The 144,179-nt window shown below is 41.4% G+C and overlaps 1 protein-coding gene across 1 annotated transcript; it reads left to right on the forward strand.

Moving 5' to 3' along the window:
- The first annotated feature begins 41,358 nt into the window (after window positions 1–41,358).
- Window positions 41,359–84,384, forward strand: LOC124606618 (zinc carboxypeptidase-like). Its single transcript, XM_047138603.1, has 10 exons — window positions 41,359–41,476; window positions 45,680–45,842; window positions 50,582–50,718; window positions 59,957–60,032; window positions 61,807–61,951; window positions 66,668–66,828; window positions 72,949–73,033; window positions 80,798–81,000; window positions 82,533–82,617; window positions 84,122–84,384. Exons 2-10 carry the CDS (start codon window positions 45,687–45,689, stop codon window positions 84,328–84,330), a joined length of 1,257 nt encoding a protein of 418 aa, XP_046994559.1. The 5' UTR covers window positions 41,359–41,476; window positions 45,680–45,686; the 3' UTR covers window positions 84,331–84,384.
- Window positions 84,385–144,179: the final 59,795 nt, after the last annotated feature.

Below are 144,179 nucleotides of genomic sequence, written 5' to 3' on the forward strand. Positions count from 1 at the left end.
CTGCCAGCTACATAAAAGATTCAAACTACAGAAGGCACTAACTACTGATACGCATAGTTAGCAAATGAAAGATTTTAATAGAGAACAAAAAATGTATTTACCTTAATAGTCATAATATATATAGCAGTTCATGACATCCATTCTTACAAATCTACTGTTTCTGATGGACACACTTCCAGATTATCCATTCTCAAAAATCCCCCATCTCACTTCCCCACATCCACCACTGCTGGCGGCTCACCGCCAACTGCGCAACGCTACATGCTGTTAATATCCAGTTGCCCAACGCTACAATGGCAGACAACAATGCAAACTAGCCACAGACTGCACACAGCACAGCCAGTGATTTTCATACAGAGCGCTACGTGGCATTACCAATAAGAAAACCTAAACAGCCTACTTACATAGCCCTCATGCTCCCCACAAAAAATTTTACAAGCTGTTTTGGGCACTGGCCAATACATATCTGTTAAAAAAAATTTCACAATTACAATAACAAAGAAATCATATGCACACACTTATTGATACAATGTTGGTCAAAAGATGAAATTTTCTCACAGTCCATAAAGACAGTCCTGATCGTTCATCACAGTAAAATAGCAGTGTTTTTCTCAAAGTCTGAGCAGTAAAAGAAAATGCACACAGAAGTAGTGGATTTCCATGCAGTTTTGAGGAAGTAGTGTTGTTCTTCCAACGGAAAGACAGTGCTGACTCTCGACATGCAGACAGGAAATGAGCCACAACAGAGCAAACCCACCGCAGAGTCAGTCGAAGTTTTGAAGACTGTTGGTAGGTAGGGCATCACAGAGTAGACCCACTGTAGTCCTGGTAGAGATTACGGTATTGGTGGGCCATCAAAGATGCAGACCCACTGTAGTCCTTGTAAAGATGGCCAGCAGCCATCTGTTGCAACTGTGCAGGTGCACAATCACCATCGAAGAGTCTTGCGGACAATATAGCAAGTCCATAAACCACCACTTGTGCACTCACAAAGTTTTTGGAATTGTCCTTAGAACCAGCAATGCTGTTATCCAGTCCCTTGCTGAATTATTAACACACATGCAAACACTAACAGTCCCTACTTCTCACATATTGTTCATATACTATGACCAACAGTAACGTGTGCAGTGAAATGTAACTTACAAGTTACTTAATTTGATGAACTGGTGTCAATTACAATTTTATAACATAAGAATACAATAACAAAGTTACAAAATACATCATTAAAGAATATAACAATACAGATAAAATTTGTGGTAATGCAGGCTTTACAGAAGAATCGAAATAACATATACATCAGTGTTACAGAAATTATGACGTAAGTAAATACATAAAAGATCAGAATAACTTTTGAAACATCAACTTCACATGTGAGCATTAAAACAAAACAATAAATAGTGTCTTTGCAAAGTAAATAACATAGTATTTGAAAAATTCTACAACATAACAACATCAGCTAAACACATAAAGACAGGAAAAAGACAAATACACAAGGGTACATAAACACATAGCGGAATAATACAAAAGGAAAGACAGGGTTTGTTTTCAGTGTGACATTTGGTACTGCAGTCCAACCCAAAACTTCGTTCTGTCGATCTTTCCCCTTATTTCACCATTTGTTTCCACCAAAAAAAAAAATCCTATCCAAGCATGCTTTCTGTATTCTGTTCACATCCTCTTTCAAAATTCTTTTTTGGCCAAACCATTTTCTTATAGCTTCCCAATGCATTTCTTTCAATTCATCACAACTCGTTCTCACATATAGCCAACCCCATCTTAAGCTAACTTAAATCTACTGAGCTCAGATGCTAAACTAAGGGACGAGGCAATGCAGCAGCACAAAACAATTAACGCAAACAGCAATGACAAAAAAATGGAAATTGGCAAAGCAAGCTACAGTAAATCTAAATTACCAAGCAAATGCAACGCTGCAACTAATATGAGCCAATGTGCAGCAACAAGAAAAATAAATCAGTAGTAAAACTAGCTTAACAGAGTAATACAAAGTGAAATTCAGTAGCACTATGCCAGGTACACAGCAGCAGCAAATGCAATAACTTATACCTAAACATGACAAAGCTCAAGCAGAAAAAATAGTACACTAAAGACAACAATGCAGACAAGGGAAATGTCTATTCACATCTTAATGTCTATGTAATTAAAGTGGTGCACCACAACTTACTCTACCATAAAAATTACCAAGTACTTGAAAAGTAAATTATGTATGCAGTTACTGTTATTAGTCCCTTCTTACTGTACTTTCCTTTCCAAGTGCTCCTTTTTTGTTGTTTTTTTTGGAGAATGTGGATCATAAAATTATTATCTAACATATCTGTTGACATCAAGTGTTCACATTAGCAAATGCATTTGATTTTATTAAAGCAATGATGCAACACACCTGGAAAACAGATATCAAATAAAATAAGCAACTATGTACAAAGTAAAGCATAAAATAATCATTCAGTAGTCATGAGGCATTTCATAAGTTAGTAGAAATTCTCTCCATTCTCGTAGAATGACACTTGTCATAATCATGTGTGCAGATGTACGAATATTTCCCATCAATTCATAAGTATTTCAGTAAGTAGCACAAAATACGAGTAATCATATGTTTTCAAGTAATGAGCATGTCATATTTGCGATGCTTTCTACAAAGGAATGTCAATAGCGAGGTTAATGTTCCTTTTTTTTCTCCACCAGTGCCTCTGAAAGGCACACACTAATGGCTTTTTCCCAGGTGACTATTGCGCAGCTGGGTGCCCACCACGCATTACGTGAAGGTCACTCAACTCTCCTACCAAAATATTTATGACAGCAGTTGGCGCTACAGTGAGAGTCTCATATAAAAAATTTCACACATCAAGAATTTGCGTTACAAATGTGTAGAAACAAAATCCTACAAATACAACAGCGTCCAAAAAATTTTCAGTGGCACTGTGATACATTCACACATTTCCACACACTTTTCATAATTCTAAAGTACGATTCTTGGTTTCCAACATCCTTCTCCACAAATCAGAGTCCCTAACCACTACTCATTATTCCTTACCTTATTATACATATACATATTCGTCGACACTTCTTCAATATTTCGTCATAAGAAATACGTAGCATAATCAAATTCCTCATATACGGTAGCATCATCTTATTGATCATAAATATACCTCAACAGCATGATACATATCGTCGTCGTAATAATATCATAACATCTCAGTCAATTCTCAAAATCGTCATAGCTTCCTCCAATAATTTCAAAACCTACAAAAAATTCTCTGCTCATTTCAATAGCGTCATCTACCTCAAATGTACTTTAAAATCATGAACCCATACCAAATACATCATTCAGGGCTCTCATAGTATCACAATGGTTCCGAAAAAATATGAACAGTTCACAAAATACAGACGAAATACAATTTCATAAGTGTGAAGTTATCCAACTGTGTAATTTTGTAAACATGTGTCACTGATGTAGTAAAAAAATGTTTGTTTCTCTGTTAAATAATCAGACAGCTGTGTAATTCTGTGTTGGAGAAATATGGTACCGATGTGTAAAGTTGTATAAGCAAATACCATATTAGCTAGGGCTCCCTGTGCTTGCCACACACATGGTACACAAAGTAAGCGTGTACCCCCCTGAGGATAAATGTAATTATACCCTCAGGTGTTACAGATTACAGCAATGGAAAGAAATGTATCACGGAAAACTTTCTTTGTAATTCAAAAATCTTGAAAAACAAATGGTTTAAGTACAAAATTAATCACTAAAATGCGTGACCTGTAGCGCTAAATGTGCGTCTTGCTGTAAGATAATTCTGTGGAACTGTCGTAGTTATCGTCCTCTGTAAGCAAAGTTCTGCTGAAGTCAATGTACTTACCTCATCATAAACGAAAGTGAAATGCTTTGCTTGTAGATATTGTAGTTATTACGTACCTTACCGTGATCAAGAAGTTACTACTAAAACATGTTTTACTTTCCAGAATAATACAGAAAAACTGTGCAGATATAAAACAGATACAGCGCAAAAGCAATAATATAAATTGTGTCACTCATTAGTAGCGTCGTGATATAATCGTGTAGCTGTCAAATAAACAAACCAATGTGTCATCTGATATCTCTCAGAAAGTACTTTAAATCCAGAATGTAGTTTCAAATAAACCAAGATGTTGCATTAAAATCTCATTAGTAGTACCGGTACATGTTCTAAGCATGTGAGCCTTATGGTCGTTACGTAATCGTGCCACTAACAAGCAAGAATGTACACAGACAATAGCACTGTGTCGTCTGTTCACTATAAAATGCATTCGTAATTACTGTCTAAATATGTTCCCTAGGTTATAGACTGGATAGTTTATTTTAAAACATAGTTACATGTTAACAATTCCTAAGTGTGACAAAGAGTACTAGTAACATGAAGTGAAAGATTTTATAGTAAAGACTAAATTTAAAAAAAAACAGATTATCTCTCAATAAACGGTTTTACATGTGAAATGTGGTGCAATCCTTTGCTCTTCCTAGTATGCAGAGTTTCAACTTCAACGGAATTATCATGTAGTATACATCGGATTCTGTAAGGTCCATTGTAAATCAGAAAGAATTCGTGACTCAAGTGTTTCTTCTTATGCGACAATGAATGAGCTTTAATGAGAACTTTCTGACCAATATATAATTTCTTTGCATTTGCTTTACCGTGTAGTTTGTCTGCTGCAGAATTTACATTTTTAATAGTCAAATCAATTATGTCTTTGTGTCGAAGTTTACGTGTATTCGGGAAAGGTACAAGCTCTCTGATTCTGTTTGGTGGTTCTTCATTCTTCAGTACAAGAGTAGGTGGTAAAGCAGTGGAGTCATGAGGCATTTCATTCAGCACATTTTGAAATGAGTGTAAATATCTGTCCCAATGCTGATGCTTTCTGTGACAATAAAGTCTGCAAAGATTATTGATTTCTTTCATAATCCTTTCAGACGGGTTACAATGTGGTGAGTACAATGAAATAAAAACAGGTTTGATTTTATGGTTCCGAAGCATGCGTGACCAAACAGCAGATCTGAATTGTGGTCCGTTATCTGAAATGACTTTAGCAACATGGCCAACTTCACGTAAGAAATTTTTAACAAAGGCGTTGGATACAGACCGTCCAGTGGCTTTACGTAACGGAGTGAAAGAAACAAATTTTGAAGTAAGCTCAACAGCGACTAGAACGTACAAAAATCCATTCGATGTTCTGACAAGGGGTCCCAAGAGATCAACTGCAGCAAATTCCTTTAATTTAGAAGGAATGATAGGAAACAACAGAGCAAGATGTGAGATGGTTTCGCCTTTTGACAAAGTTTACAAATAGACAAGACTCTTCGAATTCTCTTTTCCATATTGTTAAAATAGTAAGTCGTTTGAAGAATATGATAACGTTTTCGTGGACCAAAATGTGCGTAGCTGAAATGAATGTCCCAAATGAGCTTATTAACAAAATCGTCTGGAATGCAAAGTACCCATGGCTTGTCATCAACAGTGCAGCGTTTGAAGAATATGTTGTTTCTAACCAGATAATAATGCCGAATCTGAGTGTGCGTCTTTTCATGCCATTTACTTTTGATGTCTTTCCTAATCGGATCTTTATCTTGCTCATGAGCAATGTCCTTTAAAGATGTGGTGATGAAGTTTTCAAAGGCGACTTTCTGAATGTAAAGAATACTGAAATTTTTCTCGAGGTTGCCTTCTGTGTTACTTTTCTCAAGCCCATCTAGTGCGCGTGACAGTGCGTCCGCAACAATGTTCTACTTGCCGGGAATGTAGACTATTGTGAAGTGGAATTCTTGCAGAAACAATGCCCAACGTTTTAACCTGTCATGATTTAATTTTGAAGACATAAGAAATTGTAATGCACGATGATCACTGTATACTTTTACGTGCTTGCCAGAAAGAAAGAAAAGGAATTTGTTAAATGCCCAAACGATAGCTAAAGCTTCTAATTCAGTAACGGAATAATTTTTTTCAGATTTTGTTAGCACTCGGCTAGCAAAAGCAATGGTTTTCTGAACAGTAGTGAAATTTTCTATGGCTTCTTGGAATAAATGGGCATCAAGACCGACTTTAGAAGAATCCGTGCTAAGGCAGAAATCTTGTGACAGATCTGGATGAGCTAGTATTGGCGCGTTGAGTAGCGATTCTTTCAAAGAACTGAATTCCAACTGTGCTTGTTCGTCCCAGTTCCAAATAGAATTTTTTCCAGTGCGAGAACAAAGTTTTGGTGTAACTAGAATTTGCATATTCAGAAAACGACGGTAAAAATTTACGATACCTAGAAAACTGCGGACTTGCTTTTAGTGGATGGAACTGGAATGGCTCTGATTGCTTCTAGCTTTTCTGGATCCAGCAGAATGCCTTCAGAAGAAATAATATCTCCCAAAAATCTCACCTTTGACCTACCGAATTCAGACTTTTCCAAGTTAACTGTAATTCCAGATTCTGCAAAAATACGTAACAAACTGTTGAGGATGCGATTATGTTGTTCCCATGAGGCTTCTGCTATCAGAATATCGTCCACATACAAGGTGATGTGACGTTTTAAGAACTCAGGTAATATGGAATTTAGCCCCCGAATGAATGCTGCCAAAGAAATGTTCAAACCAAAAGGAAGTTTCCGAAATTGATAACAAAGAAAAGCTGTGTATTTTCTACATTCTGGATGAAGTTCGATCTGATAAAAGCTGGATCTGAGATCAATATAAGACAACACTTTTACACCATTAAAATTTTGAAGAAGCTCTTCCATCGTTTGCGGCCTGTCAGTTTCAGGAATAATGATAGTATTGATTTGTCTCGAATCTAAGACAAGTCTGATCGATCCATTTTTCTTCTCAACAACATGTAATGGATTGTTGTATGAGCTTACTGCAGGCTCAATAATGCCCTCGTCAAGCATAGATTGTATTTCTGTTCTAACACGGTCCCTATAATGTGCTGGAATTACGTATGGTCTAACACTAAATTTAGTATGCTCACGAACACGAAATTGGTATTGAAATCCCTTGATTGTTCCTGTTTTGTGAGTAAAAACTGTGGAATGTGCTTGTAAAATCTCAAAAAGGTCCTGCCTATCAGTGTCATTACAATCCTCAATTGTTTGGATTTTGTTCTGAATTAACTCATTAGTTTCAAATATGTCGTCGATATCATCCCTGTCAGTAATTGCAGAGTGATTGTTAGTGTCTAGTTCCGTAGAAAATTCCGAACTGTTGTCTAACAGAAGGTAAAGGCGATTAATTTCCTCATCATGGTTTGAGAGCCAATCTTCAAATTTCAAAGCTATTGACTTACCTTCTTTCTCTAAACGTATTTCAGCATCGTGAAAGTTTAAGATTGCTTTGTATTCATTCAAAAAGTCTACTCCCAATATAATTTCCGCCGACAATAATGGAACAATGAGAAAGTTCATAGAGAAGCTATGGCTTTGACAAAAGAATTCTACATTGGTTTGTTGGCGTACATCTACACTTTTTCCAACGATCGCACCTAGTAATTTAATCTTACGTAACGGAAGTGTGGGGCAATCGTTCGATTTGTTGCATTTGCTAAAGGCTGTTTCACTAATTACTGAAATGGGACTGCCAGAGTCAAGTACTGCCGTAAATTTTACGTCATTTACTGTAATGTGAATCACAGGATATGCAATGTTGTATGTTTTACGTCATGTTCCTGGAGTAAGATGTCCCTAATGTCTTCCATTTTTACGTAATTACTAACTACGGCAGCTGCGTCGTCAGTTTCATAACTATGTTTAGTGGCTGCCAGCGGTGTGAGTCATTGCCTATTGTCTCTTTGTTGGCGTGCGTCGTTATTGGGATTTTGAGCCCTAACTTCTACAAATTCACCTTGTCGAGAGGGCCCTGCCCTATTTGAATCCCGCCAGTTCTGATGCAATTCAAGTCTGTCGTTACGATCATATCGTCTGTCGTCACGTCGGTAGATTCCATAGTTTCTTTCTTGTCGGTGACATGGTGGAGAATTTCTCCCTGAATCGTAACTGCATGCTGGACCGTTGCGTCTAAAGTTATTCTGTCTCCCTTGATAATAATTATTTTGGTTCCCATATTGTCTGTTTCTCTGATTGTCTCTGTGATAGTCACTACCGCCAAGAGGTGATCTTTCCCTGTAATTATTACTACTCTGCCAACTGTTGTCATACGGGTGATGTCTGTTTTGGTCACGATTTGTGTTGTGAGAATAGCCTTGTCGTGTCTAGTTATTATTTCTTTCATCGTGGAATTGCGACAGATGTGACCTGTAATTGTTGTGTTCCTGTTTTCGCGTTCCGCGATTGTCAGTGTCAATTTCTAATTCTTGTAAGAGTCCCTGAAAAGCTTCAATGTCGTCTTTGCAACGTCCTGCCAAAACAATAGGTCGTAAATGTTCAGGTAATTTGATTAAGCAAATGCGGATGAGTTCTGAGGGGCTGTATGGGTTTGACAGGTATTCATTCTTGTGCAACATGTCTTCAAAATATTTCACAAGACTGGAATATTCAGATTGTTCGAAATGTTTCATCATTATGATGCTATGTTTTACTCGGTCTTGTGTAGCTTGAGACCAATATCCTGAGAGGAAGGCATGATAAAATTCTCCTTCACTGTGGCAATCGTGAATGACCGATCGCATTCTTACAGCTGGTTCATTCTCTAAATAGCCACACATAAATTATAATCTGTGCTCTAATGACTAGTTTGGGGGGAAACAATGAGAGAATTGATGAAGCCACGCTTGTGGATGAATGTCATTTGCCAGAATTCTTAAATGTTTTGAATTTTTGTGTAGTAATGAACAGCTTATAGTCAAAATCATCGTGTCGGCGAGTCGCATGCGGTCATTGTTGCGTCGTTTCGGCGGTTCTATTTGAAAATTCGGTGCACCTTGCCAATTTCTTTCATAATTTCCGAAATGCGCTGTGTTATTATTTTGCGGCTTTTCCGTATTTCTAAGTCCCTCTTCCCGTGTTGGAGCGCGAGTGTCCTCTGAAATACGTAATTCTTGCATTACCTGTATTAGCTGATCTTTTACTTCCCGGATTTCTCCATTGTGTTGTGTATTAATTTGATTCTGAATTTGTTTGAATTTCCTAATTTGTTCGTACTCTTCTGTGTCAGTAAAGACTACCGGTCTTGCGTCATTCAGATTATCATCTACCTTCGTAGATAAATTATTTAGCTGATCCGAAAATTCGACTACTTTCTCTGATAGTGAACTAATTTCTTCCATGTGTCTTTCTGAATCAATTTTCAGAGTATCTACTGTGTCCTTTAAGTTTTCCTGAGTTTTTGCAAGTTGTGTAGCCGAATCGGTAGATGCAACTGAGTCAATTTTAGCTTGCAAGGTCTCATGATTTTCATGAACAATAGTTCGCAGTTCTTTTATGGCTGCTTCGTGATTCTGTAATGCATTTTCATGCCGCGAAAAAATGGTTGAAAATTCTCACAAATCTGTGTTTATACGTCATTACAGACTTTTTGACATTTCGATTCAATGTTATGTAACTCAGTAGTTAAATCTTCACGTGTTTGTTCAAGTGTGGTGTCTAACTTTTGAAGCTTTTGCTGTGTTTGTCTCTGATTTTGTTCCATTGTGTCTAACTTTTTGAAGCTTTTGCTGTGTTTGTCTCTGATTTTGCTCCTTTGTGTCTAACTGTTGCTGTGTTTGACTCTTGTGTTGTTCCATTGTGTCTAACTTTTGAAGATTTTGTTCCATTGTGTCTAGCTTTTGAAGATTTTTTTCCATTGTGTCTAACTGTTGCTGTGTTTGTCTCTGATTTTGTTTCATTTGCTGCATTAATTGCAATAATAATGTATTAGTGTCTGGAATCTGTTCCTCTATGCTTTTCGGCAGTGCATTTGCATCGTCAACATTTACATTTTGACGAGCAGAAAATGTGTCTTGACTTATTTGAGAAAACGGTGAGGACCCAAAACCTGAGTCTACAGTATTTGCAATATTGTGTTCTGTCATTTCGGGTTACTGAGGCGAGCTGTTGCCGACCGATCGATCGATAATACTTCCCTGTTCACTACTTGTTTCACTGTCTACACGATTATTTGCCACCCGCTCCATTTCCCTATGCACAATTACCAAATTAATAGTTTGAACATAGTTAATTCATTACACAGTGGCGCTAACACACTGCTTTCGTCTTCACTGTCATTTCTCAGTTTTTGGAGCCTAGTATTACGATTTTCACACGCCATTATTGTCACAATATTTGACACGATAACACAGAAAAGCACAATTTGAAGAGCAAAATAATATAACATAGCAATGGATATAATGTCTACTTAATTGCAAGCGCAGCTGCGAAATACTTTGTGCAAATCCACATGCATGCCACAAGTGTTTTACTGTACAACAATGAAAAACTACAACTACAAAGGAAATTCTCTCTATAATAGCGTGCTAGCAATAAACAATAGCTACACTAATTAGACAAACTACAAGAAAAAATCAGAAGATTCCAGTGAGGTATCCTCGGCTATGGGTCGACATATGAAACGTCCCCTTTGAAAAATTATGCAGGACTGTGCTTAAACTGATACACAATATTTTTGGCCCAACGCAATCTGACTTTCAGTAATCCCTACAAAAGAATGGCCCTGACTGACATTAACCTATACGTTTCACAAATCACTTACCTCACAAAAATCTTCGTTACTCGAACTACTGCAAAACAGCGAGCGCCACTACTGCCAGCTAAATAAAAGATTCAAACTACGGAAGGCACTAACTACTGATAGGCATAGTTAGCAAATGAAAGTTTTTAATAGAGAATAAAAAATGTATTTACCTTAATAGTCATAATATATATAGCAGTTCATGACATCCATTCTTACAAATCTACTGTTTCTGATGGACACACCTCCAGATTATCCATTCTCAAAAATCCGCCATCTCACTTCCCCACATCCACCACTGCTGGCGTCTCACCTCCAACTGCGCAACGCTACGCACTGTTAACATCCAGCTGCCCAACACTACAATGGCAGACAACAATGCAAACTAGCCACAGACTGCACACAGCACAGCCAGTGATTTTCATACAGAGCGCTACGTGGCGTTCCCAATAAGAAAACCTAAACAGCCTACATACGTAGTCTTTGCCGGTTTCCGCTATACACAATCTGTGAATTAAATAATCATCTGATCGATTCTAAATTCATCTTTGAAATTTACAAAAAAAGAAAAAATTACATTCACTTTATAGGATATACTTCACAGCATTCATTATTCAGGAATACACTTTGCCAATAACTTACCAGCAGCCATAAAAAGTGTAACTACTAATAACGTTCAGTTTAAGAGAAACCGATAGAATTTGTTGGTTGTCAATTCCTTCTAATGATAAATTTCTTATCAGAGCCGATTGATCTGCTTATTTTACTAACAATATAAAATAATGCGAGTATTATGCGACTTCTGTACAAATCAGTGCAGTAATGCTATCATTACAATTAAGTCTTGTAAACTTATTTTCCTACTTTATGGTGCAGGGCTACAATACCATATGAATTATCATATGCATCTCAGTGTATTCAGCAACAACACATTTTTTTTGAAGAATTTATTGCCTTTAAAATTAAAATATATTTAAGATTTTTCAACTTATCAGTGAGGTGCATTTGACTTGGGATTTGTCGAAGGTATGTTGGCATACCTGTTATTGTTTGTAAATATTTGTTGTGTATTCTTATATTCTGACGTTCCTGGTAGATCACCTCACTATGAGTTTACTGGAACGAAAAGTGCATCAAATCTAATCTAAACGACAAGACGTCATCACAAGAAACCCAGGAAACACGTAGTAAATATTTATTTAACGTATTGTATTGCTATATGTGTAAGTACAGAGCTGGCTGAAATTATACCACAAAATAGGACCATTCACCTTAGATCACAGATTTAACTGCAGATCCACCAAAACAAACACACAAACACACACACACACACACACACACACACAATACACACACACACACACACACACACACAGAGGCAGCCAGCACATAGGTCCACAGACCTATTCGTTCGATTGGCTGGCTTTAGAAAGTGATTCTCAACTTTTCTAAGACCATTATTCTTGAACGGCTTCAGTTTTCAGAAAAAAGCTGGAACAAAGTTTAATATCTTAGTAAACTTTATATAAAAAGATAATGAACATTCCTGCTTATAAAATAATGAAATACAAATAAAATCTAGTCAAATCAGAAACAAATTAAGTGCGAGTGTATCTTTAGGTGCTTTGTTAAACCAATAAGTGATCTGCAGATGGTTGGTAGCCGGTTTAAACCGGTTAGCATAGAGCTGTAATTACATTATATAGTGAGAAAGACCATTAAAATTTATAATAAATGAAACGGGTCACTCACCTGACGGTTTCAGAGCTTACAAATAAATAATGAATCAGTAATACGACTGGTACTCCGAATTTAAATAATCTTTGGTAACATATTCAATTTGTCTGAGCAGATGAACATAATAGATGATGCTCTTGAGCTTGGGCCTCTTCATTTCTGTTGTCATGGCTACTATAACTCACATTCACGCCTATGAGTAGTAGCGAATTTAGTAGTAGCGAATTTAACTTATGTTCTTTAGGATGTTTACGACACTAGTGGATAGACGTCATCCACATTTCACCAAAGTTTTTCTGTTTCTTTGTTATTAAAGTATGTTTCCAGTGTGTTGTCTTCGTGAAGTCTAAGAAATTATACTCTGTTTCGGTTTTTACTATTTGACAATATTCTCTCACTCATCAAATATAGTCTTAGAATCAAATCATTTCCTTGTCAGCTATTTTAAATCAGTGTAGTAGATACTAATAAGATGCATTATTGAGTATAAGTGCTGATTTATGGTACTGGACTCACAACAAATGAATAAATGCGAATTAAAATGGCATGGGGTGCTTTTGGTAAACTGCATTGTTGGAAATGAAAAATTCAACACCATGAAGCATTAGCCAGTATCTGTCAAAACTATGGAGCTGCTCATCACATATCGGGTACTGAATGATTAACTTTTCATTCCATTCGGAAAGGATGTACATGAACAATATTAACCAAAGGCATGAATACGTTCTTGTATTTGTCTTGACATTGAAGCAAAGAGCTGCCAAACGTCGTCTTCAAGGACCCCTGCCTAGTGCTCTTGAAATGCTATTGTCCTGAGTCTACCTCTCATCACCACGTGTTCTGGAGTCATTGGACTACAGCCGCCTGTCTGTGGGATGTATTGGTTAGACATTTCCATGTCACTCATGCTAATGATTCCACGTTTCTCTGTTTCCGAAAGATGACGATAAACTGTAGGTGCACGTTTGCTACCACACTCTAACAGAAAATGGGGAAAAGAGAGAACATTTTATACAAGTTAGAGTCGTGACTAAACCATAATGGAACCCTATTAGTTTTCGCCCCTCATAAAATAAAAATTTCCGCACCAGGTGATAATGTGATAACTATCCAAATATTGGGGGTGTGGAGAGCCTGAAAGAAATTCAGACAACCAGAAACAAAATCCATATGGAAGATACGGTAACATAAGAACTATGGCGAAAACAAGTATATCGCAGTCAGTTCCGTGAATAATAAAACCTTGATGACTGGTCGACAGGATCGTGAAGAATTAACACTACACTGGCGACTCCAAATACCTCGAACATTGTTACTGTCTGGCCGATGGAGTGCTGAAAGAGTCGAAATGTCGATGTAACAGAACTTTGTCACTGAAGTGCTTTCTGGACGTTAGGCAGTGAGTTCAGTCTTGTAACGGAAGGCGTAGTTAGCAGCCTAAACACTCTACTGAGCGGTTTAGAAAAAATGTAAATTTCTGTTGCAGACAGAAAAGTGTGGATTCATTTTACAACTATTTTAAACTGCTGAGTAAGTCTGAAGAACATCTTCATTGTTAAAATCAATGATAATTACACTCATAAAGAGAAATAGGTTTGGCTAGTTGCTACAGAGCTGGTGTTATCAACGTTTGCGGTGATGCTGCTTCATTCTGTAAACAGTTGTTTTGGTGAAGGTGTATGTATTTCAGGTGAGATAATACGCTTGATGGCAAAGGAGTGTAAAATGACTTTCAGCCTACGATAAGTACCTATTGTCTTCTGGTCGCAAAAGAAATGAAAAGACACTCTGAAGCTTTTATACCTCCATATACTGTTTGTTGCACGGCGGAAATTCTCGTGTTTCCAGTAACATTGAGCTAGTCTTCCAAGTCATACTGTTTATGATCCTACTTGTCTGTTCACAGGGTACAGTACCAAGCTTACACACACCGGCAACTGTTACAACAGAAACCGGTACGTATCACGTAGTAGCTTTGGGAAGTATCTCTTATATCTTAGTTATCATTCTGATTACCGAGAGATTACCGATGACTTATTCATCTCAGTCTTCTATTATTTAGAAAAGGAAAGGCTATTCCTTTCAAATTCGACTAACTCCGACTTCAGTGTTCGTGAACAGCCTAACTGTTCAAAAACTGACAGTGATGTACAAATACTCCTTCTTTCCGACTCATTTAGTGTTATCCATTTTTAGCGAGTGAGAAATGAAATGATCGTATGGCATTGTTGGACGGGAGGCCTCATTCGGGGAGTTCGGCTGCCGTATTGCAAGTCCTTTTTAGTTGACGCCGCTCAAGCGACTTGCGAGTCAATGATGATGAAAGTGACGACGAAGGACACACAACACCCAGTCCCGAACCTGGGTCCCTTGCGTGATAGGCGATAACGCTACCGTTACGCTATGGAGGCGGACAGCGTGTGAGAGATCAGTACTGTTTCGAAAAATGTATAGTTTTGTTATAAGAAAAGTCTCAGTTGTTTCAAGTCTTAGGAAACAAACAGTGCATGGCCCTGTTACCAAGTTGCAAGTCAAAAGCGAAATGTGTGTTGGATGCAGCCTTGACTAGGTGATACAGCTAACTCGCTAGGGCCCGAAGCTAGCTGGTCGCATACACCACACCATAGCCTAGGAATATCTATGGAGTGAGCACAGTATGTGGCCAACATCACGCTGAAATAGTCACGTGACTCATGTGTAACGTTGTTTGTTTACATACTAAGCTAAGATTGCAATTATTTCTACATATGTGTATATTAATAATAGCAATAGTGAGTAACTGTTGATGGTACGGTCAAATTTAAATACTTCCTTTTCGTCGGTAAGTACCACAAATTCTTAGGGTATTTTCGTTCTGTCGTTACAACTACAAGAAAATGCGTGTTTTTCTCACCAGACACGTTTCGCTTTATTGAACTGAAGCACGATCAGTCGTCTGTAATTAAATATAATTAAAATTTGATTTATTTTTAAGATCGAAAAACAGTTCGTTACCATTTTCTTGTTATTACGTGTTTTAATTTCTACTTGGTTTTTCGTCTACATCAGGAAATGCCGTCTGCTAGCACATCTTTGATTTCTTTCTTCATTAGACACTGATACTTGTAGTATGATTTTTCACTGCCTCGCTGAACTGTACATTTCTTACGCTTTGCACAACGCACTTTTTCGTTTAGCGTTGTTACTGTTTATTTGTATACTTGTAAATGTGTATCGCGTTTTTTAGTGTTGCTAGCATAGTCACAAGTTTGTCTTTGACCTATACTTGGTTTTTTTCCCTGTAGTTAGTCGTATGTGTGTTATTCTATATAACTATGTCGTGTGTTTGTATACTGTGTAAGAATAATGAAGGAATAGTGAAGTTTTTTTGTGGTGAGTGGGTAGGGGAGGGAGAAAAAAAGGCGAGTGGACGTAAGTGCATTGTACTGTGGTAGAGGAAAGAAAATGTGAGGAGCGAGAAGTGAAATGAAAAATGATGGGAGGGGGGGGGGGGGGGGGGGTGGAGGGAGGGGGGGGGGGGGTTGTGTGGGAGAGGGTGAAACGCGTTAGTTGTGCTGTCATACGATATTTACAGTACACACTGGACCTCTGTGAGATGCAGCACTTTAGCTAAAACCACCACACACTATCTGCTTTGATTTAAGTCACATCTGGTCTTCTACATAGTTAACTGGGAAGGAGTGGAGACTCTTAGGAAGGTGTCAAGTGAATTTTTATCTGATTTTTTAAATACATATATTTTGCGTTTACTTTTCGTGGATTTGGATGTTGTGGTAATCAGTCTCTTTCTGAGGATCTCAATTATCACTGAGTAGATATTCCTACTCTAGGCCTCACACCACCAACGGAAGACTCTCAGCCGCAGGGAGTAAGCTGTTATGACTTAACTGAAACAAGCAGGCTGTTGGCACCAACCAAGACGGAGGCAAGTTCTTTCATGTATTATCGTGCGATTTTATTCAGTTTTATCCACGTTGTTTAAGATCGTTAAGATTATTGTACGTGTTTTGCGTGAATGTGAGACTGTGATCAGCGTCGTTGAACATTGTGGCTGAAGCTGACAAATAACGTTCGCTATCGGCTGCTTTTACAAATCATCCTGAAACTTTCCTTCCGAATCCCACTCGCGGCCCAAATCCGTGCATGCCTAGCAACGAGCGATGGACGAGAGAAAATTATGCAGCATATTGCTTAGCACAATTACTCGGAAACTTTCGGTGGCCGAACCGGATTAATCGTCTGAACTCTGTAAGTCAGCCTAAATAATGGCCACCAGCTTCGCTCTGACCCGTGAGATCGGTTTGATATCGTCAATACTCTCATACAACGAATAAACGCCCTACAGCAATCCGAGTACCTCCAAACCCTCTCATTGTGACGAACACCGCGAACACTCGCTACATCGTTTCCAACAGGTTTCGACCAACTCGCACTAATAATCTGTTCCATAAACGAAACACGATAAAAGTTTAAAGTCGAAAAGGAAAAAACGTGCCACACAAAAACACCATACTTCAGGATTCTACGGGTGGAAAAAAAATGTTCAATTAGACGTCTCAAAGTCCGCCCCGTTGTTATGCAGCACACATCCTGCTAGACGATGGCTCGACCTAGCGATATGAGACCTCTGCCCACCGAGGATACGCTCCCTCACTAAATCGCAACACAAGGTTTCTGGTATGGATTGTAGCTGGATTTTAATGTTGTTAAGTCTGTCTCTACTGTACTTAGGTGATAATTTTTTAAAATGTGCGTCAACTTACCTTAGATGTAAATTGTAAGCTGTTTAGTGATCAGCAAATTTGCTATATGATTCTACTACAGTAAGTTTTGGCGCAGCCGATAGCTGTGTTTTAGTGTTTTTGAATCTGTGCCTACTCAAATTAGGTGGTAATCGTGGGCTGTTACGTGGTCAGCAAATGTGATGTGTGGTTCTGCTATTGTAACTTTTTGGTATAGCCTTTAGCTGGATTTTACTGTTTTGAAACCTGTGTTTTCTTAACTTAGGTGGTAATTGTGAGCTGTTATGTGGGCTACAAATGTGCTATGTGAGCTGTTACTGTTGGGACGCTACGCGTACGTAGGCGAGTGAATTGGCTGCCTAGACCTGGTACTGAGGAGAGCTGAATTTGCTTGCTGGGATGGATGCGAGTCGGCTGTACGGCGACGTCACGCGGCCGGCTCGGGCGATTCCAGGAGCAGAGACAAGCAGCGCCACTGAGAACAGGTAAGTCCCAACACCGGGAATTGGATGGCTGTCACTCGCATGGGCACTTTAGGTCGAATTCTGTAAGGAGTCAGACCTGCCTTTGGTAACGAGTTGTATTCGAACGTGGAGATGTTTGATTTCTGGTGCGTAACGGGCGCCACCATACTTTAAAGGATTTCTGAAGGGATTTTATAATTCGGGAGGTCTGAATGTGCTCCAGAGTAGGACTCTAACTAATTCCGCTTCATTCACGGAACTGAGAGAAGACAGAGTGCGAGTTACTATGCTTTGTACTGCGTGTGTTAATTTGCAAATCATCGTGTGGAATTCTAAACTGATTTGAGCTGGTGAATCTTTCGTGCATTGTGATACCGAAATGGACTCAGCTTCTTTGTGTCTTTGATGACTACTTAGTATCGGGATTTTGCTGCCATTCTCGTAACGCTCAATGTAATTTCGCTGCATCTGATAAGGGTATTTCTTGTCTGCATTTTAACTGTATATCTCATGACCACTTCCGGTTTATTTGAAATGTCCTTTCTTGAATAAAACTTTCTTTTGAGTCATCAGTCTTCTGACCGGCTTTATGCAGTCCGTCATGAATTCCTCTCCTGTGCCAAACTCTTCATCTCAGAACATAATCTGCAACCAACGTCCTCAGTCAATTGCTGGACGTATTCCAGTCTCTGTCTTCCCCCACAGTTTTTACTCTATACAGCTCCCTCTAGTACCAGCGAAGTTATTCCCTGTTGTCTTAACAGATGTCCTGTCATCCTGTCCCTTCTTCTTGTCAGTGTCTTCCACATGTACTTTTCGTTTCCAATTCTGAGCAGAACCTCCTCATTCTTTACCTTATCAGTCCACCTAATTTTCAACATACGTCTGTAGCACCACATCTCAAATGGTTCGACCTTCATCTGCTCCGATTTTTCCACAGTCCATGTTTCACTACCATACAATTCTGTCCTCCAAGCGTACGTTCTCGGAAATTAAGGCCTATGTTTGATAGTAGCAGACTTCTCTTGGCCAGGAATGCCCTTTTTACCGATGCTAGTATGCTTTTGATGTCCTCCTTGCTACGGGCGTCATTGGTTATTTTGCTGCCTAGGCAGTATAATTCCTTAACTGTATCTATTTTGTGACCATCAGTTCTGATGTTATGGTTCTCGCTGTTCTCATTTCTACTAATTCTCATTACTCTCGCCTTTCTTCGATCTGCTCTCAACCCATATTCTGTACTCATTAGACTGCTCATTCCATTCAGCAGATCTTATAATTATTCTTCGCTTTCACTAAGAATAATAATGTCATCAGCGAAGCATATCATTGATATCATTTCGTCCTCAATTTTAATTCCACTCCTGAACCTTACTTTTATTTCCATCGTTGATTCTTCGATGTAGAGATTAAATAGTAAGGTTGAATGACTACATCCCCATTTACACCCTAGGTAATCCGAGTACCTCTTCATTTTCTTTCTCTCTTATTATTCGCTTTTCGCTGTGGTACATGTTATGTATTACACGTTTATCCCTATAGCTCACCCCTAGTTTCTTTCGAACATCTTGCTCCACCATTTGACGTTGCCAAACGCTTTTTCCAGGTCGAAAAATCCTATGAACGTGTCTGCATTTTTATTTAGTCCTTCTTTCATTATCAACCGCTACATGAGAATCGCCTCTCTGGTGCCCTAAAGCTAAAGCTATCGTCATCTAACACATACTGACTTTACTTTTCCATCCTTTTCTGCATTGTTATTGTCAGCAACTTGGATGCATGAGCTGTTAAGCTGTTTGTATGATAATTCTGGCACTTGTCAGCTCTTGCAATCTTTCGAATTGTGTGCATGATATATTTTCGAAAGTCAGATGGTATATGGCCAGATTGATACATTCTTCACACCAACGTGAATACTCGTTTTGTTGCCACTTCCCCTAATGATTTTAGAAATTCTGATGGTATGTTATCTGTTCATCCTGCCTTATTTGGTCTCAAGTCTTTCAGAGCTCCTTTAAATTCTGATTCTAATACTGGATCCCCTGTCTCTTCTAAATTTACTCCTGTCTTTTCTTCTATCACATCAGACAAATCATCCTCGTCTCAGAGGCCTTCAATGTACTCTCTCCATCTATCCGCTCGCTTCCCTGTATTTAACAGTGGAATTCCAGTTTCACTCTTAACGTTACCACCCTTGCTTTTAATTTCACCAAAGGTTGTTTCGACTCTTCTGTATGCTGAGTCGGTCCTTCCAATAACCATTTCTTTTTTGATTTGTTGGCATTAGCTATGTAGCCATTTCATCTTAGCTACCCTGCAATTCCTATTTATTTCATTCCTCAGCAACTTGTATTTCTGTACTCTCGAATTTCCCTGAACATTTCTGTACTTCCTTCTTTCATCAATCAACTGAAGTATTTCTTCTGTTACCCCCAGTTTCTTCGCAGCTGCCTTCTTTGTACCAATGTTCTTCTTTCCAACTTCTGTGATTCCCTTTTTTAGAGTTGTCGATTACTACTATTCAACTATACTGCCTACTGAGCTATTCCTTATTGTAGTATCTGTAGCTACTGAGTACTTCTAGCATATCTCGTCATTCCTTAGTATTTCCGTATCCCACTTCTTTGTGTGTTGATTCTTTGTGACTAATCTCTTAAACTTCAGCCTACTCTTCATCACTACTACATTGCAATCCTGTATACGTATTACAAACCACTATCTGATTTCGAAGTCTCTGTCTGACCACGATGTAATCAAACTGAAATTTTCACGTGTTTCCAGGCCTTTTCCAAACATAGCGCCTCCTTTGGTGATTCTTGAACACCCTATTCGCTGTTACTAGCTGAAATTTATTAAGAACTCAGTTAGTCTTTTTCCTCATTCCTACTACTAAGCCCATATTCTCCCGTAACCCTTTCTTCTGTTCCTTCCCCTGCAACCGCGTACCAATCCCCCATGACTATTAGATTTTCATCTCCCTTTATGTAATGAATTACCAGTTCGATATCCTCATACACTTTCTGTCTTTTCATATTCAGCTTGAGACATCGGCATGTATATCTGAACTATCATTGTCGATGTTGCTTTGGCGCCGATTCGCATGGGACAAACCCTGTCACGGAACTGTTCACAGTAACACACTCTCTGTCTTCCTATTCCTAACGAATCCTACTCCTGATATACAATTTTCTGCTGCTGTTGATATTATCCTATACTCATTTGACCTGAAGTCCTTATCTATTTCCAATTCACTTTACTGACCGCCATTATATCCAGATTGAGACTTTGCATTTCCCTTTTCAGATTTTCTAGCTTTCCTACCACTTTCAAGCTTCTGACATTCCGCGCCCCGACTCGTATAACATTATACTTTCGTAGGTTATTATATTTTTCTCATTGTCACCTCCTCCTTTGGCAGTACCCTTCCAGAGATTCGGATGGGGGACTGCTCTAGAATCTTTTGCCAATAGAGAGTGCGTTATGACATATTTTTTAATTACAGGCCACATGACCTGTGGATACACATCACATGTAATTAGTGCAGTGGTTTCCGTTGCCTTCTGCATCCTCATGCCTTTGATCATTGCTGATTCTTCTGCCTTTAGGGACAGTTTCCACCCCATGGGCAAAAGATTAGCCTGAAACTTTGTCTGCTCCCCGCCCTGTTTGACAAGGCCGTTGGCAGAATGAGTGTGACTTCTTAGCTGGACGTCTTCGGCCGCCAATGTGAGTTTTATTTAAAATTTAATCAGTGGCGGAGTTCGGACCCTGGACCTAGGCCGTATTAATTACTAATCAAAGACGCTACCACCCCCCCCCCCCCCCCCCCCTCCTGCACCGCGGGCGCTGCATCACGCAGTGTAATTCTCTGTCGTTTACGTCAATAACAGACGTTAGAACAAAATCCTTGTTATTAAATTACTCATTTAATTTTTATATGGTGTAACTGTGTATTTCATTTACTCGCAGTTCTGGCTAGTGCATAGACTATTTGACTACAGGATCACAGCTACAGATTTTTATTTACAGTGAATTAGCCGTGTGGCATGAAAGTTGAAGTGCGTGGCTCGACCCTACGACTACATCGAGCTGTTCTTTTCAAACGGAGTTGTGCATAGCCCAGGTACCTAAGGTATGAGCAATATCAGGCAAAGTCATAACTGGTTTCCTCGTATGGCCTGCTGTTTGCGAAGAGCAACTACTCACTAGTAACCGTTAGGTACCGTCGCACTGTATAGTGCTCTGACGGTTCCAAATGTTTTGTTTTTAAATTTCTGCATGTCTGTTCCATGTATATTTGCTGAAAAGAGTACAATTTAAGCCGGTATATGCCTCATTTGTTAAATTTGTCTGAAAGTATGTCGTGTGAACTGAATTTTTTCTGTATTGCGTTGTCTTTCCGGTATCTTATTTAAAGTTCCTATGTGTTTGAAGTGTTGCCTATCTTGTGGATTATTTTGTTAGTATAGATGAGTATGTACTTTTCTTTAGTGTGTGGATTCCTTTTGTGCTGTGTCCATTGTGTTGGTGTTGTTTGTGTGGGGGCTTCTTCTGTTTTGTTGGGTACGAGCTAGTGTACATGTGGCACGTTCATTCTGTGTCCGTTTGCGTATTTTATGGTCTAGTTTCTCTGTCATGTGGGTGTTATAGCCATTGGCTACAAGCCCCTAACCAACAAAACAAAAGAAGCCCCCTCACAAAAAATGCCAACACTAAGGATACAGCACAAAAAGAATCCACACACTAAAAAAAAAACACATACTCATGTTGTCTAACAAAATAATCCTCAGGATAGGCAACACTTCAAATACACAGGAACTTCAAATAGGATACTGAAAAGACAATGCAACACAGGAATAATTCCGTTCACACAATACACTTCCAAATTTAACAAATGAGGCATATACCGACTTAAATGTTACTCTTATCAGCTAATACATGTGGGACAGACATGCATAAATTTTAAAACAAATGATTTGGAACTCTCAGAGCACTATACGGTGGGACGGTACCTAACGGTTACTAGTGAGCGGTTGCTCATCCCAAACAGCAGGCCATACGAACAAACCAGTTGCGACTTTGCCTGATATTGCTCATATCTGAGCTATGCACGGCTCTGTTTGAGAAGAGCATCTCGACGTAGTACAAAGTGTTTGTAATTGTACTCCTCTGCATGGTTCAGTTTGTTTGTGGATTTTTCTTCAATCTATGAATCACGAATCTAAAGCTTGGTTGTTAGTATCAGAGTGGCTAGTTTGATTCGTTGTAGATAGATGTGCTCGTTGTTGGCACAGGTTTTCTTTTGGATGTGAATCGTGTCTGTTGACTATCGTTCGTATGATGAGATGCAGGAAATTTAGTTCATTGTCTGTGTCTGGTTATAATGTGAAATGAATTTTTCGTTGTGCAATTTGTGTTAATGAAAAGCTTCGTTACATTTCTGGTGCTGACGAACATTTTTTATGTGGAGTGAGTAGTGCATAGAAGTGAGGCATTTATGGATTCCCTCCAGTAATTAATACCCACTTCATCGTTAGGAATTCCTCGTTTGCGCTCCTGAAGAAATTTGACGCTTCTGAAGTTGAAATCACTGTGTCTAATAAAACGGAGTACTCGAGGACGACCTATAAACCGAACCGCTAGATAAAGGCCTTATCGCGTCAGCACTGAGCAGATATACGTTTTCGTGTTGCCGTAGTGCTCTAAGCCATTTTCTTGCCGCAGTTGTCACCACAAGGCATCTGGCTTAGCAAAAAACAGTCTACATTTATGAGAAACAAACGTTTGTTTAACCCATTACACTATTAATGTTATTTCCTGTGGAGAATAGTTTCTTATACATGGTTGTTATCTCTTCAGAGTAACTTGCATTGACACGAAGGCTTAACAGTAAAGCCCTTGAATAGTGATTCTCGCCTTTGTAGTTGTCTGATGTCTAATGAGCGATAGAAGTAATCACTCGCAGGCACGCTATTACCATTTCAGACAGGTTGCAATGTTGTTAGTCACTCCAAAATGGATTAGGGACTTTTCCACTGATGAATTTCTCCAGTGCGAGACGAATCCTGTCAGGTGATGAAGGTGGTGTTGGGAGAGGTAGTGGGATTATGAGGGTCGTAATTTCCGCCCTCCCTCCGAAAGATATATTTTAGTGACGACTTCATATTTTTACGTATATAGATTTCGTAATTTTCTCTGTTGTCTTAAATAGAAAGAAAACTATCAGTCTCAATAATGGTGAAAATTCTAGAAATTAAAATTGTGTTTAATGTAGGATGCTTTTTAGTTACTAGCATGAGAACCCGTCCTTGTAGTTGCAGAGAACATTACGTGCAAGAAGAGGTGTCCATTTACAAAGTGACGGTGGCTGTTAAAAAAAAAAAAAAAAGACGCGGTTATCAGCGCAAAGTTGGAAACAGCAAACCGCAGGAAGTAGAGTAAGGCAGGATAGAAGGTGAAAAAGCATCCCCTAAAGAAAAGAAAACCAATTACACTGACTTCCCTCGCGTAGGCGGAAAAGACTGAAGAAAACATTTCCCCTATTTACAGGCTCCAGTTTCCTTTGTCTTCTGACATGTGTTCGCAGTCGTAGTGGTAAGAGTACTAGTAATAGTCGTGAGTGCTTGTTACTGTTTTATGCAGTGTAAAGTAGGACGTTGTAGAGTTGTTCGAGTTTGTTACTGCTACAGTTCTTAAATAAACAGCACGGCATATCTACTGTTCACATTTTCGGAGAAATACTTTACAAATGTTGTTTTTGCCTGAAACAATACTTCTAGGATGTTATGGCAAAATGATGTACTTAATGCTGATGTAACCAATTACTATTACACTGCTTGACAAAAGAAACAGAAGCTTCCAGAAGACATGGTCGGTTGGCAGTTAACTTCGTACACGTACACTCCATCGGCAGTATATAAATGATTAGAGTGCCAGTTATTTCTGACAGGTAGAATGGACACCATAGGACATTAGTTGTGCTAGTTTAATGTTGTTACCAGACCTGCTAGGTTATATAAGGGTAGTTAAATATTGAGTGGTCACTGTGAAGAACACGTACACATGTGGCACAGCGTTAACAGCACCTGACAGAGTTTGAAAACGGCCCCATTGTGAGACTGAATTGGGCTGGCTGGTCGAATCATTGAGTATTAAGATCTGTGGGGCATTCGGACATGAAAGCGGGCCGATGCTGCACTGTATGCGAACATGAGCGCAGGCATACTCGTCGTCAATTACCGATTGACCATCTCCGACCACCACAAGGGAGGGCCACCGTACTATGCAAGTACATCGTAACCACTTCAGATCTTCGCCTCCCATCCGATAACAAGTATGGACTACCTGAAGCACTCTGTGTCGTCCCACACCATTAGTCGGAGTTTAGCAGCAGCCGGACTGGTGAAATGCCGTCCCTTGCGTAGATGACGTAACACCACAACACAAACACTGCGTTAGGAGTGATGCTGTGACCATGAAGAGGATAATAATGACGATGATTTTGATTTTTGGGGCACTCAACTGCGCCGGTACAAATTACCAGTCTTTTCACTATCCAATTTTGCCGTTTCCCGAATGATAATGAAATGATCAGGACAACGCAAATAACACGTCTCCGGGCACAGAAAATCCCGGACCCGGCCGGGAATCGAACCCGAGACCCTGTGATCAAGAGGCAGCAGCGCTAACCACTAGACCACGAGCTGCGAACTGACCAAGAAGAATGGACTGCTCATGAATGATGTCACACGATGTTTAACGACGAATCGCTATTGCGCAGTACCCCGACTAACCACTGTTGGCGTGTATGGCGGCACCCTATGGAGAGGTCGCATGCTTCCAATGTTTTCAAGAGGCACAGTTCTGAAGTGACCGTGTGAGAAGCTATCGGGTATGACTTCAGATTACGGGCGAGAATGATTCAGGAAATTCCGACGACAAAACGGTATGACATGAACATTCTGCGTCCTCATGTTTTACGTTTCATGCGACGGTACTGTGGTGCCATTTTTCAACAGATGGCAAGTGTCTCTATGTGTTTCCTGCAGATGTTGAGGTACTCTCGTGGCCAACAGGCTCCCTCGATCTGTTTGCGACAAAATGTGTGTGCGACCAGCCCAGACATAAACTCTGTCCCAGTGCCAATATCCAGGATATCAAAGGTAAGGTACAGCACTGCTGGGCCAGCTTGCCTCACGAGGATACTACAGCTTTATGAAACCCTTTCAAATCGATTGAGTGCTTGCATTTAGGCCAGAGGAGGTGCAACGTCGTAAATGCGGTCGTCCTGCCACGTTCTTCGTAAATTTTACTCGATATTGTAATCACTGAAGTAACATACACATAGTCTCAAGTAGCGATGTTTCATTCTGGTTGCTTCTTTTTTTGTCAGACAGTGTATATTTAAACTTTTTCTATATTGTATTGTACTTAATATTAAAACATGGCACATTAAAAGAGGGCGGGGCACAAATTGTACTCCGATGTGTGTATGCTGGGGGACCGAGTGGGGAGAGAGGGGAAGAGTAAAAACCTGCAACCAAATAATTTTTTTATATTGGGTGCTATAGCCACAAATTTATTGAAAAACAATTCAGTCTTCCACCTCAGCTGCACTGTATTCACAGTCATTTACTTCATACGATGATCTCATTTTGACGATGTATCGCTTTCAAGTGCTGACACATATCATTGTAATTTAAGAAGGTTACCCCATATGCGTGTATACAATGTACATGTGTCATTCAAATGCATACTACGTCAGGGGTTATCTAGGGAGTTCTAGATGGAATGGTCAATATTCAGGCAAATGACAGAAACATTCATTTGAAGCAAAAAACTTCGTGCGGATATATGCCCTAGTCCAAATGGTTTCAGAGATAAAACACATTTAATGCACTTTCGTCTTTGACCTAGTGGCGCACACATGTGCGTCCTACCCACACAGCCTCTTGGATGTTACCTGATGCTTTCATCCTCTTTGCTTGGGATGTCTTTCTGGCATCAAAACAACCCGCTGGACGCACCGTTGTTAAGGGCGTGTTGTGATTGAGTTAGTGCGAGGGGGTGAAAGTGTATCAGAGAAAATCGTCGGTTAACTGTGTTTGCACGCACACTGGCTAAAATGTCACACATCTACACTACTGAAGAATATGCAGATATAGTGTAGCCATGGGCCCCGGGGGGAGGGGGGGGGGGGGAGGGGGGGAGGGGGGGGAGGAGGGAAGTAACTACATACAGAAACAGTTGAGGAAACGGACAGTGCTATTTAGAAAAAATAATTATTCCAGTGTAAACTTTGGCGATAATCACCGTGCGAAGACGAATGGGAGGCGCCTAGGTGGTTGACAGAACTTTTTAACACCTTGTCAATGAATTCCATGTCCTCCCTCTCCGTTTACGTGACAACACTTAGAATGCACAGGCCGCTGTGGCTCGTGCCTGCCATCGTATATCGGTCCCATGTCATGACACGTGGTAACCTACTAAATGAGCGTTCACTAAATGTTGTCGCTAGAATAGTCAGGCCAATAGCGACTACCTCGCACACAGCTGGGGTGCCGTGTTCAAACATATCGGCGTACTCCATGGGTTTATTTATGGTCACATCACTCGCATCAAATCATATGAAATTTTGCATTTAGTTTAGCTCAAAAACGGTCACTGAGGGTGAGTAAAGCGTAGAACACGTGGATCGGTCTTGAGGAATTTCAGTTGACGCACATGTGACTGGCGATTTGAAATATTCGAAGAGTGTATCATTAAAACGGTGAATAGTGTCGATTAAAATGATTTTCTCCTACGAAACTGGAGATGGCTGCATAAAAATTCACAGTGTAACATGCTCTTGTTTAAATTCAGACTATGAATTAACGTGTGCACATCTGAAGCAATCAAACGGATGTATTGCTGTATAACGTGTCTGTGTTACTGTTAATGTTCATGTCTGCTTGCCCCTCCACCCGTTCAAACTACTTTGTGTTTACGTAACTGGAATGTTGATTTCTCACCACAACAAATTTCATTCTCAATAGCGTGACGTGGCCATTCTCATGGGTTACTCGTGCTTGAATTGCACATAGAAATCCAGTTTTGATACTGGTTTGATTGTCTCCTAGTGCAGCGGCATAGATCCTACCAATATCCAAGAGCATATCGTGTCTAAGAGACTAGTAGGTTAGGAAGCACGCGCCATTGGCACAAGTATATTATTGGTGGTTACGTTCTCTTACTTCCATGTGTAGGAAAGTGTTATAAATACTTTTTCCGCAAGGCAAAAACCTCCCGAATTACGTGCAATGATTTGGACCACATTCCCCTCTATTTTTACTATTCCTGTATTGCTTTCAAGTATGATAATGAACATAAACTAGGTTTTACAAAAATTTAAGTGAGATAAAAAAGATATGGATCGTGTCAGAATATGTGGTTTAAATGGCTAGTTTCCTCGCTTACCGGAGCCCTATCTTGCGTTATCCGTTGTGATAATACGAATCTAATTTGTTAAACGTTTAACTCTTTCGGGTTGGCTCCTTATCTTATTTATCCCAATACTAACCTGCGGAAGTTAGCGAGAGAAGGGAGGGATCATGCCACAGTCTGGCAACGATCTGTAAGAAAGCTAAGCGGTTCAATCCAAGTGTATTTGAATTAATAAAAAGGCAAATTAAAAAATGAGTGGGAGGCTTTCAATATAAGAAGAAGGGAACACTTCCTGCTTTAAATGAAATTCGAATCCAAATGATTGGTGTTTTATTAACGATTAATCGGCACAAGTTGGATGTACAGGAGAGGATAGTGGATTCAAGCATCACTTTCCCTCAATGATGTAAATAAACCCCACGGATCTGAATTTTACTATGCTGTGGTTCGACGTCCAAACGGAAATTAAAAGAATCCATCTTCGTATCTGGAATATAACGGCAATGTGGCGTCAGTGTACCCTTATAAAATGGTAAACTCCTACCTAATGAGCTAGTGCTGCCCAACATACTTGCCAATATCTTGTTGTCTTGATCGACATGTAAATGCGGGTCGGAAAGAGATCAGCAACACCCCGGAATCTGCAGATAGCGCTAAGTCGTCGGGATGACGTCCCAGTGTAACCACGGGAATGATCACCACTTCAGCACTCGAACACGTGAAGTCGCCGGCACGGCAGCAAGAACTTAACAGGAAAAAAGGTTATTTACTTCTGTCCAACGGCGTGAAACTGCTATATTAAGCCGGCCGGTGTGGCCGTGCGGTTCTACGCGCTTCAGTCTGGAACAGCGTGACCGCTACGGTCGCAGGTTCGAATCCTGCCTCGGGCATGGATGTGTGTGATGTCCTTAGGTTAGTTAGGTTTAAGTAGTTCTAAGTTCTAGGGGACTGATGACCACAGATGTTAAGTCCCATAGTGCTCAGAGCCATTTGAACCATTTTCCTATATTAAATTAACTTCCCACCACGAAATATATCAAGTAGAGGGCCAAATAGGGCATATGCTCCTCTCAAAGTTTGTTGCGGAAATTTCGGTCTGTAGAGGTGATAGTTGAATCAGAGCGTTGTTCATACAACTCAGAATTTCCAATATGTCAAGCGAACGCGATGGGATTTCCACCAGGTCCCGTTTCCCCAGCAGCAGGCCAGGTCTCTTGAAGAATAGTAAATTCTTTCTAGATGTTATCACGTAATGGGCCAGCCCTTAAGACTGAAACCCACTCGCTGGACACCAGACAATACCGTATGTCACAACATCGAAAATCACATGACTTGAGAGTTCAGCAAGCCTCACTTGAATGGTTCTGCTGCCCTCATAATCCAGGGACTTAAATAATCTGAGTGGCGATTGGACTGCCCGGTTACTTCCTGCGTTGTGTGCATCGGCTCTTCCCCAACTGAGGGAGAAACGAACTGCAAGGTTCCCTTGAATCCTCTTGGCTAAAGCGACATACGTTCAGACAGACAACCCCTGCACTTTTATCAGTTGCAATACCCAGAATCAAGTCCTGTAGTCAGAGTTAAATAAAGAGGTGAGGATCATTTGCTCTGCGTATCTCCAGTCATAACATGTGGAAGGCGGTGTTAGTTTGTTACGGAAGGAGGCCAGCCAGACAGCTTGTAATCTTTCATTGCCTCCTTCGTCCAATAAATTTCTGAGTGGGAATGGTCCACTAAGGTGAGGTAGTGGGGCAACTACAACCCATCACAACTGGTCAGGGAACCGGTAGAAATACGTGAAATGTGAGGGAAGGAATGCTATTAATTGTGTTGGATACATGAAGTAAAGTGGCACCACATTCATCCACCCATCTCATACACACGATTTAATGAATGAAAATATGGACTGTTGTTGAAAAGAAAGCAGAGTTGCGACAGCAGGCGTAACTGGTAACAAAAATGGCGTTTGAATAAGAAATGAGTAGCCTGACAGCACTCTCACACTAGCTCGCTCAGAGTCAACATTTACTATAAAGGTATCAGTTATAACTGCGGCGTCATTGTATGGGCACCTGTTCTTCAATAGTAGGTGACAGAAGGTCCACTCGCACATGCTCCAATTCATTCACCGACAACCTACACGAACGTGACTGTTGATGCCGCTATCAAACGGACGTATGAAAGAAAGCCCATAGTTATATGTTGTAAAATGGTGTAAGTTAAATCTTTGTTTACTGAAAAAGGTGTCAGACAATAATAAATCGTTGAATCAGGAAGATACGTAAACACGAGTTTAAACAATTTATAAACATGTGACAGTTCAAATATTTTTAGAGTGCGATTCTGTTGCTGGATGATCATATGTAAATAAAATCATTCCTGCTAAATTATGACATTATTATTCGGAAATTGGAAAAACAGATGCATAAAAAAATACAAGTAGACACATACAAGAATTTTATGGTGATCCAGTGATTACGAGCGTTTTTTAAGGAAATAAATAGTCAGGAATGTGAGCATGGCAGTTCATATTGATGTGTGAAAATAACCTATTTAGACATGAAAATATCGATTGATCTTCAGTGAATAAGATACAATTTCGGTTGTCTTTACGACCTTTCAATAAAATTCATATTGAGGCAAAAAGATTTAGTGTGTCGGATATTGAGAGTTTCGGATGTCCTAATGTGTCTGTAACTGCGATCTATGCTAAAATGAACGAGGAATGCGTCACTGATGTTGACTTAATTCTAATACACAATTTAAAAAAAACAAGTTCTTTACGGAATTGGGTGCAATGTCTGCTACAGAAAAGCACAGATGCACTGAACGTATACTCTGATCTAGTTCTTTCTTTCGGGAGCGTCATAAGACACACACAGGGGCGTGTCACTGTCAGACACACGCTGGAACGCGGTTCACTACTCTTCGACCAACAGATGGGCGTGGCACAGTGTTTGTGTCTCTGCACGGGGAGTGGTGAGTCAGTGGAGTGCGTGTCGGTGCCTGCAACAATGGTATGGATCCCATGGCCTCCATTACCTGTCTTGTCAGGTGCTCCCTAGTGGTCGTCCGAGGGAGATACCTTCTGGACCATCTGCTGTCACGTGCAGCGGTAGCAGTTACATGTCTGCTTCCGTCGCTTCTTGACAGCCGGCACGGACTTCAGGACCACTATCAGGCAACTGTTCCCTACGACACTTGGAGTCTCATTCACACAGGACGCTCCCGTGACTTCAACTCGTCTGCACCAAGACAGAGAGCTGATGATAGCTCATGCAAGAGCAAAAACTGGAAGAAGTTATTAGAGTCCACAACGTGTGCACCCTATCTAAAACATATGGGATGGAAATCAGTTTGCTGATTCGAATGCGACGTGCAGGCAATAGCTTGGGTGTCTACAACGTTGGAAAGCACAGAGGTGCAAGGCTATGGAGTGGCTTGATTGAGTGCTCCCATATGAAGAAAGAAGGGTACATTTCCAGCATCATATTGGTGTGCAAAATTTCAGCCCGTTCCGTCCTTGACAACGTGCGACAGGACAGGGAGGCGTGGATTAGCTGGCTAACTCTCTCTCAGCCAACTCACCAGCACATCTCCCTGCACGAGACATCGGCCCTCGTGGCTCTACCAGGGGCCGCCACCACATGGAGCAGCAGCTAGGGAAAGAGCCCTTCCTTTCTTGTCTGCCAGCCAGGTTAGCGTCGTCACCAGACACACGGTCGCGGCCTGGCTCCTTACGCATTGCGACGGCAAGTCACCCTCGCCCTCATCTGGGCCCCTTTCATGTTAATAATGTGCATGGGATAAGCAAAAGCACGACATTAGCCATACCTATTCTCGTGCTAAACATATGACATGGCTGTTAGCTTAATATAACATGTGCACATCTCTACATTCATATGTCATTCACAACATGCAAGATTAGAAGTGTTGTTGGTAATCAGACTAACTACCCCACTAGTGTAGTACATGCTTTTTACCCTGCTAATTGAAGAACAGCCGCCCCCTCTCCTGTAGGTCAAAGAGGAGAAATATCCATCAATGATAGGAAACATGTAAATCTTCCCATGATGCTCCTGCTTTGCCATTATTTCAACCCTTTGGTCCATTAACTGTGTAGCCAATTGATACCACATGCCAACGAAATACTTTATTGAAAAACTTTTTTTACTTTGGTAGCTGATATTTGTAGATTTTCTATGAGCTGAATCCAAATCTAGCCTTAGTTTTTTTGTATCACCTATAGTTTTCGAGCAATATGATTTTTATTACATAGTATAAAAAACCTATGCTATATGGTAAACGGGAAATTAATGAAACGCTTTGTTACAAAATAAGCATGGTTTGTATTTACAGTAAGCTACTTAAAACAATGACATGTGTTAACAGAGGTTTCACTTGTCAGCTGGAATTGATTTGTGTTTTTTCTCTTTTTCCTTTGAAGCTTCTTGTGTAGCTTTTTCTACGATTAGTCGCTTGCTGAACTTCTTGGTGAAGTGACCAACGGTAGTCCCCCATCATGTTGGTGTTCCAGCGGCCTTGGTTTTCCATCACTTTAATATCCGGGTGAAAACGCTTTCCTTGCTCCTCACTAGCATCTCCGATATTGTCTGCGAAGTAATTAAGGTGACTGTTCAAAAAGTGAACTTTCAGGCTCATTAAACATCCTAAAATTTTAAACCTCTTTAACATTGTAGCTATAATACAAACATATTCTGGGTGTTTTTCATGTCCTAAGAACTTATTAACGACTTTCTTGAATGATACCCATGCTTCTTTCTCATTTAAGGTCATTGTGGATACAGAGTTAACATCAAACATCAGTCTTCTAATGTCAGATCCGATAAGGACGCCTTCTTTTAGGTTAGCTTCTGGAAGGTGTGGAAACTTTTGGCAGAGATACTTAAAACACGGACCATCTATAGGCAAAGCCTTTACAAACTGTTACATTAAGCCTAATTTTATATGTAGAGCTGATAGCAGTACGTTTTTTGGAGCTACAGGTTTTTTATGTAGAATGTTCTTCTCACCAGGTTTTAAGGACTCCCTCACAGGCCAATTCTTTCTGCACCAGTCTTGATCCCTAGCCGCACTGTCCCATTCACACAAGAAACATTGAAATTTGGTAAAGCCACCTTGCTGACTAAGGAGCATGCATGTTACTCTTAGATTGCCACATATCATCCAACTATGAGCAGAATAGCCTATTTTATTTAGCACTATTTCTAGGTTTTCATAGTTTTCTTGCATATGTACAGAATGTCCAATAGGGTTAGATGCATACACGTTACCATTGTGTAATAAAACAGCCTTTAAACTAGTTTCGGATGAATCAATAAACAGCCTCCAGTCTTCCTTTTAGTGTCCAATACCAAACTCATTCATCAGACGAGGAATGTCTGAGCAGTAGACTAAATCACCTTCTTGTTGAAAAAACTCGGACAATTGCTGCTCTCTCTTTCCAACTGCCAATAAGTTCTTTTCTTTTAATCTAGAGCCAAGCAATTCACCTTTTTCTTTCGTTAAGCCCAGACCCCTAAACAAATTGTTAAGCTCGGTCTATGTAAACAGTTTGGGCTCTAGACTTTCTGTATTACAATGGAATTCATCATCTGGTTCGTCTAGAGCAGGTAGTACATCAAAAAATACTTCTGTTGGAATAGAATTTAAATCATCTGGTGGTTCAGGAAGTGTCAAATCTACACCATGCACTGCTGGTCAGGTGGCGGATCGAACGTTAGGGCAGCTTATTACCTTCTTGTCTTTCGAATTCTGACCAGTAATATCAACACTGCGAAAGTAGAAATCATAGGAATGATATCTTGGCTTCTTCCATATCATAGGAACAACAAATCTAAAGCCTTTTTTCTCCTTTTTGGGCAGTTTTCTCAGATCTTCAAAACACACATAACATACCTTGTGTGGCGCCCAAGATTTATCTTGATCACCAACTTTACATCCAAAGTATGATGGCTAAACCTTTTTTACAAAGTGTGTAATGTTTCTTTGGAGTTTTTTAGTCACAAATTCACCACAAATATAACAAAAACCGTCAGCAGAGATTTTACAACCACGATTTGACATTGCACTGAGCACATGTACAGGAAACGGGAAAGTGGGGTTAGGATGACAGTAAACAAAACAAAATCTGTTAACACAAAAATAGAATCGACCTTTTTTGCCAGCAGATGGTTTTCAGCAGTGCTACCAACGTCATCTACATTCATTACACCTCTTTTTAAATTATTTTAACTATATAAAAGCTGTTAAATTCTTTAAAAATCGCTTAATAAATTTAACTGTAAAATGTGAAGAAATGGTGGGTGATACAGTTTTTTAAAACATGAGAATAAGGTATTTTCAGTAAAAAAGTTTTTCCATCATTTGCTTGTGTAATTCTTATTTTGGCTGGAGCCACAGTTAGGTAAATTTTTTTGAATCGTCTCGTCATTATTTTACTGTAATAATCTTTATAATTTGTAATAAAAATTATTACAAATGGAGCAACGTCGTTAAAAAAACACTCAGACATTGTTCATGATTCCTCATACGATTGATATCTTACATAATCATTCATTCGACGGTTCACCCTTCTTTCCATCTCTTAGGAAACATCTTAAACATTTCGTGGTAGTGTCAGGAATAAAATTCTGTAAAAAAAGCTGTGTACAAATTCTGTACTCCTGTACCTACTGCAATCGGCAAAAATGAGGATTTGTTTAAAGTAAGCTGCACAAGTAAAAATGCTTTTTGTGAGTTGATCTCTCAGAGAGGAAATTACAGTCTAAGTATGAGATGAATACAGGTTTGTTGAAGAATTGGTTCTACATCGTCGAATGGTTGATTTGATTTGCATGTCTGACCTGCCACTACTGGAAGGCAATTAAATTCAGGGCCTAATACTTCGCAATATTTTTAGGTTTCGCGAAGATGACTATGAATTCCATCAAGGCATTATTTCGGTGTGATTGAAGGGTAGACGTTTATTTATTTATGCTATCGTGTTTATGTTTATATTTACGTGCTGAAGTTGACTAAACATGGGTTCATGTTTGGATGTTTGGCAGAATAGGCAGCAATCTCTAAGAGCGTTACACTATATATTGGACTTATTGCAGTCGTGTAGAGATGATATGCTTTGATTTTCGTTCTCGAGTTTGATACGTTGTGCGAACGCTCTTTAGAGCTCGTATAACAATAATACCCAAGGTTTTTAGAAAATTTTCTGATGTTCTTGTACTTTGCTGTCCGACATGTTTCACGAAAGGGATCTGAGATTTTATGTCGCAGCAATGTACTCTCTCTAAAAATATGTATGATGTCTTTTGTTGTCCCAGCAGCATTTTTCATTTCACTGCCATCGTTTATGTCATTCATGACAACATTTACGATATGGATTGCACAGTGAAAGAACAGGGCTTTAGGATATTTATCTTTAGTAATGTTTTGGACACTACCTATATGGCCAGTCATTGCTGGCCGGGGTGGCCGAGCGGTTCTAGGCGCTTCAGTCTGGAACCGCGTGACTGCTACTGTCACAGGTTCGAATCCTGCCTCGGGCATGATGTCCTTAGGTTAGTTAACCTGAATATGGCTGTTGCGTTCAACTCTTGGAGAGGCACATAATCCAAAAATTCTTCTCAAATTATTGGATTCTTGTTACCTTTTTCAGAACACAGACAGCGAACTCCAATCGCTAATTGATGTGTACCACTAATGTCGGCAGTGTCATATGCCAAAATCGAAGAAAGCAGAAGCCTGTTTCACCTCCTCAATTATTTTGCTTCTTAGGAAATCGCAAAGCCTTTCAATTGGTTCATGTTGAATTTGATGAGATATGCAAAAGAGGGTTTCACCTCCCGATTCTAAATGATATTTTAAAATCTCGTCCCCAGACTCAGCTCGAAATTGTAGCACATCCGTTAAACAGAGCCGCCACTGACTTTCCCGCTAAGTGGAAGATAATGCTGTCCGCAAAATAAAATTATTGATACAAGTGACCGAAGTTTCGCACTATTTTCTTCTACGTCATTGTGATATACTGCATGTAAGCATTTATGAACACTTAACTCCTTTTTGTCCATAGTCCAGATGTTTTAAAAGAAGCCAAGGCGTCACGATGCCACTTTATTTTCACATGAGACTGTGCAGCTTGATGAAACTGGAGAAATTACGAACTGTCCTTGTAAACCACCCTGTATTGGAGGAGGTCTAAAGAAATCACATATTCCAGACAGAGGTCCTTTAGCTATTACCGAGTACTCCAAATCCTGGTAAATTGTAAGCCTTTCATATCAAAAGGCTCGTTTACGATCACGTCTTACGTCGTTTCTTAATTTGTACGCTTTATAAGGCGTCCAAGAATTTCTTAGTAACTTCAAACGTAGATTGTCAGTTACTTGGTAACTAGAGTCCAAACACAACCCAATATCTACTAATGAATTAGCTGTGATACTGCTAGTCAAATCGGGCGCTTCATTTTGTAGAATATATTTACTGGCAGCTTTAAACAAAAGAATAGATTTTTGTTGACTAACGTATGTTCGTTTACACTCTCAAACTGAACTAGAGAGTGTTCACAAGAAATCAGTGAATATTCTCTTTTCGTTGTTCAGAAGTTTGTAAAGTCAATCCTATTTCGGTATTTTAGTGAGTGCAGTCCTCGTAACTCTCTACATCCTGATCGTACTTTTTAAATTAAAACAAACAAACCGGTAAACCAGACATGACAACACCAAACGATTGATACGTGCGAGATTTACCGCGTGTACAACACCCGTGAAATTGGGAATAACTTCACTAATTCAATTTTAGAGAGTAACGAGATTAATATGTGTAAGGACAACAAATGACTCAGGAACTAATTTGAGTACGTATACAAACATATCTGAAGCGGATGCCGTTATGTGAGAAGTAGCTTCATCGATGTAGAACTTTTTGCATAGAAAATATCTTACGCCACTCATAATTTAAGAAAGCAAAATCCCGTACACAAACAATTGCTCCCGACTCCTAGGCTAAGCAACGTATTGTTTCATTTTTGTGCGGGACCCTCCCCCCCTCCAACCGAAACGTTCCTACCCCCCCCCCCCCCCCCCCTCACACACACACACACTGCGCACCGCGCGAGCCACTAGCAGAGGTGTATTCCAGAAATGCGGATTCAAATATAGGCGTAAGATGCATTCTCAGATTCACATTGGAAAACCGCGCTATTTAAATGTAGCATAAATGCCTATTCTTATGTAAGTAGGACAAACTAACTATATCATAATCGTGTAATGTATAGATGGAACCACCCTCCGTGAAAAACGTGAGAAAAATCCTGCGGCGCCCTTTGGTGTATATTCATGGCTTCTGCGGTGACAATGCTTCTGCTGCTCTCGAAGAATGCCTTCAGGCGCTTTCCGACTCGTCGAATTCCAGGTCGTAGGGTTCACCAAAGTTTTCAGCACATTACGTAAAACAGGTTTTCTTCCAAGGTCCCATTTTTCTTCCGAACCTGCAGTTCAACAACCTGCGAAGGAATAGCAACACATTATTAAAATGGTGCTGAATAGTCCTACTATCAGCAAATGTCGACTTTCTGCACTTACCAATCTACGATAATGCTTAGAGACGACTGGGTTAAAAATACGTACTTTTCGACTGATACTTTGAAAAACGCATGTTGTAATGTCTACAGACTGTTGTATACGATTGTGTACACTTGTAAACATTAACTATTCGGGATTCGGCATATGAAGCTTGTATCTTCAAATGATCGTTTCTGTCATATCCCTGAATAATGACCATTCCTCATCGGATACCCTGTATACTCAAGTAACAGCCGTACATTGTAAGCACACACGCAGAGTAACTATGTTAAATTATGAGGCATTTGAAAACGGCACTTTGTCTAAATCATCTGATCGCGTGGAGTAAATGAGTGTGATCATTATACAGTCGAAGAGGAAAGTGAAATTGTATTTGAAAAAGCTATGACCCACTCACTTTTTATTCTTATTTATCCATCAGGTTTCGTGGGACAATGTGAGTCACTGCTACTTGTTCATGGGACGAGTCAGTACATAGTTTACAAGGTGATGATTAGAAAATTTATAAACGAAATAATTAATAAAACACGAAAAACCAGTAAGAGAGTATACGAGTAAATAACACATTACAGAGAAACGTTCTCGACTACCGTGAGGAATTGCCAACAGAATAGAAGGAGTGTGTCACAAGAAAACATTTCAAATTGGTTTTGAGTACTTGGGGTTTATCACTCAGCTTTTTCAATTTTGCTGGAAGCCTACTGAAAATGAAATGTGCTTAATAGTGCTCACTATTCTCTACAAATATTTTGGAACTGCATATCGTTTGTTCATTTTGCTTTCACCAAATGAACGTTGCATTTTAATCTGAATGACACAATATTGTCGACAACAAATCCTATGATGGAATATATGTGCAAAGATAAAGGAATCGGAATTCCGAGACAGCTGAACAACAGCCTACACGAATTTCGCAAAATGACAACACACATGGTCTGACTGCACGTCTTTGGGGTAAAGATATACTTGGAAACTGCAGGGAGTTACCCAAAAGATAACACAATACGAGATAATAGCGTGAATGCAAGCAAAATAAGGAAACAAGCCTCCGATTTACAGTATGAGAGAGACAATGAATATCATTCTTATAGTAAAGATAGCGGCATTGAGGTTCTGATCAAGTTCTTGAAGGTGGTGCTTCCAAGAAGCGTTTCATCTACCCTCAATCCTCGGAATTTAAACGGTCGACTTCACTGACCTACAAACGATAATATTTCGCTTTTATGAGAGATCGTGTCATAAACAGTGTGCATTGCGTTTTGTTACATTTAACTAATAATCTTTTTTCTGAATGCCACGAACTGATGTTTCTGACTAACCTGTTAGCGACATAATTTACATTACATTCAGCCACTGTCACATGACACGTTGCACAAGCAATTGGGTATAGAAATGATGTATGGTGCACTGCTCTTCATAATTCTACTTGAAAAATCATCATACCCAGGGAGTATTTATTATTTACTAATGTAATAACTGATTTAAATTCATTTGTGATTGTTTTCTGCAGCTGCATGTGAAGCAGTTGTCTCGGAACATCAGCAGTCAGGGGTTCTTCATATTTACGTGTACCAATAAAATTTTGATTTTAAATGCAGACTATTAACAAGAGGAGATTATTAAATATTTTAGACAACTCAGGTGAATCACTAGCAGTTTCATTCTCATACTAGAGAGTGTGAAATGTTGACTATCCACAATATGCCCTGATGCCAGTTTTAGGTCTGTTGTGGGAGCAACTGATTCACTTGATGTAGTGCATTCTTCTAACCTGTCTGATGACATTTCTCTTCACTTTTGCAGTATTTTCTGTAGTGAAATTCTGTTACCAGGATATATTGTCCTGCATATTGTAAGACATCCAGTTTCCTCTTAAATGATATTCTAATGCCATTTGCTATTCAAATAGGTTACATTAGTACTGCATGTTTGCTTGCAATTTTTAATGGGAATGGGCTATGTATGAAGGTGATAAACGTTTGAAGAACTGTGTTATCTATCCAGCGAAGCAGTTCACTCCCATAATTTGTACTACTGGACGTTATCCATAGAGTGCAAATGTGTCATAATTGAGAACTGGGCACGGAACATCGTATCTCACAATTCTTCGATGAATTAGTCAGTCAGTCGCAGTTGAGACCCTCATCGAAATCTGATGGTCATCAGGAACGTGGCTAGTAACATTTTTGAAGTGTTCCTCTTCGAAACGACAGTCGTGTCTTGTTAAATATTCTCTAATTGCACGTTCTCCATTGACGGCTGAAATGCTTGGAAGTGCATGTTTGCTTGCAATTTTTAATGGGAAAGGGCTATGTAAGAAGGTGATAAACGTTTGAAGAACTGTGTTATCTTTAGCATTCAAGTTGTCTCTATCGAGACTGCTTCCCAAGTATTACTGCAATTGTAAACAGCATTAATTGACAAGATATCCAATTTTTGGTAGTATGTCAAATTATTTCCGTTATAATCTGCCATGCGTTTCTATTCAGGGCATCCGACTCTCGTAAAGTGACATTCTCCATTACTTACTTCATGTTACCCTTCCAAGAATAACGTGATCTGTAGCGATTTCATAGCCAGGTTATCTCTGATCAAACATATGCGAAATCATGTTTTGAGCTATTCATCATGGTTTCATCCGTTACAATTCTAGTAGTTTCCTCTACATGAGGCTTTTTATCGATTCTTGATTTTCTCTCACTTCTCCACAAATAATCTATTACCTAAACAACCGTGAAAGAAGCTCTGGGTATTTCCAAAAGTAATGGTAGTGTCATTCTTACAATTAACCCTAACTATCCTAATGCTTCAAAATTGGTTATTTTACGTTATTTTCAATTTATTGACTTCTTATACAGCTAAATAGGGCATACAAGCTATTATTTGATCTTTCTCTGTCTTATCGTGTCTCTAACGTAGCGTGTCCATATGAACAAGATGGGCATTTAGCTGCATGTTTGAAATTTTTTGGGGACATTGAAATTCAATTATAGATATTCTTTTTTCAGCATATTTTAATACAAGTAAGGCAACATATGAAAAAATTATTCTAAGAAACCAATTTACGTCAACAAAGACAAATTCACTTACAGTCATTTGATCTACTGACTTTTGTGGTACAATTCAAAACTATTGAGTTGTCAACAGTCAAACCAGACTGTCAAGATTCAACCAGGCCTCTGTTACGAAACAAAAGGTAAAAAGAAACGAAATCGTTTTCGACCCTGCAACTGCCGAACATGTCGATATGGACAAGTCTGAAATACTAATTTCATAAACAGAAAGTGAATCGATGGATAACAGCTTCTCTAAAATCAAAATCTCAGTAAACATATTTAAATTTGCAGCAGACATTTTCAATTTGGAAAACGAAGTAGTTCTTCATAGAACATTACTTACTTCATTTCAGTGTGCTCCATTGTTGTTATCAGAGCACTTACTACAACACAGACTTTCACAGTCACATTGTACGCGGAAACAATGAGGAGTTAAAACAATGAACGTAAATTTCAGACCCTTTCCGACAAGAATACATGATAGCCACAGCTAAAAAGAATTGAAAGCTGACAATGAAGAAAGAACAAAACTATTCAACAACTGCGTCCGCATGGACACGCTGGGAAGTTAAGGGATAAACCCACTCACTTGTTATCTCGCAGTGTATAGTCTGTGAACTGATTTCAAAATGAGTGTATCAAGTCATCCCTCGAGACTGATAAACCGGCACTTGAAGATATCAGGAGGACGTGCTCGGGTGACCCTGTGGCCTGCTGGCCGCGCAGGTGTCTTGATAAGACGCCCCATCCACTATAAAGCTACCACGGCGCTGAGATTTGGCTATCACACGGACCTGACACTACAGTAAGTACGAACTTGATCTGCCATAGCTTCTCGTTAGTGCAAAGTGACTAGATCTACAGGAGTACGTTTCTACTTTTACGTTAAAATACGGAATTTATTGATAAAAGTGACAGTATTCGTCACAGTAACAATTTAATTTTTAAGACAGCATTGACCAATAACGTAAGCCTTAGTATGTTTGTTAATAATCTTATACCGGCACCATTTGTAGAGTGATTGTATCCATTGATGATCGCTTGGTCATAAAAACACCACTGTAGGAAAAGCTTGGATACAAACCAGACCAGAAGTTATAAATAAAATAGCCTCGGGCTGCAAAAAGGTTTTGTAACTTCTTTAATGCATAGCCGATTTTAAAACTGTCAGCCCCATCATCAGATGCTCCTATGCACAAAGCAAAATTGTCAAAAAACTATCTTACACAAGCGCTTACAGAACGTAACAACTTACACCAATGCTTACAGAACACAGCAGCATTTCTCATTCGTGTACGTGAAAGACGTCAAACTTACCGGTAATGATATCAGGTTAAAATCCTTGTGCTTAACTCAGGATGTACACGAAATTAGTATTACCCGTAGTCAATACCGGACAAAAATGTAAACAGCCTTAGAGAAATCATAGCAAAACGTTTGTTTAGTACCGCGTAATTCTGCTCCTGAACTTGATAACCACACGAATTCGCTTAGAAAGTGAGACTACAAGTTCGTGAGGCTACGTCGTATCCGGGTTGAGGCACTCATTGAGGAGATTTCGATCGCGCAGTTCCTCCAAATTGCGGGGATGCTGATACCGGCGTTTAGCTCGCTGTTCCAAAGTGTCTCACAGATCTTCCATGGAAAGTGGTGATTTTGCACGCCAATAGAGATGTAACAGCGGAGGGAGTGTTCATAATACCAGTCATGTATTCTTTCATCCCGATGAACTTTGATGTTGTCTTTAAGTGGCTGTGTGAGTAATTGGCCTCTTCCGAGGTGACCGACTTAAGATGTTCATTTTATGCAGTTTCCGTCGCAATGTTCTCCCACTAAAAGGTGGGGATGGACCTTCATTCGATGCATAATTCTCGTCGAGTCTGGAACCGATTCTTATTCACTACCCGTGAAATAAATCTGCCACAGTGTTTCGTGGCCATATGTGTTGCACAGTTTCTTGTAGAAATGCTAAAGAGTCCATTACGAAACACCAACAAATCCAGCAACTTCACCCACCATATGTCCATGGGAGCAGCCAAACACGATTGCCACATTTTGCCACTCTGTTACCTCCTTACATTTACTCATGTATAAGTGCCATGCCCGCGTGAAACATAAATGTCACGCTGATCGACGCTGCGTTGCGTTCACATACAAGCAGTGCACGGCTGGATGAGAACGTGATTTGATCGCTGCGCCATCTACAAAGGTTTAACGATTCATCTGTGCGGGCACAATGAGATGACTAATTTTTTGTCCAGTAAGTTTATTAGGCCACTGATATTTTTCGTCTTTGCACTCTTAGGGTACTGTGTATTGATGGTAACCCATTTACAGTTGAATTCAAACCAGTTATAATGGGAATGTGTATACCACTCTCTACAAGCAACGAACATTTATGGCTTTAAAAACAAAACTCTACACTGAAAAGGAGTGAATATTAATCTGAAAGAGTACTAAGATACAATAAAACGCTAATGATTGTTTTCAGAATAGACACTCTTTTTAACGCCATAAACGTTTATTGCTTGTCGAGAGTAGTATACGCATTCTCACTACAGATGATTTGAATTCAGCTGTAAAACTGAAACTGCTAGTATATCAATCATAAAATTTCAAGTAGTCGTCCTTTTCTTATAGGCCATTGGAAGGATAGTAAAAGTAGAATCACAGCGAATTTCATACACCAGCAGACTTTTTGTTAAAATATAATATGTTGTCGGCGGTTGTACTCAGTTTGTCTGATGAATCTGTCTTACAAAAGGAGCACGCTTTTGGATGTATGAATGTACTGCACATTTTGAACCAAATATTGTACGTTTTTTTTCGTAATGTAAGGTTTGGATTCCATGACTAATTGACTGCTTAGCAAAAAAAAATTTCCAAGATCTTGAAAAATTGTATTTCATATATTTTAACGAACGAATCTGTGTTGTTGACTTGGGTTTATCTTGGAACATCCAAACATTTAATTACTACTTAGTTTCCTATTAGAACGAATATCATATCCACATTTGTTCCCCTATATGCAGGGAGACTTTATATTGCTGCCTGATGATTGTTGGATGTGGCCAAATCACAATTATTATTACGCATGACAAGTAGACATTTTGATGAAAGCTGCCAGCAACGGTAGTCGAAACATTTGTTAGCACTGTGCATTATGACGCAGAGAGAAAATCAGAAAAATTTAACGGAACTCTATTTCTCGATACGAGTCCCCTTTAAAATTTTTACAAAAACAATGTGCGGAAAACACCTGTTAGACTGAAATCGTCTACTGGGCTTCAAAATGTTCTCCATTTAAACTTTTAAGTTACCTTCTTGATTGTCTTGAAATAGGTTCAGGAAACATTTAATCCAATTTGGTGTTGGTACCCCAAAAAGATGATTAAAAGAATCGTTAGACAATTAATGAAGCAAATAGGGGCAATGAGGAATTAATTCGATGTTTTTCTCTGTCAAATAATCAATTGCTCAACGTGTTGTGTGACAGGTGGAATTGCGATCGTGAAGAATGATAACACGTTTTCAGTTGTTTTTTTGATCCCTTTGGCGACTTGTGGAAAACAAATTGTTGTGTACGATTCAGGATTAACTGTTCCTCGTGTCTCTAAGGCAGGGATAGCGATATTTTGAATTTAACGGAAGAAACAGGCGATAATATTCTTGAAAGTGCTTAATGAACGAACCACTACTATTGCTTTCGGTTTCTCTTGGAATAGCCGTAAAGTTAATTAACTACGTAGTTTCCCATTAGAATGAAAATATCCACATTTGTTCTCTTGCTATGATGAAGTATAAAGATATTACATTTCCTCAGTGGAATTTTCTGAGGGTTTCCTTACACTGATTGACACAAGCCTGTTTTCAAATTTCAATGAAATTGTCCAGTATCCAGTGGGAAGAGATGTAAAATGGAATAAACGTCAGTCTTCGATATGCCTAAGGGTGCCTCTGATTCTCCTCAGTCATTTTGCACACATCATGGACGTGTTTTGGAACAACAAACCATCACAAAATTCATCACCTGTGAAATTATTGTGTACGACTACTTTCACGGCGGTAAGGAAAGGTGGGCTGCAAAGTCGTGCGACAACTGTAGTCGTAGGAAAACTGGACAGGAGCAGAAATGATTAGGGAACAAATTACAAATGAAACAGTAAACATAACATTTTCGTAACTCGTATTTCTCCAAGCGCACGAAGACTCCTTACAAATGACGCTGCAAGAAATAAAGAGTCGAGCCACCGGTGTCAAAAAGGAAGACGCTGCGTGCACTGCAACAAGGACGATGGTGTCGGAGCCGCGACTAGGCGGCGTCTGCGTAGCATCAGACAGCGGAGAGGCTCCAAACGCGAGTGGGCTGTGTGGCTGCCGCCAGCCAGCCTATATCGCGGCCGCAGCAGGAGGCACGGCTCAGCTGGCGTGCACTGCCAGCTCTACCGGATCCCGCACCACTGCTATCGGCGTCTGACGGAAACTTGCGATTCCGTTGCCAACTTAAAGACGCCCGAGGGGTGTTATCGATAAATGAAACAACAGAAATCACGTCTCCAACGAAATTCTGGAAAGCAATTATAAGCAGTATTTGCTGAAGGGGATTGAGCACCAAAATAAGAATGAAACGATTTGACTCCTCGCTATTGAGTTAGGCGTTACTAAAATCGTTAAAAATCATGTAACAAACACAACTAAGTGAAATTTCCGTTTTTCTGCAACACTGTTTCGTGAAACGTTGGCTGTAATCCTACTACTTGGCAAATAAAGCAGGTACCATTATTTTTTAAAATAACAAATGAACAATTATAAAGCAACAGCAATTGACAAATTTTGAAGCAATAGTTATGTTTCACCTCAATTACACTGTCCAGAGGTCGTTTGCAAAAACTTGATATTAGACCCTTTCATGTTACTGTCCTTCCAGCGAGTTTCGAGTTCCTTAGTGCAACACACTCGTAAAACCTCACAAAGATTGCTGCAGTGTAGCAACGGACACTGGTTCCAGTTTCAGGATGCTGTGGAGAGTTGCGTTGTTGGTGTTGGCGGCGCTGTCGCTGGCAGCCGGGGAGCCCCTACGCTTCGACGGCCACCGTGTGTATCGCGTGACGCCAAAAAACAAGCACCACGTGCAGTTCCTCAACGCGCTCGCCGGCAAGTACCACAATGACGTAAGTACCCTCTGCTCATGTCAGTTTCAAGTAGATACTTTGACAGTTCTCGCAGTTCTCTTATTTATTTACTTTATTTTTGAAATCAGCCTATCATGCTATTACTGCTTATGATAGTGCACAGCCCTAGCCATTCGCTGTTTTTCGAATCATTCATAGAATAAGAATTTGTTCACTTACAAAGCCACGGTACCATACAGCCATATCTTAGAAATAACACTTCTGTTCGTTATTGAGGGTCAATGAATGCGACTGTAAGGTAATAGGATCTTTCAAGTAATTCTGCCAGCTGTATTATGTCAATTCACTGACAGTAAATGCGTAACTGGCAGTTCTGTTTACATTACTTCCACCTGAAGTCCTTCCGAAACTACTAATCCACTCCGAGGGTTAGTAGAGAAACATGCCCCTTTTGAAGACACTGATTCTGTAGCTGCCTGCAATCTTTTAAATGAAACACTGGACATCAAGCTGATGAACGAGTTGGATTGCTACAGAATGGGTGTGGTTTAGGACAAGGGTCATCTTTTAGGACTGTATAGTATAAGAAATCCGTAGCACCACATCTAGTGGTCAGTCACTGACTCTCAATTGCAGGGACCTGGGTTCGATTCCCTTCTAGCTCTGAAATTTTATTCACTCCAAGCCTTGGTGTTCGTACTGTCCTAATTATTTCGTCTTATCTTCATGACACACATGTCGCCAAAGTGGCCTGAAATAGAAAGACTGAGAAAGGGTGATTTACTTGTACCCTGACTGGGTGAATCTGGCTGACGTAATGGTGAATACTACAAGGCTTGCAGCATGATGTGGCACAAACTACGATTTGAACATCTCTCTCTCTCTCTCTCTCTCTCTCTCTCTCTCTCTCTCACACACACACACACACACGCACACACACACACACACACACACACACACACACGCATACACACACACACACACACACAAGAGCGCGTGCGGAAGAACATATCCTTCATAAACGAAGAAACCACATAGAGTATAAAGTTAAAGACAGATGTAAAATAAAACGTAAATGTTGGGCTTACACTTCAAGAACTTAAGACACTGAGTATATGTAGATAGTGATATATAATTATACATTGCATGTTGTCAGTTACAAGATTTTATAGGATTTAAATGAAAGAACTGAGTTCCCAGTAAATATTTTAGCAGTTACAATTATCTCAGTTCATACAGTAAAACAGTGCACATAAAATTTACTTTGAAGTGTTATGTAGTTGCAGGGCTCCGCTTGTTTTTAAAAATGGCGTCACTTTGACAAAAGCTTTTTCTTGATATCTAAAATTTTGGAACATGTGACGTTCTTGGTAGCAACAACAACGCAACTGTATTAATGAATCACTAAGTGTATAGAGGGAGATACAAAGTCTTTGCATCAAATTTTCAGGGTTGATAGATCACGTGATGGGGAACAAGAAGTGTTAGCGACATAACGTTCGCTTACGGTTTTCAGCGATCCCAGTAGTCTTTTCATATAATTCACCGTGTTTGGGACAACGAGATTTCATTGAAAATGGTTCAAATGTCTTTGAGCACTATGGGACTTTACATCTGAGGTCCTCAGTCCCCCAGAACTTATAACTACTTAAACCTGACCAACCTAAGGACATCACACATATCCATGCCCGATGCAGGATTCCAACCTGCGACTGTAGCTGCAGCTCAGTTCCGGAATGAAGCACCTAGAACCGGTCGGTCACAGAGGCCGGCGATTTCATTCAACTTCGAGGGTCTACTAGTGAGGTGTGCTGCATCTACACACGACCTCCGTAAATTGTTAAAGTGATTAAGATGATTTTCAACAAGAAAATCTTAAGAATTAGTGTCTTTAAGGGGTGAAAGATATTTTAGAAATACGGCCCACCCAGTTTAATGTGGAATAGATGACTGTATTATAGGCAACACACATAGCATAAGCACTTCGCAAAGTGCCTAATCCCTCCCGTCTCTCAGGGGCATAATCAATAATAAAAAATGGCTAGCATCGCGAGGTAGCATCAGCGAACATTTTGCCTCTAACAGAAGTTGTTCCCTAGGATGCACTCTATCATTTCTAGACGTTTGGTGCGGAGACATTGAAACATCAAGTATATTTCTACTAACAGCATTATCTGTCAGGTAATTCAGAAGGAACGCTTACTTTACTACCAGGCTGAGGTGAAACACTCGCTTGGAGGCTGCTGTTGGGCAATGACAATAAGTGAGCTACGTGTCAATATCTGCAGCTACAACGACTATTCTAGTGAGCGGGTTTGCATTAGCCGCAGCTTCAGCAATGCATACGCTGATCAGCCACTGGAGCTGGTGCCTCAATGATGTCAGAGACTGCAGCTGTAGTTGACAAACTATGGAGTTAAAGTGCGCACATCGACTCTAGCCTTCACTAAAACCTCTTAGTGTCATACTGTGGTAATTAAATTATCTCTGGATACAGCCGAACAGTTTACAGATATGTACCTCAGAACGTGTGCCTCAGACACAAGAGGCAGTCGCAATTAGCCAGCTAGCACACAACATAACACATCTCTTTCCTTTCTATTTCATAAAACTAAATTTTTCGGCTTTTCCTATCATCTGTCGGTATAACCAGGTTCTGTCCTTCCTCTCAAAGTTGTTAAGCTTATGCATGTTACTTTTTTTCATTACAGTTATTTCGGAAAACTTAAATAGAGGTAACCATTTTGAACAAGCACATAAACATTTTAAGAGATCTGTGAACATCCGAAAAAACAAAGGAAGCTGCTCAACGCTGAGCTATGTATCTGGTAGCCAGGAAACGTGCTCAAAACCTAAGATTTACTTCACTAAAAGGCTACACTGCTAAACAGCTGCTAAGGCACAACCGAGACTTGCTAAGGAACAACTGACAGTTGCTACAGAACAACCGACAATTGCTACGGAACACCCGACCAATGATAGGAAAAGAAAATGTAGAGAGCGGGACTTGTTAACTGCAGCGAAGCCTGTGCACGATCGCTCTCTACGGATTCGAGAGTTATGCATTACATAGTTTGACGGATGTTATTGCCGAACTGATTAGTGCGACATTCCATGTGGTGCGGCAACATATCTGCAAGAAATCATTTAAATACTTACGACGTGGACGGGCAGTTTCACGGTTCGACGTCGGTCAAATCGTCGCTACCGTGGCCAAAATAACTGGAGTGTCCAAAAGTGTCATCTCGCGATTAAAATGGCCGTTGAAGGTGGAAATTCTATGCTAAAACAAGCTGGTTGTCGTCGACGAACCACCATAATGCAAAAGGATCGATACGTAGCCCTAGTGCCGTCAGGGAACAGACGTCTCGCTCCTAGGCAGGTCTCTGCAAACCTTGCAAACATGACCGGTACATGTGTCTCTACCAGAACCATTTCGCGGCGATTAAATTAGACTGATTAGTATTCTCGGAAGCCTGTTAAATGCATCTCACTTCAACCACACCATTGTCTAGAAGGAGTTTTTTGGAGCAGGGAGCGTATTGATTGGCGTCAGCTACAGTGGTCCGGAGTGATGTTCTCCGACGAATCCCGCTTCACTGTGGCATGTGTTCGTCCCCACCAGTTAGTGTGGAGAGAGAGAAATGGGAACACTTTACGCACCACGGAATGTTCATGAACGTCATCGGTATGGCCTAGGCGTTATGATGTGAGCAGGCATTATGTACAATGGTCCAACGCCGCAGCATATCTTTGCGCGAGGTACCGTTACAGCCAGCGGTATTGCAGGGAGATTATTGAGGATCTTATCCGTCTGTTTAGGGGTCCCGATTTTCCGTTTTTTGATGACAATGTCCTCTTACTCTGGGCAGCTGAGGTGTCGGACACACTGGAAAGTGAAAATATAGAATGTACGGAATGGCCTTCGTACTCCGTGGACTTATACCCTACAGTGCGTGCCTGAGATGCTCTTAGAAGCCATCCCCTCCAAGAACTGCGCAAGTACCGAAAACCGCCATGACAAAGGAGTGGAAATATAACCCTCAGGGACTCCTCAAGAGCTTGTTAGCCAACATGACTAACAGGTGCGAAATGTGCGTTAGTCCCCGAGGAGGGCATGCTCCTCATTCAGAGTCCGTTATCGACCTTTATGTCAAGAGTCTGACCTGCGTAGAAATGAACGTCACTTATGTCTGTTATCCTGCTTTGCCATGTGATTATATCTGTACCATTTTTCGTTATAAATATACCGCTCTACCTCTATTACGTATGTACTGTGTTTCATGTAATACATCATCGCCTATGATTATTCCTGTCCAATAATGTCTCTGTCCCTTAGCAACAGTCAAACAGTGAATAACCAGCTACTGAAGATAATTTTACAGCTTGTAGAACACAATATTGCTAGAGGTAGCACGAAATTTCTTTGTGTCCAAGCGTTCCCTTAAATTTTGCGATCGGGTTCGTCTGCTTTAGTTTATAAAACATTTTTAATAGAATTGAATGTACGTCGCAAAGCAAAGACTGATGAAAAATTTCATGATTTTTGACGGTGCTCTAGCAGCCTATCCTCTAACACTGAAAGCCTGCTGCTGTTCCGCCATCTTTTTCTTCTACTTCCAGAATGTTCGGTCTTCGCCAAGTCTAGACGTGAGGCAGCTGCCAACAAGCTGTCTTCCACAATATAAACGACAGTAAATTTTATGGTAAACGCCATGGTGATATCTATAGTTTTTACAAAATGAGTTACACAATTGGTGATTTTTGTTCCAAAACAGATCCTTTTCTGGAAGGATGCCAGAGTCGTCAACAGGACGGCAGACATCATGGTATCGCCGGAAATGCAGAACAACTTTCTGGAAGCGCTCGAAAAGAAGGGTATGAAGTCTTCTGTCTACGTAGAAGACGTGCAAAAGTAAGTGTCCATCACCAATGATATTGAGTTACAAATTTTTGAATTTTCGTTTGCTCTCAAAGTTCACAAAGTGTTTTGGAGCTTAATATAAGCATACCGGTTTAGTCTTGTTAGCAATCATTATCAAACGATATGAATGCGTCATTTGATGTCTACTTAACGTTACTCTAAAACGTATTCAAATCATTCGAACACGACTTGCTGATTATTCGAACCGGTACTTAAATTATTTGTGTGGCCCGAAGCAGTAAAATATAATTAAAAATTCCGTTAAAAGACAGTCAGGGTGTTCAATTTAGACAGCATGTTTTATTGTGTATAATTCTCTTAGTTTCACATTGCAGTAATCAGAACAGAGAGAAATCGAACCCCAATTAGTATAATATCTGGGAGCTGCAAAGCACATAATAAGGTGTTCTCCATCATCCTCGTTGTTTCCCGGTATTCCTGCCTGTTAGCATTGCTTACGCTGAGCTTCAGAGCGCTGAAGCACTATCGCTTGTGGTTCAACTTATATCTAGGGTGAAGTTGACTGTCGCTAGGATGACGGCACACAATGACTGGAAGCTTTGGAAAATGATTTGTTTGTTTGACGTCACATAATGTTTTTGACCTATACCAGCTTGAAAAAATCTCACTCGTACTGCTCATTCTGTATGTTTATTTGATAAAATTAGTTTTCTCACTTCGGTATTGATTTCTGAAGTCACAATATGATATGGGCTTCGCGGCCCATATTCAAAACTTCAACGATAACTATGTGAAGCTGCTTTTAAAATCTACGACAGTTATCTTTCTGAAAGCAGCATCACTGTTGCAGCAACGACAGGAAGTTCTCACCTGATCTTATGTCTAAATGGAAGGTCACCTTCAGATGGAGATGGGTGTTGGGATGAGGTAACTCAAAAAGCTCATCCGCCACAGCAAGTTTCTTGGTTCGGCCCTCTTCCCTGTAAGTTTAACCTCTCACAAACGTTGAAATGCTGACCTTCCGTCACTGGAACAAGTCTGTAGTTCCATTTGTGTCTTGAGACGAATATACTTCGTGTTAAATAAATAGTTTCTGGCTTATAGCACTCCTAGTGTTACTTTGTGATACAGTGAATTACGAGTGTAATGTTGCTGTTTGAATTATGTAATAGGACACTAGAGACTGGTGCCGTCTGACGTCGCTCAAGAGCTTAGGCAGCATCTGGTATTAATTTAATGGGTGGGAGATGGGTAGAGGAAAAGAAGAACATTTCCTTACACTATAATACTAAAACTTGTTTTTATTAATCGCGAATTATTCTAACACTTACACTTTGTAATATGTACTTACTATTGACAATAAATGCGGATACTTTAGAAATGCCCTTTTTTTAATGGAATTGACATTGGCTAGTAACACGGCAAAAAACGTCACGCTCTGAAGATGCAGCCCTATTCGAAACTTTGAGAATCCGAAGGCATCTCGTATATTCAGCTGTATGGAAATCGGAGAGAACAGCAATATGATTTGCACATTAGATGATAAATAGCTAAGGGTACACTTACAGTTAGCAGTATCCATGCTCTGGTTTTCTTCGAACTGCTCTGTGTCATACATCTGTCTTTTAAGCGGAGCTGGTTTGCGAGTTCAGTTTGTGAAGGCCATATAAGCCATTGAATACAGGACAGAACTTTTGCCTCTCTATATCTCTCTCGTTCTGTCCTCCCCCCCCCCCCCCACCTTTCCACACACACAAACAATAAAGTGCTCCTGTATAGGATCCCCAGCATCAAAAAACATTGTCAGCCATCAGTCGACTACTGCGTATTGTACGTTTTTATAACTGGTGTAGTTCGATGTTGATGATAAGAATATATTAACGGCCTCTGCAATAGTTCTACAACTATCGGGTCAAGTGATCATTAATCCAACAGTAAGCGGTAAATGTGAGGTATCAATAACTAAAGCTGAAATTATGGTACCCTAAGGGAAACGTATAATAAACTCCACAATATGGTTAGATAATGGTGCACTGGAAAAAAATAGCACATTTCGTATCCTCAGACGCTGCGACACATGTAACTGCAGCTGGAACCCTTAAAACAAACTAGGTAACTATTCAAGAACTTGGGAAACTATTAGAAGAGCTCTCAATGTCCACTGTAGAAAAGAAATACAAATGATATTTTGAATCGTAGTATGAGATCAAAAATCCTTACAAGTGGAAGACCATCATTTGCCGAAGTTCGCTCTCGCGTGTCGGACAAAGTGAACAAGAAACATGCGGAAACAAGGCAGCAGTGTCTGACAGTAGCGGGGATGATGGAAAATAGCTATTCAGCTAGTGAAAAAAGCCTCCTTTATTCTCAAATTGCTCTTTCATTTTTTCTAGTCTCAATTACGCATCTTCCAATAGGTCCTATTCATCTTTATCTTTCTCTCTCTCCCTTCCTTCAAAAATTAACCCTATGGAGGATATTCGACTACGCAAAACATTGTCAGGAAGACTGTCTCAGTTGACTGCTGCGTTTTGTAGATTTTAATAAGTGGAGAGGATGAATGTTACCTCTCAGCCAATTATCCTTTGCAATGGCCTAGCTACCACTCATCTACTGCCAAGAATTGACTGCGAAACTCTTCACGAGTATGACGTACCTGGAGTCTCTAGAAAGTTAGTTGGTTATGAGTTCCATTGATCAATCTCACGGTAACCGTTATGTTGTGGGGCGTGTCAAGTGCATAAGAAATGTACACATGAATAAAGCTTTCTTTTTTTTAAAAAGCTAAAATTTTTATTACCTACCCCCTTAAATCGCACAAAATGCTTATATTGTACTTATAGATTTATTTATTCCTATTCAAGAATTCATCTGTGGTATGTAAGGAGTTGTCAAGAAGATATGATTTCAATTTATTTTTAAAACTATTACTGCTGTCTGTCAGACATTTTATTTCTTCTGGTAATTTATCGAAAAGTTTTACGGCAGCGTATTTTACCCCTTTCTGTGCCAAACATAGGTTAAGTACAAGATAGTGCAAGTCTTCCTTTCAGCTGATATAATAATCATGACTGCCACTGTTATTTTTAAACTAGTCCATGTTGCTGAGAACAAATTTTATTGCTGAGTAAATGTACTGTGAGGTATCTCTTAAACAGATGCCTACAAGATGTGTGGCTATGGGCTCCACACATTACTCTAACCACTTTATTTTGAGCAGTGAATACTTTTTGCCTAAGTGTTAAGTTACTCCAAAATATTGTTCCGTATGACATCAGAGAGGGAAAATATGAAAGTATACTATGTGATCAAAAGTATCCAGACACCTGGCTGAGAAGACTTACAAGTTCGGGTGTCCTCGATCGGTAATGCTGGAATTCAGTAAGGTGTTGGTCCACCCTTAGCCTTGATGACAGCTTCTACTCTCGCAGGCACACGTTCAATCAGGTGCTTGAAGGTTTCTTGGCGAATGGCAGCCCATTTTTCACAGAGTGCTGCACTCAGGAGAGGTATCGATGTCGGTCGGTGAGGCCTGGCACGATGTCGGCGTTCCAAAATGCCCCAAAGGTGTTCAGGATTCAAGTCAGGACTCTGTACAGGCCAGTCCATTACAGGGATGTTATTGTCGTGTAACCACTTTGCCGTAGGCCGTGCATTATGAACAGATTCTCGATCGTGTTGAAAAATGCAATCGCCATTCCCGAATTGCTCTTCAGCAGCGGGAAGCAAGAACGTAACGTCAATGTAGGCCTGTGCTGTGATAGTGCCATTCAAACCAACAAGGGGCGCAAGCCCCCTCCACAAAAAACACGACCACCCCATAACGCCACCGCCTCCGAATTTCACTGTTGGCACTGCACACGTTGGCAGATGACGTTCACCGGGAGTTCACCATACCCACACCGTGCCTTCGGATCACTGCATAGTGTACCGTGATTCGTCACGCCACACAACGTTTTTCCACAGTTCAATCTTTCAATGATTACACTCGTTACACCAAGCGAGGCGTCGTTTGGCATTTACCGGCGTGATGTGTGGCTTATGAGCAGCCGCTCGACCATGAAATCCAAGTTTCCTCACATCCCTCCTAACTGTCATAGTGCTTGCAGTGGATCCTGATGCAGTTTGGAATTCCTGTGTGATGGCCTGGATAGATGTCTGTCTATTACACATTATGACCCTCCTCAACTGTCAGTCAACAGACGAGATTAGCCTGTACGCTTTTGTGCTGTACATGTCCCCTCACGTTTCCACTTTACTATCGTATCGGAAACAGTGGACCGAAGGATGTTCAGGAGTTTGGAAATCTCACGTACAGACGTATGAAACAAGTGACAACCAATCACCTGACCACGTTCGAAGTCCGTGAGTTCTGTGGAGCGCCCCATTCTGCTCTCTGACAATGTCTAATGACTACTAAGGTCGCTGGTGTGGAGTACCTGGCAGCAGGTGGCAGCACAATGCACCTAATATGAGAAAGTATGCTTTTGATCTTGTAGTGTATTTTAGCTTGCTAATTTATGAATCCTCAAAATTAGCAATTATTCTGATTGCAAAATTTGCTGAACATAGTCGCTTTAGGAGATCCAAAATATGAATTTTGTAATTAGGATTCTCATCTATAAGTACACCCAAAACTTAGTATTTTCTACCCTGGCTACTGACTTCTGTTGATGTGTTATATTTATTGAAGGAATTGTCCTCCTTGCAGTAGAAAATTGGATGTACTGTATCTTTTCAAAGTTCAGAGCAAGCCCATTCGCTGGAAACCAATCAATAACTTTTCCAAAGTCATTATTTGAATCATTTTCTATTGGAGTTTCTTTCACTGGATTAATAATGATGCTTGTATCATCAGCAAACGGTATCAGTTTAGCTTCTTGCCTCAGATAAAAAGGGAGGTCATTCACATATATTTAGAACAGAAGGAGACCCATAATCGGAGCCGGTGGAACATCTACTGCAATTTCACTCCAGTTGGATGAAGTGGGAAACTTCCTTAAATCACTTAAACTATATAAAGAAACTTTTTCTTCCTCTTCCGTAAATATGACTTAAACCACTCGTAATGTATTCCATTTATACCATGGAATGTAATTTCTGTAACATAATGTCATGGTTCACACAATCAAATTCTTTGGATAAGTCACAGAAAATTCCTATTGGTGACATTTTACTATTTAAAGACTCTATTATTTTGGCAGTGAAACTGTATATTGCTGCCTCAGTGGAACAGTAATTTTGAAATCCAAAATGTGATTCCATTGCTGTTGAGATGGCTAACCACTCTTGAGTACATTACGTTTTCGACAATTTTTGAAAATGCCGTAAGCAAGGATACTGGTCGGTAATTATTGACATCTGTAGTGTCCCCTCTTTTGTAGAGAGGCTTGACAATGGCTTATTTTAACCTGTCTGGGAAAATACCTTGAGTTAGTGAAGCATTACAGATGTGACCCATAACATCAGCTGTAACTGCTCCACATTGTTTTAATATCTTACTGCAACAGAACATTTATTTCACAAAGATTTCGGCTGAAGTGGCCGTGCGGTTATGGGCGCTGCAGTCTGGAACCGCGAGACCGCTACGGTCGCAGGTTCGAATCCTGCCTCGGGCATGGATGTGTGTGATGTCCTTAGGTTAGTTAGGTTTAACTAGTTCTAAGTTCTAGGGGACTAATGACCTCAGAAGTTGAGTCCCATAGTGCTCAGAGCCATTTTGAAGCCATTTCACAAAGATATAATGATTTTCCTTATTTGACAAGAGATTCTTAGATGAAAATTAATTTGACAAGGATTTCTCAAAACTGAATCTTCAATGTACAGCTTGGCTTTTTCTTTTGAGGTATTCTAACAAAGTTTTTCACATACACTTAATGGTTTTTAATACACTGGCTACTTGTGTTCTCTTGGTTAAGATGGTCTCATTCTCTTTAATAGTAATACTATCTATCCCAGTGACTACTTTTCCTGTCTCTCTTCTTACAACATTGTGCACTGATTTCATTTTACTTCCTCAGTTGTTAATTTCATCTCCAATATACATATATATTGATTTTCTGACAACGTTTCTCAGTATGTTATAATAATTTTTACAGTGTAAATTACTTCTGGGTCTTCACTAATTCTTGTTGCCTCACACAATTTTCTTTTACTTTTGGAAGACTCTTCAATATCTGTAGTAACCCAAATTTTCAGGGGACTGATGACCTTCGCTGTTTAGTCCCCCTTAAACATCCCAACAACCACCACCACCAAATTTTCATTGAAAACTGTTTGGTGTTACATTTAGTAATTTTTTGGGGGCAACAGTGTTCAAAAAGGAATATAAATGTATCGGGAAACAACTGTATTTATCATTAGCATTTGGCTCATTATTTTCATCTCCCCAACTAACATTTCTTAAACTTTCTCTGATGTTCTCTATAGATATCAGGTTGACCAGCCTTACACTTTTCCTTAAAGATTTCTGAACTGTTCACCCTGCTAGTTTTTGTAAGTTAATCAGCTGTGGGTCACGGTCTGACAATCCCTTTATCGCAGGGAAAGCATATGTTAGATTTAAATCCTCTTGTTGTACAAATGCATTATCTATAAGAGTACTACTGCCTTGAGCTATATGTGTAGGGAAATTGATCATTAATAACACTTCTAGCTCACTTTTCCTATCAGAATTGCCGAGAAAGATTACACTGAAATCACCAAATATTAATAACTTCTTCTGAAACTTCCTGGCAGATTAAAACTGTGTCCCCGACCGAGACTCGAACTCGGGACCTTTGCCTTTCGCGGGCAAGTGCTCTACCATCTGAGCTACCGAAGCACGACTCACGCCCGGTCTCACAGCTTCACTTCTGCCAGTATCTCGTCTCCTACCTTCCAGACTTTACAGAAGCTCTCCTGCGAACGTTGCGGAACTAGCACTCCAGAAAGAAAGGATACTGCGGAGACATGGCTTAGTCACAGCCTGGAGGATGTTTCCAGAATGAGATTTTCACTCTGCAGCGGAGTGTGCGCTGATATGAAACTTCCTGGCAGATTAATACTGGTCTCGGTCCGACACACAGTTTTAATCTGCCAGGAAGTTTCATATCAGCGCACACTCCGCTGCAGAGTGAAAATCTCATTCTGGAATAACTTCTTCGTTTTGTCTGATAGATAGCATAATTGGGACTCAAACTTCTTTATGAATAGGTCCCAATCTCCTAATGGGGACCTGTACGCTGTTGCTAATATCGACACTGCATTACGCAGTTGTAGTTCACAACACAACGTTCAAAGTGCTGATCGACTCAGAATTTACTTACTTCTACAGTTTTGTTCTTGTACCCTTGTTTTGCGTAAATGGAAACTCGTCCTTTATCCATGCTAGATCTGCAAATGTAAGATGCTAAATGATACCCATTCATACAGACACTTTCCATCATCACAGTTACATAGTGTTCACACTGAATTATATATCAATCTTATTCTTATTTCTGAGATCATCTGAACACACTAACAGCTCATCTACGTTATTTTTTATTCCCCTGCTAGTTTGATGAAGGAAACTGATTCTACCTGTAGAATCATCCCTGTTCACTGTACATGAAGCTTCTTTTATTCTGTTTTTCTTGACTATTGTCTCTCTAGACTTTGGCTTTAACCTAAAGAATCTGTCTGCCTGGTCCCATTAATCACAGGGATCGTCCCATGTGTGACTATGGCCCCCTTACAGTATTTGCTAATAGAAAAGCTAACTATCTTTCCCCTTCCTATGTAGGTGCAGGCCATGTTTAGTGTATCCCCACCTACCAACAGCATCAGCTGGAACAACACCTATGTGAGATTTTGCCGGTGTATGGAGAATCCTGTTCAGCTCTGTGTTAACATGCCTTAAGCAGTATTTACGCAGGGCCGATCATGGTGCTGAAAGACCTCCACAAACCCCACATTTAAGTGCCCAGTTTCAGCTCCTATTTTATTCAGGTCACAACTAATACTATATCTTGGAGTCATAGCCAGGCTGTTTCCTGTTCCCCCAACTGTAATTTCCTGATATTCCTTCTCAAAATCCCTGCACAGCTGACCTAAGTTTCCTGTCACTTGGCTAAGGCTAGCACTCGGTTTCACATAACTTGTGACCTGGTACCCTTCACCTTATTTTTCCTGAAGCTGCTGGCTACACCCTTGTTATGACTGCTACCTAGAAGCACAATTCTTTTTCTATTCTGATTTGATTCCGACCAGTCTTTTTTTTCTGCTTCAACCGACATTCAACTACATCTTGATGAGGCCCTTCCTCCACTACTTCAGATAGCAAGCCAAACTGATTTACTAACTGAATTTCTGAAGTTTTTCCAACAGATTCCCTTTCTCGCCCTACGCTTGCTACCTTTTCCCAGAACCCCGTTTCTTTTTCCCTCCTTAGCCTAGATAATTCCAAATACGCGTTTTCTAATTCAGCCTTAAGGACATAAATTTTTGTCTCCTGTACAGCGATTTTTCTGTCCTTTCTACATAACCTACATTGCCATGGAAGAACCTCATTATCTTCCCCCGTTTTCTCGCCGCTGCGGTCCTATGAAACCTTAACCTACAGCCTTCACAGAACACCCCCTCCTTCAGATTTCTATGGCAATTACCAAATTTGTTACACATGATTTGATAGAAAAATTTACACTTAATTTACACAAATGCAGAGAATTACTTGACACAAGAGCACTGAAGTTTCATAGCCCGTACTAATACATAACTAAACGCTAATGTAAACAAACTTTCAAACTTACTTTCGAAAATTTTAATTAACTATCTAAACTCTGTGTGACAGACACGAGTTAACTTAACTTTGAACCACTAGGCCTAGGCAAAAAAAATAACGATCTGCGCTTTCCAGAAATTTATGACTAAAATGTAAAAAAAACTAACGTCTATCGGCCTTTAGGAAACACTTATTCTTCCATCTAAATACGCTCATAAAAGCGAAACCTTCAATAGATAACCTGGCGAAGAAACAAATACACTAGTCTAAAATGTAATATCAAATAAATTAGCTCTTATTTCAATATTAATCACTTAACGTAGCGAGAGCTTCGTGGACGTGCCTCTGCCAGAGATATTAGACTCCGATGGTGGACAAAGAGGTTCGACCACGATTGACACGTCGAACTTTGTAATAAATAATTAAATTAATGTGGAATAATGGTCGTCATTTCAATTTCAGCTAGGTTTTGGTCATACTTTAGTCATTATATGTTGATGTCGACTAACGTTCTCTCACTTATTACAGACTTATTGACGCTGAACGTCCTGCAAAGCAGGCGAGGGCATCCTTTGGTTGGGACGACTACTACACTGTGGATGAGGTGAGTCGATATTTTTGGTAGGCTAAGTCGCAAAATAAACGACAAAGATGTATTTATGTATTTAAGAAATTCTCAAGGAATGCTACTTTATTTCTTTGCAAACAATTACACAAATTTCAAGTTTAGCATGCTACAACAAAGCATCATATGCCACCTGGGGGATAGTATATGTACTGATAATGGTTCCAACATCGTCCGCCAACAGATAGCGCAGTGGAACAGCTATCAGAGCGCCATCAATGTCAATTCTTTAATAGGGAATACTCACAGCCAGCATGCTGAGCGTAGTGCAAACGTGTGAAGCAAGCAGTGATCTGTTCCACGGAGACGCACTCGTGCTTTCTACAGCGAACTGAGCGTGTTTGAAGGGGGTCAAACTCTGGCCCTCCGAATGGCAGAGTTATCTTCCGAAGAATTACCACACAAGTTGGACATGCTGCGTCAGTTGTGCAACGTGCATGTGAATATTCTCACACCTATAGACAAGGTTCTGGACATCCACACAACGCAGACGCCTTTCAGAATCGTTACATTTTAAGGGCGGCAGTGTCTGGTTGTACAACAGATAAGAGGGCTTGTAAGTTCAAATGTGTCAACGGAAACTGTGGCTAACCAGCTATTAGCAGTGGGACTGCGATCACGCACACCTCTGGCCCGTCTTCCTATCACTCCACAGCATCGACGTGCACCGCTCGCCTTGTGCCGTCAGATGATCACACGGAGGATGGAATGACGTGCCGTGGTCTTCAGCGATGAAGATGATTTGGTTTCCAAAATTTTTTAGTCTGCACATGACTGCTTGTGTTGGCTGGTTCTCGCATAGGAAGGCGACGAGGGCATAGAATCGGCTGCAAAACCGTGACTAATATAGTAAGCATAACGCTGAGCTTCATGTAAATTATGAAGTAAATAATAAGGCCGTGATATAGTACAAAACAGTTGTGGGAGAAAAAAAGGAGTATCTTATTAAAAAATCTATTTCGTCTACTAATGAAGAGAAACGTTTGTTGTAGAGCTGCATACATAACGCAAATAAAAACGGGGAGAAACTAACAGGTACTGCATAGTACTCTCAGAACCGTCACAGTTAAAACCGCAGCTTAAATGCTACTTTGGTAGTATGACAATGGAATGACGTATTTTGAATAATTATTTCTTTATTGTGGTTGGGCATTGGACCTTAGCCCTTGCTATTACATATCATTAGCAGATTACTTATTAAGGTTTGTGGGTGCGACTATCAACTAAACTTTTTCTATGCATTTAAAAAGTAGAAAGGAGACAATGTGACTAGATTATCGATCTAAAGCACTGATGAGTTTTTAACCGTACTGATACAGTTTCACGAAGCATGGACACGTGAATAATAGGAGAGAAGGGAGGTTTCAAGAGGATAAATGTTCGCATCCTATCACTTTACAGCGGGTTCCTTTATTGTCGTTATTATTTTTCGCTCATTACCATCTCGTTCTCCAATTTATTCGGTACTCTCACCTTGATACTGGCTACCTGATTGCCTAATATGCTTCATCACTTAACTTACACAATCCCACCTGAGATACTGCACACATTTTCTTTTGCACATATTGTTTTGTTAGATGTTCCTATGTCACCTCTTCAGTCTCACATTTTCATTCCGCAATTTTTACCTCTCCGTTTAATGTGCCTATCCTCAGTTACCTCCAGTTTCTCTTCCTTCACTTTCCGCACAACAAATACTTCTCATCCCCACAAACACAGATGCGTGCTATTATTGTTCTGTTTTGCCCTTCAGATTTACGCATGGCTTGACTCACTGGCCGCTTCATACCCCAGCGTCGTGACAACAGTTGTGGGCGGCAGCAGCTACGAGGGTCGCGAAATACGCGGAGTCAAAATTTCTTACGGCACCGGCAACCCCGCAGTCGTCATCGAGGGAGGTGAGTAAACACAGGCGTCACGTCAATTTTTCATGCAGTATTTACGAGCCGATCGTTAACGCTTAATCACATTTGTCAGAATTTTAATAGGGGCCCTCATACTGACCACCCATAATTGTACTCGCCAGTTTTGCTTTGCTTTGCGATGTTCTCTACTCTCCGTGGAAACTGGCGCCACCGAGGCTAGCCGAACTTGATGTTCACGCCACTCTCCACGTAAACCTGCATCGTCGAGCGAACAAATACTTCATATCTTGCGTGTTACCCTTCTGATGAGTAAATCGAAGCTTAGTAGAACCGCTGTAAATTTTAACCCTTAAGCGTGACTGTGGGTCAAAACACGGAGGCACAAGTTTCCACAGCGAGTGGCCTAGCCTTCCATTCTAACCGCCGGACGCAAGCTTGATAGATTCCCCGGAATTACGCCGGATAATATTGTAAAAACCGCACAATATTTCAGCGAGATGTTGGCGCGCAAACGGGGTCCGTCGCTCCCGGCCGCATTTTCCCGCGCCGCGGCGCGCTTCTGCAGACCGCGACCCGTTTCTCCAGCAGAGGGCTCTGGCATTCGACGCCGTCTACGATTGGTCTTCGATGACGTTATGTCCCCGCTGGCGCCTACGCTGTTCTAGAAAGCCAACATACGAATTGACGAGCTTCTCAGCGACGCGAAACCCAACAAGCCTCCATCTGATGCCTCTTCCTATCGTCCTATCTGTCTCACATCGGTGTTCAGCAAGCTCTTGGAATCCATCCTTTCCCGGCGCATCCATCACCACCCCCGCCAAAACCACCTCCTCCCCAACACCCAATGTGGCTTTCGACCTTCCTTCTCTGCTGATGACCAACTCCTCCACCTCACTCACCTCCTCTCCCTCCAGCTTAACTCCCGTCGCTCTGCCATTTTTGTCTCCCTTGATCTCGAAAAGGCCTACGACCGTGTCTGGCATCCCGGTCTCCTGTTTAAACTCCAAACCTACGCCCTTCCTATCAACTACATCCGTCTGATGGCCTCCTTCCTCTCCCACCGCCCCTCCTATGTTACCATCCATAATGCCAATTCCCACACCTTCTACCCCTCTGCAGGTGTGCTCCAGGGCTCTGACCTTTCCCTTCTCCTCTATCTCCTGTACACGGCAGATATGCCCCAACCGCCCCCCCCCCCCTCCCTACAGTGCACCTCTTGCAATATGCTGATGACACCGCATTCCTCGCCCTCGCTCCTACCCTCCAACGGCCCCAACACCTTCTCCAGAATCACCTTGACCTTTTTGCTGCATGGTGTAACCAGTGGCTCCTGAAAATCAATCCTTCCAAGACCCAGGCAATCATCGTAGGTCATACCACTCGCTCCTTCCGGCTCCTGGACTTCTCCCTTACTGTCTGCGCCCGTCCTGTCCGCCTCATCCCCACCCTCACCTACCTTGGCCTCACCATTGACCGTCACCTCACCTGGATCCCTCATCTCCGCTCCATCCAATCCAAAGCCCACAACCGCCTCCGACTCCTCAAACTCCTCTCTGGCCGGACATGGGGGTTGCAACCCTCTACCATCCTCCACGCCTACAAATCCCGTCCTCTGTTATGCCAGTCCTGCCTGGATATCTGCCCCCCCCCCCCCCCCCAAATTCTATTTGTCCCTCCAGATCCTTGAGCGTCAAGCACTTCGCCTCGCCTTCCGTATATGCCTCCCGTCCCCCACTCGGATCCTCTATGATCTCATTCCTTTCCCCCATCTGCTCCTATTCCTTGAACATATCCGCATTCTCTACACCTCCCGCCGCCTTGATCCCCCTCACCCCCTGGTTGCTCCTGTCCTCTCCCATCCCCACCCCCTGCCACGTCGTCACTGTTGTGTCCCCTCTACCCTCCAGCTCTACACCCTACATCTCCTTTCCCAGATGATGCCCTCCCTCCCTCCATTTATCCCTCCTATCAACTCTAATCCTCACTCCCCCTTCTTTCCTCTGTCCTTTTCCTGGGCTCCCTCTCCCCCCCTTCCATTCTCTTTCTTCCCCACCTGCCCCTTCTTTGCCCCCTTCTCGCCTCCGAGTCCTTTTACATTTCCCTCCTCTGCCTCCTCTCATTCCCTCTTGCGTCTGCCCTTCTCCCCCTTTATTAGTCCTCTTCCTCCTTGGTTCCCTTCCCCCTTTTTCGTTTGTTTCCTTCCTTTCTCCTTGTTCTTCCCCCTCCTCCAGGTCCCCCCCACCCCATCTGCCTTTGGCTCGGGAGTGTCATCTTTGTGGCGACACTTTCGTGCAGTGTTCTACAGTGACTGTTCTACGGTGAGTGTTCCGTGTTGTGTTTTTTGGGAAGTGTTGCGAACGGCCATCATACTGTCGCTGGGTGTGCCTTTTATCTCTTGCGAACAGAAACCAGACTGTCGCCGTGTTTTTTAATTGTGTGTGTACTATGTTACTTGGCTGGTTCCTGTGTCTTTTATTAACATTGCCAACCCCTTTTGCTTTCTGTTTTAACTTTCCGCGTTTTTCTGCCATTTTACACTTTACGTCACCGTTTCATCGCCTGTTTTTCTTGTTTCTTTTCTTCTTCTGTTTTTAAAATAAAAGCCTGTAGGCTGTAGAGCAGTGTACTAGGCTGCTGCCAGCCCGCCCCCTTTGGGGGAAATTGAAAATCAATAAAGTGGGAAAAAAAGCGACGCGACAGTAGCACATGAAGATGGCGGGCAGTTGTCTTGCTGAAATATTGTGCGGTTTTTACAATATTATCCGGCGTAGTTCCCGGGAACCTATCAAGCAGATGCAGCGCTGGGAAAGCCTCAAACAGCACAACAGTACGGAAGTTCCAAATCCAGTGTCATTTTATTCCACACTGTCGCTAGGGGGCAGGAGCTTTGCATCACTGTTCTTGTCTCTCGCAGATCTGATTATTATATCAAACGAAAATTTGACTTTTAATGAGGGTGCAAGAATAAATTAGCCTTTGTTTTATCAGTTTCCAGTCATTAAGTAAAAAAGAGGTTACAAATACCTTTAGGAGACAAATTTTATTTGAAATGGTTTGGCACCCTGACCTATACAAAAAATTTGTCACCAATACACTCACAATGTTTAGTGTGTTATACTGGGTCTACGGTTCTTTATTTTTCAAGCGAAAACCACTATCCGCAAAGTTTGATGTTACAGAGTGTTCGAGAACTATGGCGACCAAGTTGCGAGCGATCTGGCAAAGCTTTGTTGTTCTACTTGTATAGACCGGTGTGTTCACCCCTTCCACATGCTCAGACCGAGTCTCAACTTTGTGCAGCCGTCACGTGATGTTTGAGAGCGCCATCAGTGAAGCTGTGCTTTTGTTCTGTGTTACGAAAATGCAACAGCGGAATGTAGATCAACATTATGCCAGCAATTCTTGTTGTGATCTTTGGAAACTTGAAACAGGGTATGGGGAACATTCCGTATCAAGAGCACAAGTTTTTCGTTAGCGCAAATCAGTTTTGGAAGGCCGGGAACACTTTGAATGTGAACATCGCTCAGGGACACCTTCAGCTTCAAAAACCGACGAACACATCAAACGTGTGCTTGCTCTTGTGAGATCAGGCTGACGATGGGATGATGAGTGACTTGTTAAACTCTTTCACCAAAGATAAGGTTCTGACCGACCTTTTCCGCTCATGAAAGGTTTGTGCCAAAGTGGTAGTGAAAGACCACAAAACTGAAAGACAAACGAAGAAACATACGCGTTGATCTTCTTGAGAGCAATCTCAATGACTGCAAATCGTTCAGTCGTTTGATCACAAGTGATGAGTCCTGGGTTTTTGAGTACGATCCTGAGACAAAGCAACAAAGTGAGGAGTGGCACGCTGAGATATCTCCTCGACCGCGAAAAACGTGAATGAGCAAATCAAAGATAATAGGGATATCGTGTGTAGCTAATTTGTTCCTCCAGTACCAACTATTTTACGAAGATTTCCTTGAAGTCCTAAGGAAAAGGGGGAATCGAGTGAGACTGGACATTGTAGACAAGTTGACGCTGCATCGTGATGACGTCCTAAGGCACACGGCCACTTCCCCATGGAATTTTTGACCTCAAAAAGCATTCCTGTTGTTCTACAGCCCGTCGTTGACCTGATCTGATTCCTAGTGGCTTTTATATTTCCCGACATTGAAAACATTTTAAAAGGACGTCATTTTGGTATATGGAGAACATTCAAGAGAATGTGACCAACATGCTAAAGGTCCTACCAATTCGAACCTTTCAGCGCTGCTACCACGTCTCCGTCGGTGTATAGCTGCCGAGGAAAGCTTCTTCGAAGGGAACGTTATCGTTGTTTGAAAAAAAAAAAAAAAAAAAAAAACATAAAAAACTTTGGTAGATAAAAAATTAACGTAATTTCTTTCCTCGCACACATCGTACTTCGTACTGTGTTTGATATCAGGATTATGACTAATAATAGCACTCGTGTACCTTTCGAGACATAGTTTCCACCTTGAAAAATCATCAGCTCACCGTCCTACTCAACATACTAAACTTTCCAAAGGATCAGTCTCTGGTCCACTTTACACTTACACCTAATTGTTTGGTAATCAATTAGAATACTTAAGGCAGTCTAAAGAATCTCAAACTTAGACGTACCACAGCGTCGAAACTATGCATTGTCGCCTCGGACAACGAAGCCTTTTCAGTGTTATAAAAGACCCTTTCTTATATTGATTTCATTACAATGTTGTTGACAGTCTGAGGGCGCGCTATTTGCAGGCATCCACGCGAGGGAATGGATCAGCGCTGCCAGCGTGACGTGGTTCATCAACGAGATCCTCACCTCGACCGATGCCAGCGTGAGGAGCATCGTTGAGAGCTTCGACTTCTACATCTTCCCTAACACCAACCCCGACGGATACGAGTACACCTGGACGAACGTAAGTGGCTGTCTCCTAAACGTGTGTCCCTAGACTTTCATGACCAGAATTGACTTGCCACAAAGTTTCTTGTCATTCTTACACCACGTCAGACTGTTAATGGCGAGGTCTGATTTGATAAAGCTTTCACTGTTAGTCCATCTCGAGCTAGGGATGCGACGAGTATCTAGTTGAAACATCCTACTGTAGTCGAGCTGTGGTGTTCTTCTACTGTTTGTAGCCATGACACTCTGCTCCACTTGGAAATCGGTTATTCCTCGATGCCTCACACTGTGTTCCATCAACCTAATAGTTTCGTGGGTAAGTATGTTGTGGTACACTTACTTCAGTTATCCGAGCTCCCGACACTACAACTGGGTAACGCTAGGCAACTTTCGGCACTCGCCACCCAGATAGAAACGCTGTCCTCTCCACAAGGTGAAAACAAGCGAAAATAGCTAGCCTGACTTTATTCGTATGTCGCTTTCACCTCTACAACATCCTTGGCCTACATGGGTACCACAGGTGCTCTACAGATATCACTCAAAACTTTTCGAGTCTCTCTAATTACTTCAATTAAACATGAAAATGTACTGATATAGTTAATTACTATACAACATTTGTGATAAGCACTGTCGAAAGATCAATTCATGCTTGAAGTTCGCTTGTCGATGGTGAAGTTCACACACGATACATTGCTTACCAACAATGCTTATAAAGAAAGCATGTAAGTTCAAGTCTGCTACGGTGTTGCCACGTGAAAAGTTTTTTCGGGAACGTAAGACTCGCTATCTTCTGTCCATTTTTGACATATAGTTCCAGTATGACCGAACATTACAGCTATGGTTTTCTGTGCTAGAACTTCTTATGTACACATTCGCCGAGTCAAATAACCGACTAACGAAAAGTCACTGCCGGCCGTTGTGGTCGAGCGGTTCTAGGCGCTTCAGTCTGGAACCGCGCTACCGCTACGGTCGCAGGTTCGAATCCTGCCTCGGGCATGGATGTGTGTGACGTTCTTAGATTAGCTACGTTCAAGCAGTTCTAAGTTCTAGGGGACTGATGACCTCAGATGTTAAGTCCAATAGTGCTCAGAGCCATTTTTGAAAAGTCACTCATATAATACTAAGTGCTCTTTCACCATATATTGAGTAACACCTTGCTTAATCAAAAAGCCTTTTCAAATTCTACAAATTGACCCGTTCGCACCAAAATCCAACCATGGGCAAGTTTTTGATGTACGTCAAGAGAAGCACTTCTCATGCCGTTTTAGTGATCGTTATTGGATGGTTGTTTTCAGGCCCCTCTGTATGACTAAATCGAACTCTATTCTGCACATGTTAATGTCCTCGATTTCCTAAAGGAAACTGTGAACTGTTTCTGCATCTGTGAATCTAACAGCACGAAATATTTTTGTTTCGGTACATGCGGAAAGTATCTATCTACAGCAGAAATCTCCGTCTTCAACTACAAAATCTCGGAAAACTCTTTTTTTTTAAACAGTTGAGGACTAAAACTTCTCTAATACGTGCTATTTATATAAAAAAGTCGACAGCTACATTTTTTGAGACACAGCCGTTAACATTGTAACATATTTATGATTAAAGAAAATGTATCCGCTTAGCCATTCCAAATTACAGTTTTTATTTAGAAGGCATGTTATCTGACAGTTTCAATTAATTTTTAACAACTCTTACTGTAATGTTATATACATATTTGTGTCTAAAAATAACTTTCATATTAGAATCTTCGATAGACTTTAGAATTACATGTACAATTTAAATACTAACATTCTATCTCAAAATTGTGCGAAAACGTTACGATTGTCATTTAATTACAGGAAAATTATTGAGAGGATTGATCTCAAAATTGCTGAATGTCTGTCTAAACATTGTCAATACGAAAATAAGATGTTGTCACACAGTCCAAAATTATCAGAAAATGTGTAGTTTGTTGAAACTCATCTTGTGCGTTTCATTATCCAGGGACTTCCCATATCATGCCACATCAAATATTAATCCATTTTATGGGTAGCTTGCTCCTACTAATTGCTCTTACACGCTGCTCAAATGGTTCAAATGGCCTTGAGCACTATGGGACTTAACATCTGTGGTCATCAGTCCCCTAGAACTTAGAACTACTTAAACCTAACTAACCTAAGGACATCACACACATCACTGCCCGAGGCAGGATTCGAACCTGCGACCGTGGCGGTCGCGCGGTTCCAGACTGAAACACCCAGAACCGCTCGGCCACACCGGCCGGCCACGCTGCTCACAAACGGCTAGCAAACAACAGTTTTCCCTCACCTGCCCCGTTTTTTAATCGAGTAATACCTTAATTTGATCAAGTATCTCTTCATTAGGTATCGGGTCAACGCGTCTATCTTTCAGCATTCTCCTGAAGCATCACATTTCAGATTGTTCTATTCCCCTCTCGCCTGAATTGTTTGTCTTTCACGTTTCACTTTTGTACTAGCCTAAAAATATCTACATTTGTTGTTAACATGTTGCTAGTTTCAGAAACGCATTTCTTGCTATTGCCAGCCTGTATTTCACGTCCTCTTTACTTCTACCAGCATTACTTATTTTGTTGCCAAATGACAATACTTCTCTGTTTCTCTCTGAGTCTCGTTTCTTAATGTACTTCACTCAGCATATCCTGATTTAATTCGACAATACTGCTTTACCCTTGTTTCAGTTCTGTTGATGTTCCTTTTGCAACAACTTTTTTCAGGACACTATCTTTTCGATTCCACTAATAAAACAATCTGGGGTCTATCGTTTTTCCAAATGGTTTCCATCAGACATCTGATACTACAAGGGGAGGAAACGTTATGTGAAAATAGTAGAAAAGGAGTTAACAGAATGTGAAAAAAAATATATTTAAAGAGTTTGATCCAATATTGTTAGTACCTATACATAGGTTTTACAAAATCAAGTGCGAGATGAATGATTTTGTGGCAAAACCCTCCTTTTCAGTTGTGTTACGGTAAAGTTTACTAGGAACTGAGACTTTAGAAGATACTGGAAAGGAGAAGGATTTATTGAAACAAATACATACATGAAAACTACGAACACTAACAGCCGTGAATGAGGTTGAATTGGGATAAATGGTAGGGAAATTGAAAAGAAATGTCTCGGGTTAAGCAGAATATTTAATAATCAACGGCATAAATGATGACAACTTCTAAAAAGAAAGGCGACTTTCTAACTATCGAAGCTGGCTCCGCGAAGCTTTTCAGAACAAGCAAAATTTAAATTCGGAGTAACATTGTTTAATGAAGACCAGAATAACCATTTTCGTTAGCGTCAATCACGTTTTGTATGGGCTGCGCTGTTCTACAATTTTTTAAATTTATTTAACTTTGCGACAGGATGTCCTTCTGGTTGCCACTGTATCAGTTCCCTGAGGAAGGGAAGCCGAGTCCGCCACCTGTTTGTGATTGTACAAACTTTGTTCTGTGTGTGACCGTATTCCATACATTAGCGTATCGTATTTTCTGAGGCGGAAACTGGAAACTAGCCCAACATTTGTCTAAACGAGAGAGGAACACCGCCTTAAAACCACCCTCAGTCTAGCCAGTGCACCAGTTACGGTCTGGCTAGCGAATATCAGAATTATTCTGTTACAGTTTAAGAGGAAATCTACATCGTACCATTACACGTCCAGCAAAAATCTGCATCAGATATGTTGATCACAACGAAAAAGAATTTGACGAAAAATAGTGAAACAAAGTACCCGCTTAAGGAAGTAGAGGGCCGGAGAATGAGAATGAACCGTGAGATGTTCGGTTTGTCTCGACACTTTGATGATGTGCATAAGACTACAAAAAGCAATACGCCAGTAAGAAAGTACAAGAGAACAATGAGTACAGCAGTAGACACACTGCTAGGCAGCTGACGGCTAGTGAAATAACTAAGGTGAGTGCACAGATCACTTGAAGCCTCACGACACGTGCAACCGCACAGCGTAAAGGTAAGATTTCGGTGGCGCTCTCCGACAAGACTAACACGACACGTGTGGTTGGAGAGGTCTGCCTTCACTAACCAGCGCTACGAGCAAGTGCAGGTGTCGTGTTCTCTTCATGTACATTTGGAAGTTAAAAATGACTTCCATCTTTTGCTACATTGCTGTCAGACTGTGAAGGAATGGGAGACAGTGACGAAACTATTTTTGTTTGTATGATACTTCATGAGGAGAAAAGGAATGGGAGCAGAAAATCAACAGTGAAAGAAATTATCATGGAGGGTTTTGTTTTTTTCCCTGTAGTTGATGGAAGATGACAACTTTTTTTCTGTACAGTATTATCAAATAACGCAGGAGACATTAAAGTCTCGCCTAGGATTACTACCGCGTTATCTAATCAGACAAAACACACAATTTGGAATGGCTTTTGTACTAAAGTGTAAACTGTAAGGTATACGCATTTATATTAACTGAACAGTTATGTTTTACTTTCACATGGAACAGCATGTCGCAAGTTTAATTCAGGTTGCGTTCGACCTAAATTTTTTATTGCAATTCCTTTTAACTCGAATGTTTGAGAGATCGCTCTCTGTATCGATGCTGCTGAATAAACTCCTTTCTGTTTTTAAGCCTAGTTGCGGTGTTCTCCAGCTGTCATGTCGTATAATGCGGATACTGATGTTTCTTTATCGGTACCAATTTACGAGGGCGCGCTGAAAAGTAATTCTTCCGAAATTTTTTGTGCTGTTCTTAATATCGATTGGCGTATTGCATGTCATGCGTATTACTCAATCGACTTCCCCGCTTTGCTGGTGCAAGATGCAACTGTAGCGTGTAACATAGCGGTGGGTAACCCAATTCTGCCTGTGTATGAGAAACAGCGTGTTGTAACAGAGTTTCGAATTCGAAGAACTAATCGATGCACTGAACACACTTCCCTTCAGCACGACAATGCCACACCACATACGAGTGCAGCGACGTCTGCAACAATCCGACACCGTGAGTCCACTGTCATCGATAATCCTCCATACAGTCCTGATTTGCCGCTATCCGATTTTCATCTGGTTCCAAAACTTGGAGAACACCTTTGAGCTGTTCACTTGGACAGTGACGAAGCGATGCAAGCACAGGTGAGGTTGTGGCTCCGTCAACAAAGTCAAACATTCTACAGCGACAGTTTCAACAAACTGGTCTCTCGTTGGGAGAAATGTGTTTGTCGCCAGGGTGACTATGTTGACAAATAAACGTATAAAAATTTATGTAGAATGTTGATATACCTTAAGAGTTTCCACATAAAAAATTCACAGGCATTACTTTTCAGCCCTCTCTTGTATGTTGCATTTATCATGCCAAATAACTTTATTGTTTCGATTTGATCATACAGCGAAAATATTTTGGCCGTTTGTGCCACGCTGACAACGAATTTTGTGAGTTAATCGTAATTTTTTTTTCTCTTCAATGTGTCACATTCATCTTACTGTCTAAATATAATTCTGTTGAAGAACAGCAGCTGCAAATTGTTCTTCATAACCCTCCTAATGCCACGAACGTTTATGTTTTCTGTAGTTCTGAAATTGGAACGAGTGGCAGTATTGCCAGCCTTTTCATGATACATAGGAGTATTAATGTCACACTCCGATTCGGAATTATCTTAACGGAGGTTGAATGACGTCTACATACATGGAGCAAATAACATCATTAAAGCAATGGTTCTTTTTTTCGAATTTCTCATATGAGTCCCTTCGCTGATGACTGAAGTATTTAACTTTAAACCTTTCTTTACAAATTCTGACAAGAACGGTAAATGGTTTGTCTTTTCCCTGCTTACTGCTGAGTGTCAGCGTCCCTCATAAATGCTGACGTTCGATGGGTATCGTACCATTTACTGCAGAGAATTCGCCTGTGACGTAACACAGACTGTCCGCACACGCTGAATGCTTTGTCCTTCCAACAATCCTGGCAGATATTCGATTTGTGTGGCGCGCCCTATTGCAGTCATTCCCATTGTAGACGCTGCAGAGAACGAAGGGCAATGGGAACACACGTTACAGTATAGAGCATGATGGAGGCAGATAGTGACGTCAGAGCTCGACCTGCAGGGTTCTTGACTGCCTGATGTATACATGTAAATTACAACGCAACTAACAATTTTTTATTTTTTTTATTTTTCAGAACCGAATGTGGCGCAAGACGCGTAAGCCGTATCTGCTGTGCGTGGGTGCCGACCCTAACCGCAACTGGGACTTCCACTGGGCAGGTAAGCGGACGGAGGAGCAGCAGCTAGTGCGTCGCCGTATATATACTGTAAAATTCTTTAAAGCATTAGGTGTAGGCCTGGTACATCTTTCTTTAGGAATATTTAGGACCTTCCAGCGTCTTATACGGTCTTTCGAGTCTGCTGCGAAATATCACTAGTGGAGATCGAACCCAGGGAAGGCAGTAGTCTGAATAGCCTCTATTGTCTGACGTGATGAACTGCAGTCACTTTTCTTAATGGGCAACGTCAGTGATATAATTGCTGAAAGGCAAGTACCAGATAGTGATACCATTTTCGCTAGCGAACGCCAAAATACTAAAACTGCGGACTACAGTGTTTAGAATTGAGATTAAGATATTGCAGAACTAGAACTGTTTACAGACATTCAAAGTACATAATATTCCGCTTATAGCTGTAGAAGTTTTTATTATGCAACTGCAATTTCGGCGTTATGCCTTTGTGAATCGTAAATAACGTCATGTCACAGTTCATATGTAAGTTATAGATAACGTTATCTATGTCTCTGGTCACTGATGTTGCCTTCGTTCGTGCAAAATAGAGCACAACCATACAACGGTACTGATACCGGATTTTAACATGTCAGATTTTTCCTGAACTTCAGGCTGAATTTTACAACCATTTATGCACGAAACCACATACTGTAGTGTAGGAAAATGTATTTTTATCGTGCATATAATGTCATATTTACACCTTCTTAGTAATACGTCATATTTCGGTCAAATTTTGCCAAAAATGCATATGTTTGTCGTATCTCTAACGACAAAAGAATAAAAACATGATAATGTTGCACACATGACAATGTTTCAAGTGATATTGTCACAACTAAACACAATCATTTATCGGGACTGTAACAGAAAGGCAGCGTATTTCACTAGTCTTCGCTGACGTAAGACGATGTTGCGTGGGCTTGACAAAACAATGTCGAGGCCAACAAAGGCAGCTTCCGACGCAATAAACATTGCACTCTTAATAACATTATTCAATTTGAATAGAAACTCGATCTGGTTCAACATGCCGAAGGTAGAGTGCTCCAACAGGATGAAGTTGCGAAGGTTTTTCTTGATTTTGGAGAGAAGTTCTGCGACATTGACGAGGGGTTGTTATTTTTAAATTATGTGAAGTTAAAGTTAGTGCAGAAAAGCGCTTTAATGTGCAAAGACACCATAATATCACCAAACACATGAGCTGTGTGAAGAGAAGCGCTGAAAATGACAGAAGGCAAACGCTGTTACTTGAAAAGTCAGATCAATCTTCAACTATGGAATCACCTTTCAAGGCGTCGTGTGTGATGATGGTGTCTTGCAACATCCCATCTGAGAAGCTGAAGCATCCACGCTTCAGGCAGTTGTTGGAGAAGTACGCAACACATTCAGTTCCACATGAATCTACATTGAGAAAGGAGTAGGCCTATGTATCCGCGTGCTACAAGGAGGTGCTTACTAAAATAGTAATTAGTGTTCCTGACCAAGAGATCTGGGTGTCCACTGACGAAACTACCAATCCAGTTGGGCATCATGTTGCAAGTATTGTTCGTGGTGTTCTAGAGGATGACGACCCTCCATAATGTTCCTCTTAGCGTGTGAAGCTCTCGAGAGATTGAACAACTCGATAATTGCCATTTTGTTTGACAACTGTACAAACGTACTGTGGCCATACGTTGCGAAAACAGACATCATTTTGCTGCTGGTAACATATGGTGCGTATACACTACTGGCCATTAAAATTGCTACACGAAGAAAAAATGCAGATGATAAACGGGTATTCATTGGACAAATGTATTCTACTAGAACTGACATGTGATTACGTTTTCACGCAGTTTGGGTGCATAGATCCTGAGAAATCAGCACCCAGAACAACCACCTCTGGCCGTAATAACGGCCTTGATATGCCTGGGCATTGAGTCAAACAGAGCTTGGATGGCGTGTTCAGGTACAGCTGCCCATGCAGCTTCAACACGATACCACAGTCCATCAAGAGTAGTGACGGGCGTATTGTGACGAGCCAGTCGCTCGGCCACCATTGACCAGACGTTTCCAATTGGTGAGAGATTTGGAGAATGTGTTGGCCAGGGCAGCAGTCGAACATTTTCTGTATCCAGAAAGGCCCATACAAGACCTGCAACATGCGGTCGTGCATTATCCTGCAGAAATGCAGGGTTTCGCAGGGATCGAATGAAGGGTAGAGCCACAGGTCGTAACACGTCTGAAATGTAACGTCCACTGTTCAAAGTGCCGTCAATGCGAGCAAGAGGTGACCGAGACGTGTAACCCATGGCACTCCATACCATCACGCCGGGTGATACGCCAGTATGGCGATGACGAATACACGCTTCCAATGTGCGTTCACCGCGATGTCGCCAAACACGGATGCTACCACCATGATGCTGTAAACAGAACCTGGATTCATCCCAAAAAATGACGTTTTGCCATTCGTGCACCCAGGTTCGTCGTTGAGTACACCATCGCAGGCGCTCCTGTCTGTGATGCAGCGTCTAGGATAACCGCAGCCATGGTCTCTGAGCTGATAGTCCATGCTGCTGCAAATGTCGTCGAACTGTTCGTGCAGATGGTTGTTTTCTTGCAAACGTCCCCATCTGTTGATTCAGGGCTCGAGACGTGGCTGCACGATCCGTTACAGCCATGCGGATAAGATGCCTGTCATCTCGACTGCTAGTGATACGAGGCCGTTGGGATCCAGCACGACGTTCCGTGTTACACTCCTGAACCCACCGATTCCATATTCTGCTACCAGTCATTGGATCTCGACCAACGCGACCAGCAATGTTGCGATACGATAAACCGCAATCACGATGGGCTACAATCCGATCTTTATCAAAGTCGGAAACGTGATGGTATACATTTCTCCTCCTTAAACGAGGCATCACAACATCGTTTCACCAGGCAACGCCGGTCAACTGCTGTTTGTGGATGAGAAATCGGTTGGAAACTTTCCTCATGTCAGCGCATTGTAGGTGTCGCCACCGGCGCCAACCTTGTGTGAATGCTCTGAAAAGCTAATCATTTGCATATCACAGCATCTTCTTCCTGTCGGTTAAATTTCGCGTCTGTAGCACGTCATCTTCGTGTTGTAGCAATTTTAATGGCCACTAGTGTACATGGTTAAAGCAGCCAAGGGGCTTCAGAATCTCTATCCAGCAAGGAGTACGTCACTTGTCTTGGACTTGCATTACAAAGATTTGCAGAAGAGGTGCGATCAGATTGCACTGACGTGGACGAATTAATTTCCTGCGGCAAGAAAATCTATGTGAAAGCTCCACTACGGGTGCAGAAATTCAGGGAACCGGCACCTTCTCTCCCCCTCCCCTGTCAACCTGTTCTTACACGATGGGGTTCTTGGCCTAATGTTGCCTAGTATTACTACACCAACTACACCAATATAAGGCAATCTTTTGTGAGCTTGAAAGCGATGAACCAAGTGATATAAAAATTGTGAAAGATATGGTTACAGATACTTTGTTTGGAAACTTGGAATACGTGAAAGCCAAGTTTTCAGTGGTATGAAAAGCCGTCATACGACTCGGAGTTGCTGGTGCTTAATAGTGTGACGGCCTAGGTATCGAGCAGCAAGTGCAGTGTGAGTTGGGTGGACATCGTGATCATGCGGCTGACGAAGTGAATAAAAACATTGCACGGTGTTCTCCAGCGTAGTCCATGGTATTCTACAATGTACAAAGTCAGTTACAGTCTTTCTGGGAATGGCAGAACATTCGAAGACAATGAATAAACGCTGGCCTGTTGTGACCTCGCTGCCTTCAGTCATGCTCCTGTGACGTTCCGTGATGCGGCTTTTCTGGGTACGAAGCAATACTCAGCGACAACTGTAGACTTGGAAAATGGAAAGTCTGAGTTACGCTTTGTGATCTACTGCAACCCTGCAGAAACTGAAGATTGACAGGACGTGTTAACTAATTTGGAAAACAGTGTGTAGTAACAACATGGTTTTATTGCTTGGATAGGTGGTGTTGTTGTTTTCACTGTACTTCGTGTTTGTTTCAGACAAGCAGACATTTCAGAAAAAAACATTAGTTATTTTCAGACACTGCAAAATTTAAGTACTATTTTCACAATTTATTCGGAAATGAATTTTGTATTACATAGGATAATTTTAAAAAGTCAACTGGGATGTTTATATAAGCTTATATAACGTAATATTTTATTTTGTAAAGTCGTATTTATTTAAATGTTTGGTTATAAGTGCTTGCATATTTCGCTGTTTTTAGTTCATTAAAATCCGAGGCCTTCTGATAATTTACATCTTTCCCGTGAAATTGCGTGATTTCTTTATGATTGACATAGGCGTAATGCCGAAACTGCAATAGCGGAATAGAAACATTTACAGCCATACGTGCAAAATTATCTCTTTTAAACAGTTCGTACGGCTTGCGGATAAGTGTGGCATGAAGTTAGGTAGAGAGAAAGAGCGTGAGAGTTGGGGGGGGGGGGGGGGGAGGGGGGGAGGTGGACTATCGAGAGGTACGTACAGGGAGCAGTGGTCAGAATTTTTGATTTAAGTTTTTATCTGCATCCATTACCTAATTGTACGTCAACTGGTATTTTCTATTGGCCTCTGCTTCGTGCGGTAGCTGTTATCTGTGCTGTTCCGTTTGTGTGAGGAGCAAAGGTAAATTGAGTTTCTAAATGCTACCGTACTCGCTCTAACGACCCTTCTCTTATGGTCGTGGTCCTTACGTCTGATATACGAAGAAGGCTGCTGACTGTTGCAAAGTCTTTTCGCATACCTGTTCTGTAAATTTGCCCATCATGGTTTCGCAAGAACAAAGTTGTCTTTCTTTCTCCGATTCCTACTGTCGTATTGCATGAGCTGTACTGACCTGTTACGACAGTAGAGCCGCGTCTCTGAATTCTTTTTGTTTATTTGGGTTTAGGGCTGTAAACATAGTTGTTATCAGTGCCTTAGTTCGATATTTACTGATATCCGTTATTGATTGGGACTGAAAACGGTTATGCAGTATTCTACAACTGATCACACAATCGTCCTGTATGCTGTTTCCTTTATGGGTGCACAATAGTTTTCCAGAACTCTCCAAACAAAACTAAATCCTCAATTTATATTCTTTATTACTGATTTAACCAGTTCGTCTCATTACTTCGGAGCATTACTCTTAGCTATTTCAACAATTTTCGACATCCACAAGCTTACCATTACTATTGCAATTATCTGTTTTGGCGTTCTTTTATTTGCTATGAATGTCATCTTGCATTTGTCCACGTTTCAGTAATCCTCAAGTATGATGAAGGGATGGTGAAAATGCTACTAAAATAAGTACGGAAAAGGGTCTAGCATTCTCTTATAACAAAGACAGCCATGAGAGAAGAATTTTGAGGCCTTTTTAGGTGAAATAAAAGAAACAGGTTTGGAAACTAAAAACAAAAAATAATAATAGCGTAACATATGAGCACATAGAAAAATAAAAGATATTAATGAAACGAAGACTAATCTTTGGGCGTTTGTAGAGGTGGTACTAAAATACGCTAACAAAAGAGATCTTCCACTATCTCTTGGACGAGAAGATAATGAGAAGTTACAACCGAAAAATTAGAATTAGAAGCAAAAGGAGGAAATACTTTCAGGTGGAAAATAGTACAATTAGATAGGAAGGAAGGTGTAGTACTAACTAAATACATTTGGTGTGACTTAAACAACTACACTTGCAGAATATCCTATTTGGCTCTTCTTAGTGACAAGTGTGGGATACGGGCATGATACAGTCTTGAGGTAGAGCAGCTGTACAAAAAGATGGGAACCCCGCGAGAAACGCATGCTTGAACATAAATGAACTTGTTAGCCAAACATGCAGGTTGTGGGATTGTATTTGGCTACGAGCTGCACTGGTGCAATATCCTCAATACGTTGCATGTGTCAGTCCTGGTTAGAATGGTATTGTATGCAGTTGTGTTTGCATTATGTCGGAGCTAAGTGAATTCGAAGTGGGAAAATCATTGGTTCAAATGGCTCTGAGCACTATGGGACTTAACAGCTGTGGTCATCAGTCCCCTAGAACTTAGAACTACTTAAACCTAACTAACCTAAGAACATCACACACATCCATGCCCGAGGCAGGATTCGAACCTGCGACCGTAGCGGTAACGCGGTTCCAGACTGAAGCGCCTAGAACCGCACGGCCACACCGGCCGGCAATCATTGGTTGTCGTGTGGTTGGTGCTTTCGTAATCAAGGGTGCCGAAGTATTTGGTTTTTCAAGAGGAGCCGTATCGCGGATTTATACGACATCCAAGCGGAAAAAGCCATCAACTAAGTAAAGACGCAGACGAAAGAGTGTGTGGAGTGACCGTGATAGACTCCCACTGCTGATGATAGCGAAGAAAAATGAGAGGATGGCAGCTGCAAAGTCGTTGTAGAACTGAAGGTCGCACTCGCGAACCTTCTCAGCACAGAAACAACATCAAGCGAGCTCCATAAAGACGCAACTGCGAGGCGAGCTGAAATTCCAAAACCACTCATTAATGAAGCAAATGCCCGTAACAGGAAAACATGGTGCCAAAGCCATAAAACCTGGGTCATTGAGGAATTGAAGATTGTCGTTTTGTTGGATGAGTCTTATTTTACGCTATTTCCAACTTCTGGCCGAGTTTACGTCCCAAAAGTGAAATATGGAGCCAATTCGGTGGTGATTTTGGCAGCCGTGTTATGGTGTTCCATAGGCCTGATGTTTTCTCTGCTTGGTTGCATTCCTGCCAGGAATTATGTTAGCATAATATCCCATGGTAAAATGTGTGCTCCCCAATGGTAATGCTGTGTCCCCAAGACGGCAGTACACCTTTCCGCACAGCTCGAATCTTTCAAGACTGGTACTGAAGCGGTAGGATGAATTTCCGCATTTCCTATGGCCACCAAAGTCGCCAGATATCAATATTACTGAACCTCTGCGTTCTACTTTGGAGAGAAGGGTGCGTGATCACTATCGTTCTCCATCTCATTACCTGAAACTGCCACTACTTTGCAGGAAAAATGATGTAACATTTCCTTGGAAACTATGCAGAAAATGTATTTATGCATTCCGAGAGGACAGGAATCTGTTTTGAAGTGTGGACAGTAGTAATCGTTTATATTGATGTGTATATGCACTGAGACGTTATTCTCTGTAATTGACTTCCTGTTTGACGCTCTGTACCTCAATCTTCCGTCGAATCTATGCCATCTATAACCAAAAACACGTATGACAGTTTTGCACAAGCACTCTTCACAACATTTCATATATTAAAGTTACACTTCTCCCACTGTCTACGAGCAATGTAATCCTTCTCCATTAACCAGTTAATAAACTCTCCTCCAAAAGCTCACTATTTGGTTTTAAAATTTTTGTTCCGTTTGCCCCTAGGAACCTGACTGATTTCCCACATCATGGGATAAATAGCAACGATTCTGTAGTCTGATTGGCAAGACATCAAGGTGTGATACAGCATCACCGCTGGTCACAGTCAAACTAAAATTTCATTAGAATGCAATTTTAATTTGGTTGTGAGTAGTGGCGATTCCGGATCCCAGACTAACAGCTTGGGTGATGGTGGAAATGATTGTGTGAGAATGGGGCTGCCTCCCCAAAACTAGTCGCATACAGAGCAAAAGATAAAAGCAACACGTAGCCACTGTGAGTTTATTTCCAAAACCAATATTTCAGGATATGTTTGATTAGTGCAGCACTGTAGCGCTGATGACTGAGGAACCGTTGGATGTCCACAGAGGAGGGCGCCAGCTCCATCTCGTGCTCTGAGACGTACGCCGGGTCGGAGGCTTTCTCCGAGGTGGAGACCAAGAGCCTGTCTGAGTTCCTCACCGGCCTGGGCAGCGACCTGCAGGTCTACCTGAGCTTCCACAGCTACTCGCAGCTGCTCATGTACCCCTACGGCCTGTCCAGCGTCGTCGCCGACAACGCCGCCGAACTGGTGAGTGGCTCTGCGGTTTCTGCTAACTTAAAAAGCTGTTATTCTGGAACAAACGCCGATGTCTCAATAGTGTGACAAAACGGTGGATGTTTTTCTACATTCGGTCGACCTGGAGGGACATTTAGTTGGATGAAAGTAATGTCCTTTGTTTAGCACGTAAGATATTAGTTAAGTAACGCAAATTTGAAAAACGGTGTATATGTGTTCCCAAGGCAAAAGACATGTGGAAACTAGGTAATATTATTCGTTAGGTATGGAAGTATTCTTGGCTTTTATCAGTTTTAATATAACTCCTCTCAATTAACAATTATTAATTTTCAGTAAGATAGCAATGACACTTCATAGCTTCCGATGTACGAGGAATGACAAGAGCGAAATGATGCCTCTTCTGGGTGGTAGCTGATTCCTAGGACGCGTTTGTAGAGTCCCCTTAGAATTCTGTTATAAAGCAGCCTAATTTTTTGTAGGGGATTCCATTTATGGGGCAATAGTAAATCGTGCCAACTTCAGCATACGCTTATTGTTGCTAGGACTGAGTAAAGAGGACTATGCGGAATCAATCAGCCTGTCTTTTTTCAGTTTCTTGCAGCAGCCGACACGTAGCATCTGTGTTGTGTAGTCAGTGTCTACCACAATGGGCCTCGTCCTATGCGCCATACTCATACTAACGGAATTTCAGCCCTGCGTACTCACACTTTTAGAAGAGATGAGAGACCTTCAGATAACATCGTAGTGTCGACCTTTCGACGAAGTCGTCTTTAAATATCAGAATATTGTGCAAACTTTTTAAATTAATTGTTTTATTTTCAAACAATGAAACCTGTTAACAGTTACTAGTGCACTGCTTTATTTCGATTTCAGTGCAAACTGTTTGTTTGATTACTCACATGTTTAGTGCACGATACATATATCTATTATCATGTCAATTTCTGGACTCTCTTTGATGTTGTGACGTTGGCATGGTTCTTCTTGTTCACGTATTTGTCTATGGTTAAACTCATTAATCAATATACCAACTGACTGCTTGACTCCCTCCTGTAATTATGGTCCAATACATGCCTCCTAGGGTACAAGGATGTGATGTCTTTCGTTGGGTTCCGTTAGTTATGTGAACTGACGAGCAGCAGAGGTTGCATAAATTGTTACATGCTCTCAAGCATGCGCGTCGAAAAAATATTCCACTAGCTCTAAGGCGTTGCCGTAATCAAAAATAAAGTTTTCATACTCTTTAATGCGTACAAAAATCTCTACGCATTTGAAACAAGGAATGGAACAGGCGTAAATTGCACCTTAACTTCATGTAGAAAGTCAGTCAAGATGTCGTGTTACATGGATATATTTGAATAGTTAAAGACGCCAAAAAATCTTGATTTCGAAACAGAAACTCATAAAAAAAGTAATAAAATTACGCCCAGTGTATGTCACATGTAAACTGATAGTTCTTAAACAAAACGCAGCTGGAGAGTTCTATTGTATGGCCTCAAAAGTACAGGAATGGGTAAGCGCTAAGCGGACATTTTCCTCTGTTTCAGCAACAAATGGTTGAGAAATCAGCCCAGGCGCTGGCGTCCAGATACGGCACCCAGTACACCGTCGGCAGCATCGTCAACGCTATCTGTAAGTATCGCACAGCTTTTACTTGCATCAAGTCAGCTATGGATAAAGTCATTTATGAAACTAAGAATGTGGTCTTTAGGGGTAGGCCGTATATTTTTTTCCATTGTGTTTGTCGATAAGAATGTTCATTTATACCGAAGCAATTTGTTCTCTTTCCATTTTATACTTGTAATCAACCTACGACTTCAATCAGAAGAACTGTTCCTCACTTATAAATATCAGAGAGACTATATTTGAAGTAATCAGAAGCAATTAAAAAGTGTAGTCAGAGGCTTTTACAACAATTTCGTCTTTTTACTTCACCAGTGTAGGTACTACTGTTTTAAGTGAGGCAATATCTATCAACGTGTTGCTATTCACATCTTCAGCAGATTGATACAGAGTTAGATGCCAGTATCAAAACTGGATATGAAGCTCTGAGAGTGCAGTCGAACATTTTGTTATGCATTTCCTTGGCTCAATTGAGTAGGTAGGGCGAAAAATGAAATACTCGCGTAAGCATTTTACGATGTGGACTGTGTTTGCCTGTATTTACATATGATCTGAAGTAGTCCTTAACGTGCAATTTACTCACGAGCAAAATATGCAAAACGAGAAGGCCCTCTATCATGAAGGAACCACATATGCGAACGACCATAAAATGGGGTAAATTCTGCAATTTACCGTATATTCATAATATGATATTTTAGAGGATATCATTGTCCATTAGAGGGCGTTTTGAACTACCGTTGCGTGACGTACTGGTAGATGTCAGGCCTTTGATCTTTGATACATCGCTTACGGTGCTGCAGATCTCAGAAAGCAATCGTGGTACACGTTATCGAATGCACCTTCTACTTCGCTTCGCTTTGTCTTGTGTTGCCCGTTGTCTTTATTTTTTGTTTGGAAATGAGTGAACAGATACACTTGATCCATATGGCTGTTCGAGTACAGCTCCGACGCCCCGAAAAAGGATCTGAGAACGCCATCCGTGTGCGGAAGTGCCATTCAGGGATGTGGGTTACCAGCTCTGCGATAAGAGGATGAGACTTGATCCCCGTACCAATTTGGTCTAAGGTCCTGACTGATTACACTCGCAGCCCACTGTCACTTTAAAATGTCCACACTGTGTCTTCAGGTAAAGAATGGCGGTGCGAATGTACATTCAGGCCATCTGTATTGTGTTAGTGGAGTTTCCTGCCACCATCCATGATGATACACTCCGACATGCTGTTCGTTTGGCTACACTATTACGCTGAGTGTACATACTAAATTTCCTTATGTCATCATACGACAGACGATTAGTAGGGTCTCCGACTTCACTTGCAGACTACATTGCCACACATGTGACATTATCTACCATCCCTGACAGTTACGTCATCATCACCTGAGCACACTGTGCGTGCAGTTACTTCAGCTTGGATGATTTAAAAAGTGTGAGTGGTCAGTGCAGAACCGATGGACCGCTGACTAGTGAGTGGGACCAGTGGGCGGTAGTTTGACTGTGTGTCTGTGTGTCTACCAGACGCGGCAGCCGGCAGCAGCATCGACTGGGCGATGGGCCAGCTGGGCCTGCGCTACGCGTTCGTGTGGGAGCTGAGGGACACGGGCAGCTACGGCTTCCTGCTGCCCGCGGACCAGATCATCCCCACCAGCGAGGAGACCTTCGACAGCATCCTGTCCATCCTCGAGGACGTGCAGGCAGCTCTCCGCAGCAAGAAACAGCTCCACTAGAGACCCTAATCCACTGACTGTAACCAATGCGAAATAAACTACGTTTACATTAAACATTTGCGTTTTGTCAGAACTGTCTTAATGTGCCTTACGAAAATAAACTTGCTGACACAATTGTGGGTACTTTGGCTTGCTCCAGGAGCAGATTGATGGGAACTATAACATATCAAACATTATTTTTTAAAAGAATAAACCGCTATTTCACTGTGTATTATTGTATTGTCTTTTGTACTGTCCCGATTTCGGCGTTTATGCCAGTATCAAGCACAACTCTAGAAGCTGTTGGACCATTATCAAATTCATATCTGTTAAGGCAGTCCAAAGCAGCTAAACAAGGCTAACACATGTTTTTAAGATGTAACAGTGTAAGTAGTTATCTTCAAATGGGATTATTTACAAAGTTTAAGCGGTCAGTGCAGAACCGATGAACTGTCGACCGCCGCTGAGAAGGACAAGTAGGCAGATGTGTGATTGTGTGTGTCTGTGTCTGACATACGCGGCAGCTGGTGGCAGCATCGACTGGTCGGTGGGCCAGCTGGGCCTGCGCTACATCTAAAAGAAATGCGTTAGCCTTGTTTACCTGCTTTGAACTGCCTTAACAAATATGACTTAATAACGTTTCTAATGACTTTTAGCATTGTACTTGATAACGGCATAAAGGCCGAAATGTGGGTAGTACAAAAGATAAATATAATAACAAAGAGTCAAATGGCGGTTTACTCTTTTAGAAGGTATTGCATGACTATGGCTGAACGCCATCGGGAACTTTACATATCAAGTATTAGTTCATTTTATTACAATAAAGACATGAAGCTTTACTCAACTACGTACACTACATTTCCACAGAAATGTTCTGAGTATTTACAACTGTCTGTGATACAAACAAATTCACAACACCCTCCATTTGAAAAATAACCGACGTACTGTTCATATTAACGTTTCATCTGATATATTTAATACACAGGTGGCCATCAAAGGCAGTGTTGTCATCTTGATCGATGACTAAGAATGGTGCAAAGTGTTGCTCTGCTCAGACGTAAGCAAACGAGCCGTTGTGATGGCGTGGAGAACCTCTAGGAGGCGTGACTGGGCCGCCATTGTTTGGGGGGCAAGCAGCGACTGTATACTTCTGTAGTTTTGGCGGGAGGTGCCAACCTTGCTTCGGCTCCCCGCTTTTTGGATGACACCACAGATCTTGTCTCTCCTGTGGTGTGATCCCGTAGATGCCAGTATGTGAGAATGATACATGACATCCCTCCTTTTAGTCCGTGTCGAAGACTTCTGGTAGTTAAAGTGCTTCTGTCGTGAGTGCTTCACCCACTTACAACAATCAGTCAAGCACAGATAATGCTGTTTCATGTATTGCAGCAGCCCTATAGATCAATTCGATACCGCCAGGAGCCTTATGCGGTCACAGTTGGGAACTGGCAGTAGCATTGACAGCTGCCAGAGTCCTTTTTTCCCAGCACGAAGTATAATTCGTGTTTTCAATTAACATGGGAAAGATTTAAGGTCATCGTCTCCTCAGTGGATGGGACGGATGTGTAATCAAAAAGATAGACTACTATCTGTACTGCAAGAAGCATTACTTTCAGATCACTTTGTATATCTGTTTCCTTTTCCTCTTATTTGCGAAGTCCGCCTGTTCGGCAGAGTAATAGACTTCCAAACAGCATCATAGTGTGTTTGGAATTATACTAATGTACCTGGAATCTGGATAGACACGCAGTGTACAAAGTTAGACATCCTAGAAGAAAGAGGATGAGAGACGAAACGTATAAAAATGCCAGAAATTTGACAAAAAAGAAATTAATAAATGAATGACATAAGCATGAAACACGGCGATGGTTAGATATGGTAAACTAAGACTCAGCAGCTAAGAAAAAGGTTAGGGACTCATTATGAAGAAGAACTACGTGACACTCGGAGTTACGTGGAAGGGTGCAATGAATTAGAAGAAGCAGAGAAATATAACAGCGACTGACCTGTCGTAAAGTTACAAAAGTGGAAGTTAAGAAGGTCAAAACAGATCTAAGAAAAATAAAAGGAAAATAAAGGCATTGGGCACTGACAGCACATGCAGTGAGACGCTGAAAGTTTCAGAACGTTTCAGAACATGGTGCAACAAGGAGACTAACGTCATTCATCACTCACGAGCAAAATATGTTATTTCGGAATCTTACGGAAATCTTGTCTTGAGACAGCCTTGTCCTTTTATAAAAGAAGTCAAATGTAAACGATGGCAAGATACACAATATCTGATCAAAAGTATCCGGATAACGCTATGCATTGCGAAATTGACCACTAGATGTCGCGAAAGGCCGACCCACCAGTATGAAAGCAGCTGGGAAGTGTTGTGTTGTCACTAGGAAAGCAGTAACAGCCAAATGGGTTGTCAGAAGAGTTCAGCAACTTCGAAAGTGATCTAATTATTATTGGAATTCCATCAGAGAAACAAATCCATCAGGGACATTTCCACCATTTCAAAGCTGCTCAAGTTGACTGTTGGTAATATGAGCGTGAAGTCGAAACGTGAAGGAACAACCATATCTAAGGGAGACCAGGTAAGCCTCTGTACTAAGCGACAGGGACCGTCGGGTGTTGCTAAGGCAGGTTGAAAAAAATCGCATGGAGTCAGTGGAAGGGCTCACTTGTGGGTTCCAAACAGCTACGAGCACTCCATCTAGCACAGTGACTGCGCTTAGGGAGTTACAAGAATCAGCCCCAAAGCTGGAGCAGCTCCTTATACTCAGTGCTAAGAGACGATTGAGTTGGTGGAAAGAGCAACACCATTCGACAATGGATGAATGGAAACGAATGAGGTGGAGTGATGAATCACGCTACATCCCGTGGCAATCCGATGAAAGGTTTTGGGTTTGGCGACAGCTTAGAGAACATTACCGGTCGTCATGTGTAGCGCCAACAGTGAATCACAGAGGATATGGTGTTACGGTATGGCACCGTTTGTCGTGATTAGGGTTTGGACCTTTTAGTGCGCATAAGGAGAAACTAAATACGAAGGGATACAGACGCATTTTATTGAACTGTCCTCTGCGTACACCAGAGGAACAGTTCGCCATGATGACTGATTGTATGACCGTGACAATGCAGCATCTGTGAGCCAACGATTTCTAGATAATAACAATCCTGAAACGGACTGGTCTGCACAGAGTGCCGATCTGAAGCCAGCCTTTGGGATGAGATAGAATGTCGACTTCGCTCCAGCACCCAGCGTCCAACTCGTTACCCGTTTTGGTTTCGGCTTTTGGCAAAGAATGGCTACCACTTCTCCATAGATATTCAGGCGCCTCACTGAAAGTGTCCCCAGCAGACTTCGTTCTGTCATCAAGGCCAATGTTGGACAAACTCTACAGTAATGTCGACTAACAAGTACCTGAATACTATTGACAAGATAACGTACAGATCTATGAGTCATATGTCTAGTGTTGGACATATTAACACTGGGATAAATGGAAAACAACTTGTCAGAGTAGCAATTTGGGTTCAGGAGGGGAAGGTAAATAAGAGAGGACACTGGATGCATGAGAACGTTCGTGATAAGAACGATAAAACTACTTTGTAGGCTATCAGAAAGTTTTTTTGGAGTAAAACAATGTTTAAAATATTTGAGGAAACAGAAGTAGACTGGAAAGCTAGAAGACACTAACGGAACTATACGTAAGCCAAAGAGAAGTGATGAAAATGCAGGAGGAAGAAGCAGCTATTACAAGAAATGTGGGACAACGTTGTTGCATTTCTTCAGTCATGTTTAATATTTATTTATGTTGACTAGATGAAACTAGTTGATAGGTAGTTAAAGTTATTAGATTTGCAGATTATAAAGCTGTCATGGCACGAAGTGAAGGTCTTCAACATTACCGAGACAAAAGTGATGAATGTAGCAAGGATACCAGATGTAATAAATACAGCACCAAAAATATAGAAATGTGCTCCTTCAATTACTTGGGGAGGTGGGAGAGGGCATGATTATTACAGACGGAGGCTGTACAAGGAAAATAAGAAAAGTGCGTATGGAAAGTAGCTATTCATAAAACTTCAAAAATTACTCACAACAAGAGCAACAGGGATTGATCTAGGAAACAGATTTAAGAGTTGAGTTGTTTGGTGAGTACTTTTTGAAAGAAATTTCCGGCATTTGAAAGTTACAGCTTCGCAAAAAACGGTGAGTGCAAGAACAATGGAAAAGGAAAGAAGCATAGTTAGAAGAAGATAAAGAATATTGACAGATTTGAGGTATGTTGTATTAAGTGCTAAAGAAAACCACTAGTAAATGGACTTTGTAAAGTCAAATTAAACTCAGTCCCTTATTTTGATAGCTTTATAGACGGTGATGGTTACATGTGCACAATTGAGCCTCAGGGAGAAAGCGCTCTTGTCAGTAAATGAATGTGACGGTTTAATGTGTGAATTAAAAAATTTTTCCGGCGAATAGAATGTTCAAACAATTTTCGAGCTTGGAGCCGGTTGTCGTTCAAAACATCCCACCATATTTCAAATGTGCACTTGCCACTTATCTTCAAGTGAGCCATCGAAGACTAACGATGTATTGCCCAGTTCTGAATACCGCCCTGCGGATATTCCACGTATGAGTCAAAATCAAGTTGACATACGGACCACACTTCCCGGCGGCAATGTACACTCTGGTGGGACAGCGGAACTCAGCTGTCCTCTGCATTAGCACTAACCGCGGCCGTCGGCACACATTGTCGTATTCGATTAGAACAAATAGTGGAGAAGATGGGTTCCACGCACTGTCCAACTGGTAGTCGCTATCACGGTTCATCAGATTTCCCGACAGGCATATTTTCACGGATTTGTTGATAATGGAGTCCCAAAGAGATGTTGCTGTGGTCAGAATCATAGTTTTGTCATATTGTATTGAACGTCCAGTGGAAATACAGTGTTAAGCAATAGCGATCCTGCTTGTTTACTGAAGGCGAGGGCAACGGTGATGTAAAGTGTAGCGTTCATTCAAAGTGTGTGTGCACTGTTCATTGTAAGCCGGCCGAAGTGGCCGTGCGGTTAAAGGCGCTGCAGTCTGGAACCGCAAGACCGCTACGGTCGCAGGTTCGAATTCTGCCTCGGGCATGGATGTTTGTGATGTCCTTAGGTTAGTTAGGTTTAACTAGTTCTAAGTTCTAGGGGACTAATGACCTCAGCAGTTGAGTCCCATAGTGCTCAGAGCCATTTTTTTGTTCTTTGTAAGCCATTCCCCACTAACAAGGTATTTTGTTAATTTCGCCCTTCCGCAGTAACAAGTCGTCCTTCACTGGTCCCAAAAGGTCTGCAACATTAGATGGTGGACAAAAAATCCCTTTCACCTCAAATTTACTAACGATTCTTGCTATTTTAAACGTCATATTGCCCACAAATGGAAGAAAGCTAATTATTTTGGAGGTGTATTCTCCTCTTCATCTACTTTCTGATTCTTAATTTTTAACTGGCAGTGAACCGTTAGCCCGCATCTCGTGGTCGTGCGGTAGCGTTCTCGCTTCCCACGCCCGGGTTCCCGGGTTCGATTCCCGCCGGGGTCAAGGATTTTCTCTGCCTCGTGATGGCTGGGTGTTGTGTGTTGTCCTTAGGTTAGTTAGGTTTAAGTAGTTCTAAGTTCTAGGAGACTGATGACCATAGATGTTAAGTCCCATAGTGCTCAGAGCCATTTGAACCAGTGAACCGTTAATACGCCAGATGGAACATCCATTTTGTCTGATTACTGTCCTTAGGTGGGCAAGGTCTGTAGGCAAACTACCTAAATGTAGGACAATATGAGCACTGTGTACTAGTGTTTTTAAGCACGCCCGTAGTTTGCGATAGGTGAAGAGAATGTGATGCTTGCAAAAGCAAATCAACATTAGGTGGCAACGACAAACTGACTGCCCAGAGAGCCATCATTCTTTCGTCCAGCCAAGATTTCCAAGAAAGGCAGGCAACTATCTTGCTCTGTTTCCGTAGCGAACCGAATGTTGTCACGAATAGACTTGAGATGGTGAAGAAACTCCCTCAATTTACCTTATAAGTTACTACGTTGAGGAGGAGGTTTCGAAAGAGCACGACAACTTTCCCTTCTTATTTCTTCTACAGTATCCGAAGGAAGATGATGTATCAATCCTTCCACGCCATTCACAAAGCTTATTAAAGGCAGTACTTTAGGTGTAGTGCAAAATTGCGTTATTTGCTTAATATAGACAGCTGAATTTATCAGTAGACTGGGGCTCTCCTTCTAAGAAGTCCTGACCGTTTAGTTAGCTTTGATGTGGTATAACTTTTTACGAAGACCCCTCTCGCAGGTTCATTGGCATTAATTGCCAAAAGTTTCTGATGATCATTACTGGTTTGTTTCTGCACGCTCTATCCTCAACCTATTTTACGTTCAACCAAGAATGTTTTGAACAGACTGACGGCGTCGCTATGGGCAGCCCTCTGTCTCCGTTGGTGGCCAACCTTCTTATGGAGGACTTCGAGGAGACAGAGCTTGAATCAGCTACCATTAAACCAACTGTATTTTCGAGTTATGTGGACGATACCTTCGTAGTGCGTTCTCATGGAGAAGATAAACTGATGGAGTTTCTTCACCACCCTAGTTCCATTCGTAATAACATTCGGCTCTATTGATCTAATGGAAGTACATTTGCCTCGAGGCACGCTGAGTCTCAACTTCATCTTCGATAAGAATAGAAGCCGAAGTAATGAATTAAAATTTGTGAGACAGGCCGGACCTGAACCCGTGACTCCCACTTACCAGATAGCTGTGTTATCCAGCATACCACTGCAAAAGCGTCTGCAACAGCTACACAAAGTACCCTAGTCCAATGCTCATTCTAACACGAACTATATTACGTACAAAGCTGGGGTACTATTCCAATATCGGAGAGCCTCGGCAATATTGACGATTTAAGAAGGAGTTGGGCTGTGTGAAGTTTGTGTTACGGAGGTCATTGGACTAGGGCAGTCCATGCAGCTTTGTTATTCAGGGTGCTGTAGTGGATAACACACCTGCCTAATAAGCACGAGGCATGGGTTCAAGTTGTGGTCTTAGCCAAGATTTTAACTCATTACTTCACCTTCTATCCTTATCGAAGATAGCATTCGGCTCACTACGAAAATAAGGAAAGACGGTTGTTTATCTTTTTGGATGTCTTAGTTGGCCGAAAAAGTTATGGCTGTCTAGAGCATTCAGGTTTATCGCAACCCTGCTCATATTGATTATTTGTTTTGCAAGCATTATATTCTCATCACCTGTCGAAAACTGTGAGGATGCTAAAGACATTCGACACAGAGCTCACACTGTCTCAGATCTAGATAGTTTGCCTACACAGCTCGCCCACCTAAGCAAAGTGTTCAGGTGAAATGGAACACTTCCATCTTGCATAGTGTAAGGCCAGGGCCGGCCAGAAATTCTGCAGGCGTGCGGTGCTCCTGCACATGTGCAACTTCGGGGTCACAGCGTGCACGCCGCAGCCGTCAGCGTTCATGTAGTGCATGTTTCTACGCACAGATGTCGCTTTATCCACTTGCTGGGATTCCCTGTACAGGCGCATTCTAGTGCTCTTTCCACAACTTGCAGGCCAACCATGGGGAGGTATTTCGCGTATTAAACATTTAAAATACTGTCACAGGCTACTCATTGAGACTTCTACTTTTATGTTAACAGTTTAACCCAGAAAGACAAGTAATACAGTTAATAACCGCAGTTTTTTATTAAGGCAGCTTGACTGACGGCACGTAAATACGCGTAATGTTTTTGATCTAGTATTTAAGAAAAAGAGCACTTAGCGACTTCCAAAGCACCTTATTCATGATTTCAAATAACATTAAACTAATGCAAGGTTTCCTATAACTATTTCTCGGTGCCCTCAGTTATACCCACATAATTTCTGTCTCACTGACCTCTGAAAAGAATGATAACCGCAGACCTCTCGATGATCACCTGTTATTTCAATACCATTATTGCTATATCTTTCATCAGTTCCGTCTGAAATCTGCATAATAACCGATAATTAGATGAACGTTATGTTTTATCGACTTCAGCTGAGCGTAGCCCTTCACACATTAAAAAAACCCTAAATGTAAGTATACATTGGAACAATCGGTTTAATGACCAATTTTCCTGATAATAATGTAACATGGAGCAGAATGAGGCAATAATGCACATTTAGTAAACAATAATTTTTAATTATGAAAGGAATAAATCCAAACACGTTTACCACTGGTCATGAGAAATGATATAGTTAATATCGGGCAAAAAAGCACTGCTCATTGACAAACGCAAGCAGTTGCGAAGATTTTCATCACTTATGCTTAATCGAAACCTTGATTTACTCATTTTCATCACCGAGAAAAATCTTTCACAAACATATGTCGACCCGAACATGGACATAACTCTTGCTGATTCTCAATGCAGGCGTGGAAATTCTTATTGTGAAATATTTTCGTAGAATTCTTTTGTACTTCGCACTGCAAAGAACTTGTCCTTCAGTCTTGTATTGCACTGTACGTCCATCAGTTCCATCTGTAGATCATTCGGAGCATCTTCAACCGACGACGAGAACAGTCGAGCAAAGAGGCGAATGAGAGGAGACAAACTCGTAAAATCTGCAAATCATGCTCGATATTGTTTCTTAATTTTTACAACTACTGACGCGTATTATTGAAATCTAGCACTTTCATGGAGCAGTCCAAGGGTCGGGAAATGTGCAGTGTTTTTGTCAATAGCTGGCTCTCCCAAAGCGCAAGCTTCGTTTCAAAGGCATTTAGTTTTTCCAACATGTCAGAAATTAAATTATTTTCACCTTGGAAACTGACGTTCAGGCTGTTCATGTGAGACGTAATGTCCACGAGAAATGCAAGGCCTGTTATCCAACAAGGGTCTTCCAACATAGGTTCACTTTTTCCCTTCTCATGTAAGAATGTTACTATGACCAAACGTAAATCAAAAGAATATTTTCAGCATTTTACCTCGACTCAGCCAGCGTACTTCGGTATAGTAAGGTATGTCATCGTACTTCGCTCGTAATTACTCCAAGAACCGCCGAAACTGGCGATGCGTAAGCCCATGTGTCTTCAGATAGTTTACAGTACGCACAACAATTTGCATGACGTTTGCTAACGTCACTGATTTTGCACAAAACGCCTCTCGATGAAGAATGCAGTGAATTCCATACAACGTCTCGGCTGTGCGCCCTAGCTTTTTGCGCATCCGTGCTATGAGTCCTCTCTGATGGCCTTGAATTGATGGTGCTCCATCTATGGCCACTGAGACTAACCGATTCCAGTCCAAACCGACACCATCAATCGCTTGCTCGACAGCTTGGAGTAAGTCCGCACCTGTAGTAGTCCCTTTCAAAGATACTAAGTCCAAAACGTCCTCTGTTAAACAAAGTGCGTTATCCACACCTCGTATGTATTATCACAACACATCTGAGTCATCGCCCTCTGGCAGTTGCGCAAGGTCGGGCTGCCGTCCACATGAGTCGGTTACGTACACACACACACATACACACACACACACACAATATTTACAATTACAATTTGCTTTGTGATCAAATATACTTTGATTTGTTTCTTTAAAGGTCTTTGAAGGACACGCACACACACACACAAAGTTTACAGTAACAGTTTTCTCTCTCTCTCTGTCTGTGTGTGTGTGTGTGTGTGTGTGTGTGTGTGTGTGTACAAGAGGTTAAAATTTGCATAATTTAATATGGGAATGTTGTGAACTTCCCTTTCTTACGAATTATCAGTTCAAGTATTAAAAGGATCGGTTTAGGCCGGTTGAGGTGGAAAAAAACACCTTGCATGTGTCGTTTTTCAGTGTGTTGTGCAAATGTAGGTTAGTTCGATTTGTGTACCACGGAAATAGATCGATCGGTCAACCACTAACACAGTTTGGTTTAAGTACCAAGGAGATAGTTCGTTCTGTGTACCACGTCCTGTGTACCGCGATTGATCAAGTCTGTCGCTATTCTTCGACTTTACCAGAAGAGTGGCGGCGGCAAGGAGAACTGTAGCGAAATGTAGCAGCCAAGATTCCTCACCCCTTGCAGTAATGGGAACTAAACCAAAAAGGTAGCAGGTAAGAGCCCGCCTGCGAGCTCGCAAATTTTTGAAGTGGAAGACGTACCACCAATATCTGCATCTGAGAAACTGCACTTTACGTATTCTGAAAATTTCCGTTGACCAGTTTGCAGTGTATCCTTTGTCAAAGACTGTCTTCTGTTTGCTAATACTGACACAATCGCCAATTTTAAGTTTCGATGGGCGTGGAACGATCATTTTGATTTTATTATACATCTCCGCTGGCTGCATTTTAATTGTCTTGTGTTTCGTGTGATTATATTGCTTTACGAATCCTTGTACAGTACTAATCAATTTGTAGGAGTCCTGAGCAGTAAATTTTCTGAACATAAGACTCTTGAGAGTTCTGCTGAAACGTTAAACTACGGAAGCTTTCATACTCGAAAAAGTGGACTAATGATTATTTCTGAGATGTTGCATTAACTTTTTGAAACTAGTATTGGAGAATTATTTCCCAAGATCAGTTTGTAAGTGTACTGGAACCCGCCTGATTTCTGTGTAAATTTTTTTAAGCGCGTTTGCAACTGCAACACCGCCTTTGGTATTCAGAGCACCAACCCATGCTATTTTTGGAATAAACGTCAACCACAGTTAATAAATATTTATATCCAGAATTCCATTTCGAATATGCAATCACGTCAATTAAGTATGCTTGATGGAGGCTGCTAAATCCTTTTGTGATAACTTGCCACCTAGGATACGTTCAACGGGCAGGACGATGAAGCTCATCAGCAATCGCAGCTTGCATCTCTCTATAACTTGATGCTTATTGAAAACATCTGCCCAAGCCTAGTTCAACGCCGTTGGCTACTCAACAAAAGGGGGACCACTGCTGTTAGTAATAACGTCTCTACTCAGGTATTAGGGGAAATGGAATTAATGATGGACGACAAAATGAAATAATCGCAAAGGCAATTACAGTCTGTTCGGGAGGAAAACAAAGAAATGTGGGAGGAAAACAAATAAATTCAGGAGAAAATCAAAACTAAATTGAACACGTTAACAGATACTGTCAATAATTTGCTATCCGAGCTTACTGAGATGTTCGATGAAAACCATGATAAGCTCAGAATTGATGTAAAGTCAAACGCGAAGAAATCGAAATGGAAACCCAAGAATTTCGGACCCACGTTGACAAAAAAATGGAAGCAAATAATTGAACTGGTTAGTAAAGCTCTTGAGAAAACACAGGCGCAAAATGATGAGATCATTAAAACCAATAATACAAGCAAGAAGGACAAAAATCGATGACTATAATGGTTAACGGCGTACGAATCTAGTGCAACGAATTGAACAATGAAGGAGACAAAATCCGTAACATAACTACTGGCAGTGACGAAAAGCCAGTCGCATTTAGTAAAGAGAATTGCGTAACGAAATTAATGCTGTGAGTTCAGAACTCACAGAAGTTACGACTTTAAATCACAAATTTAATTGAAATATCTACAACTATTGACAGAAGACTACTAGTGCTCCAAAGCAATAAGGGCAAACAGTATGAAAATTGTTAAGAAAAAAATTCGGAATATGAAAACGTGCTTATTTTTCGTAAGTCAAGTTAAAGTGCCACCTCCCGCATGTGACCAGATGAGAAGAAACGCCGATTCCAAGAACTATCCCACTGAAGATGCATTAAAGTAAAATGCAAGACACGTCTAAAGGAAATAAAATACACTGTAGCAAGAAAAGACAGTTTTTGTTTATAAAACGAATATCTCTTCTCAATGTTCGATCGAAAAATCGTTGAAACGGATCTGCGTTCACTGACAACAGAAACTCCTGTCAACTTTAGAGCTTCGTAGGCACGTTGAACAGTCCGCGTTGGTATACCAACAAATCTATCTTCTCTGATACTTTATCTGTACATTGAGCAAATAGTATAGGCGAAAAAGGAGACATCTGAAAAGGGAATTAAACTTCAAAGAGAAGAAATGAAAACTTTCGAGTTAGCAAGATTAGCATTTCTCAAAACACAAAATTTGCGTACATCGAAAATGAATTGAAGTGCTACGAATTCATTTCACAGTTCATACAAGGAGAGAATATTTGAACAACAGTGTTACAGAAAGAAGGTTATATACGTGGAAGAGACCTGGAGACACTGGAAGGTTTCAGATTGATTATATAATGGTAAGACAGAGATTTCGGAACCAGGTTTTAAATTGTAAGAACTATCCCACTGAAGATGCATTAAAGTAAAATGCAAGACACGTCTAAAGGAAATAAAATACACTGTAGCAAGAAAAGACAGTTTTTGTTTATAAAACGAATATCTCTTCTCAATGTTCGATCGAAAAATCGTTGAAACGGATCTGCGTTCACTGACAACAGAAACTCCTGTCAACTTTAGAGCTTCGTAGGCACGTTGAACAGTCCGCGTTGGTATACCAACAAATCTATCTTCTCTGATACTTTATCTGTACATTGAGCAAATAGTATAGGCGAAAAAGGAGACATCTGAAAAGGGAATTAAACTTCAAAGAGAAGAAATGAAAACTTTCGAGTTAGCAAGATTAGCATTTCTCAAAACACAAAATTTGCGTACATCGAAAATGAATTGAAGTGCTACGAATTCATTTCACAGTTCATACAAGGAGAGAATATTTGAACAACAGTGTTACAGAAAGAAGGTTATATACGTGGAAGAGACCTGGAGACACTGGAAGGTTTCAGATTGATTATATAATGGTAAGACAGAGATTTCGGAACCAGGTTTTAAATTGTAAGGCATTTCCAGGGACAGATGTGGACTCTGACCAAATTTTATTGGTTATCAACTGCAGATTAAAACTGAAGAAACTGCAAAAAGTCTGAAATTTAACGAGGTAGGACCTGGATAAACTAAAAGAACCAGAGGTTGTACAGAGTTTCAGAGGGAGCATTAGAGAACGACTGACAAGAACAGGGGAACTGAATACAGTAGAAGAAGAATGGGTGGCTTTGAGAGACGAAATAGTGAAGGCAACGGAGGACCAAGTACGTAAACAGATGAGGGCTAGTAGAAGTCCATGGCTAACACAAAAGATATTGAATTTAATCAATGAAAGGAGAAAATATAAAAAATGCAATAAATGGCTCTGAGCACTATGGGACTTAACTGCTGTGGTCATCAGTCCCCTAGAACGTAGAACTACTTAAACCTAACTAACCTAAGGACACCACACACATCCATGCCCGAGGCAGGATTCGAACCTGCGACCGTAGCGGTCACGCGGTTCCAGACTGAAGCGCGGTTAACCGCACGGCCACACCGGCCGGCTGCAATAAATGAGGCAGGTGAAAGGGAATACAAACGTCTAAATGAGATCGACAGGAAATGCAAAATGACTAAGCAGGAATGGCTAGAGGACAAATGTAAGGATATAGAGGCGTATATTACTAGTGGTAAGATAGATGCTGCATAAAGGAAACTTAAAGAGACCTTCGGAGGAAAGAGAACCACTCGTATAAATATCAAGAGCTCAGATGGAAGACCAGTCCTAAGCAAGGAACGGAAAGCAGAATAGTGGGAGGAGTATATAATGAGTGTATGCAACGGTGATGTACTTGAAGGCAATATTTTGGAAATGGAAGAGGACGTAGATGAAGATGAAATGGGAGATATGATACTGAGTGAAGAATTTGACAGAACACTAAAATACCTAATTCTAAGCCGGCCGGTGTGGCCGTGCGGTTCTAGGCATTTCAGTCTGGAACCGCGTGACCGCTACGGTCGCAGGTTCGAATCCTGCCTCGGGCATGGATGTGTGTGATGTCCTTAGGTTAGTTAGGTTTAAGTAGTTCTAAGTTCTAGGGGACTGATGACCACAGATGTTTAGTCCCATAGTGCTCAGAGCCATTTGAACCTAATTCTAAACAAGGTCCCGGGAGTAGAAAACATTCCGTTAGAACTGCTGATAGCCTTGGGTGAGCCAGCCATGACAAAACTCTTCCATCTGGTGGGCAAGACGTATGAGACAGGCAAAATACCTTCAGACTCCAAGAAGAATATAATAATTCCAATCCCAAAGAAAGCAGGCGTTGACAGGTGTGATAGAAGATAGGTTAAGGAAAGATAAAACCTACGTTTATAGCATTTGTAGACTTAGAGAAAGCTTTTGACAATGTTGACTGGAATACTCTGTTTCAAATTCTAAGGGTTTCAAGGGTAAAATACAGGGAGCAAGAGGGTATTTACAATTTGTACAGAGACCAGAAGGCGGTTATAAGAGTCGAGGGGCACAAAAGGGGAGCAGTGGTTGAGAAGGGAGTGTGACAGGATTGTAACCTATCCCCCAATGTTATTCAAAATATATAATAAGCAAGCTGTAAACGAAACAAAAGAAAAATTTGGAGTAGTAATTAAAGTTCAGGGAGAAGAAATAAAAACTTTGAGCCAGAATGAGATTTTCACTCTGTAGCGGAGTGTGCGCTGATATGAAACTTCCTGGCAGATTAAAACTGTGTGCCGGACCGAGACTCGAACTCGGGACCTTTGCCTTACGCGGAGAAGTGCTCTACCAACTGAGCCACCGAAGCACGACTCACGCCCGGTACTCACAGCTTTACTTCTGCCAGTACCTCGTCTCCTACCTTCCAAACTTTACAGAAGCTCTCCTGCGAACCTTGCAGAACTAGCACTCCTGAAAGAAAGGATATTGCGGAGACATGGCTTAGCCACAGCCTGGGGGATGTTTCTAGAATGAAATTTTCACTCTACAGCGGAGTGTGTGCTGATATGAAATTGGCAGATTAAAACTCTTAATTGTAATGCATACATGTTGTTCGCAACTAAATATTTTTTTCCGATTTCTATTCTGCCAGCAAGAAAGGATACATCACAACTGGAATTTAAAGAGAAAAGAAAATTACGACATAATTTCTCTGGAAGAAGAATTCAGCTGGTAAGCCCATCCTGAGGCATCACAGAAATGTCAATTTGGTATTTATGGTAAGTTTCAGAAGTAAAAATTGAAGAGGGAATCCGAGACTTGCCTACATTAAGCATGTTCAACTCGGTGCAAACTGCATAGTTACAGAGAAGAAGAGGTTCGCACAGGATATACTAGCGTGAACACGTGCGTCTTCATTCCAAAGACCTCAATAATGTAATTTCCAGTCACATCAATGTGACCTCCTGTCAAAAGCCTGAATAACCACCATTTGCAGTGCAGGCCATTGCGAGAACATATACGGCAAGAGAGTCAACTAGGTTTTGGAAGGTACTGGCAGGGATGTGGATTCATGCCGACTCCAGTGCTGTGGTCAGCTGTGCTAGATTTCTCGGTTCAGAATCCATGACTCGAACTCCTTGATCGAGGTGGTTCCATAGATTCTCAATTGGGTTTAAAATCTGGGAGTTTGGTGTCCGAGCTCTTCAAGCCACGCACGTACACTGCGAGCTGTGTGACACGTTGCATTGTCCTGCTCATAGATGTCATCATTCCTAGGAAAAACAAACTGCCTTTAGGAGAGGACATGGACCCCCAGGGATAGATGCGTACTTTTCTTGATGCATTACGCCTTCCAGAATGACGAGGTCACCCAAGGTATGCCACAAAAACATTCCCCAGAGAATAAAGGTCCCTCCTCCAGCCTGAAAGTGTTGATCTCAGATATATCTCGCCATACACACCCACGGCTATCTGTCCGATGGAAGATGATTCATCTGCAATGGGCACCTATCGTCTCTCAGTTCGGAATACTAAATTGTACTTATATTTCGGAAATATAGGAGTAGTGCGACCTCCAGACCAGATGAGAGGAAACGCAGATCACAGCAAACTGTAAGTAATTATCTATGAACCTTTACGGAAATACAGGGATAGTCGACCTCCAGACCATATGAGACGACAAGCTCTCGGTTGCCAATAAGAATTCCACTATTGTGAGAGACGGAACGTCATACACGTTTCCGTACGTCTTACAGAATAATTACTAATAGAGTTTCAACGGCACCACAACTATTATACATGGCAGTGCCGAAAATACATGATCCAGTGACAATAATGTGACCACCGGCTACGTTCGACGCCAGCGTGCAGTAACCACTCACAGACGGCAGGTGGGAGCTCTAGCAGTGGAGGGTGTACAAAGCGGAAAACAGTGCAGTCGTTGGCATAATGCAGAAACGGTGTGATTTATCTGACGTCCAGGGGGTTTTATCATTGGCTTCTGGGCCAAGGATGGAAGCATTACCGAAACGGCTGAGTTTGCTTGCTGCCGTGGTTAAAGTATACAGTGCACGGCAAAAAGGCACTACCCAAAACCGGCGACGAAGCAGCTGTAGTTCATTACGGGCCATAGATGACGGAGGTGAATGACATCTGTGGAGATGTGTACAGGTGAGTAGACGCGCAGCTGTGGAGCAGCTGGCCCGCCAGATGAACCAAGGGGCTGATATTTGGTAGCATTTGCTGAATGATCGTCGCAGAGGCACTGTTGGTACACATATCAGCCCCTTGGTTCATCTGGCCGGTCAGCTGCTTTTTTTTAGTGTGGTTGTCATTCTGGAAAATTGAAAACAGTACATTGTACAGCGTACAATAAAATAGACATAAATGTAACACAAGAAACTAAGAGTTCAAGAAGTATCAGTTACTATGACGTACAGTAAAATCGAGTTGATGTGTCTTATCCATTTTCTTAAAGACATTTAATTTTGCTTGCCGTTCTTCACTGTTGAGTACACTACACTTGGCTTTGTGATATGTATTGTAGTGTCTTTTAGTTGAAAACTTAGGCTGGCCGCCTATTATTCGGCTGCACAGCAAACACTGAGAGTTTTCGCCAACGGCTACAAAAAAGAATTGCAGTTCCCATTCATTTTTAAATGACTGAGAACATAGATCTCCCGTTCCTTGCTTTTTCAGAGTACCTGCCATTTCTCAGTACCGTACTTCTCTGTTAAGGTTACAGTCACCAGGGGTAAACGAGACTGGGTATGTTGCGCTCTTGCTTGTACCACATAAACAGGGAAGTGGAGCCGTCGCCGTTCATTTAGGACACATGTCTAATAACAGATGTCGCTGTCGCACACGCGCGCACATATGCAGCATTTCCGCACGTCTGCACACTGTGCAGCGTTTGGCCGGCCCTGGACTGTAAGGGGTGTGTTAGAACTCTCCATTACATGAAACAATATAGCCAACTAAACGTTATTCTTTGCATTGTGTAAACACTCAGATATCTATAGTAACAATCTGGGGGCGAAACATGGGAGAACGATTCTAAGCATTGTTGTAAGACGACGTCTGTCTGCAAGTGTGGAAGTAGTAGTGTCGGTCGAGAGCTAGAAGACAGAAGACGTGTCACGCTGCCCTCACGTCGGTGATGGCGGATCTTACCACACTCAAGGCCTGATTTCATTTATATAGCCAGGAGAGGTTTAGATGGCTTAACTATGCTTGAACATGGAATTCAAGGCAAAATTCGCAAGCATAGAGCAAAAGCAATTGCCGTGTTAGGCTCTTGATTGTAAGTACGAGTTTGCAATAATCCCATGTCTTGCTTGTCAGTGAAAGAAGCCTCCTTATCCTCCAAATAATAATTATTATTCTCCACATCTAAATAGTATGCTGTGTTTACTAAATGTTAACGTAACTTTGAAATTGAAATAATTTGTTAATATGGCACTCAGCCGTTATACATACGTATGTCATTTGTCACTGTCCTTATTAATATTTTTTCGTGATGATTCTTAAGTTTTAAATAGACACAATTCATTAAATCTCTTCTTAAAAGTTATTTAGTAGTTAACAGGAAGCAAACAAACTCCTTTTTATTAAATTCATTCTTAGTAACAAGAAGCTTTAGCTGCTGCTGCTGTGAATTGCTGTAAACTACATGGAAAAAGGCAGTCATCTAAAGAGATGAGTGAAAAACTTAGGGCCAAAACATATATACTGACACGCCACAACATTTCATGTACTCTACTCCAGTAAATTCAGTTGCACAAGTCAGATTCTGTTTGATTTGTAAATTCCTGTTCATAAACGCAGTCACATAGCTTATAGAAATGTGAGTTTTAAGTTTCTCATGTAACGATCTGTTGAGAGCTTAAATGACAGTGCAACTGACACTCATACAACACGCACGCAGTGTTAGGCACGTTAGATTCCGTTTACTGGTAGCTCAATTTACTTATCGAGTCCAGTTTCAGCGACGAACATAGGCAATGTTGGCTGTAGCTACGTTACACATATTTGTTGCATACGTTGCTTTAGCCGGTGCTACTGCAGAATTGGTTGCATATGCAGGGTGTTTCAAAAATGACCGGTATATTTGAAACGGCAATAAAAACTAAACGAGCAGCGATAGAAATACACCGTTTGTTGCAATATGCTTAGGACAACAGTACATTTTCAGGCAGACAAACTTTCGAAATTACAGTAGTTACAATTTTCAACAACAGATGGCGCTGCGGTCTGGGAAACTCTATAGTACGATATTTTCCACATATCCACCATGCGTAGCAATAATATGGCGTAGTCTCTGAATGAAATTACCCGAAACCTTTGACAACGTGTCTGGCGGAATGGCTTCACATGCAGATGAGATGTACTGCTTCAGCTGTTCAGTTGTTTCTGGATTCTGGCGGTACACCTGGTCTTTCAAGTGTCCCCACAGAAAGAAGTCACAGGGGTTCATGTCTGGTGAATAGGGAGGCCAATCCACGCCGGCTCCTGTATGTTTCGGATAGCCCAAAGCAATCACACGATCATCGAAATATTCATTCAGGAAATTAAAGCCGTCGGCCGTGCGATGTGGCCGGGCACCATCTTGCATAAACCACGAGGTGTTAGCAGTGTCGTCTAAGGCAGTTTGTACCGCCACAAATTCACGAAGAATGTCCAGATAGCGTGATGCAGTAATCATTTCGGATCTGAAAAATGGGCCAATGATTCCTTTGGAAGAAATGGCGGCCCAGACCAGTACTTTTTGAGGATGCAGGGACGATGGGACTGCAACATGGGGCTTTTCGGTTCCCCATATGCGCCAGTTCTGTTTATTGACGAAGCCGTCCAGGTAAAAATGAGCTTCGTCAGTAAACCAAATGCTGCCCACATGCATATCGCCGTCATCAATCCTGTGCACTATATCGTTAGCGAATGTCTCTCGTGCAGCAATGGTAGCAGCGCTGAGGGGTTGCCGCGTTTGAATTTTGTATGGATAGAGGTGTAAACTCTGGCGCATGAGACGATACGTGGACGTTGGCGTCATTTGGACCGCAGCTGCAACACGGCGAACGGAAACCCGAGGCCGCTGTTGGATCACCTGCTGCACTAGCTGCGCGTTGCCCTCTGTGGTTGCCATACGCGGTCGCCCTACCTTTCCAGCACGTTCATCCGTCACGTTCCCAGTCCGTTGAAATTTTTCAAACAGATCCTTTATTGTATCGCTTTTCGGTCCTTTGGTTACATTAAACCTCCGTTGAAAACTTCGTCTTGTTGCAACAACACTGTGTTCTACGCGGTGGAATTCCAACACCAGAAAAATCCTCTGTTCTAAGGAATAAACCATGTTGTCTACAGCACACTTGCACGTTGTGAACAGCACACGCTTACAGCAGAAAGACGACGTACAGAATGGCGCACCCACAGACTGCGTTGTCTTCTATATCTTTCACATCACTTGCAGCGCCATCTGTTGTTGAAAATTGTAACTACTGTAATTTCGAAAGTTTGTCCGCCTGAAAATGTACTGTTGTCCCAAGCATATTGCAACAAATGGTGTATTTCTATCGCTGCTCGTTTAGTTTTTATTGCCGTTTCATATATACTGGTAATTTTTGAAACACCCTGTAGGTTACATATGCCGAACTCTGTTGCTGGACGACACCATTGGAAATCATAAAAACGCAGTCAGATCAACATTACACACACAGCTGCGGGGCATTGTTGCTAATTACATATGTGGTTCGTTTTTCAGGAGTAACTGTGCATTATTGTCTGAATATGTTAATTTAAGCATTGTGTGTGACATGTCACGACTCATTGTCGAGGACTAAGAGTTACGGACATCATTTTTTCCATGTGACATGACTGCTTTCAAGTGGCAGGCAATTTATCTTGTGTTAACAGAACTCATAATCTTTGTTTTGTAAGTGATTTTATAACGAGACAGATTCGTTGGTGAGACATTATTTTCTGTCATACTTTTCTGATTATTACTAACGATGGCTCATAACATTAGTAGCATTAGGAACCTCAGGGAACTTCCAAATGCAAACACTGAGAGATTACAGAGCCCTCTCACTTCTGATTCAGTGTCATACCGCTTAATATTCTTAGGGAAGATGATGTATATTACGATCTGACTTCATACATCATGATGAAATGATGGACAGTAGTGAACGTTCTCACTTGAGTGGTCTAGTGAAGGAATAGCCGTAAGCTTCACCCGCGTTCAAAGGAATAGCGTGCCAATTTAAACGACTGCAGTAAAAGCGTACGGCGACTGAGGGACGAGGGGAGTGCTTTTTACTGCGGAACCTCGGCGACATTTTTGGGCTGCCAAGTTCCGCCGCATTGTACAGACACGTTGGTTGGCGCCGGTCGGCCGGCAGCTACGTCCAGGTAGATTCACTAGCGCCGAGAAGTCGCCGCTGCAATAGGCAGCGCATAGTAAACAGGCAATAAAGCAGAGGATGGGCCCTTGTTAGGCAGGAAGCTGATGAGAAAACTGTGAGCTTTCTGTTAATGTCCATGGGACAGGTTACTGGCGCCTGGACGGTCAAAATGGTTAAAATGGCTCTAAGCACTATGGGACTTAGCATCTGAGGTCATCAGTCCCCTAGACTTAGAGCTACTTAGACCTAACTAACCTAAGGACATCACACACATCCATCCCCGAGGTAGGATTCGAAACTGCGACCGTAGCAACCGCGTGGTTCCGGACTGAAGCGCCTAGAATCGCTCTACCACAGCGGCCGGACGCCCTGACGCCAACACTCTGTTACAATACATATTTGTGAAGGCACTAGTTTATGGCCGTTCTTTAGAAACTTCGAAATGGACGCAACAGGGGAGATAACAATCTTTATATGGAGGGCTATGGTTTCATCCTGGTCATGTTGGCTGGCTCTGAGCACTATGGGACTTAACATCTATGGTCATCAGTCGCCTAGAACTTAGAACTACTTAAACCTAACTAACCTAAGGAAATCACACAACACCCAGTAATCACCAGGCAGAGAAAATCCCTGACCCCCCCCCCCCCCCCGGGAATCGAACCCGGGAACCCGGGCGTGGGAAGCGAGAACGCTACCGCACGACCACGAGCTGCGGACTGGTCATGTTGTTAGCAAAAGACATGGCGTAAACGCGTGGGAAAGAGGCCACGAAGCTGAATCATTTTTCCTTTTCTCCGAATTAACTTCTCTGGTTGGTGAAATCGGTGTATGCAGAGCAAGGGGCGCTCTGCCAGCTTCGAATGCTGCGCTCCAGCTCGTATTTGGCTTGTGCTAAAGTGGGAGTAGTCTAAGAGAATGTGATTTGCTACCGAGCTGGCGTGGAAAGTGGAGAGAAAGAGAAGTGGTCACTCGTGTACTAGCGCTTCGCTAGGAAAGAACTCCAGGTCTCTACCTAAACGGTGAGACTTGTGTCCTTTGCCAATGTGCCAGTTAGGGCCTGTATCAGTCACCTACTGAACCTCAGAGGGACTGCTTCTAGCGTCACGCACACAATAAGTGATGCGTGGGTGTACTTACTTGTCTCGTGTCACCAGTCTCAACATTTGACATATTCCGTCACGCGTAGTCGTGGGACGGAGTCGAATTGGTTTGGCAGACCAGCAAAGAGGCCCACCTGCACACTGGAGTCCACCAGGGTTTCAGAGGCCTACGTTCCGAATTAGCTGAACGCGAGACCGCGTACTTGCATTTTTCGGGCGCGCCACGAGTAACAGATTGCTGCTGTGCATGTCTTCAGTCGCCGAATGCATCGTGGTGTGCCGTCTTGACCAGGAGAAGTGTGAAATATTCGCTGCTACAGCGTGGGGCTCCAATATATGGTACATTTCTCAGCTCCCTGTTCTTTCGAAATATATTTTTATTTTTGGAATAGTAAAACATAGATGTTTGATGGTGGCGTAGTTTTTGGGTCATAAATAGTTCAAATGGCTCTGAGCACTATGGGACTTAACATATATGGTCATCAGTCCCATAGAACTTAGAGCTACTTAAACCTAACTAACCTAAGGACATCACACAACACCCAGTCATCACGATGCAAAGAAAATCCCTGACCCAGCCGGGAATCGAACCCGGGAACCCGGGCGTGGGAAGCGAGAACGCTACCGCACGACCACGAGCTGCGGACTGGTCATGTTGTTAGCAAAAGACATGGCGTAAACGCGTGGGAAAGAGGCCACGAAGCTGAATCATTTTTCCTTTTCTCCGAATTAACTTCTCTGGTTGGTGAAATCGGTGTATGCAGAGCAAGGGGCGCTCTGCCAGCTTCGAATGCTGCGCTCCAGCTCGTATTTGGCTTGTGCTAAAGTGGGAGTAGTCTAAGAGAATGTGATTTGCTACCGAGCTGGCGTGGAAAGTGGAGAGAAAGAGAAGTGGTCACTCGTGTACTAGCGCTTCGCTAGGAAAGAACTCCAGGTCTCTACCTAAACGGTGAGACTTGTGTCCTTTGCCAATGTGCCAGTTAGGGCCTGTATCAGTCACCTACTGAACCTCAGAGGGACTGCTTCTAGCGTCACGCACACAATAAGTGATGCGTGGGTGTACTTACTTGTCTCGTGTCACCAGTCTCAACATTTGACATATTCCGTCACGCGTAGTCGTGGGACGGAGTCGAATTGGTTTGGCAGACCAGCAAAGAGGCCCACCTGCACACTGGAGTCCACCAGGGTTTCAGAGGCCTACGTTCCGAATTAGCTGAACGCGAGACCGCGTACTTGCATTTTTCGGGCGCGCCACGAATAACAGATTGCTGCTGTGCATGTCTTCAGTCGCCGAATGCATCGTGGTGTGCCGTCTTGACCAGGAGAAGTGTGAAATATTCGCTGCTACAGCGTGGGGCTCCAATATATGGTACATTTCTCAGCTCCCTGTTCTTTCGAAATATATTTTTATTTTTGGAATAGTAAAACATAGATGTTTGATGGTGGCGTAGTTTTTGGGTCATAAATGGTTCAAATGGCTCTGAGCACTATGGGACTTAACATATATGGTCATCAGTCCCATAGAACTTAGAGCTACTTAAACCTAACTAACCTAAGGACATCACACAACACCCAGTCATCACGATGCAAAGAAAATCCCTGACCCAGCCGGGAATCGAACCCGGGAACACGGGCGCGGGAAGCGAGAACGCTACCGCACGACCACGAGCTGTGGACTTTTGGGTCATCCCCCAGATTCACGTGTATGAAGTCAGATAAAGCAATTAGTGTTCTGGTTAGTGTCGTCTGTAGATCTCCAGCTGATCACTTCGTCCGCCATAGACCCCATATTAGTGAAAGCGTTTGTCAAATAAAAATGTTTGTGTGACGATTCTTTACCCATTTTTTGTCTTGTGATGTTATGAATGAATAAATCTATTGTTATTTAGATCAAAACTCCTTCCTGTGTTCTCATTAACGTTACCTTTGCTGTATTATTAAAGTCTTGATTACAAAAGAACGTAGCAAGCTTGCAATCGGCGAACTGCTGCCCAGGATATAGGTCCTTGGCACTTCTGGGACGATGTCATTCTGCGTCCCTGCCGAACAGGTCCACACTATAATGAAATAAAAGGAAACAAAACAAAACAGAAAAATATGGTTCTTTAGTGTGTTGTAGATACTTAATGCTCTGATTGTGTTGTTTATGTGTTTATTTGTTTTATTTACAGTGTATTTGTGTCAGTGACTTCTGTGTCATTTGTTGACTGTTTTCCCGTCGTTGCTAATGGCGTTGTCGTATTACTTTTGAGGTGTTTGCTATTGTATTTGGTCGTTTTTGATTCTGAATCTCTTGTATTATTGTCGTAGTGTCGGACTGCATAATGCTTTGCTAATTTATTTTGACGTCATTGCGTGGTACTGTGTATATCTTGTGTGTTTGATAATACAGTTTTCCATGTGTTGCGCAGATAATTAGCGTTTGTTGTGGATAGATAATTTGAATGATAACGAGAAGTAGGGCAAGGAGACAAGTAGACTGGGACCGAGAAAATAAAGCGTACGTCATGGAGAAAGAGCGCAATGAAACGGTGGAGGCACATTTTGAACGTAGGGAGGTGTTGCTGTTGAACGGTGTTAGCAACAACAATGACGTGCAACAAGGAAACCAGGGACGAAAGCGATATGGCTTTTCTTGAGGGGACGGACAGTGTCAGATAGCATGTGATAGAGGATGAGAGCGTACCACAAGATATCGAAGCAGAGGTGATTATTAGAAATCCGGACAGAGAAGACAGGCCGGTACCAGGACATAATGACATGGATACAACACCGCAGAAATCTTATATGAGTTCGGTCGATCACTATACTGAGGAATATGAAGAGGGCTTCAGTCTGGTGGCATTTTTAATGGGAATTGAGAAGAAACTTGATAGAGTAAAAGGAATGGAGGAAAACATTAATTGACTAAAAGCAGTGGAGGAGAAAATTAATGAGATGATGACGGACATAAGAAATATCGGTGCTCAAGTAAATCAGGTGCGAGAGGAACACAAGTCACGGGCAAATAAGCTCCAGGAAAACCTACGTAAAGTAAACACGAAAGTATTGAAAGGTTCAAAGATTGCACACCATGCTAAGAAGACGGCAGAGAGCGACAAGACAGTAGCCACTTTCGGAAGACGAGCAGCAGCTGAAGCATTGTAAAAGAGTAAACGCACAGAATTGCAAGGACAAGAGGCAGTGGTCAATTTGAACAAGAAGGTAGAAATCGTGCAAAAGCGGCAAAATGAGGCGGAGCAGCACATCGACACGAAAATACGTGAAGCCACGGATATTCATGCGACAGCGGCCATGGACAAATTAGAATCTGAGCTGCGCAAAATAGGGACTGGTTCGGATGTGGCAACTGCAACTTCATTGAGCGAGGCGGAAGAGGTCCGGAGTCTCCTTTCGTTCAAATCTCAACAGAAAGCGATCAACACACGTATGGAGAAGAAATTGGAGGAGGCGCCAAGGAAATTCAGATGCGGCCAAGCGCAAACGCAACAGAACCAGACACTAATTCGGACGGGACGAATAACTGTATATCATTAGCGGGGAGCAGAGGACATGGTGAGATGAACGTCGCATTTTCTCGAAGCCGAGGAGGGAGCACAAATGAGGGGATATTTTCCGTAGGAAGGAAGTTGTTAATTGAGGGGACGTCGAACGACGACAACCAAAGGACTGATATTTTCTGTAGGAAGGAAGTTGTCGATGACACACCATTTGGCTTTCAACACTTCTTACAAGTCCGAAAATTCGAAATTTTCTGATATGAGGGTACTTTTACTCACCCACGTACTTGGATATCGCAATTGGACCTCTCTTTACCTCCAAATTTGCCTTTACAATACAAATTAGACTTTATTTGCGGAAACTTGCAAGGGTCAGTTGCGGAGAAAATGCGCGGAATATCAGCGACTTGTAGAAGTTACCGGGAGTTCAAGAACCTAAATATCTTCTGGTCCAAGGAGACTCAAGAGCGCATAAAATATGAGATGATTGTTGGCAAAGATTTCGAGAGTTCAGGCTACAAGAGCCCAGTCAAGTTCTTTGATGCAATGATTGACAAGAACCAGTATCTTGACGTACCATGCTCTACCAGTGAAATCATCTGTCAGCATATCAACAAGTATTAGCTGGCAGGTGTAATGTGGAGCTAAGCACATTCTGTAACACTCTTTAAGAATTAGAGTACGCATTTCGAGCAGAGATTATCAGAGAACACGGAGGAAAGTCTGACAGATACGTCGCAGGTCATACGTCGCGTCCACAATATAACCATTACAATAAAAGGAACGGAAATGTGCGGAATGGAACGCCTTATGGAAACAATTCACGGTCGGGAAATTTCCGGAGCAATGAAGATCGACATAGAAGCGACTGGAATGGGAACCGTAATAGTTATGTACTACGCAACAGAGGCTGGCATGGAAGGAGGAATGGAGGCCACGGATCACGAAACAATGGATGGCGACACCATGGCTCCTTTTTAAACAATAATGGAAGAGGTACGTGAATGTACAATGGAGGAAACGGAAATAGAGCTCAGGTCGGGAATATTGAGATCTGGGGACCGAACCTAGGTCGAGGGGCGTGAGGAAATGATAACCAACGCCACTGACCTTCTGAACAAGCCTCAGATAGTTTAAATATCTGTGACAGCCGAACATAAGCATAGCAGCATAAGTTTCGTTTGTTTATAATAGTTTTAAACAAAACAATAAATTCTTTAAATTTTTTTGTGATTCACCATGGTAATCAGCATACGAACGTCTCCCATTACTACTAGTCGTAAGAGTTGGCATTGTCAGAATTTCACTATGTAGGTATTTCTTAGTAACATGTATCAAATCTATAGATGTGCAGTTGGTCATCTCAGAGCTGAGTAAATTGCAATTGTTGAGAGTAGAAATGTGCCAATTTCACGACGGAAACTTCGTTGTTTATTTGAGTCCTATTTCGCGCGAGTTAATACGTTCTCATAGGAGTTTGGCAGTTTGCACGAAACGACAGAATCTGGTGTCACAAAAACGATAGATTTTATGTCTACGAGTGAGAAACAAGTGCATGAGTATTGGGGATGGCACTCTTCATCTTGTAGTTCAGATACAATCAAATTTCTTCTGTTTATTGTGTGTGCATTGGAGTAAACGCCCTTGTATGATCCGGTATATAGTTCGTAGTATAGTGTGCGAGAGGGACGTTGTTGAGATTAGTTTGCGAGACCCATGGAGGTATTTTGCAGGAGGGTTGTGTATTGTCCACGCGAGAGGCTTGTTGACTTTGTTGTGTGTTTCGCCGTGGTTTGTGACCATTGCCGAGTGCAATGTGTTTTATATGTGGGCTTATTGTTGTCATCACCATGGCGCGATGCATTTGTGGTGTTTTTCTTTTTTTCTGTCTGTGGATGTCGCCTTTGGTGAGATGTTTCTCGTGAATGGGATATTTTATTCGATTGTGGTTACACAGATAAGCTATCGCGTTTTATGCAATTGCGGTTCACTGTGGTTATTCGCTTGTGGTTTTCGCATGTAGTTTTCTACACTATTGTGCGATGATATTCGTGTGGGCTTCTGCGAGTAGTTCGCAAGCGCCTGAGTGATAGATCTTGGGCGATAGTTTGTACTACATGACGTGACCACAGAATATGCGACTCATTTTAGTATGTGTTTGCAGAATGAGCAAGGCACACCATCAATTTGTGAGAAAGAGAAGAACGGAAGAAATGTAGTTTTGCAGTCAAATGTCGATAATACCTTGTGCTTTTTTATGTTTGTTTCAGGAGCTGTAGCGGAAAATTTGTACACCAACCTGAGAAAATTTTGTGTCAGTTTCAGCTAAAAGAGAATTTCGCGGTTGTTTTTCCCATCTAGGACAGCGAGCGGACTGGCGACTCATAGAGAGTTACGCCATACACCAGCATTAGTGCCAACATAACGACAACACAATGGGAGCCTAGGAGTGTGTATATCCTTTACAGTATTTCGGCTGCATGAATAAGTAGTAGTCTTAGATGGTATGAGACTGACTGAAGTGAATGTGTAGTCTAAGCCTGCTTACTACTTTAAGTGCATGAAAGGTTGTTGGAAATTAACACTACACTATCATACAGCACAACACCTCACCACTACTTAAGATTATAAAGATTTAGGCGCAAAAAATTAATCGTGGAATAGAATAAGATTATATTTTTGTAAAACAGCTACGTAAACCATTTTTTTTAATTCTTGGAGTAATGATGTAAAACTAAACTTTCTCAATTTCATTGTAATTCACTGTATTTATGCTGTAAACATATTTGTAAAAACACGGCAGTAAGTGTCCATGTAAGCACTGTGGAGACTATGGATGGCTGAGTTGATGGTGATGCGTCAGGCAGCTGGAGAGGTCGCAGACACCTGAGCGACTATAGCAGCTTGGCAGATGGAGTGTCAAGCAGGCAGGATGGTTAAGGTCGTTTGCCAGCCCTGCAAGCTGGGGGTGATGCAGAAGGCAGAGGTGACACACTTAGCGACTACAGGACAGCTGGTCGACATGGCGTCATCAGGCTATGTAATTGGAGGCAGGTGTTGTTGAGCCCCTTTGCAGCATGAGCTGTCAACAAAGGGCCGGTGCCCAGCTGACATGAGAGCACCTCCACTGCCACTTCCACTGCCACTGCACTTGTGCAGTATTTATTCGTGTGACCATTGTAAATTTAAAAATCGGGCCTCCTAAAGACCTTTGAGAAGGGAGCAGTGGGAGCTTTGTTGTTTTCATTCATTTATTTTATTATTTATTTTATTATTTATTTTACATATGTTTTACAAATATGTATTTTCTATGTTTTCTTATTAAGTTTTATTTGCTCTTAATGAACTCATGAATTATTTTTTCGTTTTTTGTAAAGATTCTGTTGTTTTATGTCAACCATATGTTATTTTGTTGTTTTGACACTTACATCTTTGTGCTTAAGGAACAGACTGATACATTTTACAGAACTAAGCTGAATACGTAATACATGCAAAATGAAAACTAGGAATCTTTTACGTTGGGTGAATGTGAGAGAGTTTTTGATCGATTTTCTATCAAGAAATGAATACAGCCAAGTGTATAATTCAGCAGGTGTAGTAATTCTCCATAGGGCAGAGAATCCTCAAGACAAAAATATTACGCTCCTGGAAATGGAAAAAAGAACACATTGACACCGGTGTGTCAGACCCACCATACTTGCTCCGGACACTGCGAGAGGGCTGTACAAGCAATGATCACACGCATGGCACAGCGGACACACCAGGAACCGCGGTGTTGGTCGTCGAATGGCGCTAGCTGCGCAGCATTTGTGCACCGCCGCCGTCAGTGTCAGCCAGTTTGCCGTGGCATACGGAGCTCCATCGCAGTCTTTAACACTGGTAGCATGCCGCGACAGCGTGGACGTGAACCGTATGTGCAGTTGACGGACTTTGAGCGAGGGCATATAGTGGGCATGCGGGAGGCCGGGTGGACGTACCGCCGAATTGCTCAACACGTGGGGCGTGAGGTCTCCACAGTACATCGATGTTGTCGCCAGTGGTCGGCGGAAGGTGCACGTGCCCGTCGACCTGGGACCGGACCGCAGCGACGCACGGGTGCACGCCAAGACCGTAGGATCCTACGCCGTGCCGTAGGGGACCGCACCGCCACTTCCCAGCAAATTAGGGACACTGTTGCTCCTGGGGTATCGGCGAGGACCATTCGCAACCGTCTCCATGACGCTGGGCTACGGTCCCGCACACCGTTAGGCCGTCTTCCGCTCACACCCCAACATCGTGCAGCCCGCCTCCAGTGGTGTAGCGACAGGCGTGAATGGAGGGACGAATGGAGACGTGTCGTCTTCAACGATGAGAGTCGCTTTTGCCTTGGTGCCAATGATGGTCGTATGCGTGTTTGGCGCCGTGCAGGTGAGCGCCACAATCAGGACTGCATACAACCGAGGCACACAGGGCCAACACCCGGCATCATGGTGTGGGGAGCGATCTCCTACACTGGCCGTACACCACTGGTGATCGTCGAGGGGACACTGAATAGTGCACGGTACATCCAAACCGTCATCGAACCCATCGTTCTACCATTCCTAGACCGGCAAGGGAACTTGCTGTTCCAACAGGACAATGCACGTCCGCATGTATCCCGTGCCACCCAACGTGCTCTAGAAGGTGTAAGTCAACTACCCTGGCCAGCAAGATCTCCGGATCTGTCCCCCATTGTGCATGTTTGGGACTGGATGAAGCGTCGTCTCACGCGGTCTGCACGTCCAGCACGAACGCTGGTCCAACTGAGTGCCAGGTGGAAATGGCATGGCAAGCCGTTCCACAGGACTACATCCAGCATCTCTACGATCGTCTCCATGGGAGAATAGCAGCCTGCATTGCTGCGAAAGGTGGATATACACTGTACTAGTGCCGACATTGTGCATGCTCTGTTGCCTGTGTCTATGTGCCTGTGGTTCTGTCAGTGTGATCATGTGATGTATCTGACCCCAGGAATGTGTCAATAAAGTTTCCCCTTCCTGGGACAATGAATTCACGGTGTTCTTATTTCAATTTCCAGGAGTGTATATTCTGGTTAGGAGATAAGCTTCTCTGGGCCCAATTTCAGGATGAATGAGTAGATAAATGTCAGCACGACCCAGTAACTGTTTAGTGATTGTCAGTAAGTCTGGGTCCTCAAGAATACGACCTGATGGTACACCCATCACATTTTTATTTCTCACTTTAATTTTGTAGGCATGCAGCAGAGAGTGTGTGGATGACCCCTGGTTCAATGTGCTAAAGTCAGGGTATAACACTGTGCTGGGATTTATGGTAAACAAAGATTGATTCATGTTTATTTAATGACCCAACTAAAGTGTCACAATTTTAAAGTGTGACACTCCCCAAGAATAAATTTGAGCAGAATAGGGAGGGTGTGAGAGATTGCAGGGCACTCTAACTTCTGATTCAGTGTCATGCCGCTTAATGTTCTTAGGAAAGATGATCTTTACTATGACCCAACTTCATACATTATGATGAAATGCTGTGTTCTAGTGAAGGAATAGCGGTAAGCTTAACATCCTTTCAAAGGTATAGGGCGCCAATTTAAATGATGGTAGTAAAAGCGTACAGTGACTGAGGGATGAGGGGAGTGCTTTTTTCTGTGGAACCTGGGTGAAAACATTTGCGGACTGTTGAGCTCTGCAGTCTCATTGTACAGGCACATTGGTTGGCGCCGGTCCATCGGCATCCACGTCCTGGTAGACTGACTAGCGCCTAGTAGTCACCGCTGCAATATGCAGTGCATTGTAGACTGGCAATAAAGCAGAGGGTGGGGCCTCGTTAGGCAAGTAGCTGACAAGGCAACTGTGAGCTTTCTGCAAATGTCCGTGGGACAGCTCACTGGCGCCCAGACGTCCAGACTGTATTGCAAAACATATTTGTGAAGGCATGAGGCTTTTAGCGAATTTATGATCGTTCTTTGGAAACTTCGAAATGGACGCGACAGGGGGGATAACAATCTTTTTATGGAGGGCTGTAGTTCCACACTGGCCATATTGTTAGTAAAAGGCATGGTGTAAACATGTGGGAAACAGTCCACGAAGCTCAATCATCTTTCCTTTTCTCCCAATTAACTCTAAAGTCTCTGATGGGTCAGATCGGTGTATGCAGAGCAAGGGGTGCTATCCCAGCTTCGAATGCTGCGCTCCAGCTCATGACTGGCTTCTGCTAAAGTGGGAGTAGTTTAAGATGTAAATGTGCGTTGCTACCGAGCTGGTGAGGGAAATGGAGAGAAAGAGAAGTGGTCACCTTCTGAACCTGGGTAGAGGTACTTCTTCTAGCATGACGCACACAATAAGTGATGTGTGGGTGTACTTTTTCGTCTCGAGTCGGCAGTCTAAACATTTGACATCTTCCGTCACGCATAGTCGTAGGACAGAGTCAAATTGGTTTGGGAAACAGGTCCAGCTGCACACTGTAATCCACTGGTGTTTCAGAGGCTCCTAGGGAAGTATCTGTGTTCCGAATTAGCTGAATGCGAGACCGCATACTTGCTATATTCGGGTGCGCCATGCATAACAGATTGCTGCTTTCCATGACTTCAGTCGCTGAACGCATCGTGGTGTGCCGTCCTGACCAGGAGAAGGGTAAAATATTTGCTGCTACGGCGTAGGCTTCCAATATATGTTTCTCAGCAACCTGTTCTTTCGAACCATATTTTTCTTTTTGGTATAGTAGAACATAGATGCTTGATGGTGGTGCAGTTTCTGTGCCACACCCCGGATTCACGTGTATGAAGTCAGATAAAGCGATTAGTGCTCTGGTTAGTGTCGTGTGTCGATCCCCAGCTGATCCCTTTGTCCACCTCAGACCCCATATTAGTGAAATCGTATGTCAAATAAAAATGTTTGTGTGATGTTTATTTAGCCAATTTTTTGTCTTGTGATGTTAGGAATGAATAAATCTATTGTTATTTAGATCACAACTGCTTCCTGTGTTCTGATTAACATGACCTTTGCTTTATTATTAAAGTCTTGTTTACAAAAGTAAGTAGCACGCTAACAACACCAGTAATGAAGAGATTATCTCTCCAGAACATTCCCAGCCTTCAGAGATTGAAATGGAAACAGATAATGTGACAGAAGTTTATATTACCTCACTACAAGGGTCAAACAGTGTAACAGATGACCTCGGCGGCAATGCATAACGCACTGCTGAATTAACAAATAGTGAAGTACGATGGCACAGTGAGACATCATGACAAATATTTTCAGAAACAGTAGACACATGTTTCGTAAGTCATTCTGAGATACAAGAAGCACTCCAGATGGCTTCACATAACAGCAATATTCAAGTTGGTACGAATGACTCGCTGCAAACACTGTTAGAAGCCATGTTTAACAAGTTCCAACAAGATACACAAAAGTCCCAACGAATCATGATTACAAAATCCCAGCAGGACACACAAACAATGATAGAAGGCTTGCAAACTCAAATTGCGCAGATTAATACGTTGCAAACAGACATGCACACTTCAATTAGGACGTCGCAAACAGAAAATTGAACAATGATGAATGAACTGATCACTGCATGAACAGTTGTTCCCCAAAGTGCCGACTTTAGAAACTAAAATTAACACCATTGAGACTGTGCAAACTCAACAAAACAGAACAAAATCTCATGGATTTAGGCAAGTTTCCAAAGAGCAAACAGGATGTGTTAACTGCCGTTAAGGCAGCAATACCAAACACTTAGATCACGGATCTCAAACAGCACTGCGATTAAAATGCCTGTAAAGTAACAGGAAGTACCACCAAAACAAATTATGTAGAAGAAACTGTTCATTCTGTTGTAGACCAGTTAGGCATAGTTTTTCAGAAAACTGACGACCTAACAACAAAAGTTACAGACTTCTGCAACAATGTAGATGCAACCTCTGACGTCAATGCCCCTGTACACTTCTCGTAAATGTGAGAGTATTTAAAAATGAAGCGTGTACAATAAGGGCAAGTGCTCATCAACGTGAAAGTAAAAGGACGAAAAATTCATAACGCTGAAAATATATCAGCTCCTACTGACGTGCAAACAGACTGTGAAATTACGCAGCAATTGGACTTCATCAGCCGTCAGATACCCGTCAACTGTATAGGCGACAATGTGAGAGGACAGCCTCATTCAGAATGCATTTGCACTAGTGTCCATCAACCTGAATGTTGCAATAGGCAACAACCAGAAGAATCGGTGAGATTATATCCCCACAATTTTGAACCATGAAGGGACGATAGGATCGATTACGAACACTTCTTTCAGGTACGAAAATGTGAAACATTCCGTAATGCTAGTAAAGAAATACACACAAGAGCCTGGCTTGATCAATACCATTATTTGTTACCCCCGCCTGAATGGCCGATTGTAAACAAGTTGGAATACATGGAGTCTTATCTGGAAAATGAGCCGGCTTCTAGAATGCATTCAGTAGTCCAATAACGCCATCCACTGGCAGAATTTCAGCACATCTTTTTGACGGCATACTGGTCTCCCACAACGCAGTCAAGCGTAAAAACCATTATATTAAAGCAGAAACCTTTCGAAAGCTCAGGATTTACCACCCCAACATTGTACTTTGAGGACTTGGTGCGTAGAAACCAGTACATAGACATTCTGCGCAGCCCAGTAGAACTTATCGGTATTTCCATAACAAAACCGGCAACTTACATAAAACATGTAATTGTACCTAGTAGGGGCAAAGACGATATTGTTGAGTTCACAGGTCTTTTGCAAGAACTCGAAGATAATGACAGCAATCACCTGAATAGACTGGTAATAACAAAAGTAAAAATAATAGGCAAATACAAGCTTCTGTGAACCAGTATGGTAATAATGGCCATTCAAATGACCATTATAAATGCGAAAATCATGTATTGGAACATGACTGTTCTCAACAGCTCACAAACTTAATACTCGGATTACCAAACTGACTTTTCTACATTAGCACTGAAACAAGAGTGAGCAAAGACTTGCGAACAGGTGGCTACAACACCATTATGCTCTGAACAAGATATCTCCTCAGTAAGTGAATGCAAGTGGCAGAATACACACTTAGAATTGAATATTTAATGGAGAGAAGGTGCTCTTCACATGGTTCAGCTACGAATTTCAGACAGCCTATAAGTAGTGAAGCAAAGAGAGTTCTAGGCCATTTTATTTGTGTGGGTTGCACACATTCATAGCCAACTACACATTCATAGGCAAATTATCCCTCTCCCCTTAACCTATTGATATACTAACAGATTTATGACCCTTTGGGGGTTGATTTATGGCATGGGGATAACCTGTCCTTCTGACAAACCTCCCACCCCTTATCCTCCCTCACTCCTTAGGCAAATCCCGAATCCTCCCCCTCACTAATGCAAGCACTCATTTTATATCAAATTAATTGACTTTTTAATTATCTGGATCAATTAATTACCATATACCTCTCTGGGAAAAACCACCAGCCCTTACCTACCCTACCCCACTTCCCCTTGACTTCCACATTTGGAAGCCGGTGGGAGAAAGGCTCAGCTCTACTGGAGAGGAATGATCTCATGACACAGTATTCAAATCAATGTCAATAATATGTTGCTGCATATTCTTTATTTAATCAGTTTGCATGAGACAGGGCTGCCCCACTTCAATAGAGCTCACATCTGCAGCCCTGACCCCCGCACCTACCACATCCACACTTCCCATGATGTAATAACTTTTCAGAAACGCTGGAATTGTGTTTCTATCTTTTGTAGTTTGGAAGCAATAAGTGTCTGAAATCTGTTCTTTCTTTTTGAATAGGCTTGTATTTTCTTTCTGGTAGTACTGTGTATATGTAATATGTTGCCATTAGACACATTATTCTTTTTTTCTGTATATAACATGTAGTCTGAAGCATATTATTTGTTGTTGTAGATGATTTTGAGCAGCAGGAGCAGGGAGGGGTAGAGATCTTATTACAGCTATATTATCTACAAATTCTTAGTTTTTTGTGTGTATACATTTTCAGTAAATCAAAATGTTGAGATTGTAGGCAGTGTAGGGGAGCTGATTGATGATGGTTCCAGTGAGGGGATGCCTGAGGTGGTGGAGAGGGAGACATCAGATGGCCTGAGGGATACAGCACAGACCCAAAGTGAGATAGGTAGTCACTCAACAAACTCACACTCAACAAACAACACACACTCAACAAACAAATAACTGGTGTTCTTGCTCTCATTGCTGTAGCAGGCTATGTCGGGGATGATGTACTTATTTCTCATTGTTCTTTTACTACAGCACCACCATCCATGCAGTATGGAGTAGTGCATGTACCCAGGAGCAATGAAGAAACAGTCACATAGACAAGGTCCTGTGTGGCACACTCTGGTGTATAAGATGGATTTCATCACTGTGTAGGAAAATGCCACCGTGCAAGCAGCCATAGCCACAGCACCTACCGCCCACTCCCTCACCAGTTCTGCTCTAGTGTCTATGGGCCAGTATTGCTCTGGCAACTGGCTCAGGGTTGAGGGTTGTGGCAACACGCATCTCTGCAACTGCAGCTGCAGTCAGGGTGCTCACGCTGGGGCAATACCCCATCTCATTCTCCCCAATGTTATTACCCAAACCACAAGGTACATGCACCTCCCTGCTGCTTGTCACAGCCAGCAGCAGCAGCAGTATCATCATCAACTAATTGTCATTGCGGTAATTGTAGTAATCCAGTAGCTAGCAGCAGTCATTGTAGTGAAGGCCATCAAATCAATAACATCACATCACAATCAGAATACTTGGTGATTGCCAACGCCTTTGAGGAGCGAATATCGTTCACTAGGACAGAGAACCTGGCGAGAGGCTACCATGGCCCTGTAGAGTTTCTCAAAGCATGTCTTACTGTCCTGGAAAGAAACCTCTCAAATTCATTAGTGACCTGTGGTAGCCCACCATTAAATGCAGCGCTGTGTTGTACATTGAACTGTTATATGCCCCCAAACAGACCGCTGGCATTGAAAAGACAAGACTTTACTATCTTTGAAGGAGCGGGGGAGGGGAATGGACTGATATCATAGAGACTATCAATAGCTGATTGGTTTCATGAGTCCACTTTAAGTGCTCTACTGGACTAACTTTCTGAGACAGAAGTTAGAAGGTCAGCTAAAGCACTCAATCAAATACTGCTCCTTGACATCCACATGCATGCCTGTGATTCAGTAAATGGAGAGTCCAGTTATATCAAGCTTCCTAAGGACATAGCAGCTTCCTAAGGGTATAGCTGGTAAGAAGGCACGTATTAATGTCGAAAATGAAACCGATTAGGCTTGTTTTGTGTGGTCATTTCTGGCCTGCAAAAGAAATTGCACAGAAAGCCACAGTGCATGTCATGACATGGTACATGCCTTGATACTCATATGTGTTATAACACTGATAGTATTGAGTTCCCATCAAGATCCAGGACATAACTAAATTGGAGGTGCAGAATACCAGAATATCAATACATATTTATGGCCTGGTGAAACACAAAGCATATGAGTGGAACAAATAGAATAAACATCTAGTCCTCAGACCCACACGTTTCTCAAAATTTGCCAGTGAGTGTAACCTGCATATGAAAATGCTGTTATTCTACCATGGAGACAGACATAATATAATTATGTTTGGATCAAGGACATGTCCAGACTAATTTAGTCCCAAATGACTATACACAACTATAAATAGCATATTTGCTTGTAGTGCCTGAATGCCTTTTCCTCAGATGCTAGTAGCAAAGTATCTAGTAGGTTGTGCTTCTAGGGATCTGGTATGTTTCATTATACCTGCTGAGGAAAACAAATTTATAAAATTCAGAATGCTAACCATCAGAAGCGATGCCCATTTGTGGTGTACGCAGACTTTGAATGCTTCCTCGCTCCTGTGACCCACTGTGAAGGTAACCCTACTGTCTCCTCAGATACTACCTTAAAAAAAAAAGAAAGACATGTACCATATGCGGCAGCTTGCAAAGTTGCTCATCCGATGATTCAAGTCTTAACCAATAAAAATCTTACGTTGGAGATAATCCTGCGGTTTGGCTTCTCTCATGGGAGGTTGACAGCCTTTACAGTGACAACGGTCCCATGACCAAATCGAAGGAGAGCGAAGATTTGTACAATAATGCGGTATGCTGCCATATTTGTGGACTACCATTAGATAGAAATGTGGAAACTCGTCATAGTGACCACCATCATCTTAAGTGGAGGTTTCTTGACATTGTCTATAACACATGCAATTTGAAGTATCAGTTAATGTGACACGTAGACGTATTTTATATAATTTAAGGTTACTTGTTGAGCACCTGGTTCATTTTGGTATGGGGAAGGATCAGGTCAGTGTCCTGCCTGAGTGTGTAGAGATATATATTTCATTCTCTAGATGAATGACACCAAGAATTATGTTCCTCTTCCTTGACTCGCTTACGTTTTATGCAGGTACCACTCCGGACACTTGTAGAAACTCTGCTTCAGAAGGATAAGCATATTATTTGAACTGTATTTACTGAGGAGGAAAAGTTTCACTTCATGACTAGAAAAAGAGGTTTTCCATATGTGTACGTGAATAGCATGCCAAAACTCAACGAAACCAGGCTATGCAACGTAACTGCATTCTCCAGCAACCATACAGGGGAGGCCAAACGGATGCTGAGTATGAGCATATTGCGAATGTCTGGCAGGAATTCAACATTTCCACTTTAGGAGGGTACACATAGAGTTACATGGACACAGACATGTGCTTGCTCGCAGATGTTTTTGGTAACTTCCGGAGTCTGTGCACGACCACATTTTATTGGCTTATGGGTTGTTCTGGGATGCTATGCTCAAGAAAACGAAGTACAGCATCAAACTATTGAGCAATGTTGATATGCTTCCATTCTTTGAGCAAGGGATCCATGGGGGACTTTGTGAGTGTATCCATAGACAGGCCAAGGCAAGTGACCCACATATCAGTGAGACATTCGATGCATCCCTCGATTCGAATTACATCATGTACTTGGATGTCAAAGACCTACATGGGCACGCCATGAGACAGTCACTGCCCATTGGCGAGTTGGCTGATTTTGATGAGGGATGTGTGGGGGAGGAAGAACTCACATACCATATTAGTTTGCATGATGCACACGCCAATTTCCTGCTGTGTCCAGAGCAACTAGTTCCACAACACTGTGGAAAAAGTGGAGGTACATTATTCACAATTGTAATCTCTCGCAGTGTCCAGATTGAGGATGGGATTGGTTAGAATCACCCAGGCTATCTGCTTTAAGCAGTCCACCTGATTGATGAAATATATTGATTTGAATGTACTCTGAGAAAGTTTCAGTAAAAAGTGGAGAATTTGAGGAAACATCGTGAAATTTTGATCGCAGTCGAACACTATGGGCGTTATGGCAAAAGAAAATGCATCGCCAGACCAAATTTTAAATAGGTGACAATATTCAGTGAGAATATTGTTGCTGTGGAGATGGCGAAGGTTGTAGTAGAGTTCACGAAAACTATCTACTTGAGGATATGTGTACTAGACCTATTCAAATTCCACATGCATCGCTTTCATAATGAGTTTGCGAAAGCTCATTTCGCTGATCCTAAATTACTTAATGTGGATGCAGACAGCTTCATCTGATGAGTGAATAACTGCGATTTATATGAAGTAATGAGGATTCGTAGTGTAGAATTCGACATGTCCTCACACACGGCCGATGATCCTTATGGTGCTGTTACGCAGAACAAGAAGGTTATCTGCCTAATGAAAGACATGCCTGTATGGTGATGTTCACAGTGCATATTGTGTGGCAAACCAGTACTCAACTGAGATTTGGTGTACACCATACTGTAATCTAAGGTCGGCCTGTCACCTCATGATGATAAAAGGGTTATTTGTGATTATGTGATTGAAACTCTCCCATACTCAACCTATTCACTCGTTGGGAGAGAGGTGTTGGGGGAACTTGATTGAGTGAGAGGGAGAGAATGAGACGAGGTGTAAATATCACAGGATGGTATGACCCTTGTATTGTAGTGTAAGTAATTTTGGTGTGTATGTGTGTGTGTGAAGCGTGTCATGTAAATATTTGTTTATTTGTGCAGACCATGTGCGTGAGAAATGTTTACTGTGTTTGTGTTTTTGTTGTGGTCTTCAGTCCAGAAACTAGTTTGATGCAGACCAAACGATCCCTTCTTCTAGACAAATTGTGCAATAAATCCCTCTTCTCCCCAATTCTATTCAGTGCCTCCTCATTCGTTACATGATCAAACCATCTAATGTTCAACATTCTTCTGTACCACTGAAAGACGATTCCGGTTAATGAAGTAAAAGATCCACACGGTGGATCTAGACTGACATAAAAATGCGAAGGTCTGTTAATCAGAACTCAGGGAGAAGCTGTAGTCTAATTCACAAACGATTAATTGATCTTAAACAAGACAAGACAACAAAATTATTAAAGAAACATCATACAAAAAATATGTACTTAACAAAAGCCTTACTAAAATGGGATCTATGGTGGACAAACTGATCTGCTGGGAATCGACACATAACACTACGCAGAACACTACTAGCTTTATCTCACTTCATAGCTGTGAATCCATGTTATGGCATCAAACTACGCCACCACCAAGCACCTACATTCTACCATACAAAAACAAAAAAAACAAAATATGGTTCGAAAGAACAGGGTGCTGAGGAATAAAATAGATATTATAGCCCTACGTCGCAGCAGTGAATACTTTACCATCCTACTGGTCAAGGCGGCACACTACGATGCGTTCAGCGACTAAAGTCATGGACGGCGGAAATCTGTTATTAAATGAGCGTTCGCGAAAAAATGCAGCACGCGGTCTCGCGTTCGGTTAAGTCAGAACACAGGTACTTCCCTAAGAGCCTCTGAAGCCCCGACGGATTCCAGTGTGCATGTGGACCCGTTTGCTGGTCTGACAAACCAATTTGACTCCGTGCCACGACTGTGCGTGTCAGAATACGTCAAATGTTTAGACAGCCGACTCAAGACAAATACGTACACCCATGCGTCACTCGTGACCGTGATGATATAAGCAGTACCTCTGACGGTTCAGAAGGTGACTGGCACAGGCTCTAAGTCGCGCCCGAGCAAAGGACACAAGTCTCATCACCGTTTAGGTAGATACCCGCAGTTCGAATACTGTTGTGACACCTGATTCTGTCGTTCCGTGCAAACTGCAAAACTGCTAAGATAACATGTTACTCACGCGAAATAGGACACAAATAAACAACGAAGTTTCCATCGTGAAATCAGCACACCTCTACTCTCAACAACTGTAATTGATTCTGCTCTGGGATGACTAACTGTACAATTATAAACCTGTTACATGTTACGAAGAAATACATGTACAGTGAAATTTTAACAATGCCAACTCTTACACCTGGCAGTAATGGGAGAAGTTTTTACGCTAATTACCATGGTGAATCACAAAAGATCTAAAGAAATGGTTGTTATCTTTAAAATTATTATAACTAAACAAACTTATGGTACAATGCTTAAGTTTGGCTATCCCCGAGCATTAAATTGTCTGTGTCTCGTTCAGAAGGTTAGTGGCGTTGGTTAGCATTTCCTCGCGCCCCTCGATCTGGGTTTGGTCCCCGAATCTCAATTTCCCCGATCGGAGCTCTGTTTCCATTTCCACCGTTGTTCAATTGCGCCCATCTTCTGTTGTCATTGAAACTGGAGCCATGGCTCCGCCATCTACTGCTTTGTGATCCATAGCGTTCATTCCTCCTCCATTCCAGCCTCTGTTCCGCAGTACATAGTTATTGCGGTTCCCATTCCAGTCTCTACGATGTTCAACTTAGAAATTTCCCGACCGTGAATGGTTTCCGTACGGCGTTCCATTTCGCAAATTTCCGTTCCTATTATTGAAATGGTCGTATTGTCGACACGACTCTAATTCGTAAAGTCTGTTACGGAAATGCTGAACTCCACATTACACCTGCCAGCTAGTACTTGTCGATATGCTGACGGAAGTTTGGTGTAGCAATGACGAATGATTTCACCGGTAGAGCATGGTACGTCAAGATAATGGTTCATATCAATCTTCGCGTCAAGGGACTTGACAGGGCTTTTGTAGCCTGAACTCTCGAAATGTTTCCCGACCATCATCTCGTATTTTATGTGCTCTTGCGTCTCCTTGGACCAGTAGATATTTAGGAAGCTGTCCTTGAACTCCTGGTAACTTCTACACGTTGCTGATATTCCGCGCATTTTCTGCTCAACTGACCCTTGCAAGTGTCCGCAAATAAAGTCCAGCTTGTATTTTAATGGTCAATTTGGTGGTAAAGAAATATCAAATTGCGATATCCAAGCCCGTGGGTGAGTAAAATTACCCTCATCTCGGAAAATTTCGAATTTTCGGACTTGTAAGAAATGTTGAAAATCAAATGGCGTTTCATCGACAACTTCTGTTCTTCGGAAAATATCTGACCTTTGGTTGCCCTCGTTCGACGTCCCCTCATTTGTGCTCTCTCCTCGGCTTCGAGAAAATGTGACGTTCGTCTCACCATATCCTCTGCTTGCTGCTAACGGTATACAGTTAGCCGTCCCGACTGAATTTGTTTCAGGTGCTGTTGCGTTCGCGCTTGGCCGCATTTGAATTTGTTTCCTTAGCGCCTCCTCCAATTTCTTCTCTATGCGCGTGTTGATCGCTTCCTGTTGCGCTTTGAACGAAAGGAGAGTCCGGACCTCTTCAGTCTCGCTCACTGGAGTTGCAGTTGTTACCTCCGAACCTGTCCCTAATTTGCGCAGCTCAGATTCTAGTTTGTCCATGGCCGCTGTCGCATGAAAATCCGTAGCTTCACGTATTTTTGTGTCGATGCGCTGCTCCGCGTCATTTTGTCTCTTTTCTACACTTTCGACCTTCTTTTTCAAGTTAATTACCGCCTCTCGTCCTTGCAATCGTATCCGTTTACTCGCCTTCGAAGCTTCAGTTGCTACTCGTCTTGGCACTCTCTGCCGTCTTCTTAGCATCATGTGCAATCTTTAAACCTTTAATTGCCTTGGTGTTTAGTTTCCGTAGGTCTTCCAGGAGTTTATTTGCCCATGACTTGTGTTCCTCTCGCATCTGATTTACCTGAGCACCGATAATCTTTATGTCCGTCCTCGTCTCGTTAATTTTCTCCTCCATTCCTTTTAGACTATCAAGTCTTGTCCATTCCAATTAAAAATGTCACTAGATTGAAGTCCTCTTCGTTTCCCACCATATCGTGATCATTCGAACTCATACAGGAATTCTCTGGTGCTGTGTCCGCATCATTGCGTTCTGATACCTCCCTGTCTTCCCTGTCCGGATTTCTAATAATCACATCTGCCTCGATATGTTGTGGTGCGCTCACATCTTCTACCACACGCGATCTGACATTGCCTGTCCCCTCAAAAAGAGACATATCGCTTTCGTCTCCCTGATTTCCTTGTTGTGCGACCTCGTTGTTGCTAGTTCCGTTCAACACCAACGCCTCCCTACGTTCAAACTGTGCCTCAACTGTTTCATTGCGCTCTTCCTCCATGACGTATGCTCTATTTTCCTGCTCACAGTCTACTTGTCTAGCCCTGCTTCCCGTTATCATTCAGATTCTGTGTTAACAACAACTTTACTTATCCGTGCAACACGTGGACAACCTATTATGTGACTCACAAGATATATGCAGTATAATACAATGATAGTAGTACATGAGATTCAGAATCAAAGAAACAACCAAGTACAAAGCAAATACAACAGTAAGCACCACGAAAGTAATACGACAACGCCGTTAGCAACGACGGGAACTCGGTCGAAAAGAATGAGACAGAAGACACTGAAACAAAGGCACTATAATAAAACCAGTAAACACGTAAACAACACAATCATAGCATTAAATATCTGCAGCATACTAATGAACCATATTTTTCATAATAATGAGCACCTGATCGGCAAGTACGCAAACTGACAGCATCACAGAAGTGCCAAGGACCGAGATCCTGGTGGCGGTTCGCCAAATGAAGGACGATTCCGGTTAATGAAGTAAAAGATCCACGCGGTGGACTCCAAATGAAAAAGCTACTCCTTATGTTTATGATCTAGACTGATATAAAAATGCGAAGGACTGTTAATCAGAACTCAGGGAGCAGTTGTAGTGTAATTCACAAACGTTTTATTGATCTTAAACAAGATAAGACAACAAAATTATTAAAGAAACATCAGACAAAAAATATTTACTTAACAAAAGTCTTACTAAAATGGGATCTATGGTGGACAAACTGATCTGCTGGGGATTGACGCACGACACTAAGCAGAACACTACTCGCTTTATCTCACTTCATACACGTGAATCCAGGTTATGGCATCAAACTACGCCACTACCAAGCATCTATATTCTATCATACAAAAAAAGGAAAAATATGGTTTGAAAGAACAGGGTGCTGAGAAATAGATATTATAGTCCTACGTCGCAGCAGCGAATACTTTACCATCCTACTGGTCAAGGCGGCACACTACAATGCGTTCAGCGACTGAAGCCATGGACGGCGGAAATTTGTTATTAAATGGACGTTCCCGAAAAAATGCAGTACACGGTCTCGCCTTCGGTTAATTCAGAACGCAGTTACTTCCCTAAGAGCCTCTGAAAACCCGACGGATTCCAGTGTGCAGGTGGACCCGTTTGCTGGTCTGCCAAAAAAATTTGACTCCGTGCCATGACTGTGCGTGTCAGAATACGTCAAATGTTTAGACGGCAGACTCAATACAAAATCGTACACCCATGCATCACTCGTTGTGACCGTGATGATATAAGCAGTATCTCTGACGGTTCAGAAGGTGACTGGCACAGGCTCTAAGTCGCGCCCTTGCAAAGGACACCGTTTAGGTAGAGACCTGCAGTTCTTTACTAGCGAAGCGCCAGTACAAGAGGCTCGTTGCCTCCTCACCTCAGTTCCTAAAGCACATTTCTCTTTTTTGACTTCCCCCAATTTCGCACAAGCCAGTCACGAGCCGGAGCCCGGCATTCTAAGCTCAGTGAATGGTCTTTGCACTGCAAACCGATTTGACCAACCAGAGACTTAAAGTTAATTGGCAGGAAACGGAAAAAACTTCAGTTTCATGACCTCTTTCCCACACGTTTGCCATGTCTTTTGCTAACACAACACAGGGTGGAAGCACAGCCCTCCATGAACAACTTGTTATCTCCCCTGTTGCGCCCATTTCAAAGTTAGCAGGGAACGGCCATAAAATTGCATTGACAAAACATGTTTTGAAACAGAGTCTGGACGTCTGGGCGGCAGTTTTCCTGTCCCATAGACATTTGCAGAACGTTTACATTTCTTTTAGCGGCTTGCTCGCTAACAAGGCCGACAATGCACTTTCGGCGACTTTTCGGCGCTAGGCCGTATACCTGGACGTCTGCCCCTGTCCGTGGCGCCAAGCTTAATGTGTTTCTGCACAATACGACCGCGGCACAGGGACGTCTGTAAATGGTAAATGTCTCATCATCGTTCTCCAGAAAAAAGGTGCTTTGTCGCCCCACCAACGCCATGCTTTTACTGCAGTCGTTTAAGTCAGCACCCTGCTCCTTTGAACACGGGTAAACCTTACTGTATTTCTTTCCCTAGAGCACGCACCAAGACCATGAACTGCTGCCCACCATTTCATCACAATGTATGAAGTCAAATCGCTGTAGATCGTATTCCCTACACTGAATCAGAAGTGAGAGTGCGCTGCAATCTCTCAGAACCACATTTCGAAAGCTTCTCTTCTGTTCTTGTCTAAACTACGTATCGTCCATGTTTCACTTTCATACATGCCTACACTCATTAGAAATACTTTGAGAAAAGACTCCCTGATAAATCTATATTCGATGTTAACAAATTTCTCTTCTTCAGAAACGCTTTCCTTGCCATTGCAGGTCTACATTTTATATCCTTTCTACTTCGACTATCAACAGGTATTTTGCTCCCCAGAGAGCAAAACACATGTACTCCTTTAAGTGTCTCATTTCCTAAAATAATTCCCTCAGCATCACCTGATTTAATTCGACTACAATCCATTATCATCAATTTGCTTTTGTTGATGTTCATTTTACATCCTCCTTTCAAGACACTGTCCATTCTATTCAACTACTCTTCCAGGTCCTTTGCTGTGTCTTACAGAATTACAATGTCATCTGCAAACCTCAGAGTTTTTATTTCTTCTCAGTGGATGTTAATTCCAACTCCTAATTTTTCTGTTGTTTCCTTTATTGCTTATTCAATACATAGATTGAATAACATCGGGGATAGGCTACAATCCCGTCTCACTCCCTTCCAAACCACTGCTTCCCTTTCATGCCCCTCCACTCTTATAATGGCCATTTGGTTTCTGTACATATTGTAAATAGCCTTTCGCTCCCTGTATTTGACCCTTGCCATTTGAAGGAGAGTATTCCAGTCGACAGCGTCAAAAGGTTTCTCTAAGTCTACAAATGCAAGAACTGTAGGTTTGCCTTTCCTTAACCTATCTTCTAAGATAAGTTGTAGGGTCAGTACAGCCTCAGGTGTTCCAACATTTCTCTGAAATCCAAATTGACCTTCCCCAAGGTCGGCTTCTACCAGTTTTTCCATTCGTCTGTAAAGAATTCGTGTTAGTGTTTTGCAGACGCAACTTACTAAACTGATAGTTCGGTAGTGTTCACACCTGTCACCACTTGCTTTCTTTGGGATTGGAATTATTATATTCTTCTTGCAATGACAGAGCATTTCGCCTTTCTCATACATCTTGTTTACCAGATGGTAGTTTTTTGTCATTACTGGCTCTCCCAAGGCTATCAGTAGTTCTAATGGAATTTTGTCTACTCCTGGGGCCTTGTTTCAACTTAGGTCTTTCAGTGCTCTGACAGACTCTTCACGCAGTATCATATCTCCCATTTCATCTTCATCTATGTCCTCTTCCACCTCCTGAACATTGCCTGAAGGTACATCGCCCTTGTATAGACCCTCTACATACTCCTTCCACCTTTCTGCTTTCCCTTCTTTACTTAGTATTGGTTTTCCATCTGAGCTGTCGATATTCATACAAGTGGTTCTCTTTTCGTCAAAGGCAGGAGTCTCAAAACTACGGCCTGTGGGCCGAAACCGGCCCGCGAGGGGCGGCAAACCGGCCCGCATTAGCTGGCCGGTCATCCCCGGTATCCTTCCCGATAAATATTTGAGGTGGTACCTATACTGCCAACAATTGAGTTTCGAGGCCTATCGCGACCAATACACCGCGACATTGTCGGATTTTGAGATTTCGTTAACTTTGCAGGACGCTTTCGTGAAGAATGTGCAGTGACATACTTTTTTGTCGGTGAAATTCGCCAGAATAAAATACGCCAGAATTTCGGTCAGGTACGTCCACCAATCAAAATTATGTAATTAAATAAAAATCGTAGTTCATTTCAATGCTAGCTATTCCCACAACCTTAGATTTTTGCTATTTCATCTTTCCTTTAGCCTTACATTACGGTGATCATGGCGTGCTAAGGTGCTTTAATCCCACTACGTAGATCTTCGCCCTTATGACTTCATGGAGGAGTCAATGTGGCCCGCGGACTAAAATCTTTGAAGACCCCTGGTCTAAGGTCTCTTTAATTTTCTTGTAGGTAATATCTATCTTAGCCCTAGTGATACACACCTCTACATCCTTACATTTATCCTCTAGCCATCCCTGCTTAGCCATTTTGCACTTCCTGTCGGTCACTTTTCTGAGACATTTGTATTCCTCTTTGTCTGCTTCATTTAGTGCATTTTTCTCCTTTCATCAATTAAATTCAATTCCTCTTCTGTTACCCAAGGATTTCTACTCGTCTTTTTACCTATTTGATCCTCTGCTGCCTTCACTATTTCCTCTCTCACAGCTACCCATTCTTCTTCTACTGTATTTCTATACCTCATTCTTGTCAATCGTTCCCTAATGATATTCCTGAAACTCTCTACAACTTCTGGTTCTTTCATTTTATCCAGGTCCCATCTTCTAAATTTTGTAGTTCCTTCAGTTTTAATCTACAGTTCATATCCAATAGATTGTGATCGGAGTCCACATCTGGGCCTGGAAATGTCTTACAGTCTAAAACCTGGTTCCTAAGTCTCTGTCTTACCATTATATAATCTATCTGAAACCTATCAGTATCTCCAGTCTTCTTCATGTATACAACCTTCTTTCATGATTCTTGAACCAAGTGTTAGCTATGATTAACATATGCTCTGTGCAAAATTCTACCAGGTAGCTTCCTCTTTCATTCTTTACCCTCATTCCATAGTCTCCTACGACTTTTCCTTCTCTTCCTTTTCCTAGTATCGAATTCCAGTCCCTCATGACTATTGAATTTGCGTCTCCATTCACTATCTGAATAATTTGTTTTATCTCATCATACTTCAATCTCTTTGTCATCTGCGGAGCTAGTTGGCATATACACTTTGAAAGGTGGCTACACTGAGTCACAGCGCCAGAGATTGCTCTAAAGATTATTATTCTGCCGCCTCCACTGGCGCAGTAGTAGTTCAGAGGATGTCGAGGGCAGTCGTTGTTCTGTTGGGAGAGGGAGTAGACGATCTAAGTGTTGTCTAAAATGTTGTACTTTTCGGTTGGTATAGTGTATAGATGGAAGAAGATGCAATTGTCGGAATGTATTTGAGAAAGGAGATTGGCTTTTGATTTATACTGCTGGCGTAATGGAATATTTTCGTCAATATATAATAGGGTAAAAAGGTATTCCAGTTTTCTTTAATAACAATCCTTCTTGCTCACAGGTACAGTCAACAAAGCATCTGCCACGTGTTCATTTATTAGACTTGTAATTCTGGTTTCTATGTGCAGTTATAGTATTTCTGGTTTTTCTATTAGTTCATTGTAAATGATGGTTAAAGTATTTTATCGTATTGAGAGAGAACCGAGCCAGATACATGTACGTTGAGTCACACTACCACACAGAACACTTACACTTGTGCTTTGTTGCGATAGTACAAAAATTTTCAGAGTTAAATTTACAACTTGCACACAGTAAGGAAGAAATATTTAAAAGAATCGAGGAATCCGTACCAAATGACTGAATAAATAACCTAACACAACAATATGAACAGTTAACTACTAAATGTGTCAATACTGAAACCCGAGTCGCGACACTTACGGAAGACGTAAATAAACAGAAAGAACAAATAGGTGACTTAACGGAAAAAGTTGAGGAGATTTCAGATAAAGTGACAAGTCTTTGTTTAAATGGGGACAGAGATTCAGATGATACAGCTCCATTGCCATTTGCAGAAACAGAAGAGTACCAGAATATAAATAAGCATGTTGAAAATCAGGGAAAATTTAATGAATGCGTTGAAAGGGAATTTGAGGCTTTACAAAAGCAAGTTAAACAAATTGAAAGCGAAATAGTAGGAAAAGACAGCAGAGGAAATTTAGAATCACTGATAGCGGGGGATTTGAAAAAATAATTTATTTCCTTTACGAGATGCAACAAGAGAGCGCCAAGCGCGCGAACTTGACAATAAACGAAATTCGGACTGGGACCGACACGGTAGGTCTTTGTCGCCACGAGGCGGAAATTTCGACTATAAACACTTTTTAACAGTTTGGAAATTTAAGATCTTTCGCAATTGTAATAATGACATACATCCATGTTGAGGGTTAGATCATTTTATGTACGTACTTACGCCAAATTGACCGCTAAGTCACAAACTGGAATTTATGTGTGGATATTTAGAAAACGAACCACCGACGCGCATGCACACACATGTTAGAGATTGTAATAATTTAAATGATTTTTATCATGCATTTCTATCGGCATATTGGTCCGAAGACACGCAAGACAGAGTCAAACATAATCTTTTTATGCAGCGTAATTTTAAACAGTCTGAGTTCCGCACGCCGGCGGAATACTTTGAAGACATGATTCGAAAGAATCAATTCCATTCCAACCCTTATAGCCCGACTGAATTAATTCGTATTTGTTTAACTAAGCTGCCACAATCGATAAGACACATTGCTTTAGCCGGAAGATGTAAATACGACATTGAGACTTTTAAGACTTTGCTACAAGAACTTTAGTATGACAACGATGAAAGAACTTCTTGCAATTGTTTCAGTAACGGTAATCACAATAGATTTTCAGAGAAAAGGGATAATGATCGGAACGGACGTTATAACGGTAATTTTGGAAATGACAGACGAAATTACACAAGAAGTAGTCATGCAGATAGCCATGTAAATAGAAATTTTAATAACAGACACAACCAAGAATTTACATCTAACAGACAGGAAGGACCTAACTGGCTTGCTCCACGCGACAGAAATTCAGAGAGACAAGTGCAAATCCTAGAAATTAATCCGCAAAGTGACGCGAATAATCAAAGACGTGACGCAAACAATCGACAATGACTTGTAGCTTCGGCTTCTGGCAGCAATACAAACGGTTCAGAAAGTAATGACACTACGAATTTACACTATGCACGCTTGGAAGACATCAGAGATATTTTGCTAGACGAAAAGGAAAATTATATAGACGCATTTTTACATCATGTTATTGAAGTATGTGTGAGTAGGAATAAGTTCACTGCGGTTTTAGACTCTGGGAGCCCATTGAATGTTATTAGTGAATCAGTTTTTCGTATATGTGTAAGAACTATTGATTGTCCTGCGTTACCTGTTTCTAAAACCACAATTCGAGGAGCTATTTCTGGAAAAATTGTGGAAGTCAAATAACAGACCAACTTAAATTTCATTTGGCAAGGATATGAACTTTCTGCTAATTTTATTATTGTTCCATTACTCAGTACACAAATTATATTAGGTATGGAGTTTCTTAACACATGTAAAGCAATTTTAAACTTTAAGAAAGGAAGTGTGAACTTGACTGTTGCCGGAACGCCGATATGTTTGAAATTTTTCGAGTGTGTAACGAAATCTGACTCAGACAAAAACTGTTTAAGGTTTCTTACTTCTGATGTTTCCACTGAGTATTATGATGACAATGTGTTCATTCATGACAACGACAATAGATACAGAGACACGAATGATGATATGATTAATAGTGAAGAATTAATTAATGAAAACGTTAACAAAGCTGAAGTGACAGATGACGTTGCAAGTGAAGAATTAGACCAAATTTTGACTTCACATGCTACAGTATTTAGTCATCGCATAGGATTCACATGCTACAGTATTTAGTCATCACACAGGAACTATACAAGGCTTACAATATTTATTTAAAGTAAAAGAACACACACCATTTCGGGGAAAAACGTACGCTATTCCTTTGGCTTATAGAGACAAGGTTAAAAATGAACTTCAATCCATGTTAGATCAAGGCATTATTGAGCCAGCAGTCAGTCCTTATACCAGCCCATTACATGTCGTTCTTAAAAAGGATGGGTCAATTCGTTTGGTTCTGGATTCCAGTCAGATAAATAATATCATCATTCCTGAAACTGACCGTCCACAAAATTTAGATGAACTTCTTCAACATTTCCATGGAATTAAAGTTTTATCCACAATTGATCGCCGCACAATGTTTTGGCAAATTGAACTCCACCATGACTATAGAAAATTCAAGGCTTTTTGTAGCCTTTGATAACTGTTATCAATTTCGGAAATTACTGTTTGGACTTACTGTATCTTCAGCAGCATTCATTCGTGGTTTAAATGAAATTTTAGCTGTTTATCTTCATAACAATATTACTTCATATGTTGACGATATTCTTATTGCTAAACGTTCGTGGAGTGAGCATAACAGAATTTTGGATTCATTATTACGTATTTTTACAAGAGTTGGCATTACAGTGAACTTGGAAAAATCTGAATTTGGTCGTTCTCAGGTGAAATTTCTTGGTCATATTATTTCAACAGAAGGTATTCTTCCTGATCCAGAGAAACTAGACGCTGCTCGTAATTATGCTGTTCCTACTACTAAACTTGACGTTCATAGTTTCCTTGGTGTATGTAATTTTCTTAGACGCTTTGTTAGATTGGACAATTTGGCCACACCTCGTTTATGTGAATTTTCTGGAAAGAATTCTAATTGGTGTTGAGATGAGGGGGCTCAATTAGAATTTGAACAACTTCGTGATGCTTTAGTTGCTGCTCCACTTCTTTCACACCCGGATTTATCTAAAGATTTTTGTTTGGCAACGGACTCATCATACAAAGGCCTAGGTGCACACTTATTTCAAGAGATAGAAGAAAACAGCGTTGTAGTACAGAAAACTATTACATTTGGAAGTCGTGTTGTCTCTAAATCAGAAAAGAATTATTCGATCACAGAACTTGAAGCTTTGGCTGTTGTTTGGGCTTTCGCAAAATTTCGCATCTTTTTACATGGCAGACATACTAAAGTTTACACCGATCATCGAGCTCTGGAATTTCTTATGTCAACAAAATTAACACATGGTAGATTATCACGATGGGCACTGTATCTACAGGAATTTGATTTTAGTATTGTTTACATCCAGGGATCTTCTAATATTATTGCTGATGCTTTATCACGTGCACCTATGGGTTTGAAACAAAGTGCTGAGGAAGACTGCAAAGAAAACAATTATTGTTTGATGTATATTGAAGGTATTGCGTTTGAAAATTTCATTTCGTTTTCGCTCCAGGACATTGCTAACGAGCAAAAGAAGGATCCAGTCTGGAAGGACATTAAGGAGAAGTGGAGGAGAAAGAAAAGCGTAGCGATTAGACATTATTATTTAGTTCGTAATAATATTCTTTTTAAACGAAAATCGGCTGACAACTCTGTTTGGTTAGTTAAAGGAGATAGCTGCAGTCGAATTGTTTGGTCCAGTGGTTCGTTCTACTAATGGCTTTGCGTACATTATGGTAGTAGTGGAATTGGCGTCAAAATATGTGTGTTTTACACCTTTACATAAAGCAACGGCTCGTTCAGTATCTAATGCTTTCATCAAACATTTTCTTAAAGAAGTGGGTCACATTGATAAAGTTATTTCAGATAATGGATCACAGTTTCGCTCTAAAATTTGGCTTCGTACTCTACGGCGTCGTAAGATTAAACCAATTTTCATCCTCAATCTAATGCGTCAGAGAGATGGACGAAGGAAATTAATAAATTGTGTTGTCTTTATTGTCATCATAATCACAGAACGTGGGATCAGTATCTTCATATTTTTCAAAACATTCTGAACGAACTCCCTAATGATTCAACTTCTTTACCACCTATATTGATATTAAAAAAATAAAGCACCGACAAATCGTATTTCTGAAATCGTTCCTTTTCCACCTACACGGAAACTGTCGCATTCTGAAGTTGTCAACCTGGCTCTACAAAATATTGCATCTGTGGCTGCTAGAGGAGAGAAATCATCTAAACGTACTGGTCGTTTAAAAACTTTGTCAGTTGGTCAAAAGGTGTTAATTAAGTCTCAACGGTTGTCTCACAAAGGAAAACGCTTGTGTCGCAAAATTTTTCTGCTTTGTAACGGTCCATATAGAGTTCGCAAAATTATTCATGATAACACTGTTGAAGTAGAAACTCTTAAATCACGGCGCTCTAAGGGAATACATCATATATCAAACGTTAAAATTTTTGTGGAATGACTTACTTTTGAGAAAATTAACAGTTACACGTGAACACACAGAGAACACAGGGATACTGCGTCGTGTTCTAGCCGCAGCACATACACAAAGCAACAATCAGTCCGCACGCCGCACAAGGGTACCGTTGAACGCAAACAATTACTTCCTACATCACGCCTACCTACAGCTGATCGAGCACTCAGTGCAAATGCACTGATAGCTGTAAGCAAATACAGAAATTTCTTCGATTAAATTCAGTATAAAGCTATAGTGACTTGATAACTTATCATGATTTTAATGTTCAGTTTTTCCAGGATACAGTTGTATAAAATCTTTAAGAACTACAGGTAAATTCTCTGCGTATCCCACATTAAGAAGACTTGCTATCAAGAAAATTTCAGGAAGAATGTAATTTCGAGGAAGAAAGTAATAAACTAAAAAGGTAACTATTAATATAGTTTATTTTTCAGGTAACATATTTCTACTTAGGTATGTACTTTATACATAATTTGCTGCTTGCAATTATCTGACTTATATTTTGTGTTAAATTTTACACTCTATGAATTTACTTGTGAAGCGACATGCTGATTTTGACTCTGTTTTATTTACGAACAGGGTTGTTACTTGTGTATATTATGCATTGCTTGGCTGCTATGCTTATTCACTGATGTCGTATTTTTCATTATGTGCCTGCTGTGCCTATTTATTTAAATTATATGTATCACCTGATTAGTTGTGCTGATATGGCTATCTATGTAAGTTATAATTTGTGATTTATCTGCTTGCGCCTTGATGTTTACTTATTAAGGTTACATATGAACATTTATTTGCTTATGCTGATATGATACTAATGATTTATTTATTATGTGAGATATATACCCGCTGCTTTGGGTATGGATTGCATATTTACACATTTCTGTATTGTTGTCATAACTACTTTATAATTTAGTATATAGAAATGCTTATATACTGTGTATGAACATAGAGTTTAGGTTACACTATGGTATTAATTATAGAATGTTCACTTGGCAGAGCCTCATTGTAGAGATTGTGCTGCATCTGCTTGTTGACATTCTGTACTCTACTGGTATATTTACTCGCTATTGCATGTTTTGCTTACGCTCAGTGCTTTACATTTTAAGATAAGAAAATGAACTACTATAATTCTATGAACTACATGGGTACTTTTACTTCATTGAAGTTACATGAACTGGAGGTTTTTTGGAAGCTGTATAAATTCATTATTATAGGAAGGAAGCTGATGACATGAAATACCAACGCTAGCTTTAGACTATTGACAATTATTACACTGCATTCTTCGTTAGAAATTGAAATAACAAGTGACACTTGACACAAAGAAATACTCCACATGTTTGCTTCAAAAAGAATGGCTCTGAGCACTATGGGACTCAACATTTGAGGTCATCAGTCCCCTAGAACTTAGAACTACTTAAACCTAACTAACCTAAGGACATCACACACATCCACGCCCGAGGCAGGATTCCAACCTGCGACCGTAGCAGTCACACGGTTCTGGACTGAAATACCTAGAACTGCACGGCCACCGCGGCCGGCTGTTTGCTTCTGTTTTGCCATGATTCTTGAAGGGGTGTACACACTGTGAAATATTACGATTTATTCATTCAAATTCTTATGTGTTCATTAACACTGTATACTCAGAACTATTTACTAAAAGTTATTAAAACTTAATGGTCATGTATGCATTTCTTTCATTTTATGGTGGACAAGTTAACCAAAATATATTTTATAATTCATAATGAGTAGAAGATTTGGTTTAAGTGGATTACACAGAGGTTGTGTGTGGACATTGTGTCTTCGGATTGTATGGGATGATGAATTGAAGTTTTCACTAGGATTTTATCTGTTCTTGTTTGAGGAGACTGGCTAGAGGAAAGAGTTGTTGTGGAAGTGAAATGATATTGGTGACAAGGTTTATATGTATTGACGTATTGAAGAGGTACTATTGAAGTATTGAGATTGTATGATGCTGATGGTTATTGGAGTTTTGGTGGATAAGAGGTTGTAACCTCCCCCTCACTTATCTACCTTAATGACAGTGAAAAATTAAACCATGTGCACCTAATGGGGTTACATCTAAATGAACAACTTAGAAGTAAATTGTGCCCCATTGTCTGATAGAATCGCCTTGGGCTTGCCAATATGAACGAAATAATCGTTCAGAAGCTTGCTGTAGACCGCTTTGGCTGTAGCTTTCCTAATCGGGTATAGTTTAATGAACTTGGAAAAAGCTTCTAGCATTTCTAAAATGTAGGCAAAGTTTCCTGATGACTTGGGCAAAGGTCCATACAAGTCCACGCACAGTAATTCAATGGTGTCGTTAGGCCTTATACTTTGCATAGGACCACAACTCGAACAGTTGGTAACCTTCACCTTGTGATATAAATCGCAAGTTTTCACTCTGTCACTAACGCGTTTTAACATGTTGTTAAAATACACTACTTCACTCAGCTTTTCCGAACATTTCTTTGGTCCACAGTGACCATACGCCAAACGGTAGTAGTCTATTATTTCCGTGACGTATTTGGTGGGCCAGCATACCCGCCAAATATCTTCACCCTTACGTATGTACAAGATATGATCGTATATCTTGTAATGCTTCCTTAATTTCTCTCCTTCTAGACTCCTCTCGTCATATCGGGTTTTCACCGTATTTAAACAACCGTCCTCGTTCTGATGACGATATAGATACTTACAGATGTTCAGTATTAATTTACGTCCCTCAACTTCTCTAAAACAGTATAATTTGACCACTCCATCTGACTCATCTTTCAATATATTTTGATTAGACTCGAGACGTAACAGATGTCATAGTTAAATTGCTGTAAATACAGCGACCACCTAGTCAGTCTTTCGTGAAGTAGTTTACAATCCTTCAGATAAGTGAGCGCCTTATGGTCCATATGAATAATCACCTTACGGTCCCATAGGTAACACCTGAACTTCTTGAATCCCCACACGATAGCGAGACACTCCTTCTCAGAAATCGTGTAGTTTCGCTCACTTTTTCATAAAGTCCGTCCCGCGAACGCTATCGTCCGGTGTTCCTTATCCTCTCCTTCAACAAATTCTTGGAACAGTTGTACCCCCACCCCATAATTCGACGAATGCGTCTCCAGATGGAAGGGTAGCGATAAATCAGGATGAAATAGTATGCTAGATCTTAACAACTCGTCTTTTAATCTCTCGAAAGCGGCCTGACACCCGTCAGTCCACACAAACGGAACATTTTTCGTAAGAAGTTATTCAAATTTTCATCATTAAACACCTGTCCTTTTACAAATTTACAGTAAAATCCTATGAGCCCAAAAAAACTTTTTAACTGTTTCCTAGACTTGGGTGGAGGACAATTACTTATTGCCTCTAATTTCTCTGGGTCTTTCGTAATACCAGTTGTTGTAATTACATGCCCAAAAAATTTCAGTTCCTGCTTCACAAATTCGCATTTCTTTAGCTTTAGAGTCATTCCACCACGGCGCAATGCTCTAAAAACTTCAACTAACAGGTCACAATGGTCATTCCAAGTGGCATTGGCCAACAATAGGTCGTCAACATATACAGTTAATCTTGAACTCAAAACCAGGTCTAGCATTTTATCTAGGGCCCTGATGAATATGGACACAGATATATTAATTACTCTATATTGATAACGCCTGCGTGCAAAAAAGAAGGCGGTGTATGGTCTAGATTCTTCTTCGAGTTCTATTTGCCAGTAACTAGCCGTCAGATCGAGGCTACAATGACCAAACCGTTATTGTATGGACTCGTACTTCTTTCAGTCACTCCCCACTCGATCATCTTATCTATCTCCCATTGACTGCTTCCTTTTTGGACAGCAGTATAGCATACGGTCTCACGAAAAATGGTTCGTGCAGAATTACATGCAACTTGCATTTATATCCTTCCACAAGTCCCAGTTTGTCTAAAAAGACACTCATATTCCTCATTATTACTTCATACAGGCCTCGTCTTTGTTCGTGTGTTACGTTTGACACACCGTCTACAATACTTTCCAATTCACTTTCTACACTGTTGTCAATGCCGAGATTCCTCACGTTACAGTAGTTCAACTTCATACCTACAGCTCTAACGCTGAAATCTACGTGCTTTTCTACCAATCGTGTCCGGCTATCACTAAAATGTTCGTAATCTTTCTCCTTAATACTCTCGCAACGTTTAAACTGGAGTTTTGTGTCGGATGGGTCGGCTACTTCTACCACTATAACTTTCGGTAAGCTCTGCCGGTTAGGGCCAGAACTTTCCGTTACTACTTCAACATCCAACTTCTGCGGGACGAAGCATGACGAATCTTGCTCGTGCTCCCCATTAACATCAACTATTTCTGGTAAAGTCTGCCGGTTAGGACCAGAACTTTCTATCACTTCACAAACACTCTCTTCCTGTGGGACGAGACGCGGCAAATCCTGCCCACACTCCCCATAAACACTTCTCCCGTACAGGCCCCTATAATATCTTAGTTCGTCGTATAAGCGACCGAACTGCCTTAGCCAGACCTCATCCCTCTCTGCATCCCCTCGCTCGATGACGGACGTGTTATCTGACATCTGATCTTCTCTCAACAATTGCGAATCATTCTTAAACTCAATCTCCAGTTCCGTTGTGGGTGTTACAGCTGCCACTTTATGATCGATTTCCGGAACACTACTTAAATTGTTCTCACTGACAGTGAATGTATTTTCTACTGCCTTCTCTACAGCTGATCTACTACTTGTGGGCGCACTCCTTTCTCTTAACACTGGCACACCCGCCGTTGATTATTCCATATGGAATTTTCATAACGACGACACCTGGGTTTTCTCCTGTTATTGGGCAGCCAAAATTTCTCCACGGCTGGTCGGCCCCTCACCGGCGCGGCTAATGGTTTCCCTGTCTCGTCCCAGCAGATCTGCTCCCCGGATGCTGCTGAGGCGGCGTATCACACCCTCTGGCGTTATTACTATTCTGTGAAGCCCGTATTTTCCGCCATTCCTGTCATTATTTGCATTGTACCGATTGTTATTACGGTCCGAGCCATTGTTGTTATTGCTGCCATGGCTGCGGTATGCATTATTCCCATGGTTATTGTTGTTGTGGTTGTTGTGGTACCCATTGTTGTTACCACGGCCTTTACCACTGTCGCGATTATTGCGTCAATTGTCTTCGTCCTCATTTCTTTCCAGAATATCATTGATTGTCTTGTAATTGCTTCCTACGTAGCGTTTTGTATTATCTGGAAACTTCTTGTAGAGTTCCCAGACTATTTCGGATTCCGTGCGGCGATCACGCAAATATTCCAACTTGCGGATCCAGCCCTCACAAAACTCCTTCATCGAGCCACGCGAATTCGCATCGCAAGGCCCTGATACGACAAATTCGGGCCAGACACTTCGTTGTTTTTGTTCTGACCAGTATTCAGCCAGAAACAAATTTTTAAACGCGTCAAAAGTTAGGTTCGTAATGTTGAGGTTTAAGCACCAACGCTTGGCATCACCAGCCAACACGTCAACAACCGTATTAATTTTTCTCTCATTAGTCCATGATCTGGGTAAAACTCTTCCACAATATTTAATGAAATCCGTCGCGTGTATACCGCCTTTTTTCAAAGGGTCGAACCGCTCCTCTTTCGTCAACAATTCCGAAATATGTGCACAGATTGGCACATAGCTCTGTTTTTCGTCTAGTTTCTTTTCTAATTCCGACACTCTCGTAATTACTTGGCAAGTTGTTGTATCAAGCGTTTCCACTTCCCTCTTTTTCTCTTCGCAGTTATTAGCCTGCTTCCTCACTTTAGTATCAACTTCAGACACTAAAGCCTTTAAAGTTTCCACCTTCTGTCGATCCTAATTGAATTTGTTCCGTCACCTTATTCTGGATGATTGGAGCAAGTGCTTCTCCTACACTTTTCTCGATTCTGCTAAATTCGGAATCAAAAGGAATATTTATGCTCGCAATTTCAGCCTGAACGCCTATCATTTCCTGTTTAAGATTACCGATTTCGGTATTAATTACAACAATATCTTCTTTGATTTTATCAACTTTTGTGTTAACAACTCCAACATTGTTGTTAACAACATTAATAGCTTTTTTCTGATTGTCTAGCTTCCTGTCAATTTTTTCAGCCTGAGCTTCTTGCTTGGCAGACTGAGCTTCTTGCTTGGCAGACTGAGCTTTAATTTCTGCCGATTGAGTTTCTATCTTGCTAGACTGATCCTTGATTTCGTTAATCAAAACATTCAATAAATCAATTAAATTCCCGGAAACCAGCAGTTTTACTTCCGTAGTGGGTGCCTCTTTAATTGTTCCCCCGTATTCGTCATCAAGGGATTCAAATTTGATTTTCACTTCCGATTCCGAAACATTTTCTTAAGTTTGGAATTCCATTTCTATCTTTGTTGCGTTTCGGCGGTCGCATCTTTCATGCAAGCCGCCTGCCCCTGAACAATGGGTTCCGCTGTGCGCGTTTCCCACCGTTCGACCGATTGTTCCGTATCGAAGTCTACCAAATTTTGGTAATTGTTGCCTTCACTCGTTTTAATAATTTTCTATATAAATGCCAAATCTCAAATCTAATTAGGATTCCACCCCCTACTTATTCTCGCTGATGTAACTACCTGTTCGTAACCATTCCTTTGTTACGAGATTTGCACAATGCAAAATTCGTGTCCAGAACAACCTCAGATCTGAAGATTGCCCTGGCACCAGGTCGCCACGTGTAACCTCCCCCGCACTTATCGACCTTAATGACAGTGAAAAATTAAACCACGTGCACCTAATGGAAATTTGGGAAAAGCAATCGTCACTGAAGTTAATTTGTCAGTAAAGAAGGAGGGAAGGGTTACATCTAAATGAAAGCAAAAATACAAATGAAATTGGTGGAAATTAATTTTGGGAGAAGGGTAAAATTAATACAGAAAGTAAAAATGCGGTTGTTACATTAACAATTAATTGGCGTTAATTAGATATTTGAGATTTGGGGAAAATTGCGGTCGTCAGTCCTATG

This window comes from Schistocerca americana, chromosome 3 (genome assembly GCF_021461395.2).
Source record: "Schistocerca americana isolate TAMUIC-IGC-003095 chromosome 3, iqSchAmer2.1, whole genome shotgun sequence".
NCBI lineage: Eukaryota > Metazoa > Arthropoda > Insecta > Orthoptera > Acrididae > Schistocerca > Schistocerca americana.

Bases quoted from the DNA above. Each gene is read 5' to 3' on its own strand.
- LOC124606618 (XM_047138603.1), top strand. From the start codon at position 45,687: ATGCTGTGGAGAGTTGCGTTGTTGGTGTTGGCGGCGCTGTCGCTGGCA. The intron at 81,001-82,532 runs GTGAGTGGCTCT...CCTCTGTTTCAG, and splicing joins CCGACAACGCCGCCGAACTG to CAACAAATGGTTGAGAAATC. The intron at 82,618-84,121 runs GTAAGTATCGCA...TGTGTCTACCAG, and splicing joins CAGCATCGTCAACGCTATCT to ACGCGGCAGCCGGCAGCAGC.